The sequence below is a fragment of the Plutella xylostella genome, chromosome 28, assembly GCF_932276165.1.
Source record: "Plutella xylostella chromosome 28, ilPluXylo3.1, whole genome shotgun sequence".
Classification (NCBI taxonomy): Eukaryota; Metazoa; Arthropoda; class Insecta; order Lepidoptera; family Plutellidae; genus Plutella; species Plutella xylostella.
The window spans coordinates 6262438-6406616 of NC_064008.1; the positions used below are offsets into that span (position 1 = coordinate 6262438).

At 37.4% G+C, this 144179-nt stretch overlaps 3 protein-coding genes and 1 long non-coding RNA gene across 10 annotated transcripts; 1 reads left to right on the top strand and 3 right to left on the bottom strand.

Moving 5' to 3' along the window:
- The first annotated feature begins 39193 nt into the window (after positions 1-39193).
- LOC125490924 lies at positions 39194-40346 on the top strand. The gene has a single exon (XM_048631432.1). The coding sequence runs from the start codon at positions 39349-39351 to the stop codon at positions 40096-40098; it is 750 nt and encodes a 249-aa protein (XP_048487389.1). The 5' UTR covers positions 39194-39348; the 3' UTR covers positions 40099-40346.
- Positions 40347-54886: 14540 nt separating this feature from the next.
- Positions 54887-61030, bottom strand: LOC105396586. Of its 7 annotated transcripts, none has more exons than XM_048631329.1 (4): positions 60617-61030; positions 60310-60487; positions 55661-55861; positions 54887-55280 (listed from the first exon to the last, which is right to left on the bottom strand). In XM_048631329.1, the coding sequence occupies exons 1-4, from the start codon at positions 60677-60679 to the stop codon at positions 55075-55077; spliced, it is 648 nt and encodes a 215-aa protein (XP_048487286.1). In that variant the 5' UTR covers positions 60680-61030; the 3' UTR covers positions 54887-55074. The 7 variants fall into 7 exon arrangements, with proteins under 7 accessions (XP_048487286.1, XP_048487283.1, XP_048487287.1 ...); XM_048631326.1 differs by having other exon boundaries at positions 59206-60487; positions 60617-61029; XM_048631330.1 differs by having other exon boundaries at positions 55778-55861; positions 60617-61028.
- A 2846-nt stretch (positions 61031-63876) lies between these two features.
- On the bottom strand, positions 63877-95753 carry LOC105387658 (Down syndrome cell adhesion molecule-like protein Dscam2). The gene is made up of 32 exons (XM_048631188.1): positions 95735-95753; positions 94196-94235; positions 84973-85117; positions 84407-84498; positions 83291-83445; positions 82897-82987; positions 82265-82513; positions 81743-81911; positions 78956-79091; positions 77545-77664; positions 75807-75983; positions 74501-74645; positions 74108-74256; positions 73572-73737; positions 73079-73218; positions 72465-72617; positions 71989-72079; positions 71810-71892; positions 71489-71617; positions 70979-71131; positions 70327-70456; positions 69737-69921; positions 69017-69196; positions 68473-68664; positions 67985-68182; positions 67359-67519; positions 66677-66848; positions 66250-66367; positions 65801-65949; positions 65376-65489; positions 64914-64994; positions 63877-64473 (listed from the first exon to the last, which is right to left on the bottom strand). Exons 1-32 carry the CDS (start codon positions 95751-95753, stop codon positions 64445-64447), a joined length of 4311 nt encoding a protein of 1436 aa, XP_048487145.1. The 3' UTR covers positions 63877-64444.
- A 64-nt stretch (positions 95754-95817) lies between these two features.
- On the bottom strand, positions 95818-103812 carry LOC119690565. The gene is made up of 4 exons (XR_007267951.1): positions 103452-103812; positions 102370-102801; positions 96950-97977; positions 95818-96416 (listed from the first exon to the last, which is right to left on the bottom strand). It is a non-coding gene; the product is annotated as an uncharacterized LOC119690565 (long non-coding RNA).
- Positions 103813-144179: the final 40367 nt, after the last annotated feature.

Here is a 144179-nt window from a genome sequence, read left to right on the forward strand (position 1 = left end):
TGCGGTCGTCAATGTTTGCGCGATCCCTCTTACCGAATGCAAACTTGACAATAACACATCATTGGCCACGACATTTTGATCAGATGATGGTTGCAGCGTCAATTCATTCGATGGAAAGAGGTTTGTACGCATCTTTTTCTATGGCTGTAGAGTCTGCCACAGAGATCGCAAGTGTAGCGTGAGTCTGCAGACGGTTCTTGAACTGCACGAAGTCTTTCCACAAAAGCCGTCTCCACACTACCACACCCCCTTTATCGGAACGTGAACGGCGCCCGTGAAATATCGCCGACGCGCCGCGAATGCGAAGGAGGTAGTCCTCAGATTTCCATATCGCCCGCTTGTGAGGCCAATTTTATTGCGCCGACTATACCGCTCTTTCCCTTTCAAATGGAATAGGGAATAAGCATTAAAAAAATTATATTCTTATTCGATAGATTTACATTGCTTTATTCTAGTATAAATAAATTCAACGCCAAAAAAAGTAATTTAAAGTATTTTAAAGAAAGTAAAAAAATTATAACCGACACGACCACATAAAACACACAAAACTTGTGTGACGTCTCATCACCTCGTTATTCAGCTCAGAGTAATGAGTTCCTCCAGTTGCGCGGACGCTCAGTTCTATGGGCAATGGGCATAGATTATTCTGAGATTGACATATGAACATTGTTTACTTCACATTGGCTCTATGAAAAGGCATCATGTTTCAAAGATTTCAATTTACGAAAGTTTTTTGTACTTATCAACAATTATTTACTCGGTCAAAAATAAATTATTATCAAAAATATTGATGGAGCCATAATTTTGGAATAACCAAGTTTATTAAAAAATAATATTAGACCTTTATTTGAATCGCTTGCATATTCCCTATTTTATTGCGCCTGCTATACCCGCTCTCTCCCTTTCAAATGGAATTTAAACAGCCTATTAAGGGTTTAAGAGGCGCAATTGTGTTCGGTTTTACAACGAAAATGTGTGCTAATGCGTTGAAAGATCTGTGGGGTGGGTTGGCATTAAAAGGTTGTTGTTCATTGGATTGAATTAAAGGTTTGAATGAGCTAGATTGTAGGATTGAGAGGTCAAATAATCAATTTATATAATATATTATCTTTATACATGAGAAATCCACGGCGAAGTCGCATGAAGGGAAATGTAGGTACCTAGTACCTACCTACATTATAATTATAAACATTTACTGAAAGGAAACTTTATATTGAGTATAACCCTTTCATGTAGTATAAAACCTTGTAATATACCCTGTGTATGAATCTACAATTTCTTTTCTTATCCAAATACAGAAACAACATCAAACACAACAACTTTAGCAAATTATCCAAAACTAAGTATACCATCAACATAATCCTATTACAAATAAAAATCTAGCAGTTGTAACTGGCGAATGCCGGGATCAGAAAAAAAAACTGCCCCACTTTGTGTAAGTTAATTCCCAGGCTGCGCTTAAATAAATCAGCTCCGACCCTTCCTTTGCAAGCGGGAAACTGTCGATATTAATGTAGATAAGCAACAATTTATTATTTTAATATGAACTAGATGGATTGTCAGTCGTCAACGTCTCGACAAATAAACTCCCCACTTCAACCACTGAGCTCTTATTTTGAATTAGTTCCGTGGGATTTGTGACTTACTGTGTGTATTTGTGTCTGTGTGTCTGTGTATCTGTCTGTATGTAGTAGTGTAGATCCCAAACAGCTGAACCGATTTTAGATTACCTATTTACTTTTTAGATCAAAGGTACTTTCATGTTCTTAGCCATGTTTTATCAAAATCAGTTTAGATGTTCAAAAGTTATGCGACTAACTAATGTTGACTAGGGGGGTTTTAACGTTAGTTACGCAATTTATGAATCAGACGTATCCATACATTTGAATCAACGATTGCAATGCTGCTAGTCGGCGTTCCTCGGAACAAGTTATCTGAGGCGCTCGCGGTGGCTCCTTCATTAAAACTATGCTTTGTTTCGATTGCTTTGTCGCTCTCACTGTTTTAGTGAGATAGACTTTGCGATTGATTTTTTGCTAAATATAAATAAATTTGTTGCAATGAAAAGTTTAGGATTATCTAAATCTGTTGAAAGTTGAAAAGATTGGCCAGTAAGATTAGGACTGCCCAGGGGAAGTTAAAACTAAATAACATTTACGAACTAAAAAATCTCAAATTAATTTTGAAGCCGAAAATCATTGTCAAAACAAGTTTGAGGTATACCCAGTAGGGTATATCAGAAATAGATGGTACAGTAAGGGGCAGATAAACCTGACCGCCCTCAGAAGCATTGTTAGTATGAGAGGGGGGTCAGGTTTCTCTGCACCTGACCGTACCTACATCCCTCGGAGGCTTCTTTGGACATGTTTTTTTCGAATGTTACTAATTAATAATAATATAATAATTTATGTGGGACACACACGGCCATCCAACCCCAAACTAGGCAGAAACTTAATATATGTATACTACTACTATATAGCTATAATAATTTGACCATATCGCATGTAAGCCTCCAGTAAACAATGCATTGCCTATGCACGAAATATCTCAGATTAAAACAAATAACATCCTTGTTTCAGCGTCAGTCGGTAAAAAGTAGTTAGCAAAAGCAATGGAGATTGTGGATATTTCACGCCGTTCTTATTTGATTTGTTAATCTCATTCTTTGTCCGATATTTCCATTGAAACATTTCGTTTATAAACGATTTATGTTTTCAGTGCAGTGGAATCGGACAAAGCGAAGAGTTTTTAAGCTCGATCGATAGGAGTACTGATTCTCTCATGTGAATGTTTTATTTTGCAAATGGCATTTTATGTTTCAACCGTTGTTTTTAATTTGTATTTTTTTAGTGGTGGAATTAAAGGATTTGAAATATTTTTAAGCATATCTAGATTGAAAATTATCCTTCTCTAGCAACTGTTTTCTGCAATACAATAACTTATGTAATTAGATGGTGTGTATGACAATTGACTCACGCTACTTCACTCTAACTATTACTAAATTGTAGGTCTATCTCCATACTTTTCTCAATAATTATGGGAACTTTCAAATAAATAAAAATATATAACCATAGACTAATACACAGATTTTTAGAATAATTCTTCATTTATGGGCATTATACATTGGTTTGAAACTGACATATAGTTAAATAAACTTTAGCAACCTATAAAATTATGACATCTCTTGCGTGCCATAACGACTAGTTATAGTAATTAATCATACTGCCGACGAGTAAAAAAATGGCTGTAAGTTGAAATTCTAACTGAACTAAAATCTTATAGCACTGGAATGCAGCCACATGATTTTTTTACCGACAACGAAGCAGAATCCAACGTCAAAGTACATAAAGCCAGCTCTAAAGTGAAACTCAAAGCAGCGGGTTACTCTATCATTACAAAAAATTTGCGAACATTGAGTCGTGGTTAGCGTAGCACGGCTTAGGCCCGGGTCTCCTATTTACGCCGTAGGTCGCGTCCAGCGTCACGCGGTAGGCCGCGTCACGATGCTCACTATAGAAATGTACTGATGCGGTCTCCCTCACACGCCGACGTTGGTGCGTAGACATAGTGAGTATCGTGACGCGGCCTACGGCGGTGACACTTGACGCGACCTACGGAGTAAATAGGAGACCCGGGCCTTAGAAACTCTGTTTTTCATGAGCTAGACTGACTTCTCTGGGGTCACTCTCTAAATCAACGAACGAACGTACGAGAATTGACCCTTATTACGACGAGATAGAGCAATGAGAAGAAGAAGCTTCGGGGAAGCAAATGAGAATGGCCAAATCTGACCCGCTTTACAGCCACTAACCAAACCTATTTTTATTCAATGATAAAGGTGTTCTAAATGATGGTTCTAAAAAAAACTTGTAGTATGAGGCAAACATCTAGTCAGTACAAAGACTTGATCTTTCAGCACCTATATATTCGTTCTCCTATCCCTATTAATAATAAAATTTACACCAGGATATATGTACTGTATTCATGGGCTACACATCAGTAGTCAGTAGGTATATGTTTCATCAATGGCTGCTCTGGCGGGTCATGGCGCCATAGAGAAATGACCATTCTCCTTTCACCATGGCTCTATCTCTTTGCCGATTGCGTCACATTTCTCGTTCGTCGGTTTTTTTTTTTTTTTTTAAAGATTTTATTATCACTCCACAGACTTTATGTCCGTGCCTTTTTGAGAGATCAATATATTGTGAGAGTTTGGTTGTTTTTTATCTTCATATTTTAACTACTCACTACTCAATGTGGAAGCTTATAATATATATATTTTATCTTTTATATATATATCTCGTTCGTCGGTTTATAGAGTAACCTCCAGGCTGTATTATTAATGCACACTTGACGTTGCAGACCACTCGTAGATATTTGAGGTATCTTGCTCGTTATTACGAGGTTTTAGTATTTGCCCCGTTTCCGGCAGTGAACCGTGACTTTGTTTGTGATTTGTTAGCTCTTTAGAGGTCGGTCGAATACCGAATGTTGGTATATTTTTGTTCATGTTTTAGATTAAGTTCAGTAAATTCTAATTATCAATATAGAGTTAGTATACTTATGCTTTGGAATGTAATGAAGTTTACAAAAAACGTAATACTTAATAATTAATCTTAATCTGGTAACTAACATAATAAGTATAGATCCTATCCTATACTTTGTTGCAACTTTACTATTCATATTTTTTACTGACGGGCTCGCACCATACTTTTAAATTTTCTAGAATAATTCATCCTAAATATTTATGTTGAGGTAAGTACACATTACATAACGGATTATTTTGAACACTACCTATACCTAATACGAGGAGCAATTTTATTTGTGACCTTCCAGTTGCAAGGTTTATATAACACAGCAATTTCCATAATAAATCATCTAAGAAAACGCAAAACTTGCCGGCAAATGCTAGTTCAATAAGATGAAGAGAAGAAATTTGTCGTTTTACCCGACCACAGTACACTAGGAACCCTCCAGAATTTCAATATTGCAGTTGAAATTTAAACCTTACATAGCACGTGATAAGGTTGAAAGGTTCTGTAAGGAAATGTAGCGCTAAGGCTTCCAAGGTACTGTATAATCTATGCAGCTACCCGCAATACAAACGCCTTTGATTTGTCTCCTCGAGTGGTGATGAGAACAGGGAACGCCGTAGACCCGTCGCGTAGGGAATATGATTAAAATAATAGACAAGATGTTTAAACAAAGGATGGAGGTTTAGGGTTTGTGAGCCGAAAGGGGGTGATTTAGGATATCATTCAGAAAAACTTTGGTCCTAGTCTTGGATTTTCGCCAAAAACTGTGTGCTCCCATTACAAACTTTGTTGGTCATTTTAGTCCAATGACGAATTAGTCACGTGACATTTTATGGATAGTAAATTAATTTTTACGAATTTTTAAATCGGTAAGTAATCGATTAAAATTGGTTCAGAATGAAAAGTTGAAATAAATATTTGAAAAAAAAATTCCCATTTTGTGTCGCTGACTCTATTTTTATTCAATGAAACATTGGCGTCTCCACAGCTTTCCTGTTCCATCTCATTATGTGAATTATGGATGAGTTGAGACACCGCCGTAACGACATGCAGATTACACGGGCAGCAATATGGGAAGGGACGGGGAGGGATGAGGGGAGGGGGGGTACACTGAGCTGTGGTTTACTGGATATGTTGAATTATCTGGGGGGTCATGCTAAGCAACTTTTATTTTAGGACTTTTGATAAGTATAATTCTTGAAATACAAAATTGAACTTCCCATACTAAACAGTCATGTGATTATTTAGCAAAGTATTTTTGCATGGAAAATTGTTCAGAATGATGAGCTGCCCTCTTTCAGTTCATACTCTGTGTGCTACATCCCCTATTATTACAATGTAGTTAGTATTAATTATTTAAAAGAGATATTTTACAAGTATCCACTGATATAGTTCAATGATATAGGATACTTTTTGTTAAAGAATTTCCACTGAAACTTCTTAAAGTAATACCTAATAATCAATTTTTATTTTTTCAATTTTTGTACATATAACGGAGGGTATCCTTATCTACGAACGACCAAAATAGGTTCAGTATTTCAAAAGTAGTATATAAACTTGCTATATCCCATTTCCGTGATTAATCCACAATATCACATCTAAAACTTAGTAACTCCACATTGAACCGTGTTTTCGTGCTGTCTCAGCATTAATTTATTCCACCTGTGACCTCTGTTCGTTTGAGTTTCAACTCTATCCTGATACCGGCAGTAACTATGTGAGCTAAGGTTTTTATTTGAAAGCACTCTCTATTTGTCAATATGTTGGTGAGGAGGTTTTGGATCATAAAAATAAGTAGTTTTAGTGCCAATTTCACCATTCTCTGTTAGAGCATAACCAGGGAGTAATGGTTAACTTTTGACACATCTGTCATGAATTTTATATGAAGATGACGTTTAATTTATTATCCCTGTCGGTTAGATAACCGAGAATGGTGAAATTGGCACTTAGTCAAAGGTTAACTTAAATTAAGGTTTTTTAAGTAGGTATGCCGCAGGTAAAAAACGAATTTTTCCGACTAAATTATAATACAACATAATATTTTTATATGAATACCGTGTTATTATTTTCAGCAAGAAAAAATAAAAATGCATTCATATCGGAGAGAAATATTTTTTTAAATGTTTTTATTTAGATTTGCTTCTTGAAGCGAGAGTCTATTAACCGATTTTATCATTCTTCAAGTATCGTTCCCAAGAATTCTATACGATTCGTAGATTTCATACATTCCCTGCAACACATAAGTATGTATCCTAATCCTAACTAATATTAGACGCATTTTTCCTGAAATAAAAATGACATATTATGTATCTAGCCTATCTGAAACCTAGTTAAACATTGTGAGATATGGCGTTTCGACTTTCTCCGTGTTCGGCATCATAAGGGTCACAGTGACAGTTAAATAAAGTCCATTTTTCTCTCCACCTTTAATTTGCAAGGTGCGGGTGCCTATATAAATAGAGTGAGTCGCCCGCGCGCCTCAGTTGTAATATCACCATGCAGAAATGACTAGGTTTCAGATAGGCTAGATACATAATATGTCATTTTTATTTCAGGAAAAATGCGTCTATTATGTAGTCTGAGCCTATCTGAAACCTAGTTAAACATTGTGAGATGTGTTTATTATCGCATGGTGGAGAGAAAACCAACTGTGACCCATAAGCTACTGATGAGTATATCAGTAGATAAATATTTGAATCTATAAATTTATAATGCATAGATTTCTAGGGGGGGGAATGAGATGTCAAAGGTGATTGCTGGGAAATATCAATGTTAACATAGCTATTTCACGGCAATGATCAGTTGAGATTTCAATACCGAGTTCACACCTCCACGTGGTCCCTCCCGGTAACTATGGTGGAGTAGCCGAGATCCTCCAGACCAAGACTACTCCACCATAGGCTGACGTGACAGGTAGAAACACCAAGACGCACTGGCCAGCGCGGTGTTTAACGGCCATAAACCCTTATGAAGTACGCCAAAAAACCACGGCCCTCAGTCCCCGGCGGCCCCACTATTCCTGATTCCGGCAGCGGTCATGGTTCCGGTGGGGCAGAAGGTGCTAACAATCTCCGGCAGAGATCCGGCTGCCATACCAATATTATGACAATAGCAACGTTTAACGCGAGAACATTGAGCACCGATGATAGGTTGCATGAATTTTTGGAAGAAGTAAATAATGTTAAATGGGATGTCATCGGATTGTCTGAAGTACGGCGAAGAGGTGAGAACCTTATGACACTATCCAATGGAGACATGTTTTTCCACAGAGGACACGAAGATAGTTCATATGGAGGAGTGGGATTCCTAATAAGCCGAAAGATCTGTTCAGATATAAAAAATGTAAACAGTGTCTCACCACGTGTCTGTTACATTGTAATAAGGCTTAATAATCGATATTCCATAAAACTCATTCAAGTTTATGCGCCTACTTCAAAACAAGGAACTGAAGATGATGTCGAATTATTTTATGAAGACATAGAGACAGCGAAAAGAGAAAACCCGTGCCACTACACCATCGTCATGGGCGATTTTAACGCCAAAATTGGACCTCCCTTAGAAAATGAGCGCTCAATTGGTCAGCACGGTTTAGGTAGTCGAAACCCACGAGGGCAAATACTGGTCAACTTCCTGGAAACAGAACATCTATACGCTATGAACACGTTCTTTCAAAAGCGAGCATCCAGGAAATGGACATGGATAAGCCCCGATGGACGAACCAAGAACCAAATAGACTACATACTTAGTTCCGACAAGCATATAGTAACTAACGTCGACGTGCTGAGCCAATTTAAGACTGGAAGTGACCATAGACTAGTAAGAGCTACACTAATCTACAATCTGGAAAAAAAGAGAGAAAAAATGGTTCGAGGAAATCTAAATCATAAGTACGAGAAAGAGGACTATATGTTTCTCCAAAAAGAGTACCAAACAGATTTAAAAAACCAATTTGAAGGTCTTGCAGAAGCTAACTTGGATGTAGACTCTCTCAATAAAGCGCTTTGTAACATCATAGTCGACACAACCAAGAAACACATAGGGGGAAGAAAAAGAGCAGAACAAAAGCTGGACCCGAGTACGCTGTCTCTAATGGAAGAAAGAAGGAAAATGAAAGAACATAAGGACATTCAAGAAATTAATAAAGTTATACATAGAGCCATAAGAAGAGATTTAAGAAAGTTTAACACCAAAATTATAACAGAAACCATACACCAAAATAGAGGACCCAAAGTATTTAGAAGAAAGTTAAATAAAAATAGGCAGCAAATTTTCAAACTTAAAAACAAATTGGGAATAGTTGTAGCAGATCGGGACCAGGTTTTAGAGATAGTGGAAGACTTTTACGGGGAACTTTACGCAAGTCAATCTGCGGAACCAGATGACCAGGGTGATTCTGACCCACGAGCCAAACCTTCAGAGAGAATATGGGAAGGAGACTTACCCTCAATCAAAGAAGATGAGATAGCTCATGCTCTGGGTCAGATGAAAAGAGGCAAGGCGTCTGGGGAAGACGGAATATATGTAGAAATGCTACAAGCTGGTGGCACTCCGTTGTTAGAAGTTCTCGAAAGGCTGTTCAATATTATCCTCAAAACATCCATCACACCTGAGGCTTGGAAAAACGCAGTAGTCACGATCCTACATAAAAAGGGTGACCAAGCAAAACTCGAGAACTACAGACCCATCAGCCTTCTATCGCAGTTATATAAATTGTACGCCAAAGTCATTTGTAACCGACTGTCTCGCTTGTTTGACGAATACCAACCTGTTGAACAAGCTGGCTTCCGGAGCGGATATTCCACCATCGACCACATCCACACCGTCAAGCAACTGATGGAGAAATGTAGGGAATACAATCGGCCATTATGCTGCGCATTCGTCGACTATGAGAAGGCGTTTGACAGCATCGAGCACTGGGCCGTGTTCCAGTCTCTCCATCGTTGCAACATCGACAAGCGATACATTGACACGCTCCGGGAGTTATATGGATCCGCCACTATGCAGGTGCGCATGCACAATCTTACCAGCCCCGTTCAGATCAAACGGGGTGTTCGCCAAGGAGACACTCTCTCACCCAAGCTCTTCACAAATGTACTGGAAGATGTAATGAAGACTCTTAACTGGGATGAGAGAGGAGTCAACATAAATGGCAGACGCTTGTCGCACCTGCGGTTTGCTGATGACATCATCATTCTGGCTGAAGACGTTTCGGATCTACAGTGTATGCTCGCAGAACTGCATGAAGCATCCCTGAAGGTTGGCCTGAGGATGAATATGTCCAAGACTAAGGTCATGTCCAGCATTCCCACCGAAGTTTCCAACATTACTGTTGGAAACCATAAACTGGAGGTGGTGAATGAATACACTTACCTTGGACATTGTTTATCCTTTGGCCGAGAATCCCAGGTCAAAGAGATCACGAGGCGGATTCAACTGGGATGGGCCGCCTTTTCAAAACTTGATGATGTCCTGAAGTCTAAGATCCTACAATGCCTGAAGACCAAGGTGTTTAACCAATGTGTCTTACCCACACTAACATACGGTGCCGAAACATGGACGCTGACCAAGGAAACTGTGCACCGAATCAGAGTTGCACAGAGAGCTATGGAGCGAGCCATGTTAGGCATTTCGCTTAGAGACCGTATTCCCAACGTGGTGATCCGCAAAAGGACCAAAGTGTTCGACGTCGGTATGCGGGTCGCCGAACTAAAATGGGAGTGGGCGGGACACTTGGCTCGTCGGGAGGACGGTAGGTGGACAAAGGCGGTCACAGAATGGTGGCCTAGAGACGGACGAAGAGCGGTTGGCAGACCACCTGCTAGATGGTCCGATGACATCTGCAAGGTTGCAGGGAAGCAGTGGATCAGAGCGGCACAGGACCGGAAGAATTGGCGTACAAATAAGGAGGCCTATACCCAACAGTGGGCGATAGAAGGCTGATGATGATGATGATGATGAGATTTCTAGGTAATAGATATACTAAAAAGAAAGGTATAAGTATACATAAGACTTAAGTACTTCCTTATTATTCCTGACTTGTCAGAAAGTTATGGAAGGTATGTACCTATACATATGTATAGGTAGGTATTTATACATATGGATACACACAGTGCCTCTTCGAAAGCAATACTATAAGTAATTATTGATCAAAATCTTGTTATTGTCAAGGCAATATTTTTAACATACACTAGCCGAATGGATGGAACCAGTGAAATACTTTGCAACAATATTTAAAAGCTGTAAAATGTAGAATATCGATCCAGGCCGCTGGGGCTCAGGTCAGCACATGCTGACTAGGGTATGTAATTCTGGACTGACCTCAGAAATGCAGCAGCCGACCCTGGAGCCTCGAGGACCTGCTCAGTCAGCCCTGTACGACGACACGGCCTGCAACACCTGGCGCGGCATCTAGTCCTTGGAACGAGTAGTGGTGCTTGAAGGGAAGATAATTTTACTAAATATCTCAGCCTCATCAGCTACTGGAAAAGATTAGATGAAGGCTGTGACACTGGCGGATAACTAAGTATTCAGTTTTTCAAAACATGATGCAGGTCACTATATTCATATTCTAGATTGACAAGTAACACACAGTCTAATTTTGTATTCTAACTAACTCGGCGGTTAACGAGTTCCTGTGCAGTCCTACTAGGAAGGAAAGTTATTTTATAAGCCTTTGCACCGATTTTGTGGGCTACTATCATTCTGTATCATCATGTGTGAATATTATGAGCTCTGGCAGCATTCCTTGGTAGATGACATCAATTAATAAAGATTGATTAACACAACAATAACAATTGTAATAGTTGATAAATGAAACCCGGCTAACATGTCTTAGCTGGGTAAGTAAATGATCAGTCATGCCACCAGGATAAGTAAAATGTTCAGTACTTCATATGAAAAACATTAACAAGGTCACCTTTAGGTATGTTCGTCAACACTAAGGGCAGGTCTCGGCCAAAACCTTAAGGCTTCGCCTTGTTGCAACTTCAAAGGTACGTAGGTAGGTACCTACTTACATTGTTGTAGGTTCGATTTTGAAACCATTAAGTCAACCTAGATAAAACAAAATAAAATAGCTCGATTAAATAAAGATGGTACGTAAAGATGTTAGTTGTACCTGATCAGACCTGATGCAACGACAGCCAACATAGACTCTCTAATCTGTGGAAGCAACAATCATGGTGGCGGGAACATGGACAGTTGGACGAGCCACCTCGAGCCTGACTTATCAATCAGAACTGACAGTTCGCCAACAGCAGATAGCTTGCGGCTATCTATAGGTAAACTTAGGTACCTAGTTAGCTATACCCAAGAAAAAGTTCTTGGACATCGATATGACAGTGGAACGGCGAATAACTGTGACACTCTTTAAAACAAAAAGGCTTGTTGTTGTCCAGCTAAGGAAGGTTACCTACTTCCGCGACCTGGTATTGCATTCTGAAAGAACTACGAAGAGTTAATATTATGACTAATAATTATTACTTATTTAGAAAGTTTTCAGCAAACTCTAATAAATCAAGCAGCTACCATGTCACCGCTGCCCGGTTATAACTCTGTACTAGCTTAGTAGATATATATACCAGTTTTAGCCTTCAGCTAGAGGCCAGAGAGCTCCAAAATGAGATGCGAGTACGAGCATGACACAAGTAATTTTTTTTACTTGGTAACTAGTTACGTAACTAACTGAAAGATCCATAAAACAGTTGAGGATTACTCAAAATGGAATTGTGAAAACGGCACGTCTGCATCTTAACCAGTCAGTCTAAGTAGTTTCAGCAGATACAGTGTTGAAAAATAGTTATGAAACGTTTGCGCCAGAATCGAATTAAAAATACATTTTCATTAGAGAAGCCGTTTAGGCATGAATAGGTACTTTCACCCTTTGGATTGTGCTCCAAATGATGACCTTCGAAATTCATAGAAATTTAATGACGACTGCCATTGTTTATTATCTAGCCCCGTGCGTTGAGTTGGGCTGTGGCTACACGTGATGTGATACACAGTACACAGTAGGTATATGCATGTTCCCAGAATAGTGGAAGTTATAATTTTACCAAAAGGTAGTCGTCTCGTGCAAGAGCACCGTTACTCGATTTATTCGATACACAACTAGTAGACAGCTGCTGCGTAGGAGGTTCACGCATTTTTCAACAAAGAGCTCGGATACACACTCACAATCCACTGGGACATAAGGAAGACAGCTAATATGGTGCCACTCAGAAACCGCGATGACACTCCGATCATGATCACCCGACAGTAGGATCATAATAAATTCGGTAACTTGTGAAGCGGTATGGTATAGCAACAGCGACTTTCACGAAATCAGGAATTAGCTCAGTGCTTTTAGGTTGAACACTCGCCGGTGGGATTCACTTTGCTCACAGCCGAGAAAAGAAAAGACTCAAAGCTGGAATCTGCCGATGTGTCATGACACTTAAGATAGTGTCTGGGGGGTTACTTTATATGACGAAAAACGAACTTTCAGTGCACTGCGGCGCGAGCCGCTCTATCTGTTTGTATGTATTAAACGTGCCGATTGCACGACAACTCTCGTTCGTTCGTTTCTCATCAGTATAGAGTAACGCTCCTGTACTTACCGTGCGTCACCATTCCCATGAGCAGTCCAATGATCTTAAGGCAGTTTAGAACAAAAGCTGCATTAGACAGTTTCTTCAGCAGAGACATCGAAATAAAAAATTGATTGCACAACTATCCCCAGGAGCAGTCTACAGGTCACTTTGGGCAGTTCAGAAGAAAGCTGCTTTAATAGAATACCCTACCTCAGCGGAGGCATCAAATTTAAGTGCTATAACACTTTTAGAAGCGGTGCACGTTACCAGATTTGTCGTCATCCATGCCGATGCGGCTACGGCGACTGCAGGTGGTTACTCAGGCTTCCTTGGTGTGCCCTTGTATGGCTAACATGACCAACCTTGGCAGTAAACGTTCGTCTGCATATGCCAAAATCACTGATGAATAGCGCACGTTACTCGATACCTTCTAAATAAGTCACTCATAATGATGGCTGATGATGATGATGACCGTGCTAGCAATAGTGCAGGCGGTTCCGCTGAGCATAAAATCTCTTCCCAGACAGGGGGCGTTTGGATCTGGCAACCAGAACAGGAGTGCCAGGTGTGCGCAGCGATGCAGGTGGGACAACACAGCCGCCAGGGCAGGAGTGCATGGCTGGGTCTATGCAGCGATGCAGGTAGCACAAACCGGTGGCCAGGGCCAGGACCGGGTGTACGCTGCGATGCAGGTGGCACAAAACGGTGGCCAGGGCCAGGACCTGGTGTACAGCCGCCAGGGCAGGAGTGCATGGCTGGGTCTATGCAGCGATGCAGGTACCACAAACCGGTGGCCAGGGCCAGGACCGGGTGTACGCTGCGATGCAGGTGGCACGAGACGGCGGCGAGCGCAGGAGCACAGGGCCGGGTGTATGCTGCGATGCAGGTGGCACGAACCGGTGGCCAGGGCAGGAGCGCAGGGCCGGGTGTACACTGCGATGCAGGTGCCACAAGACGGCGGCCAGCGCAGGAGCACAGGGCCGGGTGCAGGTTACACGAAACTTCAATTTCACCGAATCGGCCTGCCTACCCTCAGCGGGTAGGTACCGGCGGATCACATTACTCGCCGCACATGCCACAATGTCCCAACATACTGAAACTCGGAGCCACGTGCTTCCTGTAAAAAATCCTATGACGGTCCTGGAAAGCTCCTGTTTGTAAAGCCTTACATAAGCTATAATCAAGTGCATTATTGTAATAGCAAAGTTTTTATCAACTCTTTTCTAAAAATATTAGAAATTGAGGGTAGAAAAATATATTTTTATTATTTTTTCCTGTATAAAATTAGCATATGCTTTACTTAAAGCGGTCATTAATGTAAGTATCTAGCTCAAGCGCCACTAGTAGGACCGGAATATGTGATCCATCATCACCACGACTATTGAATCGGACCCTACTGCGTGGGATAAAAACCCCAAGCGCCGGAGCATTATGACCAGTGGCCGAGCTTTTAAAAGCAGTAAATAATAGCATTTTACTCACGGCTTATCAACTCAAACCTTCGTTGTGAAATCCTCAGCAATGGCTGCGTGCGCAGCAGCCGGCAGGCCCCGCGCCGCCTGGTCCGCATCACGCTACAGCTCCCGGCAGCGAGGACTCCGCAAATTCAATATTATATTTTTCCCCGTCGGAGCGAAGCCGACGAGAACCGTGGCTACATTGAGCCATTTTGCCGAAGTGTTCACTTCAAAAATCAAAAACCAACTGAGGCGCGCGGGCGACTCACTCTATTTATATAGGCACCCGCACCTTGCAAATTAAAGGTGGAGAGAAAAATGGACTTTATTTAACTGTCACTGTGACCCTTATGATGCCGAACACGGAGAAAGTCGAAACGCCATATCTCACAATGTTTAACTAGGTTTCAGATAGGCTCAGACTACATAATATAAATGCAAAAGTAACTGTGTCTGTCTGTTACTCTTTCACGCCAAACCTATGAACGGATTTGAATAATATTTGGTATACATATGTTCTAGACCATGAGAAAAAACATAGGCTACTTTTTATCCCGGAATTCCCACGGGAAAACTTTTTAAGGCGAAGCGAAGCTTGCGGGAACATCTAGTAATAAATAAATTCAAAACCAATTTCTGGAACTGTTGCGGCGCAAAAATTGAATGATCGACCCATTGTGGGTAAGCACTAAGTTTGTTCAGTTGATTGTAGAGTAGCCATGATTCTCAGAAATGGATTTATAAACATATTTTCAACTTTTTTTTCAAAGTTTTGCACTATAAAATAATATTTTATGAGTAGAAAAAAATATGTTATATACAACAAAGAGGATAAAAGCACAAAATAAGAGCACAAATAAGTAATGGAACGTATTATTATCGGCCTATAATGTGTAGTAGGTAAGTCTATGGCCTATTATTTTGTTACTGACACTTTTCATCGAAATTCTAAACATTTCTGCAGTCCTTAGTAAGTCGTACAATTTTTATTTGTCAAATACAATTCTGTTCTAATACACAACACAATACAATCTAAATAACTTATTCTAAACTTAAGAAAAACTTATAACTGTAGGTGTAGGTACCTAACTATAAACAAAAAACAATGTGTCAGTCGTACAATCACGGTCACCCTACGCCGAGTGCCAACTATCATAGTTACTGCGATTGCTTTGGAATAACTTGAAACTATTCGCGCGCAAACTTGGATTAGCTTAGTTCAGTTCAGGTCTCCACTGAATTTGTTTGTACCTACATAATACTATAGTTAGGCGACCGAATGGCGTAGTGGTTAGTGACCCTGACTACTGAGCTGAAGGTCCCGGGTTCGATTCCCGGCTGGGGCAGATATTTGTTTAAACTCAGATATTTGTTCTTGGGTCTTGGATGTGACCGTAAAATGGCAATAGGCCCGCCCCTACCCCGCAATGGAGTACATTAGTACAAGGTGTGAGTGTATGTTTTAATACTATAGTTCAGTTCTCTTCGGCTGAACAATTTATTGAAGATTTTTTTACATTTTACGTTTAGTTCTTGGCTCGTTTGTTTAAACACCATCAGATAGATAAAGGACAGAATTCAAACCTACGACCGCTCTAAGGCTCTAATCAAAGAGAGATAGCTAATTTTACTATTAAGTATTATATTTTATGTTTAAGGATACCTACATTATAGTATCTCAAAACTAACACAGTAACTATAATTAGGTATATTACATCTATACTACCCATATGTACATCTCAATACTAATGTCTTGAGGCTTAGCAGGTAAGTCTTAACAAACACGTCTAGATCTGCAATTGTGTCTAGAACTAGATACACAAAACTGAGTAATTACGTGATAATCCTAAGGACAAGACTCGTCAAAGAGAATACAACATCAAAGGCGAAATCTGTTCATTAAATATTCACAAATTTATTAAAAGTAATTTTGACGACAAAATTACTTACTGGACTTACGAGTACTTTGTGTCGATGTTTCTTTTAACTTATAAAAAATTAAGAGAAGGTGGTAAGAAGCATTTCTACTACTTACACTCTAGGTACCTACAGGTAGGTACATAGGTTCTAAAAAAAAATATCAGGACCAACAGATTAACTTATAAAATTTAGGAAAAAACGTTTTAAACAATAGGTGTGTATTTTTTTTTCAATAACTTTTTTAGCCCTTTGTAAAGCATTTAAAGTTCTGGACCAAATACCATTATATTTTAGTTTTTTGTAGGTTTGACACTGACAGTAGTTTTTTTATTATTTTATTTACTTACTTAATAAAAAGCAAGCGTAATTTTCTAAAAAAAATTAAATAATCTTGCCCGTAATGTCTTATTATTAAAGGTCGTTAGCATAATTGGTACGTATTACCGGATTAACCGGAGTATGTGGTGCAAAATCCTTGGCATTAACATTCTAGAAACCATTCCCAAACCTAGCGCAGGTGTGTGGAATAGTCCAGCGCCACTAATAGGTTAGCACTAGTGATGTGTGTATGTGCGACTGATATATTCATATCGATACTTAAAATATCTAATAGATCATCCAAAGGATTGACAAAACGAGTTTAACTTATCTGTTCCGGTGAGAGCGAACTAAATTGATCCATATCTCATTATTTACTAATGAATTGTATATTGTTAAAGATTAGATGGGTTTATTAACACCGCAAGAGCGAATTAACAACATGAACAAACATAAAATTATATAGAATGAAGAAATATTAGACATTTATGTGAACTCTCAACGGAACAGATAAGTTTGTGGCACTGTATCATTCACTGCGCTGTCATTGCCTGGGGGGTTACGAATTCTTTCACAACGGTGACAGACCCTAGTACACTTGTCCAAAATTAATAATGCACATGCAGATCTTCACGTGCGAATCATTAAATCGTAAGAGCCTTAAAAAAACACTTGCATTTTGCACCTTGTTTGAAAGAAATAGGAGTCAATATCATGTGTCACATAATCGAAAACAACCGATCTGTCAAAGATTTCTATGCGCATTATCAATTTTGGAGCACTGTACAGTGCTTATGTTTGTCAACGATACGATATCAAGTAGTGCACCCATGTTTTCATAACGTACCTATCTGTTCCCGACAAACTCGAGTGGAGAGTTGGAGACTACAAAAAGGAACGCGTATAGTTGGAATAACTTTTTTTTCAGTTTTCAAAACCTCTTCTGCATTTATTTTAAAAGAAATGTAACATCGATAACAATGACTTTGGTTTTATTTCGACCCGTCTCTAAGCGGTTTTATGCTAAAGTGACCATGAGTTGCCGAAATTTCGGGACTAAGCTCGTAACTCCCGATGGATTAATTTAAGTAATTATTTATTAGCATTTAATAAATTGAAAGCTTGTCGGTTAAAAATTATTAGAAATTGAAATCATATGCACAACTTTTTCATTGCTCGCGAATATATAATTATACAGGGTGTTGCAAAAAAGGTATAGGTACTAAGCCTAAGGGGGTGACTCAGAGGGCAGGGATCAACTGGACGTAGTTACGCAGAAAGGACTCAACCCACACAAACCTAGTTCTGAGATATAGACGTTTAAAGTTCTAATCGGTATTCTTCAGCAATAAAAAGCATCTTATATGTGGAAATTATCTTAAATTATTCATATTTATTGTTATTTTACTGTTGCAAATCATGGTGTAGCTATAACGAATATTTATTTAGTTATTAATGAAAATATGCACTTGGATCCTTTCTCCTAAATTGCTTTTTCTATGCAAGCAGGGAAATTTAACGTTTCGCAGAAAGGATCCAACCAAATATTTATTTTTATAAAATATTTTTTTTAATAACAATATGGTTTTTAAAGTAAAATATTTATATTGTAGACACAAGACATTACTTTTTTACACAAAATAAAAATTATATATCATAAGTAAACGTATTATTAAATTTTTTATATTGAAATGTAATCGGAAACAACATTTCACATCTATATAAAAATCTAACGGGAACTGTATTCTCAAGCGCAAAACTCTGGATCAACTTAACCGATTTTGATATTTTTTTTACAAAATAGAAGCCTACGTTTTTAGTGAGTATCTACAACCCGTTTGTATCCCATAATTTTCAGGATAAATCATTTTGACGGAAAGAAAAACCTCATAGAAAAAAGTTGGGCATGAATAAAATTCTAACCGGAAATGTGTTCCCAAGCGCAAAACTCTGGATCAATTTAACCGATTTTGATATTTTTTTTACAAAAGAGAAGCCTACGTTTTTAGTGAGTATCTACGACCCGTTTGTATCCCATAATATTCAGGATAAAGCATTTTGACGGAAAGCAAACCTCATAGAAAAAAGTTGGGCATGAATAAAATTCTAACCGGAAATGTGTTGCCAAGAGCAAAACTCTGGATAAACTTAACCGATTTTGATATATTTTTTTACAAAATGGAAGCCCACTTTTTTTGTAAGTGTCTACGACCCGTATTTATCCCATAATTTTCAGGATAAAGCAATATGAACATAAGCAAACCTCAAAGGATAAAGTTGGACATAAATAAAATTCTCTTTTACTCTAACTTCACTTCATCATCCTCGGTATATTGCAACTATCCTCCATTTTATGCCTCCGTAGGATATCCGTCGTTCCCTGTATCCACTTTTCAGCGATCGTATGGTCCATACCACTTCGACTTTACTTTGGGGTTGGATATTAAAATTTATGTCAAGATGCAGAATAATTATAAATCTCATAATCATTAACCATCATCACGACCCGTCACATCTTCACTGCCGGGGCATGGGTCTACAATGAAGGAAGGGGACCCACACTGGGACAGAGTAGTGGACTAGGCCTACCTAGAACACTACTCTGTCCCAGTGTGGGTTAGGGGACCCCAACACAAGCAAGCTTGTGCTGACAGAGTTGAAGGGTAATTGGGCAACCCGATTGTCAGATGTTTTCAAGCCGCCCGAAGGTCTCTGACTAGGCTTAACGACTGCTATCGACTTTATTATAATCATAATGATTACGACTATGCTTCTTGACATATATCAAGATCTGGATCTACAAGATGCTCCTGGTTTATTGAATCTGCATCCAACTCCTCAGATGCAGACTGGTTTAGATCTTTAAAAACTTCGGCAATGTGGTCATACAATCTTACAAGTCGGTCTTCCATAGTAACAAGGAAATATCCTGGGGTTTGTTGCAAAGTTTATTTGATTCTTTCTATAGATCTTTCATGTCAGCCGGTGTTTGTTTTCTCCAAGATATAGAATCAGACTAACAGCGTTGGTCCTTTTTAAAATTACGTTTTATATTTTGTTCACAAAGAAAATACTCGTACGCAACTCGTGCTTCTTTAGTCTAGTTCGATGTTAAGTCTTCTTTGGAGAGTTGATCATATGCCATGTTCCTTTAGACATCCATTCTTTCTTTAAGTGTTCCTTGTGCCTTATTATTTCTTCGCAACTTGTTTAAAACATGTCTTTAATGCCAGTGCAGTTATCTTTGATTGAGGCGCGTCGCCCACACTTAGTAGGTTGATGGTATTTGTTGTGGATCTGGATACTAAGTTATCTTCTGACTTCTGAGTCCTGCAGCTTATTTACAGCAACATCTTTGGCAGATCTTGTGGCCTGCTTCTGAGCTCCCGCTATCGTCAAGCAGATTTTTCCAACGACTAAGTGGTGATCACTCTTGACTTTAGCAACTCTTCTTAAGTATTTCTAACATCTAGAAGTAAATGTCTTCATTTTCGAATAATCAAAATGTGGTCGATTTGGTTCCCGGTCCGACAGTCGTGTGAGAACCAAGTCACCTTGTGACATTCCTTTGGAGTTACCACCACCGAAAATTAGCCATTAACAATCCTTAGGCATCGTCGCTCGCTTATCAAATCGGGCGTAACTTGTATGAATCTGATAGAGTTTTATTAAAAACTTATACTCTATGAAACAACTCAGACAGTTTGAGTCCTTTCTGCTAAATACAAATGGACTTCTTTCAATCAATAAGTATTTCGCTAAAACGACTCAAGACGGTTTGAGTCCTTTCTGCTAAATACAAATTGTCTTTTTTCAATGAATAAGTATTTCTCTAAAACGACTCAGGCGGGTTGAGTCCTTTCTGCTAAATTCAAATTGTCTTTTTTTAATGAATACGTATTTCTCTAAAACGACTCAGAGCGCTTGAGTCTTTTATAAAAAACTCAATTTTTCATGGTTTCATAGGAAATGCGTTTCTGTAAAAGGACTCAAACAGTTTGAGTCCTTTATGTGAAACAAAAAAATGTGTGTTTCATACAATGTGGGTTGGTCCCCCACATCAAAAAAGTATGTTGTAGTTGGTTTTTTACTGTGTTTGTTTTCTTGACAGGTAGACCCTACATTAAATTTAATAGCATGTTCTAGTATATAACTCAATTTTGACCAAGTTGTGGATTGAGGCCTTTCTGCGTAACTACGTCCAACTTTTGTTCAGAATGACCTCCTGAGTCACCCCCTTTCGGCTTACTATACCCTTTTTTCAACACCCTGTATAACAGTGTACGGTATGACAATTATGGTGATTTTATCACTAGAATTTAAATAAACCAAAACATCTTCGTATATGATTATCAATAACTCAGAAATGGATACTCATTTGCCTTCCTATATCCTTACAGCCAAAGTGGGGCTTAATGTTCGTAAAATGTGCAAAGTTACGAAATTTCATTTTGGCTAAATGTGACAAGATTATCGTTACGAAACTTTTCAGTTAAAACTTGTCTGAAACTGAACGGTTATGAGTCCTTCAGGAACCATTATTAGGGCCCATAACTGGGAGAGTAGAAAGTTTAGAATTATTGGGAGTTAAGCGATAGGTAATTTAATTATTAGGGGTGCACGGAAAGGGCTTACGCGATGGAAGCTCAGTCGTAAGTGAAGCTAAGTCGGTAAGTGATCGCTCCAATCTTCCATACAAAGGTTGTCTGGTAGAGATTGCTATAAGCAATAAGGCCGTCTTTTTGTACTGTTCTTATTTTTAAGTTTTATTTTGTATTGTTTCTGGTTTTTTTTTGGTGCAAATAAAGAGGATTGTATTGTATTGTATCGTGATCGCCTTCCACGCCAGAATTTCGCCAAGTTCGAATGCCGTCACTGACATTGAAACAAAAAGTTGATGGCTTTATTCGCTATAAACATATTTGAATACTTTAATCGAACACATTTTACTTAATAAGCATTCAAGTTTCTTTCTCTCCAGGGCCTAACTTATATACCTAATATCCACCTGTATTCCTTGTTTTAATTCAATATACTCGTAATATAGGATAAGCTAGAGCGAAAATCTTTGTAGTTATACTTACGTACCTACTTATTCCACAACTAATAAAACTTCTACAACTGTTTCTAGTTTGCGCAAGTAATGATGGTGGGAAGCAAAGCTCAACTAATCTAACTTCAGAACCTTTATAAATTAAACTAACGTGTAGATTGAGGGAATATTTTTTTTAAAGATGAATTGATTAAATACATTGACACAAACTTATCTGTTCCGGTGAGAGCTCACGTAAATGTCTTATATTTCTTCATTCTAAAAGATTTAAAGTTTGCCCTTGCGTTGTTTATAAACCCATCTAATCTATATTAGTTTAGTAAGTAATGAGATATAGATTAATTTAGTTCGCTCTAACCGGAACAGATAAGTTTGTGGCACTGTAATTAGCTATGACTGCTATGACTAACTAAAAATGATTGGGGTCGTTTGGTGGTTTCGGCATTTTGTGAGTGGATCTATAATTATTTCATTGCCCGTGAGTGTATTATGTTAGTCATTGAATACAGATCTCACTTTAGGATCGTTTCTAAATTGTTAGGAATTCAATAATAGTGCTCCGGCTATGTTTGAACAAACAATTTACTTCAGTAGTAACTGATTGGCAGGATGGCCAAAGGAAATCGTTACTGACGCTGTTTTATTGGTTTTTTACTATTCGCTCTGTTTTGGAGATTTTCTTCGGTAATCCTTCGATTTATTCTGTGATTATAATCTAACCAACGTTAAAATTGCCGACATTCAACACTAGAAGTCGTATAACTTTTGAACTGCTGAACCAATTTTCATGAAACATGGCTAAGAACAAATATTACCTACTACGACCCTAAAAAGCAAATCGAAATTTAGTACAGCCGTTTGGTAGCTACGCTACCACAGAGAGATACACACGCTCAGATACACAGAAAATGTCAAACTTATAGCACCACTCTTTTCCGTCGGGGGTTAAAATATATAAAATTCACGAGCGTAACATTGCCTACATCTCGCTTGGTACTTATACATTTTCACCGTATAAGATTTAAATTATCTACATAAATACCTAAATCAGTTACAAAATAAATATTTTATCTCATTGTGGAAATAGTATACAGGATGCACTTTTCATTTCCAGCTGGGGATATATCCGAGTAAAACAATAAAAATAGGATAATGCTCACCATGTATGCACGCGTCACGAGCAGTGCACATGATTGGGTTTGAACCTACGGGGACCAATCCATTTTTAATTTAAAAACATATTTTGTTAACTGAAATAAAAACATAACGTTTAATTCGTATAAATATTAGTGTTTTGGTGTTGCTTTCCTCAGGAAATGCTACTGGGTGAAATGGTAGTCGTTTTTTTTATTTAATGAAAGTTGATGCTACTAGTGTAGGTAGTTATAGTCCTAAAGATTAAAATGTGTAACAGTTTTTCCGTTGGTTTTTGAAATGCAATAATCAAAATTACATATCAAATAGATTTTTTTTCTTTACAATTAAACATTAACATTTTTAATTAAATTATACGTAAATCCGCCGGTTTAGTACGCCAAGAATTCACAGTTTGCTAGATTTACGCTTACTCTACGCAATTTTCAGCAAACTGTAAGTATTGAGATGATTTACATCTCATTTGGAAATCTCGTATTTTGGGAACTGGTGTTTTGGGAAACGGACAACGCAATCCGAAAGGCCTAGCTGGAACAAACCCATGAAGCTATTGTCTTCGAAACACAATTCTAACACAATGCTTGTCACAGATGGGAGAGTGGAAAAATAGTTTTCTTCGAGCAGTTTTTAATTATCATTATGTCGAGAGGAGCTCATTTGATATGCATTATGCAGTTCAGAAGCTGATTAAGGATGTAGTTAAATAAAAAAATATAATTATAAACAAACAAAAAACCCAACAACACGCTAAAAAGTTGAAAACAAGTCCCAATGTTAATGGAAAGTATCGCAGGCGGGGACCAGTAAAGGTTTCACCATTTAGCTGAATGTTACTTAGTTACTTGTTCCCCGCCTGCGATACTTTCCATTAACATTGGGACTTGTTTTCAACTTTTTAGCGTGCAGTCGGGTTTTTTGTTTGTTTATAATTATATTTTTTTATTTATAACTTTTTAGTTGTTTTTATTTTATGAAATTTTATGTCAGTAGTCGGGTTTTAGTTTATCAACATTTTTTTTTTCAATAATTTTTGTGTTGTGATTTAAATACCTACAATATACATATTTTTGTAATGTGCTAATCAAGCCCTTTCATTTGATGCCCCACACGGTATAGTTGGAAAAATATTATTTTTTCGATCATCACTTTATGTCCTCTAGAAGTCTAGAGGGCGCTATATACATTTTAATGTAACGTCAAATAGCCTATAACCATCGCACAATTAATGCGCTTCTAACGATACCTCATACATCAAAATCTATCAAGTCGTTTAGGCTACAGGAGGGAACAAAGAAACAGACAAACATACATACATACATACAAACATACAATCGAAAAACATTACCCTCCTCCTTCGGCAGTCGGGTAAAAATAGTATGAATAATAAATTATAATTTTCTTTTTACTTATCTTGTCGGTGACAAACGTAAGGGCTAGATTAGGTGATTCAAAATAGTTATACCTACTAAAGTATGTAAACAAAGCACAGTCAGTTTTTTTTAAAGAACATTGAATTTCAACAATGAATTTTATGTTCTGACATTGCTTAGTTTATAATTGGTAATTTAGCGTCTTTAGAATTCCTACATACCATTATTATGTATCTACAGGTGTTAAAATTACTATACCTACGTTTGGTAGATAGAGCTTATGATACGTAGCAGTATCAATCTCAATGGATAATTATCTATCTATTGCTGTATCTCAGGCAATCCAGACGCGAACAACGAACAAGACCAATAAAACAAGCTGTTAACATGTTTGTTACTGAATTAATCAGAGTTCGCAATAAACGGAGAATAAACATAAGCACCCTATAAATACATGGTGTTGCAAAAGTAGAATAGAATAGAATAGAATATATCTTTATTGAACACCACAAATTAAAACATACAAAGAGAACTTATAAACTAGGAACAATGAACAATAGGCGACCTTATCGCTTAGAGCGATCTCTTACAGGTAACCTTAAACATAAAGAAATAAAAGTAAAGAAAATTTGAGGGCGGTGTACCTACTACCTAACTACTGAGTAGTGTAGTGAGTCAAAATAATGTGACTCAAAGGATAGGTTAGATTATTATATTTTCAGAATCATCTGCAAAATGTTTGTTCTATGACCTTTGAAAATAAGCGTAAATAGTTTTTTGGTGCTACTTATATAGAAATTTGTTGTGCTGTCCATGTGAGTTTTTACTATTAGCGAGTGGATAACATTTTGACAAGAACAATAATTGTTTCAAATGACCCCCCGCGTCCCCCGTTTCAGCCTTATCACTTTACCAACACTCTGTATAAACACATAGACGCCAATAGTTTTCTCATTAGTGCAGTAGGTAATCAAAACTTGCGAGTTTCAGGGCTTTTCATGCTTTGAAACAACTATACGAGCAAGTTATTTGTTTCATGGTACACGGCCAGACGACTGTATGATGTAGTGGTTATTATAGTGACCCTTTGACTGATATGCTGAAGGTCCCGGGTTCGATCCCCGGCTGGCGCAGATATTTGTTTCAGGACATGTATTTTCTACTCGAGTCTGTATTTTTCTAAACTTTCATAGTTTAGAAAAATACAACTTCTACATTCTTATAAACTAATGATAAGTAAATAACTTAGAATACCATTTATATTGGTAAGACTTTTGGGTTTTTATTATTTAACATTTAACATGTTTGTGTTATTATTTGAAATCCAGTGGAGATTTTCCAATCACCCTTCAGTCTTGGTGGAGGTTCAATGTCCTGTAGTGGACTAATTTCGGAAGGTGTGTTTACGTTTACTCTATATGAATCGATTTACAGGGTAAGCCGAAACCTACATTCTGATTTCATTTCCGGGCTTAGATAGCATGCTGCACACGTAGGTTTCGGCTTAGTATACCCATTTTACAACACCCTGTATTTCGGTTGTTTCACCAAAAATGGTACAGCGATTTCACTAAGCTTTCAATAACATGCATCAAAACACAATGTGAGGACGACAAGAAAATCTCGATGTTCGGAAATATCGATTTTGGCTCAGACTGTATTGCGTACACTAAGGCTTATTGAAAGCTTGGTATTTGCATACTGGGCCAAACTTACCCATTGTACATAGAAGTTTAGGTGGTATTGATTTTGAAGTGGAGTGGAATAAACATACGGCGATATGGCTGGTGACCTATCACGAAAACGGCTGGATTTTTAAATTAATTGTGGCATGACACCTATCCTACTTTTTATCCCAGTATTCCCACGGGAAAACTACTTGAGGCGAAGCGTAAACGTTAGTTACTTACTTATAATGCAAATATTGTTCGCCTAGCGTGGAATTTGCAACCATATCGCAAAAATGTATGTACCTTCTTAAACAGATTTGTTATAAACGTTTTTTACTTAGGTAACTTACTTATACTTGTAAAAGGTGTATTGTATGAAGCAGAAACGAAAAATAAAGTTTTTAAAAATGTGCCGAAGAATCACAGTTACCTATACAAAATTCCATCTATGGAAGAGGTTGAGATTCCAATAGTTCGGTTCGTTAGCCTCCTGCCAACCTCATTACGGATGGGCGTTGAGCGAGTCCCGGTGGAATTGTAGGTGCAAGGACGTACGGAGAAGTGTTTCTTTATTAGATTTTTCGATCATTTACTATCTTGCTCTCTATATACTTACATAATATTTGTGACGGTCGAATGGCGTAATGGTTAGTGGCCCTGAATGCTATGCCGAAGATCCCGGGTTCGATTCCCGGCTGGGGCTGATATTTGTTTAAAAGACAGATATTTGTACTCGGGTCTTGGGTGTAGATATTTATATTTATTATGTTTCTATCTATGTATTTGTGTAGATATATCAGCTGTCCGACACCCATAACACAGGTTTTGCCTAGCTTGGGGTCGGATGGCCGTATGTGACATGTCCCCGCATATTTATTTGTTTATTTAAATAAATATACGTATAGGTACCCAGTAAACTATTCTACTTTCTAATAGATAATTTTTAAAACGTGAATATTTGTTACTCTTTTAAGCAAAACTATTGAACGTATTTTGATGATCTTTGGTATGCAGGAAGCGGATAGATTAACGGAGAGGCTTACAGTTACTTACCTATTAGTAATGATTGTTTTTAAAGCGACGTTTGGTTTTGTTTATTGACTAGAAAAAATAAGAAAGTAAGAAAAAGGTTTATTCGACTGTAGGTAGTAAGTTCGCTCGATTACTGATGAAATTAAATCCTTTATCTTATGTATACTTTACTCGTAAGACGACATCTATAAATACAAATAAATACTTCAAAAAATAAATTAGAATCATATTTCCCTATTTATTTGACGACAAATTGTAAGAACCACAACTCTATCATACAAAATAGGCGTCGACGGTGAATCGGCAGATGTTTTTGTCTGGTGATCCTGTTCTGCTTCTTGCTTTTGAGGTACAGCATTGACATTGACACGCCTGGACACCAGTACTGACCTGCAAGTGGTACATGCACATAGCTACATAAATACTCAATTTTCATCATTATCAGCCCGTTATCATCCAGATAGATATCTCATGAAAAAAATTTCACTAGTAGCAGTTCCAGCTTGTGCTGAGTGAGTTTTTGAGTTGGTAAGCAACTGTTGTAGACTTAAGGCCTCTGACTCGGCTTACAACTGCTGCCGAAGCAGCAACCGGGACCCACGGCTTAAGCACGGAAGCGCTCAGTAAACCACTATTTGTTGCATACAGTCGCTAATCCTTCTTATGTGTGCTTGTATTCTATCCTTGAGTGAAATGAGACACCGTATAACTTTCGACCATTCGCTTATATTCGTACTTTTCGCACTTTTACAATTTTTAACATCAATCGCAAAATCCAAGAATCAATCCATCTCGAGTCCATAGACCAATCTTCCAAACGTCACTTCTTTTTTTTTTTAAAACCTCCGTTACATTATGGTGTTAAAAATCAATTCTTATTCCAACAATGTTAATGAACCTAACAATCGTCCATCCTGACAACGTGTGCGACCCCGCGCACGACGCCGGTGCGTAACCTAACAATCGGCTGGGAACATTGGTCCATGGCACAGAGCTTACAATCATCAAACCAGAAATAAACTATGTTTTATAAACTACAATTTAGAAACAGTTAACATCAGCAACATGTTTTATAATCATTAAGTTTAACAATAATATAGCCAAGTTTACTAATATTAAATTTAAACAAAATGTAATCACAATGCTTTTTTAAAGTAAATTTAAACATAATTAAATGAATTAAAGTTTATAAAAACTGAACGTTCAAGAGTAACCCAACTTGGAAGAAACAATAAATGCATTTAACAATAACAAATGAATGGGAATGTTCTTCGGTTAACACTAATTATACAAAACAATCCAACTTAATAATATATACCCAACATTTATCATTAACTAAGGAGTATAGGAAACGAACTTTCTCAGTAACCTAACTTACAACCATATTCATAATTTACCGAAACCTTATCAGTAATATAGAGTATAGGAATCTAACTTTATCAGTAACCTATCTTACAAACATTTTCATAATGTATTAAACTTTATCACTAATATAAATAGTATATGAATCTAATTTTATCAGTAATCTAACTTAAAAACATATTCATAATGTACCGAACTTTATCAGTAATATATAAAGTATATGAACCGAACTTTATCAGTAACCTTACTTACAAACATATTCATAATGTATTGAACTTTATCACTAATATATAGTATGTAAATCTTACCTTATCAGTAACCAACTTACAAACATATTCATCATGTACCAAACATAATCAGTAACATAGATTTTAGGAACCGAACTTTATCAGTAGCCTAACTCACAAACATATTCCTTATGTATCGAACTTTAACAGTACTATAAAGTATAGGAACCGAACTTTATCAGTAACCCAACTCACAATCATCTTCCTAATATACCGAACTTTATCAGTACTGAGTATAGGAACCGAACTTTATCAGTAACCCAACTCACAATCATCTTCCTAACGTACCGAACTTTATCAGTACTGAGTATAGGAACCGAACTTTATCAGTAACCCAACTCACAATCATCTGCCTAATGTACCGAACTTTATCAGTACTGAGTATAGGAACCGAACTTTATCAGTAACCCAACTCACAATCATCTTCTTAATGTACCGAACTTTATCAGTACTGAGTATAGGAACCGAACTTTATCAGTAACCCAACTCACAATCATCTGCCTAATGTACCGAACTTTATCAGTACTGAGTATAGGAACCGAACTTTATCAGTAACCCAACTCACAATCATCTTCCTAATGTACCGAACTTTATCAGTACTGAGTATAGGAACCGAACTTTATCAGTAACCCAACTCACAATCATCTGCCTAATGTACCGAACTTTATCAGTACTGAGTATAGGAACCGAACTTTATCAGTAACCCAACTCACAATCATCTTCCTAATGTACCGAACTTTATCAGTACTGAGTATAGGAACCGAACTTTATCAGTAACCCAACTCACAATCATCTGCCTAATGTACCGAACTTTATCAGTACTGAGTATAGGAACCGAACTTTATCAGTAACCCAACTCACAATCATCTTACTAATGTACCGAACTTTATCAGTACTGAGTATAGGTACCGAACTTTATCAGTAACCCAACTCACAAACATATAATCTGAAATAAATGGATTATTATCATTATTATCATAAACAATGTACTGAACTTTATCAGTAACCAATCTGAAATAAATGGATTATTATTATTATCATCATAAACAATGTACTGAACTTTATCAGTAACCAAACTCATAAACATATTATACAATCTTTAGCAAGCAGTCTTTCAATAATAATGCCAAAATTATTTTTACAAAATTACAATGTTTTGGGTGCTGAAAATGCCAGGCAAAGGAGCTACTTCTCTTCCTAAGACTCTTGCAACCCTAAATAGATCTATGTACGGCGATAAGAGCTTCTAGTTCTGTCCCTCATCGTCAGAACAAGTCCTTGTGCATAAGTTGCTGTTTTTCTGCCTTTGTCGCCCTATTAGTTTTGTGTTAATTAGGGTTTTCTATTTGTATGTGATGTAGTTTTAGTTTAGAACTAGACATTTTCCACCAGCACACCGAATGATGGGATGGGTTGTGTATTACTCATGCCGAAATCGAGTGTACTACGAGAAATTTGTCCAAGAAGGGACCTGTGCATAGGTTATTATTGTTACCTTCCATTTATTTCTGAAACTGAATAATTTAAATGATAATTTGATATGGAGAGCGAGATCTCCTGGCACAGGTATTTTTTATGCTTAATAGGAGGTATTTACCTTGTATTAGTTATAAGTGAAAAGTTTTTAAAATAAACAATTTTTAATTTTTTTTTAATTAAAATTTTCTTTTACAAGTTCTGCTCATACGTTCGAAGCATACTCGACTACGCCTCACAAGTGTGGAATCCTAGGTACCATGAATGTATAAACTGGGTTAACAAATACAAAAGATTTTTAGAATACCTGCCCTCCAGGACCGGTATAGCTGTTCCCAGCTAATGATGACAGCTGCAAGCGTCATCACCTCCTCCATTATCCAACCGTAAAATAGCTGACATCATATTTTTCATTATTATTATTCACGGCTTAGTAGACAGCCCTACGTGGCCCCTTTTTTTAAATTAACTTTGTCATTCCGATCACACATATTTTTATTTTATTTTTAATAATACTTATTTTACGTGACTCTGACTATAAAGCCATGGTCATTTCTATCACTAGCACTAGCTGTTGCCTATGATCATCGCTTCGCCTTAAAATGTTTTCCCGTGGACGACTCCCGAACTACCCACCCAACAACTTGCCATGGTGGTATTAAACTACTTACATGAGAATTGACAAATACTTCACTAAAAATGATTTACCAGACTTCATACGGCAAAGACTTGTATGGCAAATGGCAATGGCAAAATACTCATTTCAATTAATAATCTATGTGTTTCGCATGTAGCCAACTAACGCAATACCAAATAACTTTGCATTCACTAAAGTTGGCATGTGAATTTTCAAGTGTCTAACTTAAACGGTGCTATGCGATATCCCATAATATGACCGGTACAATTCTGATCAATAACTTTGCTCTAAATCGCGTCACGCGGAAATTTTATATTTATGCATTGAATAAAACAATTGACTCTGACCTTGACACCCCCTATTCCCCCTTAGGGGTTGAATATCCCAAAAACCCGTCTTAGTGAGCACCTAAGTTACAAAATGGACCCCATGCAGCACCAGACTCCCAGCACTTGTAGCTTCTAAGTTTTCGTAAAGACTCAGTGTGCACGTCACATTATAGAATATTATAGATTATCATTTATTTCCAATAGGCTGATTAGTGATCATTTTGCTTCTCATAAAACTGGTTACTTTAGTTCGTTTTCTTTTTAAGTTTTTTATTTTATAATGTCGTTCTCTCCTTTTGTATGTAGGTATTGTTCATAAATAGCGGTTGTTCATAACTCTTACGATTAGATTTAGTTTATTATAGGTATAGTTAAACCTCCCTGTACCATTTAACTAGTCTACCTAGAGTAACAGTAGAGTGGAAACTTGAGTAGCATAATTTACTTTTGCATCGTTACCTATATTAAAATTTAGTTAAGTTTTCTCAGTATTATAAAATAAAATATTAGATATAGATTTGGTATATAACTCTGTAATGTAGAAAATATGTAACTTTTTATGTTATTATTTGTTTATAATTACAATTAAATTCTTAAAATGTAAAAGTCTAATTCGGAATTTGTTAATTAAATTTACTGGTTTTGAGTGAACTATGCACCATGTATTTATTAAGTTATAAGTTAAGTTGCAATTGTTTCAGAATGTACATTTACCTACCTATGGTAAAAATATTACATACATAATGTAACTATTATCATATGTTTAAAACAATTGTATTTTTATTTTTATTTTCTTCAAGAATTTGCACATTTATTGTTTTGAACTAATTTAATGTTTTATTTGGTTACTAGAGTACCTAACTGTTTAAGTTTAGCTAATTTCATTCCATTTTACAATATTTGGAGAAGTTACTGCTATGTATATTATAGCACAATATGAATATCTTAGGTAAATAGCTACTAGCTAGCTAATTACACTTCTCCACATGTGGTTGTAAGTGTAAGGGTCGCATTCTAGAACCCATATAAAAGATCTGTAGACTCTCAAGGGTAAATGTAGCATCAGAAATTCGCTAGTGCTGAGACTAGTTCTAGAATTCGATTCTTAGTTATTATTCATAAGCGTTTCATGACCCCAGATGTGACACACACTAACACTATACACTATTAGCTGTACTTTAATAAATTCAATCAGATAATAAAACTAGTTGAAAAAATATACTGATTTAAGTTAAATTGTTCACCAAAGCAACTGTAAGGTATCTATTTGCATCACAATATTTTCCCTACTAAATGTAACAAACTTTGAATAGTTTTTTTTTTTTGTTGTGTTTGAAATGTGATTAGATAAGGTCAAGGTCAGGGAAAACTATAGATCGCATCCAGTGTTATGCTTTGGGAGAAAAGCCTACGTCCAGCAGTAAAGAGCTATGCTGATGATGAGATTCAACATTAGTATTTTGTAAGCATTTGAGTTTCATCAATATCTAATAATAGAGGTAGGATAAGGGAATACTAAACATCTAATTAATTGTAACTTCATTCACAATTTGACCTATCTAGTAGTTTACATTTACCCCATTACCCTTTAATTTTTAATTTCATCTGTAACTGTAGTTTTACTATTATTGGCTTTACTAAGTCAATCATCAGTTGTGAACCCAACCCTGTTGCATTAAGTGCACTCATAACTGGCTTAGGATACGGTGAAGAAAAAACGGTGCCCCCTTACTTTACAGTCATAACAAGTCTCTAAAAGATAAGTTAAAACAGATCCAAAGTTGAGCTTTGAATAACATCACAATAGTTTTGATTGTTGTTAACATGTCCATCTTGTAACATATAAAAATATAAAGTATGTCATAATTATAAAAGAGCAGGGCCGCCTGTCCTGTAGGGCTGGAATCCCCACTGCTCATCAAGAATTGCAACAACAGGTCTAGATGAAAACAGCGCAAAACCAAGTCATCCAATCTAAGTGCCTGTTTACCAAGTCAGTGTATGATATAGTTAGCAGCACACTCTCTCTCTGAACACCACATTGATTGAGGAGAGACAACCTCTCACAAAAACAAACCTCAATTGACCAATCAAGTCTTCTTTTCTGCCAAGCACCTCTTCCAAGATCTGGCCGTAATTTGTTCATACGGAACACACTTAAAAGTTTTCCTTGCCACTCTGGTCTAGTCAAGAGAATAGAGTTAAGACCTTCATACCAAATCTTAGCCAGACCTTGAAGCTTTTGCAGTGCAAAGTGAATGGTAGTGTTGTAAAGCTATCCCTTAAACATTCAAAAATATCTCTTTATCGAGACAAGACCAACCTCTTTACCTCAAACCAGTCCTTTGCTATCTCCAGCTTTCCTCTGCTCCAGCTGTCCTCTGCTACGGCTGTCCTCTCTCCGCTCCGGCTGTCCTCTCTCTGCTCTGGCTGTCTTCTCTCCGCTCCGGCTGTCCTCTCTCCGCTCCAGCTGTCCTCTCTCCGCTCCAGCTGTCCTCTCTCCGCTCCGGCTGTCCTCTCTCCGCTCCGGCTGTCCTCTCTCCGCTCCGGCTGTCCTCTCTCCGCTCTGGCTGTCCTCTCTTCGCTCCGGCTGTCCTCTCTCCGCTCCGGCTGTCCTCCTTCCGCTCTGGCTGTCCTCTCTCCGCTCCGGCTGTCCTCTCTCCGCTCCGGCTGTCCTCTCTCCGCTCCGGCTGTCCTCTCTCCGCTCTGGCTGTCCTCTCTCCGCTCCGGCTGTCCTCTCTCCGCTCCGGCTGTCCTCTCTCCGCTCCGGCTGTCCTCTCTCCGTTCCAGCCTCCAGCTGCCTTCTGCTCCTCTGCAGCCTCCGTCTGCTCCGCTCCAGCCTCCAGCTGCCTTCTGCAGCCACCGTCTGCTCTGCTCCAGCCTCCAGCTGCCTTCTGCTCCAGCCTCCAGCTGCCTTCTGCTCCTCTGCAGCCTCCGTCTGCTCCGCTCCAGCCTCCTGCTGCTTTCTGCTCCTCTGCAGCCTCCGTCTGCTCCGCTCCAGCCTCCAGCTGCCTTCTGCAGCCACCGTCTGCTCTGTTCCAGCCTCCAGCTGCCTTCTGCTCCGCAGCAGCCACCGTCTGCTCTGCTCCAGCCTCCAGCTGCCTTCTGCTCCTCTGCAGCCTCCGTTTGCTCCGCTCCAGCCTCCAGCTGCCTTCTGCTCCTCTGCAGCCTCCGTCTGCTCCGCTCCAGCCTCCAGCTGCCTTCTGCTCCTCTGCAGCCTCCGTCTGCTCCGCTCCGGCTGCCTTCTGTTCAAGCACAGACCCTGGCCCGGGCCTCATCCTCCATGGCACCCTGGACTCGGTGATCTCGGCCTTGGGCACCTTGGGCCCTTCTTCTTCTTTTGAAACCATGGTCCTGGGACCATCTTGGTCCCCAATGTGGTGTCTCTGAAACTCGCACACAAAAAAAACATGGTTTGAATCGGCACCAGACATGTACCACCTCTTAGACAGTATTAACTACTCTGTGTATAAGTTTTGGGACCAAATATCAATATGTCACTTGTTTCCAAAGGGATGCTTTATGGGTCGCGTAACTAACTATATTGATATAGACTAACAGTAATGTCTAGAAAACTGATTGTACTTGCATTCATAATTAAACACAATTTGTAAAATATCCATTGTTAATTGAAGCTATTAAGTATACTATTGTATTCCACATAAAATCGTAGTATTCACAAGATTAATAAAGTCATTATTAAGATTCATACAACAAAAATGCACGCGGAAACTTACCACTCCTGAAATGTTGCATACAGTCGCTAATCCTTCTTATGTGTGCTTGTATTCTATCCTTGAGTGAAATGAGACACCGTATAACTTTCGACCATTCGCTTATATTCGTACTTTTCGCACTTTTACAATTTTTAACATCAATCGCAAAATCCAAGAATCAATCCATCTCGAGTCCATAGACCAATCTTCCAAACGTCACTTCTTTTTTTTTTTAAAACCTCCGTTACATTATGGTGTTAAAAATCAATTCTTATTCCAACAATGTTAATGAACCTAACATATTCTACTACCTCTCAGAAAACCCCTCACTACAACAATCAACCACCTACCATAGCTAACCCACACTTCTTCTTCCTCCTACCAGCACTCTTCCGTCTGATCCTCAGACACTTGGGTCTGGTGCCGACACACCCGCAGCGGCGACGTGGCTTCGGCTTGGGCAGAAACTGACACCAGCGCTTCTTTTGGGTACAGTGGCAGAAGGTGAGTAGGTTTCCTGGGGAATTTTATGCTGTTTAGCAAAAACGTTCCAACCTTCAAAGGTTGTCTGAGTTTTCATCCATGGAAATGGACTTTTGATTTTTAATTATTTTTAAACTTTGGCTTTTGTTGACTTGTTTTACTGTAAATTGAGTAAGACTACAAAATAACTTCTTCTATACTACATGTATGTACATAAGAGTTATTTTGTGGTCTTACTTACCCATTCAGGAAATTAGTCAATCCATTTATAAATTATAATAATAATTAGGTACAATATATACACGGTAATATTTTAGTTTGTCACTATGGCAAGACCATCTTGAAGCAAACGAGTATGTATCTACAGTAAGGGCGAGGCCTCAGGCTTTCCATATATTTCCAAGACAGACCCTGAACCGCAGCAGTTGGGCCTCATCCTAATGAATGTATTCTTCCACATACTAAATCGTAATGTGTCAATGGTACCTATCGATTCTGAAGGCAGCAAATTTATATTTACTTAGTTAAAAAAACTGAATACTACAGTAAAGTATTATACGTACTTAGGTATAAATTAGTTTAATTAAAAGCAACAGAAGCAGTTGAATACAATGTATCAGATTTGAAACTGCGGGGCAATTTGTTAGAAATTCCCCGCACCAGAGCGCCCAAGTTGTAACAATCAATTAAATTGTTGCCCAACAATTGCCCAAACGTGTATTAATTGTTTGCTTGCAACTAGTCGGTCGTGACTTTAGAAGCACTGGTGGTTGACCTACTATAATCTAGAATTCGATTCAAACTCTAACAATAGTAAATAACTTGTAAAATTATACTTACTTCGAATTCGGGATCATGAGATAATATTATGATGTGTATAATTTATAGGACCTCTCTGATTATTGATGATTATTACCCAGTTTCAGATTTTTTATATCGACCGCCTTTTTCACAGCGTCTTTTGTTAGTGCCTGGTCAAGAATTTCCTATTTTTTGTAAGGATAGTAAAAAAAACAAGTCGATCGTTTAATAAAAGAGCTTTGGGCTGAACCCTCTTTCGTTTGACTCGTACTGTTGTTCTTTTATTGACACCCTGTATAGGACTTTAATACTTCAACATCGCAGAAGCTACATTACTGTAGCATATATACCTCAGGCTACGTATAGTTTGTTGTTTTTCATCGCACAACAATAGCCGAAATGTGCATTATTGGAGTTTGCAACTCCAAGAGACCGACCACTCTGAACAGTCTGACCCACATTGTCTTCTGTTTGCAGCCGCCATTGTTAGGCGCAACACGAAATTCCGCCATTCAATGCTCCGTCTAGTCAGATTGTGAAATGTTGTAGGCAAATGAAAATAATCAAGTTTAGTTTGATTTCGGCAAGATTGTACCTATAATATCTATAGCTGTTCCCACGAGCTTTGCTTTACACACACACACACTCACGCCTTGTACTAATGTACTCCCTTGCGGGGTTGGCAGAGGTGCATTGCTGCACCCACTTTTCGCCAGAGCGTTATGTTAGTCCCAATGTAATAGGGGGCGGGCCTATTGCCATTTTACGGGCACATCCAACACCCCAGAACAAATATCTGTGTTAAAGTGACAGAAGACATCAGGTGTGCCATGGAGGATCGGCGGGTGACAATTCTGATGCTGATCGACTTTAGTAACGCTTTTAACGCTGTCGACCACGATCTGTTGCTCGCCGTACTCGAATGTCACAAGATCTCCGCTCCTGCAATGAGCTGGTTCTCTTCTTATCTTCGAGGTCGCCAGCAGGCAATTCGCAGTGGTCCTTCTGTTCTATCAGATTGGGCCGACTTGACTGCTGGTGTTCCTCAAGGCGGTATTCTCTCTCCTTTGCTTTTTTCTACTTTTATAAACTCCGTCACGTCCAATCTTCACTGCTCCTATCACTTGTATGCCGATGACTTGCAAATTTACAGCCATGTTAAAATTGACGAATTAGATGCTGGCATTGCTGGGGTGAATGGTGATCTCGACGTGATACTAAGGTGGTCACAGAACTTTGGCATTTCCGTCAACCCCAAAAAGTGTCAGTCCATAATTGTGGGTAGTTCTAGACTTTTATCCTGTCTGGACTATACCACTGTACCTCCAGTTAAATTTGACGGTCGTGTGGTAGGTACCTTACTCACCAACTGTTATTGACCTTGGACTGACTATCGATCAACACCTCAGTTGGGAGCAACAGTTGGACAAGGTGTCTCGCAAAGTGTACGCTTCTCTCCACTCCATGCTTCGCCTTAAAAACTTTCTTCCTCAACACACGAAATTAGCATTAGTCAACTCACTGCTCCTACCGATCCTGGACTACGCGGATGTGTGTTATTTGGATTTGACCGAGGCACTTCTCAATAAGCTTGAACGCTTATTGAACACCTGTATCCGTTTCGTTTTTGGGCTACGTAAATATGATCACGTGTCCCAGTACCGCGCACAGCTAAAATGGCTCCCCATCCGAGATCGTAGAAATCTACGGATTCTATGTCTCCTCTTTTCTGTCCTCCACGAGCCAAATACTCCCCCTTACCTTAAGTCCATGTTCAACTTTCTTTCTGACACTCACACTCGTCATCTCCGTTCCTCCCATAATCATCTATTAGCACTACCCTCCTTCCATTCAGGTTTCATGTCAGACTCTTTCGCTGTCACCGCTGTGCGCCTATGGAATAATCTTCCCGACAACATTAGGAAAGCTCCTTCCCGCAATGTCTTCAAGCGACTAACCCGTGCTCATTATCTCAGCAAGTTAGATAAGTAGCATTTTCTTGTACCTCTTTGAATATTATAATTTTGTATGTATTATTGTATATATAATTGGTATTCGTATATATATATTTATTGAATTTATGGTATATTATGTATATTTTATGTATATCTATTAAGGGCCGATTTTTCAATGCCAGGATAAAAGGTCAAATAACTATCTAGCGAATAATTTTATTTGCCTGTTTATCGGCTTGGTAGTTGCTAAACCATTTTTCAATTGTGATTTATTCCATAGGTAACTATCTTACCGATTTTTCTACTTGAACTCTGGAAAGGTGAAACAAGTATATGTTGACACCTAGTGCTAAAGCAGGACAGACTACTATTTTGATTGTCAGAGTCAACTGTCACTGTCAAGCCACAAGCCTCACTGACTGTTTTGTTTGGTTGTTTATTGGGTTGTTTCAATTTTGGTATTTATATTTGTTATTTTTGGATAGCAATGGAATCACAAAAAAGAGAGCGTTCGGCGAATTTTAATATTAATGAAGTTACTGTGTTAGTGAGTGGTAGATAAATTTTATTCAAACATGTCATAGAAAATAAAAAGACCGATGCAGCAACAAATAAAGATAAGGAGACTGCATGGAAGAAAATTGAGTTTCTTTTAACTTCAGTGGTATAACCAGTCCGCTCATTGAAAATCCTTTAATTTAAGTACGAGGGCATCAAAAAAACAATGAAGAAGAAGTCGTAAGAAGAAGTCTTCCCTGCAAAGGCAGGAGATGTACAAAACTGGAGCTGGGCCCTCAAATGCTCCTTCATTTAACGATGTAGAAGAAAAGGTGTTAGGCATTTGCTCCAACATTAGCATTCAACGTATCCTTAATTTAAATTTAATGAATAAAAACTGAAAGAAATAACACCTATGTTTTATTATCAAGTACTGGATGGTTTCTCTCTTTTCTCCTCAGCCTATAGCCGTCCACTACTGGACATAGAAGATCATGCCGCCAAGCAGGAGGGATGTCTCTGTCTTTTTTTTTTTGCGGGTAGGTGTGAAATAATACACATCATTAAATTACTGTGCTAATTATATAATTAAAATAAATATAAATAAACATTAAAACCTAAAGAATTTATGAAAATTTGGAAGCTATAATAATTAAGTACCTGCTGGCATAATAATATCCTCTCCTGGACAACTATTTCATTGACACAATTTTTTTTTGACAATATGGATTCAATCAAGAAGTCTATGGAAGAGTTGAAGGACCTTTTCAATGTCCAGATGTCGGTCTTTCATGACGAGGTTCTACAGAAGAGTCCACAAACTCCCACAATAACTGGACTGGCTGCACAATTCACATCGTTCCGGACATTCATGATGTCAGCACTGGGCAGCCTGCAGCAACAAGTTGACATGTTGGCACGAGCTGCAGATGAGCAGGAGACCCGGACTCGACGCAAGATGCTCCTCATCCATGGCATCAAGGAAGCAGCCAAGGAGAACACCACAGCTGTGGTTCTTAAAGTTGTCGCAGAGCGTCTTGGGGATCCAGAGTTGCTGTGCAAAGAGGATGTCCGGCAATGTCACAGGATGGGGCGTTCAATGGGTGACAAGCCGAGGCCGATACTCCTGAAGCTGAAGGATGTGCCTCTGAGGAACAGCCTCTGGTATTCTAAGACCAAGCTGAAAGGCACAGGGGTGACGATGTCGGAGTTTCTGACGAAGCCCCGGCACGACGCTTTCCTGGCGGCGCGGGAGCGGGTCGGCGTGTCGCGGTGCTGGACCAGGGACGGGAGCATCTTTGTTCTCGACCCGGAGGGCAAGCGGCATCGGGTGGTCACCACTTCGGAGTTGAACGCCGTGTGCCCACCGACGAGCAAGGCATATGACAACTCCAAACAGTCGACGTCTTCAAAACAGGCCACCGCCAAGGCTCCAGTAGCCCGGGAAAAGCGCGTTACAAAGAAGGCTTCATAAATTGTCTACTGTAATTACGTTTATAGGTATTTAACATTCTTTTAGTTTGATTCACAAATTTCACAACTTTACTTTATTTTTTTTTTAAATTATCTTTCTGTCACAGAGTAGTCAATTGTCAATGTCAAATTATGCTAGTGTCCGCGGTCCCTAAATGTTATGTTCGTTCAGAACACAGTATAGCGTAACTATTTAATTCTCAGAATATTCATAATTACATTTTTGACTGCATTCAAAATTAATATTATTTGTACAGCTAGCAGGTACATTCTTTATAATTGGTAGAAGCTTATTATAATAGATTAGTTTATATTTAGATAGTTTAATATACATTTATTTATTTATACTATATATCTGTATTAAGTTACTATATTATATATTTATTGATATATTATTATATATTTTATGACATTATCTACGTATACAATGCCACAAAGTGATAATGATGATAGCGATGAGAGTAATGACAGTTATGTTTCGTGTGCTGCGTCCGATGGATTGAACAGTACCAGTAGTTTTCAAAGTCTTCCTTCAGTGTCTGATATCTTATTTTCTAATTTCTCTAGTGTTCCAAAAAACTTTAACGTTGTTCACATTAACGCGCAGAGCATTCCGTCTCATTTTTCAGATATGCTGGCTACATTTGATATCAAACACGTTCATGCCATATTGGTATCGGAATCTTGGCTCAAACCTTGTCACTCATCAGTTTCCTATTCTTTACCAGGTTTCCAGCTTATTCGTAACGACCGCATTGTTGGCGGTGGTGGTGGTGTGGCCATTTACCTTCGTGCAAATATTCCTTTTTCTGTCATCAGTATGTCCACTCAACCACCTCCACAAAATGCAGGTGAACATTTATTCGTCGAGATAACACTCTCACACACAAAAGTCCTTCTTGGCGTCTTCTATTGCCATTCATCCAAGGTCAACTACTTTAGCTCTTTTGAGAAGCTTCTCGAAGATTTTACTCCCAATTATCCCCATACAGTTCTCATGGGAGACTTCAACACCTGTCTTCTCAAACAGGACTGTCGGTCTTCTTTATTGGAATCCTTAGCCAAATCTAGCAACCTTAGCATTCTTCCTCTTAATTCTACACATCATTTCCCTAACTGTGCCCCATCTCTTCTTGATCTGATATTAGTGTCATCCACAGCTCACGTTGCCAAACATGGCCAATGTACTGCTGATGCTTTCTCATATCATGATCTGATATATCTCTCTTACAAAATCCGACCCCCAAAAGCGAAGCCGAGAATTCTTCTACAGCGAAATTTTGGTGGTATGGACGTGGATGAATTGTATGCAGATGCCCTTAAAGTAGATTGGCTTTCAGTCACTAAATTGAACACTGTAGACGAGCAAGTTAGTAGATTTAATGAACTGCTTATCGAGCTTTACGACAAACATGCTCCAGTTCGTCAAGTCAAAATGAAGCATTTGCCTGCCCCATGGCTGAACGATGACATCAGGGTTCTCATGCGGAGAAAAAATCTAGCCAAATATAGATATAAATGCCGACCTACAGATATTAATAAGGAGAAATATCATACTGCGCGTAACCTCTGCAACAAGGCGTGTAGAAATGCTCAAAGACGCCATATTCATGAATCCATTGAAAATGGAGATCCAGCTAAGGTCTGGAGATTCTTGAAGTCACTGGGAGTTGGAAAACCACAGCATAGCTCCTTACCTAGTAATTTAAACTTAGATTCTCTGAATCTTCATTTTTCCTCAACTTCAGCTCTTTGTGATGCTATTAAAACTAAGACACTCAATCACATTTCTACTTTACCAACTCCCGGCTTTTCCTCTTTTCATTTTAGCCAATTCAGTGAATGTGATGTTAAGAAAACCATTACTTCCATCACCTCCAACGCAGTTGGTAGTGATAGTGTCAGTAGAAACATGGTCATGCCCATCATTGACGTCATCATCCCTATCATTACCCATATCCTTAACTCCTCTATCTCTGCAAAGGTTTTTCCCTCAGCATGGAAAGATGCTCAAATAACCCCTCTTCCAAAAAAATCACACCCTTCCTCTTTCTCGGATTACCGTCCCATTTCAATTTTACCTTTCCTTTCCAAAGTTCTCGAACGTCTTGTTCATCATCAACTTAGTTCCTTCCTCTCCCAAAATGATCTACTTAATCCTTTTCAATCTGGTTTTCGTCCTGGACATAGTACGGTAACTGCTTTAATTAAAATTACCGATGACGTCCGTTGGGGTATGGAAAAAGGTCAGCTTACTGTATTGGCATTGCTCGATTTCAGTAACGCCTTCAACACCGTAGATTTCGAAATACTGCTTGGAATTTTGGGTTCACTTAACATATCTCCAGAAGCTGTTGGCTGGTTTCACAGTTACTTGCATGGGCGCCGACAGCGCATACGCATAGAGGATTCCTTCTCTACGTGGTGTAACTCCTCTGCCGGTGTCCCGCAAGGTGGCGTCTTATCTCCTCTGCTCTTCGCTATTTTCATTAATAGTATATCCCATAAATTCTCTTCTTTCTACCACTTGTACGCAGATGATCTACAGATCTATATGCAGTCAGCACCATCTGATTTAGCTGATGCCATTTCAAAAGTTAACTCCGACTTGAACAGCATATCTGTATGGTGTAAATCTTACGGACTAAAAATCAACCCCACAAAAACACAGGTCGCTATATTGGGTAGCCCCAGAATGAGGTCGAAGGTTGATTGGCACCAAATACCTCACATATCTTTCGATGGCAATATTATACCTTTCAGCAATGTTGTGAAGAACCTTGGTGTATATATCGACAGCAACCTTACATGGACTCTGCAAATGGCTGAACTGAGCCGGAAAATATTTGCATCTGCTTCATCCTTAAGGCGACTGCGCAATTTTCTACCGACATCTACTAAAGTTTCGCTTGTTCAGACCCTTCTTCTTCCAATACTCGACTACGCAGACGCCAGCTATCCAGATCTCACAGAGGAGCAATTAAACAAACTTGAGCGACTTCAAAACTTCTGCATACGGATAATTTTCGGCCTCCGAAAATTTGACCATATCTCCGAATACCGCGCAAAACTCAAGTGGCTCCCGATTCGCCTTCGACGGAATGCTCATATTCTTTCGCTCTTGTACTCTGTCCTGTTCAACCCATGCACGCCAAACTACCTGAAGGAGCGCTTTCAGTTTCGACTGAACGCTCAAGGAAGACCGATGCGTTCTTCACAGGAGCTTCTACTGGAATATCCGGCGCATTCTACAAAATTTTACAGCCACTCCTTTACGGTTCGGGCAATTGAGCTGTGGAACTCTCTGCCACTTAATGTGCGTAGCGCTAAATCACCGCAAACCTTTAAAACACTGGTAAAAAATCATTATCTATCATTGTAAGTAGTCCGTGTCGGTATTATATGTCTTTTATAATTTGTATAGTATAATAATGTTATTTAATTAACTTAATATGTATGTTTGTGTATATACTTAATATGTATGTTTGTATAATATGTATGTATATAATTATGTATAGTATGTATTGTTTATGGTATGTATTACAGTATTATAGGTTTATATTAGGCTATTATAAGTAGGTACATAGTTAGTTATATTATTATTTTGTTATTGTTGGTACACCGCCCTCTAAACTGTCACTTTGTTTCCGCTATATATAAGGTTGCCTGTAAGAGATCGCCCTCAGCGATAAGGCCGCCTATTGTACATTAGTTCTAGTCTATAAGTATGTGTTTTTGTATGTCTGATTTATGTGGTGTTCAATAAAGCAATATTCTATTCTATTCTATTCTATTCTTAGATACTTAGGTATATGTAGCATAGGTTACCTACTTATCATAAAATGAAAAACTATAATGTACCTTAATATTTTATTATGAAGGAAGTGCTACTACATTCCTCTTTTTTTTTAAATTAATGCTTGAAAATAAATCAACATAATGTTTGTAGTCTGGCGCCTTTCGGCGATGAAATTCTTTTGCATCCCATATGCTGTAATGATCAGGCCTCGTTTTGACGACTCTGACTTTCCTTATACATTCGTTCATTACCTACTACCTCTTTTTCGATCGCCAAATCATCAATATCATCGAAAATATCCATTGAAAAGACGATTATTCTCTGCGCTTGTATAGTTTAGAATTGGTATAAACACAAAAAAGAACTTACTTAATAACCTCAAATGTCAAATTATCAATCGAATAAGCACTATCTGGCGGCTCAAGCAGCAGATAGATTTATTCTCCAGTTAACTGAGTTATTGGACGAATAAGTTCTATCTGACGGTTGAAAAATTCAATATTTCGCTATCTGTCGAATAAACGCTATCTGGTTGTCTATCTGAGCATTGAAAAATCGGCCCTAAGTTGATTATCAAGTGACTTTATTTTGTTTTTCCTTTTTCAATTTAGTATAACTACTTTTTTTTTTGTTGCACCTTTCTACTAGTTTTTCTGTACCTCCTGTAGGTTGGCTGGTAGAAAATGCTTTTATCATTAAGTCCACCTTTTGTACACTTATATTTCATATTTGTGCAATAAAGTATCAAATAAATAAATAAAAAAATGTTGATTTAAATCTAATCGGTAATTAGGTCTAATCGATATCCTTCAATATATATTTATCGCATTAATAAAATACCTACGTACCTAATCATAGACATTCTAGATTACGGGGTGTTTAGTTTTTGTCATAATATAATATTTATAAGGTGTTTCCCAGGTTCTTGATAGCATTTGGCATGTCTGTAAGTTCTTATGCATTATTAAGTATGCAAGGCCCCTAACTAATTCAAAGCGTTATCATAGCCAATATTTCAAATTCTATTTAAGTAATTGTGCTTTTCAAAGGGCATACCCGTAATTTTCTGCAAGTTTCGAATACGCCAGCGGAAATTAAAGAAAAATCGTCTTTTCATATAAAGATATCTGAGGCGTGAAATTAGATTCGAGGTTGTTTAAAATCATGGCCCATGTTTTAAAATATACTTCGTAGATTGGTAGAAAACAAGCATTTTTATTCGGTCTTAGCGTTCTATGAACGAGTTCACACACATAATAATAAGATGTAGGTACTTACATACATATACCTACATAACAAATATTATGTATATAACCCTTTACCATATCCAAAACCCCAATTTCAAAAGTAAGTGGCATCGTTTACTTTTAATTTTTTTAATTCGTTTACATTTAATTCAACCCATACAAAATTCAAAATTTATTACAAAATAAAGTTAGGTAATAATTTATTAACTATGCGTATGTTACAGAACAACAGGAAGTCACGTGAAACTACAACACCCTGTTTTCATTAGTGGTTAGAAACAAATCGCTGATTTGAATAAGTCACTACCACTCTCCCCCTCTCAATTTGTCGCTTCACCGCCCTTCCTGAACAAACGACAATATTACAGGGCCAAACTTTCGTGTCCAATCTCCAAATTTCACAAGCAAAAATACACCTTAAAGCTCCCAATTTCGTCCGAGGTTTTCCTACTGGAGATGGCTTGAGTTTCTTGAGACGGAATAAGGATGATTTTGGATTGGTAAGACAGCTTTAAAGTCGGTCGAAGTTTTTTTTTTATTTATTGATTGACATGGGTATTTTTCATGAGATATATGGCTCCCAGTCTTTATGATCACACACAATTACTGATTTTCAAAATGTAGCACTTACAGAGGAAAAACACTTGGTTGGTATTATACACAAATTTTATGCCTATTAGCTTGTAGCGATATAATTATTCCGAACTATTTGAAAATCTGAAAGACTGAATCACAACTAGACTTCGATAAAGTACCCCATAAAATATTTATAAAATTACAATATACCTACCCGAATTTATAAATAAACATTAATCTATGACTTGAATCGAACGCCATTAATTTATTGTACTAAGGCCTAATTTCACACCATTTGGTTAGGTTAAAAATACCTCGGTTTGGTTACATGGTGGACCGTTAAGGTTAGTGAGTGTCCCACCATGCTAAATCATGGGGTTAAGGCCTAATTTCACACCATTCGGTTAGGTTAAAAATACCTCGGTTTGGTTACATTTTGGACCGTTAAGGTTAGTGAGTGTCCCACCATGCTAAATCACGGGGTTAACTCCCTTGATCGGGTGATAAACTTGATTGCTGCTGTGGGTTTCTGCTAAGACTTGGTTAAGACCGGTAACCAGGCAACGGGTTGTTTACTTGTCACTCATTCTGTCAAGATTCAAGATGGAAAAATGGACAGAGCCTTTGATAAACAATATACGAACTAGATGTTGTGTGACACAAAAAATTAAGCGAAATACTGTCTGGGTTTTATACATATAATGTCAAACCGAGATAAAAGTTTAAATTTAATGTCCTAACCTAACTTGGAACCGCAATATAGAAACACAATTGATGGCCCTAACTGGAAATCGAACCCGGGATCCCTGGGTGATGAAGCTGAGCTTCTACCACTAGACCACAGAGGTAGATTCAAGAAGTTAAACCTAATGACTTAATGAGAACTATTGAATTAAGTGAAAAATCTTCTAACAAAATATTTTAAAATAAGACCTTACTTAGAAATTGATATGTTATTTCCCGAGAAGTTTCTTTTGCACCGACACTCCATCTTGTTCGTTGTATTGTTTTTCAAAGGGCATGGCGTAATAATATTATTTACAATGGTGGATGTCAAAAAACAATCTCGGTAGAAATAGTAACCATGGCAACCTCAAAACCAAAAAGTTTGGTTGTTTGAGGTTGTTTGAAATCACAGAGACATAGACAACAAATTTCAATGAATATGACAGAATATTGAGTGAAGTGTGAGGGAAATGAGTGAATGATACACATAATGCTGGATTTATGAATGGTCTGTTAGATTTTCGTCGTGGGACTCATCCAGTTAACAAGGGTAATAATCCTTAAACGCGTCGTCAGCAAATCCGTTATTGAGACGTAACTAACAGAATCATGAGAAACCAGGTCTAACTCCCTTGATCGCGTGATAAACTTAATTGCTGCTGTGGGGTTCCGCTAAGACTTGGTTAAGACCGGTAACCAGGCAACGGGTTGTTGACTTTTGACACACCTGTCAAGAATTTAAGATGGAAAAATGAACAGAGCCTTTGATAAACAATATACGAACTAGATGTTGCGTGACATAAAAAATGAAGCGAAATACTGTCTGGGTTTTATATAATGTCAAACCGAGATAAAAATTTTAATTTAATGTCCTAACCTAACTTGGAACCGCAATATAGAAACACAAATTGATGGCCCTACCTGGAAATCGAACCCGGGATCCCTGGGTGATGAAGCTGAGCTTCTACCACTAGACCACAGAAGTAGATATAAGAAGTTAAACCTAATGACTTAATGAGAACTATTGAATTAAGTGAAAAATCTTCTAACAAAATATTTTAAAATAATACCTTACTTAGAAATTGAGGAGTTATTTGTTGAAAAAAAAAAAAAAAAAAAAAAAAAAAACACGCACTCACGCCTTGTACTAATGTACTCCCTTGCGGGGTAGGCAGAGGTGCATTACTGCACCCACTTTTCGCCAGAGTGTTATGTTAGTCCCAATGTAATAGGGGGCGGGCCTATTGCCATTTAACGGGCACATCCAGGACCCGAGAACAAATATCTGTGTTTAAACAAATATCTGCCCCAGCCGGGAATCGAACCCGGGACCATCGGCTCAGTAGTCAGGTCATTAACCACTACGCCATTCGGCCGTCTTATTATTTGTTGAGTCCTTTCTTTTGCACTGACACTCCATCTAGTTCGTTGTATTGTTTTTCAAAGGGCATGGCGTAATGATATTATTTTCAACTAGCTGTTGCCCGCGAGCTTCGCTTCGCCTTAAAATTATTTTGCTGTGGACGACTCCCGAACTACCTACCCAATAACATGCCATGGTGGTATTAAATTAGATGAAAGTTGACAAATAAGTACGAAGATAAATACTAAAAATGATTTTCATGACTTCATTGAGCAAAGACTTGTATAGCAATGGCAGAATAGTAATTTATAAATGTTTAATTTCAAGCATCTAACTTATGCAGTTTTGTTTTTTTTCATACTACTTATTTTTTTTCACTTTAACTCCCATTTTTCAAAACAAAACCATAACTTTACTAAGGTGTGCAGACATGTTAGATTGAAAACATCTAGGTATTTTGCAATATCCTATTGTAACTAAGCTTTACGGCTGTTTTAACAGCATGCAGATTTCATCACGCACGTGGGATAGCACGCCATTTTCCCGCATCTCGTGTGCATATTCCACGCGTCACAATGAATACTTGTATGAACGCGTGCGGGGAAATCCCGCGTGCGTGATCAAATCCGCATGCTGTTAAAAACAGCCTAAGTTAATGCCGAATTTCAACCGCTAACTCCGGTTTTTGTGGGAAAATACGATACCTAAGCTACGTCCCTTCCTAATTTCAAGTGCCTACGCTACGTTTAGCCTGTGCGTGTCAGTCATGGGAATTCCGTATAGAAAATCTCTGCATATTTTCCCAAAACACCTACGTAATAAGTTTCATGGTTTTATCTTCAAAAATGACGCATAAGAACCAAATGACAATGAATTAAACGTATTGAAAAGCACAGTCGTTTATTGGGTTGTTTTCGAGGACCTTAGAAACTTACTGCAAATACATACAAACTATAAGTACATTAGCTAAAATCAAACCATACCGCGATCTATATCCGATCCGACAACGCCATCTAGGAGCGGACATAGCTACTATATAAATTAAACTTCTAAAACTCAACACCCATAAAACTTTCAACCCCTATATTACACCCCCACACTGGGTTTTTTTATATGCTAATTATTATTTTTTTGTGATTATGTAGTGCCTAAATACAAAATATAATGTTTTTATCTTCAAAAATGACGAACTTCATACAAAATATGAACACCTATTTCATCCACTCACAGATCGAAGTTTCAAAAACGCTAGAACAAAATGTTTAATTATTGCTCATCAAGTGCTTAAATATAAAGTTTATTTAAAAAAAGATCTACCCCCCCCCCCAGCAGTCAGGGTCACTAACCACTACGCCAGTCAGCCGTAGTATTTTTATCTTTTAAAATTAAGTATTATGAAGTCTGAGGCTATCTGAAACCTAGTTAAACATTGTGAGATATGGCGTTTCGACTTTCTCCGTGTTCGGCATCATAAGGGTCACAGTGACAGTTAAATAAAGTCCATTTTTCTCTCCACCTTTAATTTGCAAGGTGCGGGTGCCTATATAAATAGAGTGAGTCGCCCGCGCGCCTCAGTTGGTTTTTGATTTTTGAAGTGAACACTTCGGCAAAATGGCTCAATGTAGCCACGGTTCTCGTCGGCTTCGCTCCGACGGGGAAAAATATAATATTGAATTTGCGGAGTCCTCGCTGCCGGGAGCTGTAGCGTGATGCGGACCAGGCAGCGCGGGGCCTGCCGGCTGCTGCGCACGCAGCCATTGCTGAGGATTTCGCAACGAAGGTTTGAGTTGATAAGCCGTGAGTAAAATGCTATTATTTACTGCTTTTAAGAGCTCAGCCACTGGTCATAATGCTCCGGCGCTTGGGGTTTTTATCCCACGCAGTAGGGTCCGATTCAATAGTCGTGGTGATGATTGATCACATATTCCGGTCCTACTAGTGGCGCTTGAGCTAGATACTTACATTAATTACCGCTTTAAGTAAAGCATATGTTAATTTTATACAGGAAAAAATAATAAAAATATATTTTTCTACCCTCAATTTCTAATATTTTTAGAAAACAGTTGATAAAAACTTTGCTTTTACAATAATGCACTTGATTATAGCTTATGTAAGGCTTTACAAACAGGAGCTTTCCTGGACCGTCATAGGATTTTTTACAGGAAGCACGTGGCTCCGAGTTTCAGTATGTTGGGACATTGTGGCATGTGCGGCGAGTAATGTGATCCGCCGGTACCTATCCGCTGAGGGTAGGCAGGCCGATTCGGTGAAATTGAAGTTTCGTGTAACTTGCACCCGGCCCTGTGCTGCGCTGGCCGCCGTCTCGTGCCACCTGCATCGCAGCGTACACCCGGCCCTGCGCTCCTGCCCTGGCCACCGGTTCGTGCCACCTGCATCGCAGCATACACCTGGCCCTGTGCTCCTGCGCTGGCCGCCGTCTCGTGCCACCTGCATCGCAGCGTACACCCGGTCCTGGCCCTGGCCACCGGTTTGTGGTACCTGCATCGCTGCATAGACCCAGCCATGCACTCCTGCCCTGGCGGCTGTACACCCGGTCCTGGCCCTGGCCACCGTTTTGTGCCACCTGCATCGCAGCGTACACCCGGTCCTGGCCCTGGCCACCGGTTTGTGCTACCTGCATCGCTGCATAGACCCAGCCATGCACTCCTGCCCTGGCGGCTGTGTTGTCCCACCTGCATCGCTGCGCACACCTGGCACTCCTGTCCTGGTTGCCAGATCCAAACGCCCCCTGTCTGGGAAGAGATTTTATGCTCAGCGGAACCGCCTGCACTATTGCTAGTACGGTCATCATCATCATCAGCCATCATTATGAGTGACTTATTTAGAAGGTATCGAGGAACGTGCGCTATTCATCAGTGATTTTGGCATATGCAGACGAACGTTTACTGCCAAGGTTGGTCATGTTAGCCATACAAGGGCACACCAAGGAAGCCTGAGTAACCACCTGCAGTCGCCGTAGCCGCATCGGCATGGCTGACGACAAATCGGGTAACGTGCACCGCTTCTAAAAGTGTTAAAGCAATTCAATTTGATGCCTCCGCTGAGGTAGGGTATTCTATTAAAGCAGCTTTCTTCTGAACTGCCCAAAGTGACCTGTAGACTGCTCCTGGGGATAGTTGTGCAATCAATTTTTTATTCCAATGTCTCTGCTGAAGAAACTGTCTAATGCAGCTTTTGTTCTAAACTGCCTTAAGATCATTGGACTGCTCATGGGAATGGTGACGTACGGTAAGTAGGAGCGTTACTCTATAGTCTATACTGATGAGAAACGAACGAACGAGAGCTGTCGTGCAATCGGCACGTTTAATACATACAAACAGATAGAGCGGCTCGCGCCGCAGTGCACTGAAAGTTCGTTTTTCGTCATATAAAGTGACCCCCCAGACACTATCTTAAGTGTCATGACACATCGGCAGATTCCAGCTTTGAGTCTTTTCTTTTCTCGGCTGTGAGCAAAGTGAATCCCACCGGCGAGTGTTCAACCTAAAAGCACTGAGCTAATTCCTGATTTCGTGAAAGTCGCTGTTGCTATACCATACCGCTTCACAAGTTACCGAATTTATTATGATCCTACTGTCGGGTGATCATGATCGGAGTGTCATCGCGGTTTCTGAGTGGCACCATATTAGCTGTCTTCCTTATGTCCCAGTGGATTGTGAGTGTGTATCCGAGCTCTTTGTTGAAAAATGCGTGAACCTCCTACGCAGCAGCTGTCTACTAGTTGTGTATCGAATAAATCGAGTAACGGTGCTCTTGCACGGGACGACTACCTTTTGGTAAAATTATAACTTCCACTATTCTGGGAACATGCATATACCTACTGTGTACTGTGTATCACATCACGTGTAGCCGCAGCCCTACTCAATGTACGGGGCTAGATAATAAACAATGGCAGTCGTCATTAAATTTCTATGAATTTCGAAGGTCATCATTTGGAGCACAATCCAAAGGGTGAAAGTACCTATTCATGCCTAAACGGCTTCTCTAATGAAAATGTATTTTTAATTCGATTCTGGCGCAAACGCTGTATCTGCTGAAACTACTTAGACTGACTGGTTAAGATGCAGACGTGCCGTTTTCACAATTCCATTTTGAGTAATCCTCAACTGTTTTATGGATCTTTCAGTTAGTTACGTAACTAGTTACCAAGTAAAAAATTACTTGTGTCATGCTCGTACTCGCATCTCATTTAGGAGCTCTCTGGCCTCTAGCTGAAGGCTAAAACTGGTATATATATCTACTAAGCTAGTACAGAGTTATAACCGGGCAGCGGTGACATGGTAGCTGCTTGATTTATTAGAGTTTGCTGAAAACTTTCTAAATAAGTAATAATTATTAGACATAATATTAACTCTTCGCAGTTCTTTCAGAATGCAATACCAGGTCGCTGAAGTAGGTAACCTTCCTTAGCTGGACAACAACGAGCCTTTTTGTTTTAAAGAGTGTCACAGTTATTCGCCGTTCCACTGTCATATCGATGTCCAAGGACTTTTTCTTGGGTATAGCTAACTACCTAAGTTTACCTATAGATAGCCGCAAGCATCTGCTGTTGGCGAACTGTCAGTTCTGATTGATAAGTCAGGCTCGAGGTGGCTCGTCCAACTGTCCATGTTCCCGCCACCATGATTGTTGCTTCCACAGATTAGAGAGTCTATGTTGGCTGTCGTTGCATCAGGTCTGATCAGGTACAACTAACATCTTTACGTACCATCTTTATTTAATCGAGCTATTTTATTTTGTTTTATCTAGGTTGACTTAATGGTTTCAAAATCGAACCTACAACAATGTAAGTAGGTACCTACCTACGTACCTTTGAAGTTGCAACAAGGCGAAGCCTTAGACCTGGTTTCTCATGATTCTGTTAGTTACAGTCTCAATAACGGATTTGCTGACGACGCGTTTAAGGATTATTACCCTTGTTAACTTGATGAGTCCCACGACGAAAATCTAACAGACCATTCATAAATCCAGCATTATGTGTATCATTCACTCATTTCCCTCACACTTCACTCAATATTCTGTCATATTCATGGAAATTTGTTGTCTATGTCTCTGTGATTTCAAACAACCTCAAACAACCAAACTTTTTGGTTTTGAGGTTGCCATGGTTACTATTTCTACCGAGGTTGTTTTTTGACATCCGTCATTGAAATTAATATTAATACGCCATGCCGTTTGAACAACAATACAACGAACAAGATGGAGTGTCAGTGCAAAAGAAACTTCTCGGGAAATAACATATCAATTTCTAAGTAAGGTCTTATTTTAAAATATTTTGTTAGAAGATTTTTCACTTAATTCAATAGTTCTCATTAAGTCATTAGGTTTAACTTCTTGAATCTACCTCTGTGGTCTAGTGGTAGAAGCTCAGCTTCATCACCCAGGGATCCCGGGTTCGATTTCCAGGTAGGGCCATCAATTTGTGTTTCTATATTGCGGTTCCAAGTTAGGTTAGGACATTAAATTTAAACTTTTATCACGGTTTGACATTATATAAAACCCAGACAGTATTTCGCTTAATTTTTTATGTCACACAACATCTAGTTCGTATATTGTTTATCATAAGCTCTGTTCATTTTTCCATCTTGAATCTTGACAGAATGAGTGACAAGTAAACAACCCGTTGCCTGGTTACCGGTCTTAACCAAGTCTTAGCGGAACCCCACAGCAGCAATCAAGTTTATCACCCAATCAAGGGAGTTAACCCCGTGATTTAGCATGGTGGGACACTCACTAACCTTAACGGTCCAACATGTAACCAAACCGAGGTATTTTTAACCTAACCGAATGGTGTGAAATTAGGCCTTAAGGTTTTGGCCGAGACCTGCCCTTAGTGTTGACGAACATACCTAAAGGTGACCTTGTTAATGTTTTTCATATGAAGTACTGAACATTTTACTTATCCTGGTGGCATGACTGATCATTTACTTACCCAGCTAAGACATGTTAGCCGGGTTTCATTTGTCAACTATTACAATTGTTATTGTTGTGTTAATCAATCTTTATTAATTGATGTCATCTACCAAGGAATGCTGCCAGAGCTCATAATATTCACACATGATGATACAGAATGATAGTAGCCCACAAAATCGGTGCAAAGGCTTATAAAATAACTTTCCTTCCTAGTAGGACTGCACAGGAACTCGTTAACCGCCGAGTTAGTTAGAATACAAAATTAGACTGTGTGTTACTTGTCAATCTAGAATATGAATATAGTGACCTGCATCATGTTTTGAAAAACTGAATACTTAGTTATCCGCCAGTGTCACAGCCTTCATCTAATCTTTTCCAGTAGCTGATGAGGCTGAGATATTTAGTAAAATTATCTTCCCTTCAAGCACCACTCCTCGTTCCAAGGACTAGATGCCGCGCCAGGTGTTGCAGGCCGTTTCGTCGTACAGGGCTGACTGAGCAGGTCCTCGAGGCTCCAGGGTCGGCTGCTGCATTTCTGAGGTCAGTCCAGAATTACATACCCTAGTCAGCATGTGCTGACCTGAGCCCCAGCGGCCTGGATCGATATTCTACATTTTACAGCTTTTAAATATTGTTGCAAAGTATTTCACTGGTTCCATCCATTCGGCTAGTGTATGTTAAAAATATTGCCTTGACAATAACAAGATTTTGATCAATAATTACTTATAAGTATTGCTTTCGAAGAGGCACTGTGTGTGTCCATATGTATAAATACCTACCTATATGTATAGGTACATACCTTCCATAACTTTCTGACAAGTCTGGAATAATAAGGAAGTACTTAAGTCTTATGTATACTCATACCTTTCTTTTTAGTATATCTATTACCTAGAAATCTATGCATTATAAATTTATAGATTCAAATATTGATCTACTGATATACTCATCAATATATAGCATAGCTTATGGGTCACAGTTGGTTTTCTCTCCACCATGCGATAATAAACACATCTCACAATGTTTAACTAGGTTTCAGATAGGCTCAGACTACATAATAGACGCATTTTTCCTGAAATAAAAATGTGGTCAGTGTGATTGTGGACTGTATCTTCGTGAGGATAGGTTGCTGATATTAAAGAATTTAGACTTTAAACAGAGGTTTATTGTAAGGTCACAATATCGAGCTAGCCACCATGATAGATGTAAATTGAATGAATGAATACATGAATGAACGATTGAATGAATCTACTGAATGAATCTACTGAATGAATATACTAAATTAATTATTAAAACGAAACACTCCCCGGCGTTGACAAAGTCAAAATCTAATTTTTAGGTAGTAAGCACAAGTTTTGATATGCTCGGCGTAATAGTCCTTTTCGCGTGTTGACTTGGACAATTCTTGCAAGGCCGTCGCTGGATGGTTCGATGGCAGTGACGCGTCCCATGAGCCATAGGAGTGGAGGTTGTGAGGCGTCCTTCAGTAGAACCAGGTCTCCTTCTTGCAGCTGGCCTCTGGAGCTTCTCCATTTGGATCTCTGTTGTAAGGAACATACGTATTCGTTAGAGAATCTACGCCAGAAGTGTTGTTTTAGAGCCTCAACCCTTTGGAATCTCTGAAGCCGGCTGATATTTGCATTGTCATCGATGACATTGTGCGGTACCGATAACAGTGGCCGTCCAATCAGGAAGTGGGCGGGGGTTAGGCAGGAAAGGTCTGATGGATCAGAAGAAATGGGGACTAAAGGTCTCGAATTCAAAATGGCCTCTATTTGGATAAGACATGTGGTCATCTCTTCGTATGTGAGGTGAGCAAGACCAAGGGTACGGCGGAGATGATGTTTGACCGACTTAACGGCAGATTCCCACAGGCCTCCGAAGTGAGGTGAGTAAGGAGGAATAAATTTAAAATCTATACCTTGTTCATTAATTGATGATTGAATTGCGTCTGAATTATTTGATAAAAATGAATTAAGCTCATTAAAACCGCCTACAAAGGTAGTACTATTATCGGCATGGATACAGCGGGGTTTACCCCGACGAGCCGTGAAGCGAGCCAGCGCAGCCAAGAATGCTTCCTTAGACAGATCGGTGACAAGCTCCAGGTGCACGGCCTTAACTGCAAAACAGACACATATTAAAATATATGATTTCAATAATGTGCATCCTCTACCCTTTCGATTGGCAATCATCACTGGTCCGGCATAGTCAATTCCAGTTGTAATGAAAGGAAATTCTAAGTTTGTCCTATCAGTTGGCAAGTCGGCCATTATAGGCTGGATGTACTTAGGCCTGAATCTAGCGCAACGCATACATTTATGCAATATCTTTTTTGCCAGGTTTCTTCCACCTAGAACCCAATAAGTGTGCCTTATATTTGCCAATAGTAACTGCGGACCGCCGTGTAACAATGTTGAGTGATACATTTCAAATATTAAATGAGTGAGATGGTGTTTGGAACAGAGTAGAATGGGGTGTTTTGTATCGAAAGTGTAAAAGGAATTCTTGAGTCGCCCACCGACACGAATTAAGTTGTTTGAATCAAGAAAAGGCGATAGTGATGTTAACCTACCATTTTTTGGTAATGATTGCTTTCTCGTTAACAGGTCATACTCTTTAGGAAACATTTCCATTTGAGCAATATGAATAAGGTTATATTTTGATGTTTGTAAGTCGCTAAATGAAAGATAGCCATGTTTTTTATTAAGTTTATGTCTGGTATTGTAAACAAAACGTTGTATATAACTGTATATACGTATGAGTTTGTTGAATGAGGAAAGCTTGTGTATTAGAATAGATATGATGTTTTGTGTTTTATCATTGTTGTTGGTTTGTGTATGTAAAGATATTTCAGGTAATGAATTTTGTTGTAAGTTGGGTATCTGTGGATATTGTATTTCTTTGTGTTGAAGGAACTCTGGACCTGACCACCACAACGAAGAAACATTTAGTTGGTCAGCCCCAACCCCTCTCGAGACGAGGTCCGCTGGGTTTTGTTTAGAGGGCACGTAGCTCCACTGTGAGTTACAGGTAACATCTTGAATCTCTCCAACTCTGTTCCTCACAAACTGCTTTAAGACGCTGGGCGATGTAGACAACCATGCTAGTACGATTGTTGAATCACACCAGTAAAAACAGTTATTTATAGGAATTGTCAGGGAACTTTGAACCTTGCTAGCAAGTCTAGTGCCTAATAAAGCTCCGCATAGCTCCAGGCGCGGAATGGTAGCTGCCTTTAATGGAGATATTTTATTTTTTGAAGTTAGAAGACGAACGCAAACCTGCCCCTCTCTGTCCACCGTCCTGACGTACACACACGCGCCGTACGCGCGCTCCGACGAGTCTGAGAATGTATGTAACTGTATGTCAACAGCCGCATCGGAGGATACCCAACGAGGAATGGAAGTTTTATTTAAATGTGACAATGATTTTACAAAGTCTAGAAAAGATTTCTGAATATCAGCTGGTACTATATCATCCCAGCCACATTTATAGATCCATATTTTTTGTATTATCATTTTAGCTGTTACTATGCATGGACCAACCAGTCCTAAGGGATCAAAAATCTGACTAATGACCGACAATATGTGTCGTTTTGTAAGTTTTTTGGGTGCACAAATAGAAACTGAAAAGGTTAAGATGTCTAAATTAGAATTCCAATATAGACCTAATGTCTTAGAAGGTAAGGCTTCGGAAAGATTCATAAAATGATTGTCATCACAATTTAATGAATTTATTAAATTTAAAATTTCTGGGCAATTCGACTGCCACTTACGCAAATTAAATTTAGCGGACATTAATGTTTGAATGACGGACTTGCACATATCGACTACTTCCGGTATGCTGTCACCACCGCTTATAAAATCGTCTATATAAAAATCATGCTGTATAGCACGCGCACCATCGGTATTATCACACTGATCGGCGAGGGAAACTAAACACCTCGTAGCTAGGTACGGACCGGATGACGTACCATATGAAATTGTATTCAAGGTGTAATTTTGAATCGGTTCGTTTGAGTTGAATCGAAATAAAATTTGTTGTAATGAACGTTGTGACGGACTAACAAATACCGCCCTATACATTTTTTCAATGTCACTTGCAACTGCATATCAGATCAGTTGTTTCTTTATAAATTACTTAATAATGAAATTGATTCATCATATCTTTTAAATAATATATGTTACCGTTGCCCTCGCGTTAATTCTAGAAGTAAACTCTTCTTTAGTTTGCCCGCAGTCAAAACTAATTACGCTGCAAATTCATTTTTATATAGAGCTTGTAAGAATTATAATAATAAGTTTAACCATTTAGATCCACTTCATTTCAGTTTTAATATTTACAAAAAACAAATTATACTAAATTTAAGAAATTAATTTTAGATGTAATTTAGTTTCTGTTTTGGTAAAAAGTACTTGTATTTACAACTTTGTTAATATTTTTTTTTTTTTTTTTAATAATTAACTTATTGCCTTAGTTTAAGTTCTATCTAATAGTGGAAACTTTACTGGTCTATGTATTAATTAAGAACTTTAATTTATTGTATTATGATACTGTCTGTTTCCCTAATACTAATAAATAAATAAAAATATTTATGTTGACGAAACCTAAGAAGTATTGAAAAGAGGTCGTCTTGTACAGTCGGTCCAACTATTTGTATGTCATTAAACGATTTTCCGGTTGATGTTACGGCAGAGGCATCAAAGACCACTCGTAACTTTGTTGTAAGGCTGGACTCTTTAATTATTCCGTGATGCGGAATGTAGTTATTATTATTGGAATAATTATGTTGAACTGGGGTCATGTGACCTAATGAAATATATTCATTTATGAACTGACAGTACTTCTTTTTGTAGTCTGGATCTCGCTCGAACCTGCGCTCCAAGCCTAAAAAACGACATTTAGCTGTTGAGTATGAATCTCCTAACACGTCTGGTGATTCTGATAGCGGTATTGTGACGACAAAACGACCGTCGTCATCACGCACAGTATTTTTTATAAAGTGTGACTCACACGCCCTTTCGTCGGCGGACAAACTGTACTTAGAAGACACTGAGTCTAACTCCCAAAAACGGGTTAAGTTTTGTTCTTCGTTGGAGGTGAAGTAGCAAGAGGCTGTAGCTGCCGGACTACTAGAGTATATGCATCCAGATAACAACCAACCTAACTTTGATTCATGTAGCTTAACATGTTTATTTAAGTCCATTACATTGGAACCAATGACGTTCCAAAAAACTTCAGCCCCTACCAAAATGTCAATAGCAGAAGGCATGTTAAATGAAGGGTCTGCCAGTATTATTCCTGAAGGAATATTCATATTATCGAAAGGTATGTACGAAGACGGTAGACAGCTGTTTATTACGGGGAGTATATGACAATTTATGCTCGTCTTGTAATTACCAGAGTGAGATTCAATCACAAGATCACAACATTCTGATGCAAAGGATGTTTGACCATTGATACCTGTCACAGTGGAGCTGACGTGACGTCCATCCAGTTCCAGCTTACTAAACAAGTCTTGTGTCACGTAGTTGGTGGTGCTACCATTGTCAAGTAACACACGGGCAGTGCGCAAGCTTCCATCACGCGCAGTCACCTTCACCATGGCTGTGGATAGCAACACATGTTTGTGTGAGTTTGATGTACTGGCAGGCTCAATGTTAGTCGAGAGGGATACAGTATGATCGCTAGGAATGTCAGATGAATGGTTGTGAAGAAGTGTGTTGTGTTTTAATTTGCAATATTTGCAATGAGTAAGAGTGCAATTACTGTCCGCGTGACCCGGCCGTAAACAATTTTTACACACTGGGTACTGGCTTACGCGCTGAATGCGGTCAATGACCGATAGGTTACGAAACTGTTGACAGGTGAAAAGGTAATGATTGTTTTTACACATTGGGCAAATCATTGAATTAGGTTGTGATTTCTGAATGTAGTTATTTTTCTGAATGTGTTTTGTAGGTATAGTTTTGTTCTGAAAGGTTATTGTGTTATTATTAGTTTTATTAGTATGTAAGGTATCTAACAAATCAGCTCGATCACTAATGAATTTTAAAAACAGCTGTAATGATGGAAAACTATTCATTGTGTTCTTTTGTTCTTCCCACTGACGCATTGTGTTGGAGTCTAATTTGTTAGACATGATATGAATAATTAAAGTATCCCAGTGATCCGTCGGTTGACCTAGGGACGCTAAGGCACGTAAATTCTTATTGGTAGAATCAATGATATTGCGTAAAGCTGAGCTAGATTCTGAGGCAATAGGCTTAACGTTAAATAAGTCGTTAAGATGATTGTTTATGAGCAAACGTTCGTTATCATAACGATCTGATAAAAGCTGCCAGGCAATTGCATAATTTTCGGCACGGAAATCAAGGCTCTGAATGATAAGAGCAGCTGTGTTTTTTAATGACGCTCTGAGATAGTGAAACTTGTTAATATCATTAATGCTGTTGTTATTATGTATCAAAGATAAATACGTATCTCGAAATTCCAGCCATTGATTGATTGACCCATCGAAATATGGTAGGTTTATTTTCGGCAGTCGGACAAAGTCGTGCTTGTAACCGTGTGGTGCACTGGAGCCTGCCTCCGACCCCTCCTCAGCAGGCGGCGGCAGCGCGGGCAGGCTGCTGCGCTTGAGCAGGCTGCGCGCCTCCGCCACCAGCTGGTAGTACAGCTGCTCGAACTGCTCGCGCTCGCCGAACGCCTCGTCGGGTACCTCCGACAGAGTCTCCAGATCCGTCTGCAACACATCGTAATCACTGTATAAGGAGTCTATTTTATGTAAACGGCACTCGAGTTCGTACACTTGTGGCTCACTAAGCGATTCACAACTTTTAACTAGGTTTAGGTATTGATTAAATTGTGTTACCTTAGCTTTTATGCTACCACGTTTTCTAGTAAGCAATTTTATACGATCGTCACTATTACTCATTATGTTTTTTATGAAAATACGACTGACTGATTAGTGAACCTGCCGCCGTGCAGTGGTTCGTGGCACTAAGAATGTACTCGATAAACCAGTTACGTGATGCGTAAACTGCGTATTTGTAACTTTGTACTTATGTATACTTGTTTACTGATAGCTGCATTAAGTTATATGACAGCGTGAGAAAAAGGGATTACCTAGGTATATACCTATATAGATGTAAGTAAGTGATGATGATTTGATGATATAAGTAATAAGTACCTACACCAATTATGATAAGAGATCACGATGTTTGATCCAAATAGGTGCAATTCTGAATTGGGAAACGATTTAGAAATGGAAATAGGAATTTAAGATGAGGAATTGGAACGGACTCACTGTTACGGCTTGTTTTTGAAGACCTTTCTCCGGGTGATGATGTGATTGTGCGGAGAATCTGGAAACTGTGAGATGAAGTCGCTCCTCGTGGTATCTTCTAACCACTGCGGCACCTCCGTCTGGTGAACTTGAAGGACTGTTCGAAGACCGTCTGGAGATGAAGACCCGCAGTTTTGAAGGATTGTAGTGAAGATGCTCGCTTGTTGTGAAGACGAAGACGTGAGATACGTCGCAGCCGCCGGTGGAATCGATGAAGAGACCCACGTGGCACGTGGCGCAGTATCTTCCCAGGGTGTCTTCGCTGGTCTAAGATTCTTTTCTTCGGGAGAAGGACCAAATTGGTCAGTGTGATTGTGGACTGTATCTTCGTGAGGATAGGTTGCTGATATTAAAGAATTTAGACTTTAAACAGAGGTTTATTGTAAGGTCACAATATCGAGCTAGCCACCATGATAGATGTAAATTGAATGAATGAATACATGAATGAACGATTGAATGAATCTACTGAATGAATCTACTGAATGAATATACTAAATTAATTATTAAAACGAAACAAAATGACATATTATGTATCTAGCCTATCTGAAACCTAGTCATTTCTGCATGGTGATATTACAACTGAGGCGCGCGGGCGACTCACTCTATTTATATAGGCACCCGCACCTTGCAAATTAAAGGTGGAGAGAAAAATGGACTTTATTTAACTGTCACTGTGACCCTTATGATGCCGAACACGGAGAAAGTCGAAACGCCATATCTCACAATGTTTAACTAGGTTTCAGATAGGCTAGATACATAATATGTCATTTTTATTTCAGGAAAAATGCGTCTTTTCGCATACAACTTTTAACCCCCCCTTTTAACCCCTTACAACCTCCGTTTCGCAATAAAAAGTAGCCTATGTTCTTTCTCAGGGTCTAGACCATATGTATACCAAATTTCATTCAAATCCGTTCAGTAGTTTTGGCGTGAAAGAGTAACAGACAGACAGACAGTTCCGGATATAACCAACAGATGGCACTAAAAGCGCAATACAGAGAGCTTGTATGGAACCGAGGCGAATTAATATGAAGATCCTACATCGCGGTATTAAAGTTTTTCAGTTGTCTGAAAAACCGCTCTGTCTACCAATTTGCGGACGATACATGCTTGGTCATCGCCCACAAAGACCTAAAAATAGCGGAGCGGTCCATGCAAAAAAACTATGACCTATTATGCAAATGGGCTCACGACGCGGGGCTTGTTATCAATGCAAGCAAAACAAAGGTGGTACATATACGTTCATCGCACAACACCTATGACATACAACCTAGTATCATAGCACACGAGCACCAATGCTTCCACACAAAAAATAATAATTGTAATTGCATTTCATTAGAGGTGGTCCAACAACATAAGTACCTAGGATTGATAATAGACCAGCGTTTTAACTGGGAGCCGCATGTAAACCACGTCTGTACCAAGCTCAGAGCACTGTTAGGTAAAATGGCTATTCTCAAATATAAAGTTCCATTTAATATATTGAGACTTATCTATATGGCGATGGCTGATTCAATAATAGGGTATGGTTTAAGTAGCTACGGAAAAACATACAAAACACACTTAGAAAAGATTTATAAGCTCCAAAAAAGTATATTAAAAGTAATTGTTCCTAATAAAATCATGTTAGAATATAAGAAAAACAAAATTAACCTATTCCATTATTGTAAAGTCTTAGATATATATGACAAACTAAAATTACAAACCCTTATCGAGGAAGACTGTAATAAAACATTCTTGAAAAAAAAGGAACGTCCTACTAGACTACGTAAGCTAAGTTATATGCCCATGTATACATTGCCTAGATATAATAACACTTATGGAACTAGGATATGGATGTATTTTTTGCCGGATATTGTCAACGAACTTCCTAACGACCTTCAGAATCTATATATAAATAGCAATATTCATAAGTATAAAGGTAAGATAAAAGATTTTCTTGTTAAAAATAAAACATCTAGGAACTGTAATATATAAGTTAATTGTTAGATACTTAAGTAGGTAATGTAACTCTGTTTCGTTTAAATTAGTTGAGTAATTAGTAACTTTCTGCCAGTAACACTCGCTGCTACAGATAAACCTAGTGGTTTCCGATAGTGGCTAGATAGAATTAAGTAAAAACATGTAATTGGGATAAATAAATGATTTAAAAAAAAAAAAAAATACAAAACCTAATATGTTAAATCTATCTATTCTATAGTAGGAGAGTCAGACAGTGGCTTTCGCATTTATAATATTAGTTAGGAAGTTAGGATGACGGATGTCAAAAAACAACCTCGATAGAAATAGTAACCATGGCAACCTCAAAACCAAAAAGTTTGGTTGTTTGAGGTTGTTTGACATTATAGAGACATAGACACCAATTTCAATGAATATGACAGAATATTGAATGAAATGTGAGTGAATGATTCACATAATGCTTGATTTATGAATGGTCTATTAGATTTTCGTCATGGGACTCATCCAATTAACAAGGGTAATAATCCTTAAACGCGTCGTCAGCAAATCCGTTATTGAGACTGTAACTAACAGAATCATGAGAAACCAGGTCTAAAGATATAAAATAAACAGTTATGGTGTAGAACTGTTAATCTTGTGTCATTTATATATTTAGAAGTTCTAAGTTCAGTCAAGTTTTTTGTTTAGTTTTAATTTGCATTGTAATGGAAGCGAAACTCGGGGACAACAGCTATACTATGCCTAAAAAGGACTTGGGAAAAATATATAGGTAAGTATATAAAGGAAATAGACACGAAAAATTTCTAACATGTATATTTAAATTTCAGAAATTTGATTTCTAAACATATTCCATTTACCTACTTATTATTAATACTGATTACATTTAAATTACAATATTTCAAATGAAAAGTTAAATAATCAGTCTTTTGAAGATATAATTTTAATATTCACTACTTACAAAATGATTTTTTAAACTGTCTAACATACAAGTATATTATTTACGTCTCATCGTATTTATGTAAAATGAAGTACTACTCTTTACCGAAGTTTTTAATGTAATTATTTACAAAATATCTATACTGCTAAATAATAGTTTATGTAAATTGTGTAGAGGAATAGAAACTCGGTCTTATTTAGTAGAGATAGGTATTAAATAATTGAATCTTCAGTGTTTACGTAATAAGGAGTTATATGAGGTACGGCAACATAACCTCAGGACTTACTAATGTAATATCTTTACAATCTCTGGTGTCTGTTAATGCCAGGTTAATGTCATTAGATTTCACTCACATTTAGTATAAACATTAGTTGACAGTATATTTTAAATCTTAAAACTAAGATTGGCAGAGGTGAACACAATCATTTAAAAATATTGACATTTGTTATCCTTTTCGGCTACCTGTGGTGGGGCACTCGGCATGTTTCTGAAACAATTAAATTAAAATAAACAACACTGAACTTATAAACTGTCGACTAAGGCTTAAAACTTCCCTCCATTGGAAGGAAACCCGTGCCCACAGAGGGGACGCGATGGGTTCTCATGATGAAGAGTAAGAGTATTCGTAATTCGGACGGTTGATCCTACATTTTGGTACTTATATATTTTTTTCACTCATGCTTCAGAGCTTGTAGGTAACATAATGCCTGAAAATAAATCTTTTAGTCTAAAGGGAAAATTGTTTTCTTACCTACTTGTTTTTTTCTTTAAATGCAAATTAATGATGATGAATATCTAATTAAAAACCCTTTTAACTCCCTTAAGATAGTGTTGTGGCGCTCTTTGAGAGATGCATATGTCCAGCAGTGTCGATTTTGGCTGACAGCGATAAACATTAAATTTTATAATAACAGAATAAGCACTTACTTCTTGGTACACTCTTCAGTGTAGTAGTTCTTGAGACACAATCACTCTCTTCTGATTCAGACCTCATTTGAAAACTTGTTTCTGTAAAAAACAATAAACATCATGGTTAAATCATAATTATATTTATAAGATGACTATAGTCAAAATATAAATTCAAAAAAATATGTATGAGTAGTACTAAATATCACGCCACACGTCCGTTTTACTGACTGTTAAGTTTTCACCACGCACGCGGCATTGTATTGCATGTGTGACCACTGCAACTGCACCTATTTTTATACTAAGTATTTAATTTGTCTTTGTAATGAATCATATCATTTCATATATTTATTTAATTCAACAATTTACATTGTATTAGAATCATTACGCATCCATACATGCGTACCATACAAGCAATCCAGCGTGCGTGATGAAATCCGTACAGTAGATTATTCTCTCCACTAAACTGGGCTGTCAACTCACCACTGTCATATCGCTTGCTGCCGCCGGGCATCCGTGGGGCCTCCTGGTTGTCCACATGACCGAAAGTACGGAAACCGATGGCAAATTGTGCGTACGGACTTATCTCGTACAGTTCTGCGGAAATGACAGTTTATCTGAATCGAAATGTTATGTAAATCTAAATAAAACGCTATTAATGGATAATAATGAAGGAAATAAAATAAACAACTAACTATATACCTAATGAAAAGTGTAGTGATAAGTCCTAACAACTATCTTTTTGGTGCCGTAGTCACATGACTGTATTGACTGTATGCACAAACCCGTTCAACTTATGACACCCCTTTAGATTTGGAAGGTTTTTCGAAGGACTATCCAGTTAATGTGCCCTTTTCAACATAAATTAGCTTGATTTGGCCGTATCTATAGTCAAACTGTACACTCACCATGTTTACTATCATTGGCCATATGTATAGGCGTGCTGTACACTCTATTGCTGTCCGGTACACTCTGCGGAGTGTTGACGGTGACATTACTGCGCTCGGATTTACATTCCACTGTCAGCGAGTTTCTGTACTCTGTTAGACGGTGGTGGCTGGGGAAGGAAAATGTATTTTTATATTTTATTACTAAGGAATTTAATATTATTACTAAGGAATTATAATTTTTGTAGGATTTTAAATCCTTTTTTTGCACTATCACTTAAAGATTTTTATTATAAACGCCAGGTAGATAAGCGTCAATCGCTAACTGCCTTTGAAACGACAATCAAGGTGTCTATTTTCGTGAATTCATTTTTAACAGGCTTAGAGCTCCTCCAGTTAATACATACTTAAAACGTTTTTTTTTTGTGAAAAAAATTAATATTAAGTATGTTAAGATAATATATACTTACTTGTGCCTCTTGACGAGAATGACGACGCACGCGAGGAAACAAACAGTGAGTAAGATGGAGCTGAATATGATAACTAGCATGTTCAGATCCACAAGGTCCGACGGTGGTCCGATAGTTTCTGTAAAAGAGACATAAATACTGTAATTGTGTTTATTAAATAATGTACCTACTCGTTTGAGTGAAAAAGCGCTCAAAACATGACTCAATCAAATTGCAATCAAATTAATTAAAATATAATTGTATTGAAACACTTATAGAAAACGATTTCCACCCCTTAAATAAATAGCCAAGAGTCCACTTAATATTTTGAGACTTTTATATACAATGTACTTACTTAAACCATACAAAACGAAATCCACATTCTAAAACACCTACTGAATAAACAAGTCAAACACAGAGATTTTAAATATTATCTCCCTTTTCTCACCTCCCAAAACAGTAGTTGTAGCGTAATTATAAACGCTAGTGGAGACCCCGGCCGCGTTCTCAGCGGACACCTTCACTTGATACCACCGCGCCGGAGTGAGGTCTGAGATCGCGAAGGAGTGAGGCTGGTTCAGGATCGAGGACGAGTAGTGGCTCCAGGACTCTATTTGAGGCTGGAAAAGTAATGGTTTATAGTGATTATAGGCCTATGTACTGTAAGTGTCTCAGCGTATAAGAGAGGTTAGGTTAGCTAGATAGTTGGTTAGATAGCTCAGGAAAGTCTTAAGAAATGCAAGTTAGTTTATAGGATATTTTATTTGAATAACAAAATATTGTGTCTTTTTTATTGGTTTTGATAACTTGGTGAGTTATTAAATCTGAAACCTCAATGAGTATTATCAATGAGAAAGTAGCATTTTTATTGGAAAAGAAAAGCTAAATGTTACACATATTAACACAAAACATTTCAAATGTAACTCATACGATACATTAGGTTTATTATTATTTATTTATTTATTGCTTCAGATATTTGTTAAAATACACATATTTTGTTCTCGGGTCTTGGATGTGCCCGTAAAATGGCAAAAGGCCCGCCCCCTATTACATTGGGACTAACATAACACTCTGGCGAAAAGTGGGTGCAGCAATGCACCTCTGAGTGTGTGTGTTTATTTATTGCTTACCATACGATTCTCAGCCTTCTTCCACACTTTACTTCCAAACTCCCTGAACTCTACATCCCACTTCACGATCTCGCAGCCGTGGTCGTCCCAACCGCTGAGCTGGATGTAGATGTGGGTCGCGTTGCTCCAGAACCATTCTGTTGTTGTCGGTGCTATTGGCACTGGGGATTAAAATATATTATAGCTTTGGGTGCAGCAGGATTGGAATAATATAGGATTATGTATAGCCGTAAACGATTGTTGGCTAATGAATATGGAACTTTCCTTGTAAATGAGTAGGTAACTGAAGACCTTACAATGTTAATAGCATGAATAAGATTTAACTTTTAAATTTTTCACGCTCTTTCTGAATTATTTTACACCCCGGAAGTGCCACGGGACCTTGGCTCGATTCCCAGCCAGAAAGATACCTACGTGTTGAAAGACAGGTAGTTATTAAAGATTTCGATTCTGCAACCTGCCTGCTAAGCGATTATGGCAATGATCCTATAATCTTAGGAGAGGAGACCGATAATACTGCAGTGGACTATTGATGGACTTAGAGAGTTATATTATATGTTATAATTTATATCTAAATCATTTAATTTACAAACACTCAAATGTACATTCAATTATTCCATACTTACTTCCACCCAAAGTCATAGCATCTAAATAAGCAGGCTGCGAAGATCCCACGCTGTTAGAAGCGGTCATCCTTACGGAGTATTTTGTTCCACATTTGAGTCCATCAAGGGTGTACTCTTGAGCCCCTTGTATTAGCGTCCCTTTGTTCGTCCAAGTGTCTTGCCAGGACCCGTTTGCTTCTTTCCAGGTTAAGTTGTAGCCTGGAATTTTGAGATTACAATAACCATTATCAAAAAGTATGTAGATACTGTAAATTTTACAGCAAAGGTTTAATTAACTAATAAAAAATTGTGTAGTAATGTGCAAATTCCATCACGTATTACATACAGTGGTATTGTTTGCCAATTTCTCACTTTCCGCATAAATATTTAACTCAATACAACAAATGATGCAGCATACGAGTTGTTAGGAGAGGCAACAAGCAATCCAGAATGCATAATGAAATCCGCACAATACTAAGAACAACTTTGAAGGAAGAAAATGAACTTACTGATCTTCTGCATTTTTCCCGTGGAGCTCTTTGGCAGGTCCCAAGACAAATGAATAGCGTTTCTGTGAGGAGTAGCTCTGAGGCTCGGTGGTTCTGGCGTTGGCAGCACTGATATAGAGTATGATACCGAGTCTGAACCGTACAAGTTCTTTGCCAAGCACGTGTAGTTGCCGCTTAGGGATTGGTCTATATCTGGAATTGGTGAGATGTAAATTTTAGTCTCGTACACATAATTTATCATTCATCAACACATCTTGCCTTGGCTTCAGTTGCCTTTTCACCCGATATGTCATATGCAGCTAAATATTCTTTCCACATGATGACCAATGAATATGATTGGTGGATATTAAACGCACCTATGCAACGTAGCATAACACATCTCTGACTACTCACATCCTATCACTAAGGTTTGTATTTCTGGGCTAAAAAGCATGTTTAGGTATGGAAATCTGTGCACAAGTTGAGAGCAAGGATTTTCTTTTTAAAAGCGTCAACTAAAAAGTTTTTCAATAGCAGTAGGTATCACTTGTAGTACGATACTCACTATTAATCAGCAAGCTATCATCATGGTTCCTAGTGAACCTGGGATGATGGGTGATGATGTTGTGCTTGTGGTACCACACGGTCCGCGGAGATGGAACCCCGACACACTGACACACCAGCAGTAAGGAACTCCCGACACCGACTGATATGGGGCCGCCTAGTGACGCTACGCCTGCTATCACTGGAATATAAAGAGATAAAAATAATATTAGCAATATTGGATTGTTATATTCGTCTGTCTGTAAATACGAGTACACTCACGGGCAAAGAAACAGTTCCACTTACAAAATGCAGACACCAAATACGAGTAGACTCAATTTTTTAAAACAAAATAATCGGATATTTGAACAAAATATTTAATTTTTAGTTGCTTATATTCTGATGCGTAATTAAATGTACTTACTTAAATATTGCAGAAGGCGTCATTAACTTCGATTTTTCCTATACGTAAGTAATTTGGTGATTTTCTCAATGGAACTTTTTGATTGCCCGAGAGTGTACTTAGTTTTTTTTCCGGGTTTAATCTGTTACTCAGAATCACCATTTTAACTTCTTCCTATACTACTTTTGCAACAATTGGAATAAGGTACAATTGACATACATTGTACTAATCTCAAAAAGGCATGCAGCCTCTAGTTATCTACCCCAAACGGTAATCGGTTTTTCAGCATTTAAGACTTCAGCATCGATTGTCATAACTAATCAACCTCTAAATCCTTACCTCGTCCAGTAAGCTCTCTATTCGCCTGCGCGGTAGGCGGCCCCTCCCCCGCCTGGGTGCTGGCGCTGACGCACACCTCGTACTGCCTACCCTCCGAGAGACCTTTCAGCTCGAAGGTGAGGTGGCGCGCCGGCAGCTGCGAGTCTGGGGGTGGCTCTACGCGGTATGATTGCGGCGTGTTTGAGCTGGAAATTGTAAGATGAACTTTAAAACGTGCTATTAGTTTCTCAAAATTTACTTTCACAAAAATACTATGGATAGATGTATTGGGAAACGTATCTTTTGGAAAAAAATATCGCAGGAAGAATTCTAATGACATTTGGTATGTAAGAAGGTAAGAAGCTAAGACCCTGCGTCAGCTACATGGGTTCGTTATCGACGCCGATAAACTCATTTAGTGCGCGTTTAACTAATCACAGTGCCGTTTTTATGGCTAATAACGATATGGTGATGTTTATTTACGTCGATAATAAACGCGTTTAACGGTGGCTAATAGCTGATATAGACTAATTTTTATCCCGGAATTCCTACAGGAAAACTTTTTAGGGTAAAGCAGCAAACGGTAAGTCAAAGAATACAGTTACACATACCTTGAAGTAGTCTTCACATAGACAGTATAATGCGTGATCTCTCCGTTGGCCTGGTCAGGCTTCCTCCAGCTCACGAGCAGCGAGGAGGAGGATGCTACGAGCACCTTGATGGCTGATGGTGGACCTGGAACTGAGATTTAACGTTTTATGAAAGATTTCATTCGTATTTTTTTAAAGCTGCATTGTTCTGCAGTGGTGACTAGAAAGTGGTGCAGGAAAGGAGTGTCACCAAGTGAAATATCATCTGTACCTTTAGACTCCCTGGTGAATCAGTGGTAGTCAACTAATGTGACACCTGCTAAGAAGAAGATGCAACTGGATTCAACGGCATTAGGGTTACTTTCTCATTTCGATTTAATCTTCTTCTTTCGTGTGAAAACATGCGAATTTTTAATTTGTCCAGACCAAAAAGAAGCAGCTTTGCTAGCATTCTGGTTGGCTTGGAGTAAGTGTTCCCGAGTGCAGGTGGAAGGGCACAGGGGACAGGAGAGTAAATGCTCTATAGTCTGGGCGGTACCACAGTCGCATAGGTTGGTACCAACGGTTCGATTTAATGTAACTCAGATATGTAAGATACTCAATGAATCTTTTGGGTGACCTCAATACTATAAGATGTCTCAAATACCAAATTTTAACAAATAAAATAACTTACTATCTTGTAAAGTAGAACACAGGATCGGATGAGAGAACGGCCCGTGCCCGAAGTTGGAGAAGCCGGCCACCTTGACGGTGTAGTTGGTGTACTTCATCAAGCCCTGCAAGTACAGCTCCGTGTGAGGGGAGCTGATGTTCACCCACGGGCCATCTGGAAGTGGAGAAGTTATAGTAGTTAGTTCTAGGTATGAAGAACCTTCTTAGCATAAGTTGTATTTTGTAGTTGATAATGATAACAGATCAACAAATGCAGAAACCGAAATTACAAGATGGTCATATTTTTGAAAGGGGAGTTAAGGATCAGATTTTAGAATATTGCCTTCATAACAAGCTCGTGTTTTGGATCTGAAAAACGCCTAAATTGTATGACTTGGGGTTAAATCTTATGACTTTAACCGACACTCAAGGAAAATTTGGGATGTAAAACACTGAATTTCACTGAACACTTGAAACAAATTCAGGAGGTATTGCTGATGGTTTTAAAATAGGATAATGTATAATAACCCACCTTCAGTGCTATAGTACACAGAGTACCCCAGCAGCGAGGTGCCCTGCGCTATGATTGGCTGCCACGCCACTCTCAGCGACGACGATGAAACTCCCCTGCATTCCACACTAGATGGAGCTACTTCTGGGGCTGCAAACAAAAAATAACTCTTGGTCTTTGGAACTAGATAATAATTATTTATAATGTTGATCAAAGTTAAAGAAATAATTATAATTCTGGTTGCATTGGTAGATAACAGTAGATATAAGAAATAAAGGGGTAGACATTTATGTCAATATGAACGTACAAAATAGGAACGTATGGTAAAAGTAAAAAAATCACCTCCTTCTCTTGTTGTCTGGTATACGGGCAGAGAATATGGGCCATTTCCTGCTAAATTGAAAGCACTCACGGATACAGCATATCTGAAAAATATAACAAAATGGCGTTGGATATACAGTAAAAAATATTAGCGTCATGTGGCGTCATGGTATTAGCAGTCTGGCCAAATAGGTCCTTACCTCATATTTTTCAATAGATTACTAATTATCGTTTCTTGTTTCCCTTTTCTTATCATCACTTTCACAATTTTGGCTTGAGCTTCATCGATACCTGAAAAATAACAGATGAAGTTAGTTACCTTTCATGAACACTTAGTCCGAGCAGGGTGAAGAATAACAGAGCTGGTCCATGAACCTTTGCTCGAGACGTAGGCTTATCGCAAAAAGCGTCATAAGAAAGACGGTACGCTCTTTTATCAATCTAGCGACTACGGGGTTATGAACCCAGCTTATCAGAGAAACGCTTTTGGGATCGTCTTCTAGTAGCCTTATACTCGTATCTCTTAATGATGTCCACATTTCTGAAGATTCCTCGAAATACACGATCTTTCTTACCTCCACTGCGTTGAAACTAATGAAAACAGCTTCTTAATAGCCATCATATTATGCTCTAGGAGTCTGCCAAAAGTAGTTAAAAGCCCTAAAGATTCCCTTACCGGCGTCCCCCCCGCCCCTCGGCACAGTCTTCACGTGGAAGCCCAGCAGGGGCCCGTGGCGCGCGCCCCGCGGCGGCGGCAGCCACGACACGGCTAACTCGCCGGCTGCGTCTGTTTGTAGCGCGCGCACTGCCAGTGGTGGGGATGATGGGGCTGGCAGGTTAAAGATAGTTTTAATGTTAATACAGGATATGGCAAAAGTAACTTGTCCTTATGTTAGTGACAACAAAAAAGGCCAGTCGGCAAGCACAGAGAAAATCGAACGTTGACCTTTGAATCTAAAACCAATCACAATCTCTGCCGCCGGCCATCAAGGTTACTGTGCGAGCGTGACGGCACTATTGCTATATTTACTTTATTAATTAAAAAAGGCAATGCTCATTTTTCACTGCGCTTAGCGACCGTGCTTTACATTTAGACTAGGGTTTGTCACCGTGGTGGATTGGCCAGTCAGGATCAAGCTCACTTACTAAAGATTTGACATTTTAAAATGAATTTCAACGGTTGGCTGCTGCATATAAATTTGTCACTCGGAAAGGTTGCTTTGATACACCCATTTCAATTGTTGACGGTGTTATTGGACCAATTTATGAATTATCATGTTTACAGATTACCTTCTTGCTGCGAAGTGAAGAGCAGTGGCGGCGTGTAGTGGCTCAGGTCAGCCTGGTTGCCGGACGCGACCCGGGCTCGGTACTCCGTTGCCGGCTGCAAGTCACGAAGCTCAATGCTTTGACGGATTTCACTGTCTTGTCTGAAAATCACAAACAATTCACAGTCGTGATACCACTGAAGTGGACATAACCCCATGAAACAAACTAATGATCGTATTTAGGTATAATGTTTTTAATTGGGAATAAACTCTTCGTTTATTAGGTATATTGTGACCAGATCATAAGTGGATGCAGCAAATGCACGTCTGTCTAAGCCGCAAGTTGGCATTTGAACCACTAAACTTAATTGAATTGAACTGAACTCTGAAACAATAAGTAAACACATTCGAATATGTCCTTGCGTTTTAGAACTACGTGGCTTCAGTTAGATAAAACCACTGTTATTAAATAAGTATTTGAAAAACCCCACTACCAAAATAGATGACAAACAAACCTGGTAACATTAATGCTCCTTGCGGTGTCCCACACGGTAAAGTCGTTGGGGCCGTACTGCAAGCTGTAATATTGGACATGGTCTCGGATTGTGTCCCTCCATGACAACTTGACAGTTCTACTGGAGAGGGAGTCCACTTGAAGGTCCAGGGGCGGAGTTGGTGGCTCTGAGAAGAGGCAGCAAGCATAATGTTATTTATAGAAAATCCCTAAAGTTTACGGTTATAAGATTTCAAAGTAAGATTCCATGATTCTTTGCGCTTATCTGTAAAGGCAGCCTTGAGCTGTGCTAAAAATATGTTTTTGGTCTAAAACACAGTAATTATACAGTGATTCTAAAATAAGTAGGTAGGAAAAATTATCCCGGGATTCGGTACTTATAAATAAATATAAGTAAAAACGAGCCACGCGCAGAAACGTTAGCTTGTTTTGCTACGTAGTACTACAGCGTAGCTCGTAGCAATTCTCGTAGCACTTTGGTAAATCTCTTATTATTTAAAAGTCCACCAATCTATTAGTAAAATAAATTGTTCTTACCCAATATACTAAGATGTATGGTGTGCACCGACATTCCGAACGGGTTGCTCGCTCGACACTCGTAGTGCCCACCATCCCGCGTCTCCACATAGTTTATACTGATTAAACTCTTCACCCCATTGTGGGTTTGAGCTTCCGATATTGTTATCCTGAAAACATTTTTTTTTTCATTTTCAGCGCCATCTAGTTAAATAGTACGGAACTTAAATCCATCCCTCTAACAGTGAAACTTAGGAAAATTGCTAGGGGTGTACAGTGTAAGTTTATCACCTAAATGAATAGTAGCAATCTCATTATAGTGCCGGGAAATGAAGGTAGATGGCGTTGTTATAACTATATCAGAAATTACAGTCATTATAAAACTAATTTTGAATATTTTTATAATAAACATACCTAGTCGAAGTAAAATCCAGCGCTTTCCCATCCAAACTCCATTTGACCCGAATAGGGCTGTCCCCGAGCGGTTGGCAACTCAGCACCACTGGTAGTCCAACTTTAGTCGTCAAGTTCGTCGCAGAAGACTCGAAATGCACCGGCTCTAGACAGATTAGGTTAGTTACTAACGGGAATATTCCGTGTATTGCGGCTTACGAATGATGGTGGGAATAATGACGGTGAAAACGTAGCGTACAACCCTAGCTGCGGTGCATGAAATGGCACTTTAGGCTATTATTAAAGATTATATATAGTTCCTAGTATTATCTGATGGGAAATGTTTAATTTATTTTAAAGTAGAATTATTGGATATACCTTATATAATTATGTACAATCTTTGAGTCTCAAATTTATGATTGGGAAAGGGCTTTATAAAAATCACTGCGTATTTTCAAAAGTAATCAGTGATTCTTTTAGATATTTACTGTATACAATGGTCTCTAATAATAAAATTTAAATAAAATTAGCAAACTCAATGATAATATAACTGAAACAAAAGTCTGAAAATCTCCAAACAAAAGCAAGAAAGTTCCAAAAAACAATAAAGATGATTTCAAAATTTCCAATCAAACGAAAACTTTTATCAAAACTCAATTTCCATCATTATTTACTGTGTTCCCAAAGATAAGGCGAGTTACAGGCGACCCTTTCACAATTTGCGTTTCCCAATAATTTGATTTAGGTGAAGTCTTTCACCGAATTAACATTGCCAACTGAGATAAGTCAGTTACAGAGACTACAGGCCATCTTTAGCATAACAAAGGCCTTATCTAGTTTGGTTGGGCTCAATCACACTGTCTTTGAAAGTTTCAAGCTGAAGGCTGACAAATTGAAGTTGCCGACATTTTGTGAGTCCCCAGGGCGTGCTAGATATAAGTTGGTGGGTTAGTTGTGCGATAGCAGTGATGGCTATTGTTATAATGGTTGAAAATAATATATTATTATTATGTTAGTAGGTGAATCGTGTTATGCTATCAAAATAGGTAGGTATATCCTGTTTTTTTTAATTAATTTGCGAAATACACTATTTTTATAGAAAACTATATGCAACATATTTATCGATTTTGTCCAAAGGTTTTGTTTTATATACCCGATGTGTTTATGAAGGTATAATGTACACTTGTGCATACATATTCATTTTTGTGCACCCAATTATATTTATAATATATGATATAATTTAATTTTAAATTTAAAATATATGTTTTTAGAACCACTTTACTCAAGGACATTATAAGCACTACTAGAAAAAACCAGGCATACTTACTATTAACACTAATCCACACATTCATATTCAACGCTTCTCCCACACCGTTCTCCACATTGCACGCGTACATTCCTTCATCAGTCAGGGTGACCACCTCAATGATGAGGGTTCCGTTGGACATGCTCATGACGCCGCCACCAGCCAGGTCGAGGACTGGGCGCCAAATGCCGAGGGTTGCTGGAATATATAAAAGAGAGAGCCTTTGAAATGTACAGACAGTGAAAGAGATGAGAGAGAGAGAGAGAGAGTATTTAACAGCTGTAACACTTACTTATGGATGCAATAAAAGATTGAGTATTGGGTGTATGTAGTAAGGCCCGGTTTTTTGATCCGTGTTCAATTTTAACCATTAAAGTCACGTATGACATCTGCATACGAATTTCGTTGGTTTTTAGCTAATGGTAGCCATTTGTGACCAATGGTTGAGTTAACTAGGGGTCAAAAAACTGGCCCTAAGTAGTAACAAAGGGACATAATTACTTCTCTAACGAGAAGGTAGTAACTACTAGTAACGGAGATGGCACAGATAATTATATCTTTTACCTTACAGTATCTGTTGGCAGCGCTCATAATTTATCACCATAATAGCGAGCAATTTAAAAGTTCCACTAACAATCATTATGGGGTGGTAATTGAAAATTTGAACTAAATCTTTAGTTTTTAGTTGGTAATATTCTGATAGCAATTAAATATTGCTTAATATTTCAAACGTCATTAAGCTCGTTAGTTTCCGTGTAAGGAGCTTTTTTTACTGACACTGGAGCTGTTTCATTGCTCATTCGTGAGTGTATTATGATATTTTTGTAAATATGGGAAGACTATTCTCTATGATATTCTAAATCTATTCAAATAATTTTATGTAATATATAGACACACGAACACAGAGCTGAAGCCGGATTTAAATAAGGTTATTCTGGCATTACTTCCATCATATTATGGACATTTATATTAGAATTCCTCAACGCGGGATTATACAGCGTTTTACTACCTACGTAGCGAAGCTTTGAGCAGATTATTATGAAATATCTTTTTGATTATTATTGGAATAATAATCCTATTATAACAATATTGAGTAACGGGAAATGTAATCATAAAAATGGTGCCTCAAAATCTGCGATGGAAAAATTAATAATGTGTAATATACAGGGTGTTTCAAAGTGAGAAATAGAAAGCTGAATAAAAACTTTAAAAAGGTCTATATATTTTTTCTTTTATTGGTCACGTCACTTTTTAGTACAGAGGACTTTTTTTTTTCACGATTTGACAATCGTTGTTCAGATTTACCAGTTGTGTCGGCCTCTTTTGGCTTATCCTTTCTGTTCCATCCTGTTTATTTTTACACTCGCGGGAAGGAATTTTATTTCATAATCTCATAAGATTTCGCTCGTCGTCAAATTGATTTATCACAACTCAATGAGCTATCGATTTTCTTAAGATAATTTTGCCAGAGAATCACCTTAGGGAAAAACCTCAGATATGAATATAAGGTTTTTCACGTAAAGCTACCTGAAGTTTTTTCGGTCTACCTGAAATGCGTAAGATAGTCCGAAACGCTTACTTATTTTTTCTATGAAGGCCCATATTTTTAAACACAATACGGGTAGTAGTAGGTATAACGATGATGAATGTCTAAGTAATGATTGTGTTTTGTTTCATTGCGGTTCGATTACAGTACTCATAAATACAAATAAAAACTTCTAATAAACAAAAATCACGGAAAATATTTTTTTAAACTTACCATCTCTTTTCATCCAATGTATTTGTGGTGTCGGATACCCGTTGGCGTTACAATACACCACTCCTCTCTGTCCAAGCAGCAAAGATGTGTTCTTTGGTTCTTCGACCCATTTAGGGGCCACTGTGAAAAAAGTATTAAGGAGTTGTATAAAGGAACTTTAAGAAAATGCGACCTTAAATATATTTCTGTCTTGCTTTGACAATATATGGATAGCAAGAAACAGACATAGATTTAATGACTTCTGCAACTCGGTGTAAGTAAGATATTTTAATGAAACGAAGAAGGTCATTATTTGAAATGTCGACGAGAGCTGTCAAAAAGACAATAAATTATTTACGTTTGAAACTCAAAGTTTCAATCATTTATCATGAGAGAACTGTTGTCTTTGAAAATTGAAGGGATATTTACAAGAACATCGGAACTGAGTGCCAATTTCTCCATAGTCGGTTAGAGCATAACCAGGTATTAGTGGTTGACTTTTGACACATCTGTCAAGAGTTTTATATGGAGATGACGTATAATTGATGAACCAATCCCTGCTCGGTTAGATAACAGACTATGGAGAAATTGGGGCTAAATTTCGGACGCGTGTCATTTTACAGGAACCATCTGACACGTCTGAAATCCCCCTGTTTCACAATGTCTGCATAATGGCTACCGCTGTGTGCCCGCAAGTGTTCTTTTCATACAAGTATTTATTGTAATGCGTGGAATATGCACGCGGCGGGTCGCGGGAAAATGGCGCGCAATCCGGATGCGTGTACAAATATCTGTACGACATTAAAAACACCTTAACACAGAGAGAGACAGCATGTCTTTTATCCCTCAGGTAGTCATTATGCAGAAACAGGCCCTAAAACTCACCATTAATATACAGTTGGTTGGTGGCCGCAGTGCTCCAGAGACACTCGCTTTATGATCAGCACCGAGAACAGGTCCGCACTACCCCCCTTTCGGCCAGTATTTTAGTGTAAAGCCTACATGTAGCATGTTATATATAAGCCCGAAAATGAAATCAGAATTTCAAAAATCGCAACATGATGTAGGTTTCGGCTTAGTATACTTAACGTTTTTGCAATGCCCTGTATATTTTTATCCGGTATCAGCAGGTGTTAGCAATTCTTAAGATGCATACAGACCGGCCCAACGAAGGCTAACGAACGGGTTTCGTTGGCCTTCGTTGCTGCAATGTGCCCTGTATTATGTATGATAAATATCCATCGTTGGGATAACCGTTGGCGTTCGTTGGCCTGGTCTGTACGCAACTTTAGAGTCTACTTTTAAATAAAGAAATTAACCTTGTGACAGCTCTAAAATTAGAATTTCTGCCTTCAGAATCGCTATCATTATTCAAACATTGTGAAACAGTGGAATTTTGGTGTGACATTGTGAAACAGGCCCTAAAACTCACCATTGATATACAGCTCCGAGCTCTGGTTGACCTTCCCCACGTGGTTGGTGGCCACGCACGTGTACTGGCCGCAGTGCTCCAGAGACACTCGCTTTATGATCAGCACCGAGAACAGGTCCGCACTACGCTCCGTCACCTGAGGGGTTAAGGAAGGAAGCTTTTGAACAGGTCGACACTACGCTTGGTCATCTGAGGGGTTAATAAGGAAAGTTTTTGAAGGAATTGTTGATGGATGGCTGGTGAAGATGAGGTCAAAAAGGAAGGAAGATAAAAATTTTTTTTACAGAAATAGATAGATAGATAGAATATTCTTAATTTATATACACACATAAAAATAACTTACATAACTTAAATACTAACACATATGTACAAAAATGGCGGTCTTATCGCTTAAAGCAACTTTTTCAAGACAACCTTAGGGTGGAAGGATAGGTATTTATGATCAAAAAAGGGGTCAGGTGTACTAAAGAATGCTAAAGGAACAGCATTATTTTAAGAAAATAGTATAAGTGGAAAACAAGAATACAATAAAAAATCTACAGTTTGCTATTGAAAATTACACATTTATTATTAAACTAGCCCGATTTATATGAAACAAGGATAATGTCAATTAAGTTACCGCATTAACTATAAAAATATATAACATTATAACACACAGATAAACTGAGAGACCAGTAGAACTTATAACACTACCGTGTTAGATCAGGTGTTCAAAACCGTGTAAATAATGTACTACATGAATATGACGCAATCGGACAAATACGTAGTAAAGCTGCACTCGAACTTAATCAGGTCACGCGCTAGAATATTACTGACGCAGCGCTGATTATACAGGGTGTTGCAAAAAGGGTAGGGTATGGAAAGCCGAAAGGGGGTGACTCGGGGAGTCATTTTGAACAACTTTTGTTTCATAACGTTTGAAAAAAATCGAGTTTTTATTTTAGTCCATAACTTTGTTGATCACGTATTTTTTGACTTTTAGATTATTTTTTTCGCAAATTTCGAAAAATCTTATATTCTACCTACAGAAAGTTAACAAGACATTAACATAACATACCTACCTAACAGTCTAAAATTCAGAATCAGTACCTACCTACGTCATAATTTATATACTTACTAACTCATCAGACAGAAGACAACACTATACGCATCAAAAATATAACACCCCTTATCCCGCCCAGAGTATAAAGCAGTGTTTAATACAGTGACAACTTTAATCGGGTCACGCGCGAAAATTACTCGAATTGCACTGATTGTAGCCCGCCAGCCGTGTTCACACAGGAGCGTTAATTATATTAATTATAGTAAAATTCTTTATGAGTCAAATTAAACCTTTGAACCTTAAAATTGGCGTGAAATTAAAAAATAAGTAGGTATTTATTGTTAAAAACAGACGCCTTCTTTTATTTCATTTTGTGATTAACAGAAATGTTGGTGACATTTTATTTCTGCACATTAGTAAATAGTAATGCGCTTTTTTCATTGACACACTACTTTGTCAAAAAAAAATAATTAAATAGACTGCATATGAAAGTATTCATTCATTTTTCTAAATTCGTCCCAATGTGAATAAACCCTTACATTTTAGTCAGAGGTAGGTAGTTCAGTGTGTGAGCTCGTTCCATCACGTTTCCGGACGCTTCATCGGTGCTTGTTTTTGATAGAGTTTAGTTTTAGTTCGTATACAGGGTCATAGAGATGATTCTGTCAGAAATACATAATGTTTCTGGTATTGTAAGTGAAACTGGGGTGAGTAATGAGTATATAGGGGGGTAATTCTAATAAAGTTTTTTTAAACGACTTTAGGCTTATTAATATCAACTTAATCTTACTTTCTCAACAGCCTGTAAGTGTATGAAGCTAAATAAAAAATCATTTAACAAAACACTGAAGGCAAGAAAGAAAAAGAAGAACCTGCAATCAAATAACGTAACGAATTTTTAAAAACCCCCGACATTGAACACTAACTGTACTACCATAAAAAATTGCTAACTAAACTTTAAAAATTGTTTAACAAATGTTTAAAACGAAATTTGACAGATTTCTAAAATTTTAAAAGGTGTTAAGCATTGTCTATGTTTTTGTGGTAAAGCCCTAAAAGTCGTACAACTTTTGAACTGCTCAGCCGATTTTCTGGAAATATGTCTGAAACACTCGAGGTAACATTATCTTTATGTAATAAAAATCGGTACAACAGTTTAGGAGCTACGCTACCACAGACAGATCCACATACACTTAGACACCCCTCTTTGACGGGGGTTCAATACCTACCTTCAAATTGGCAGGAATCTTCTTCCCATCTTTCAACCAAGAGAAGTAGATCGGGGGATCCCCGCTGACGATGTTGCAAGTGATCTGCACAATCTGTCCCTCCTTCAACCCCGTCCCGACCCTCAGCTCATCCAGTTCTGGCGCTTCCACTACTTTCAAATGATCTGAATCTCTCAGATCCTTACAAATTACGTCAGATTTGACCAGTGCCCCAGTTTCACCATAGTCTGATAGATCATTAACACCCTGTTACATATAAAATTCTTGACAGATGTGTCAAAAGTCAACAACTGATCCCTTGTTATGATCTGACAGAGTATGGTGAAACTGGGGCTAAAGGATTGTTAATCGCTAATGTTTGGTGATCGTAACCCCGCTGGTTCTTCTCTTTTTTCTTTCTTGCCTTCAGTGTCCGTGGATGCTAGCATAGTTTTTCAGACCAGGTTTTAATTTTGTGTGTGAAGTTGTGGTGAAAATTTGAACCATTGCAAGAATAATAAAATAAAAAAATCATACCTTCAAATTGGCAGGAATCTTCTTCCCATCCTTCAGCCAAGAGAAGTAGATCGGGGGGTCCCCGCTGACGATGTTGCACGTGATCTGCACAATCTGTCCCTCCTTCAGCCCAGTCCCGACCCTCAGTTCATCCAGTTCTGGCGCTTCCACTACTTGAATTTCAAATGATCTGAAAACAGCGGTTGTATAAAGGAACGATAACATTTGATCTCATTCGCGGGAGGTCGGTTTTTGTTTTTTAGTGAGTTTTTTGGGATGATTGGTGCTTTTTGGAGTGGAGTCGCTGTGTTTAAGAACGAAAAAGCTTAGATAAATAATATACGGACAAGATGGTGTACCAATGAAAAGTCACGAATCTTGTTACCGGGTCAATTGGAAATAAGAGCTTAAATTAATAAAAAATAAGGTAATGGTAGAAGTGGAGTGTTCTTTGTCCAGATGTTTCTCTAAATACCTTGTTGAAATTATATTGTTTCCATAATAAGGGAATAGAAATATGCATAATAACGCATTGTTTCATACCTTCTAGCCATTTCTCCCGAAGGACTGAACACAATACAAGTGTACGTTGCCCCATTTTCTTCCTTCAAAACCCTAGGTATATTCAGCACTCCTTCTTCATCATTGTTGTCATAAACTTGACGTTTCCTTCGTTTTCTTCTGGTGGTTTTGTAGGTTTTTATACCTTGTTTCGATAGTCTTTTGTAGCGAGTGTGTTGCGGTAAGTTTGAGCTGACGATTCTTTTGCCCTTGTGCTCCCATTCTAGTTTGCTGAAAAGCGGGATTAATGTAATTATGACTTTAAACTGTACAGCTATTGTATAATGTTACAGTGGTTCTATACATATAGGGACCCTATCGCAAAGCCAAATAGAAGTAATTAGTGTCATTTTTTACATTTTGAATATGGAATCATTGGCAAATCAACTTCGCGATAAGTAGTTACAAAGATCTCTAAATACCACTCGAGATTGGAGAAGATGCCAAAATTTATTAATTACAAAATATTGCAGTGTAAAATAATTATAGGTACTGTTACAAATTTAAACAGCTATCATATATTTAGCTTCGTAAAAACATAATGGAACCTGAAATATAGCCAACTACTTTAACTTAAATTTAAATGTAGCGATAAGTATTTACGAGTATGTTACCTGATTGGGTATCCGTAATATGGACATCTAAGTTTCAAAGGATCACCACTTTGCACCTTTATGGGAGGAATATTTCTTATGTAGGGAGGACCTGTAAAAAATACATAGTATTTACAAAATTATAAACACAACACACAACTAATAATATTATTATATGGACTGGGAAAACCAGTAGGGTCCTAAAATGTCAGACAGGGCTACACACACTACACAGGTTCGTTATCGATATCGATAAACTCGTTTAATGATCGTATGATGCGTTCCACCAATCCAAGCTCCGTATTTATGGTCAATCGCCGTATAGTGACATGTATCTACATCGATAACGAACCCGTGTAGCGGCGGCAGAAGAACATTACGGTCTAATGATAATGACAATAATGAAGAAACATACCATAAACATCAATCCTCGCCGCGTGGGCCACTACACCCTCGCCTTCCATCGCGGTACAGGAGTACAGGCCTCCGTCCTCCACCCTCACTCGAGTGATGTTGAGGTGAGCCATCACACCGACACCTGAAGGTGACATCATTTGGCCTAGAGTGTACCTGGAATATGAGATTTAAACTTAGTTATACACACCGTAGTAGGTACTATTAATCCGGCTTTTTGACGTTCGTTAATATCTGCGGCCGCGGCACGAGTCTTTTATCGACTAAACTCTTTTAATGCGGGTTTCTCCAATTACAAAATAAATACAAAGATAAACCAGTGCGTCCTACTCCTAACCATAGTTAAATGCAAATCGTCGACTGGTTCACCGGTTAAAAGTAAGCATCCACCTTTTGGCATCGAGCGCAACGGATGCATCGCATTCAGTATTATTTGTATACTCCATACGTTTATGAAAATCCGTTTAGTCCGATATGTACGATAGGTGAACGCTTACCTTTAAATTCACTCAGCGGGCAATGGAAAAGCTTGACTTGGGGTGCCTCTGACGGATCGCATCAGAAATGAGTAAATTCATCAGACAACATGCCACGATTGTATTTTATAAGAGAAAATCAACAAAAGCAAAATCTTTTCATAACAACATTGGTTTGATTCACTTACAATATCGGAGAAGTTCTGTTTCGATTACGTAAATTGATTTAACAATCAGCTTTTGTTTACGAATTGTAAATATTTACAATAGAATTTAATCATAAATTTCAATATTGTAGTTCGTTTAATGGTTAGTTCATCTCTCTTTATTAACTGAGTTTAAAAAAAGGAGGAGCTTCGCTCAATTAAGTTATCTACTACGCCAGTTATAATTTAATTTAGATGATTCTTTAAAGGGTTTACACACGCACACATTTATAGGTATAGTATACCTAAGTAATTTCAAAGGTAGTTGAATTCTTTTTTATATGTATTTATTGATGCAGATTTTTCATGTGGTGATAAACATAATCTTAACTATTTTCATGTATTTTCCTCACAAAAATTCATACAATACACAGATGACGTCATAGTAATTCATAGAATTTCCTTTCCTGGTTATTTTTTCTTTCTGCCACTCACCTTTGATCTGTATTCGAAGAGATGGCCACTCCGTCCCTCTCCCACACAAACCGCGGCGGTCGATCGGCAGTAGACGTGCATTGCAAACTTATCTGTAATGAAACAGTTTTACAGTACATAATCACTCTACACCATTAGGTATTATTTGTATAGAAATTGACGCAAGTGCGTACACTTCATCGGCATTGCCGACGCCATTTCTACATACATCTATGGTAATCGTTTGGTGCGATACGTAGGAGCAGAGAAACCTGACCCCCCTCAGAAGCATTGTTACTATGAGAGGGGGGTCAGTTTTCTCTGCACCTGACCGTGCAATAGGTGTACACTTACCTTTAGTTTTCACTGCTAGAACAGTAGCAAAAGCTTCTAATATGCCCTCCAATAATTATCTGTCTTTCACTTTATGATTTAGGTATTTATTACTAGGCAAGGCCAGTGTTACATTAGAAAAGTGTACCAAACTGAATGAGTGTGACACAGAACCTTGAAACTTGGCGTCCTATACCCTGTAGTGTGTTGACATAGGTTTATGATGATGATGATGAATAGAAATAACAACTTACATCTTCACCAGGAGACACCAACTTCTCGTTGAAGTGTTGCGTGATAATAAGATTGGACGACGCAGCGTTTCTTTTATGACGATTGTTGTAGGTGAAGGTGTTTTTCTGTGTTTTTCTCTTTTCAAACTTGATAAACGATGCTGACCTGTGAAAGAATGCTAAGTTATTAAAATCTTGAACATAAAGGATGTTGCAAAACGGATATACTAAGCTGAAAGCTACATGTGTAGCATGATAAATATCTAAAAAATATATATGTTCTGTTTTCGATTTTGATAATCTGATTTCATTTTTTGGCTTAGATACATCATGCTGCACATGTAAGTTTCGGCTAAGTAGCCTTTTGCAACACCATTACACCCTGTATGTATAAAATAAACACTATGTTTATTTATTTCGCGATGATTCAAACTCGCGGGCAATGAAAAAGTTCCATACTCTGACATATTTTTATGCAACGCCAATGGCAGGTGGAACTTTTTCATTGCTCGTGAGTGTAGTTTTGCAAAATGATCACACGACCAACACTTTACAATAATTATGGATCATAATACAATATTAAATGGCAAAATAACTGTTAAAACCTAAACCAAGTCGGGGTTTTATTTCTACGCGAATCTTTTATACCCTTCTTTTTTAATTTTACTTGCAAATACATCTTTTTTCATTACAGCCACCGCAAAGATTAAATAAAGTGACAGCCTAGAAGCGCCACTTTATTTTAATGAAACCCGAGTCACAAGGGAATCTTGGTACTCAACGACATTATTAATGCTACAAATTATACCTGACAAAGTGGTTAAGAAAATGAAATTAATTTTACACCCATTTTGTCATTTTGATTGCTTATTTATTTTGTGTTTTGGCAAGATATTATTTGAGTCGTTCAAGATATTCTTTAAGTTAAAGTTTTTTAGGCACGCTTGGACGTTGATTGGTCGAGTACATAATACTCTTACGTGGTATGTAGCTCTCTAGAGGTATTATAGCATGTCGTTGACAATTTGTTCGACAATAGCTGGACTAGATTTTTTCTCCGTAGTGTAAGGATTTTAATAGCCAGTCTGATTAACGTAAGTTGCTAACTGCCCCTCTGCACGGGTCTATTATCGAGACGTCGATAAACACGTTTAATGCGCGTACCACTAATCACAGCAGCTTATGACGAATCGCGATATAGTGACGTTTATCCACGTCGATAACGAACCCATGCAGCGACAGCAGGGTACGCCGGACGTACCCTTGTAAGATACACGTCACACATGCTTGCACAATGGTTTACAATGTGTGCATCAACGGTCAATGATATGGAAACCTATGTACAGTAAGCAAATTCTCCATTGTTTCACATTTCTGAAGCAAAACCACCAAAATGTGCAGAGCGTTTCATTGTATGTCCATTCCATATGGCATAACTTGACTTTAGTACAGTAGAAAATGCTACAATACTACAACTTTTTTAAATTTTAAAAGAAAAACTACACCACTCATAAAACATTGATTAATATAAAGGTCAGTTTTGTAAAATCATACCATCTACGGCTTTTCTATGAGGTTCTATGGTTATACTCGAAAAAGTCGGCAACCCATGGGAGCAAACACTAGGCATGTTAAAACAACATACATACACGGCAAGTTAAATAAAGGCTTTTACTTGACAAGAGCTCCATTCAAGATGCTCTAACCACTTGAGACAAGTGAGATAGCTACTCCTGACATCCTCCACAGAACAACCCTCGATCACACTCGAACCCAGGAAGCAATATTTTGATACCCCTCCACTATAAAAGTTGGTCGAAATCTTCGTAAGAAGACTCGTAAACGAGGGGGAAATTTATAGTTTCTGGATTCCCGGTCGGAAACAATGTTGGTATTATGAAGCAAAAGTTAATCTAGGTATAGTGGGTGTTTAACGTGATTTTTGAGACATGATACATGGACGTTGTATGTGCGTTAGCGACTGCTGCATTGATTGACGGTCGAATGGCGTAGTGGTTAGTGACCCTGACTGCTATGCCGAAGGTCCCGGGTTCGATTACCGGCTGGGGCAGATATTTGTTTAAAGACAGATATTTAATAATATGTATCTATCTATGTATTTGTGTAGATATATCAACTGTCCGATACACATCACAGGCTCTGCCTAGTTTGGGGTTGGATGGCCGTGGCCGTATGTGAGATGTCCCCACATTATTATTATTATTATGTTGTTGTATTTCCATCTCGGGACCATGGTTTCCCGGGCATTGGGAAGGCGTGCATGGGGCTGAAGCCAATATTAATTTTATATTGAGCGGTGACGCTCCGTCGCCGTGTGTCTATTTTATTGTTAAGATTTATATATTATTTTTAGCGACGGAGCGTTATTGCAAATTTTAATTTTTTAATTTTAATTTAATTTTCTTTATTTGGAAAACAAACAGCTTATACTATTACATATTATAAATTAACATAAGGTTTACACACAAGCCAATAAAGTTTTCACACCTATATTTTTACTAAATACTCAGAACATCACTGAACTGCTTAAGATGCATAAAGTTAAGAAGTTAACAATCAACAATAGGTATAATTAGGTACTTATATAATAATTATATAATTAGGTATATTACCCATGTACTATGTATTTATATGATAAGTTACTTACAGACAAATCTACTACTACGCTATTTTTAAGTTAGAAATAATTTTTTTCTTAAAATTAATGAGTTTTTCGCTAAATATATCAGTTATATGATGTGATTTATTGTAACTTTCGCAAGCTCTTATAGCGAAGCGGTTTTTAGTATAGTTACTACTACAGTTTTTAATAACAAAGGTCTTTGGATGGCGAGAGTTGCCTTTACAGTACAAAGCCATTTTACCAAGTAGGTATGGACTGTCAATATGGTTGTTGATAATTTTGTGCAAAAACATCTGGTCTCTCATGTCACGGCGGGTTTCAAGTGAAAGAAAAGAGTTGGTATCGAAATTTTTAAATTTGTATTTTAAACGTTTAATGAATTTATTTTGTATTCTTTCAATATTGTATATGTGATTTTGGTATTGAGGGTTCCATACCGTCGATGCATATTCAAGTATGGACCTAACAAAAGAGTTAAAAAGCAAGATAAGAGTGGTGGGGCTTTTAAAATCTTTACTCTGTCTAAAAATAAAACCCAGCATCTTATATGCTTTTGCTGTAATTATATCGTAGTGTCTCCGGAACGATAATTCACTATCGAGGTGGACTCCCAGGTCCCTCACCTCGGTTACCCTTCTTAAACTTATATCTTGAAAATTATAGTCATATAAAATTTTGTTTTTTTTTCTTGTGAAAGATATGACACAACACTTATCGATATTAAGTTTAACTTTATTTTTATTGCAATACTGTATTAAATTATTTAAATCTGCTTGTAAGTTATGACAATCGTCTAAAGAACTCACCTTCATAAATATTTTCGTGTCGTCAGCGTATAATAAAGAGTCGGAATTATTTAAAATATTAGTTACATCATTGATAAAAATATTGAAGAGAAGGGGGCCCAAGTGAGAGCCCTGGGGGACACCAGAAGAAATAGGGATAAAAGATGATAAGTATCCCTTAAAAGAAACTGCTTGCGACCTGTTCCTTAAGTAAGAATCTAGCCATCTCAGTAGGTTGCCGTGTATACCAAATAAATCGAGTTTTTTAACTAATATATTATGGGGAATTTTATCAAAAGCTTTTGAATAATCGGTATACACGGCATCCACCTGAAATCCGTTATCCATAGCATCCAATAAAATATCTATGTATTCACACAAATTTGATTCTGTTGATTTCTGATTGATGAAACCATGTTGAGAATTTATCAGGTACGGTCTAACTGAAGGAAACATAACGTCGTATATAATTTTTTCGAATAATTTTGGAATAACATTAAGCTTAGATATACCTCTATAGTTGTTAGCATTATGCTTATCACCGCCACCCTTGTAAATGGGAGTAACAAGAGACTGTTTCCACTTAATTGGAACTATACAGGTCTCTAAAGACATCCTGAATAAGACCGTGATTGGAATTGCGAGTTCTTTATGACAGCGTCTTAGAAACAGGGGATGAAGACCATCTGGGCCACATCCCTTAGAAGTATCTAGTTTTTTTAAATATTTTTCTACTGTATCAAAATTTATAGCTACAGTGCATAGTAATGTTGTGTTATTATAGTTACCTTCATAATCATCTAAATCGTTTACAGTGGATTCTTTTTCAAAAACTGAGTGGAAAAATTTGTTAAAAATATTTGCTATTGATTGACCGTCCGAACCAACATTATTTTCATCCAAGTATATTGTGTCTGGGATTTCATTTATACTTTTTCTCGATTTTATGTACGACCAAAAATGTTTGGAGTTTATCTTTATATTATCTTCTGCGTTAGAAATAAATCTGTCAAAGCACTCAGTTTCCATTTTTTTTTGTATTCGTCGCAGCGATGAGAAGTTTTCATAATCGGATAGCCTGCCGTATATTTTCCATTTTTTATGAACTTTATTTTTTTTATTTATTAAGCTTATTAACGGTTTTGAATACCACCTAGGATATTTCATCTCATCACGAACGACACGACTAGGAATTAATCTATCTATAATTTCATTAACGACAGTATAAAAATTATCTACGGCAGCCTCAATGCAGTCTACAGATAAATGCTGATCCCAGTCAACTGAAGCAAGAGCTGTGTTAACAGCATCATAGTCTGCAGCATGAAACCGTCGCACGGTGCGCGGGGCGGGCGGCAGCGCGGGGGGCGCGGGCGCGGCCAGCACGCGCGCGCGCAGCGGCGGGTGGTGCGCGTCCGCCGGCACCAGGCCCTCCGCACCCTCCACCGAGCAGCATATGTTAGATAAAACTAGATCGAGCATTCTGTTGTTATGATTCAACAAATAGTTATGTTGTAATAAATTACTAAAAGACATAAACGCAGAAATGTTGTAAGTTAGGGAATCCTCGGATGGATTATCTAAGACAAAACAATTAGAATTGTGATGGGACGGTAGCCATTTACCATATGTAATATTAAAATCACCAACAATAAAAACCTTATCGTCGGGAAATTCGATAACTAAATCGGAAATAAATTCAAAAAATGTTAACTCTGAATTAATTTGGTCTACTGTATGGGGAAAGTAGCAACAATAAACACGTAATAAGTTTTTTCGAGGTGTTTCGGATAACAAAATATTAACGCAAGTAATATCGGCATCGGGCAGAGAAGGCGGTAGGCGCACATCTCGCGTGTCCACTCGGAGGTCGCGGTGCACGGCCACGAAGGTGCCGCCGCCTAGCAACATATTCCTACGTACGTAGTCCCGGTCTGTTCGGTATAAACTATAACGAGAATCCACTAGTTCGGTATCAAATATGCCAGGTAACAGCCATGATTCACTAATACATATTAAATCGTATGTTACACTTAAAACGTTTCTAAGAAATACGTGTGTTTTTGTTCGTAACCCACGAACGTTTTGGTAGAAAACGTTAATCACAGTCAAATTGAAAAAATATAAAACACTTTAGAATCGTACATAATCCCAACAAAGACCAGATGTTTGCACAAAAAATATCCACACCCGATTCAAAACAATGACCTAGTGTACATTTGAAATAAACAATTTTATTTTTTACGACAGTTATGTAATTAGGAAGGCATTTGCTAATCTTTACTGAATCGCTTACTATTATGGTGTATAATCCATACATACTATAATAAAAGTTATATTGCAATAACATGCTAATTATTGGAGTTGAATTCACATAATACGATAAGAAATATATCCGATAAACAAAGACATTCAATGAACGGCGAGGCAATAGCGGATGACCGCTCGCTATGACAAAACAAGTTAAACTGTTAAATGGATAGAAAAAATCAATGCAATTATATATGAGCTTTAAGGCATACAGCGCAAGATTTATAATAACTTGGAGGGCGTTATGAGCAGTTAAGGTACTTCTAAAGTTCCATTGCTGCGTTGCAACGTCAGCGCTGTAATAAAATATTTTTATGACAGTTCCTTTCCGTCTACGGGACGCAATACAGCGCAACGCACCAATGGGGTCTCACCGCTCAGTGATAATGCAACGCATACACAATGCCAGCACCCCGCTCTATCTAGCCAAAGCTCGTGTGGCGTAGCCCTTATCAATGTGGCCAAAAGGTAAGTAACCACCTATCGGTATCTTACGTATCGCAACAAACGCATTGTCAAAGTCAAAATCAAATGTTTTTATTCATCGTATAAAAAATATAAAATTTTCTGATGAACGTAAATTTTTACACACTACTCTCATCAAGAAACGGCGTCGGCAGTGCCGATGAAGTGGACGCACTCGTGTGAGTTACTATGCAAAGAATACTGAATACGATGCGTCCGTTGCGGATGCTGAAAGGTGGACGCTTACCTTTATTCTGCCTGAGCATACGTACAGCACATCCTTCCTAGTCAACCGAATGGCGTAGTGGTTAGTGACCCTGACTACTGAGCCGAAGGTCCCGGGTTCGATTCCCGGCTGGGGCAGATATTTGTTTAAACACAGATATTTGTTCTCAGGTCTTGGGTGTGCCCGTAAAATGGCAATAGGCCCGCCCCCTATTACATTGGGACTAACATAACACTCTTTCGAAAAGTGGGTGCAGCAATGCACCTCTGCCTACCCCGCAAGGGAGTACATTAGTACAAGGCGTGAGTGCGTATTTTTTTTTTATTTTTTTTTTTCATACGTACAGCTTCCTTTAACCCCGTATAACTCTACCTTTATCTTTCCCACGCCGCATTTACGACCGCTAAGTCATAAATTCACGCTCGATTAGAATTTATGCACCGCCACGCCACCGCCCGTGTTTAGTGGTAATTTCATTAATCTTAGTTTTAATTAATGCGTCGTTAAACTATGCTTTAAACTGCTGTAAAGTATGTTTTGCATTCTTAGCAAATTAATTGTGTTGGCGTTTTGTGTGTATTTTGTTGAGGAGCTCTTACATTGTGTAAACTTTAACGAGAAATGAAAAAGTTCCACTTAGGTACAAAATTTACACACCAAATGACCCCATATTTTTAAATCGTTTTAGAACTTGATCATAATATGTATATTTTCTGTAGGTAATATTATTCTCATGCGCTGTTTAATTTAATTTATATTTTAGAGGGCGTCATTATGTCAGAATAAGTGCCAATTTCTCCATAGTCGGTTATCTAACCGACAGGGATTGATTTATAAATTAAACATCATCTCCACCATATAAAATTCATGACAGATGTGTCAAAAGTCAACCACTACTCCCTGGTTATGCTCTAACCGACTATGGAGAAAATGGCGCATATCTGTTTAGGGGTTATTTGGTGCTATTGTCTATAGAACTTTTTCATTCCTCGTAAGTGTAGTTTAGGGTTAACTTAGGGTTAAGTATTCACATGCACTAGCCGCAACTTCATGTCAAACAAACACTACAAATCGCTTCTCCAACAAACTACCGGCGATATGAATAGCTAAAACTGTGCTGAACTCCAGTTTTGAATGTAACAGTCTGTGGAGCGGGCAGTAGCGTGCATCTAGGATTGCAATTTAATAATAAGTACCAAGTAAGGTTCGCTGGAATAAATAGCTTTTTGGCAATAAGCCCGCTTTTGTTAGCTCTGTTACGGATGTTTCATTTGTGATCTATATATGCTGTGTTTAGTGCACAATAAAGTGTTCATAAATAGATAAATACTTCAGTTATATATTTATGAATAGTTACTCTACAATACAGCCGTAATGAACTATATTTTCCGATACACTAAGTTCGATACATAAAGTATACTTCAGTAGGTATATTAAATTCATACTTTTTATGGAATTCTGGACGGTATATTTCTTGAGAAAAAATATTAAGTATTATTATTTACATTATATAATAGGCTATACCATAAACGGTTACGCTAAAAAGCCTATAACATACAGGCAACCAACCTAGTCTATAGTAAGTATTGCAACAATGTCTTTGAACCTCCGCTTCTGTTTGTGGCTGTGCCGCGGGGCTATGCGAGCTCACGTCGGGGAACTATGAGCGTGGCTCAAATCACTGGAATATTTTATAGATTTCACAAGTTGCGGCCGCGTCGCCACTGCTAGCTATGTGTGCTGTGGAATTTAGTGGGAGGTTTTGGGTATAATATGGAGAATTTGGGTATTTATAAACTAGTTCAAATGCACCGGATTATTATAGGTAGGTAGATAGATAATAATATAGTGTTTAGAAAATGCGGGCTATTATTAAGTTTAAATCCACTGCTTAAATTTTTGTACCAATCGTCATTGGTAATGTTTCAACAACATCCTGTACCTATGTGCTAAATCTGGTTTCCTCGTGAAGTTTGCCTTCATCGTAAGAGCACGTGGGTACAAGTGATTTCATTATTCGAATATTTGCTTATCATATGTTTTCAAAATGTTTAGAACTGGATATATCCTTATTCGTGCGGCGTATCCGTGTAGTAAATTCATTTATGCATGCTCTTTTCTATCATTTTGTCTTCAAAGAACAATTCGAAAACATACTTACTAGCTTTCAGTGCAACCCGGCCTTTCAGCTTCGCCTAATATCGAGGCTACGTGCACCAGAACCAGCATAATATGATGTATGTTTTGTTAGCTAACTGGTCTAACTATGTAGGTACGAAATAGCTTTGACCATGTTTGCAGCAGCGTGCTATGTAACAACGCGCCCTTATGTTGCGTTGGAATTGTTTTGGTTGAATACTGCACGGGTTGATTTTGAAATTGTGTGATTTTAGCGGTTGGGCTTGATTTATTATGTATACCTATGTACGGTATGAAAAAATATTATATACTGGTTAATGGTAAGCGAAAGGTAAACATAATGTGGGACGCCCTCCGGCTAGAGGGGTGACGACTTGCGAAAGGTGGCTGGTAATGATTTGATGCGGAAAGCTATAGATTGCATCCAGTGGCGGGCTTTGGGAAAGGCCTACGTCCAGCAGTGGACTGCTATAGGCTGATGATGATGGTGATGATTATGGTAAGACCATTTAAATATTATTATAAAACTACATTCAATTTGGTTAGCGCTTTTTGAAATTACGCAATTACAGGCAGATATACATTATTAGTAAGTAAATACTTATAACAAAAACGTATGCAATATTACGTACTTTTTACTAACTTTATTTTTTACTTAAATTAGAAGTTACATACCTGGATATGAATCCATTATAGACATCTGTTTCTGCGGCATCTATGAAAAATAAAGAAGGTTTGTTAATAACTTATTATTTAATATCCCCCAATCAATAGAAAATGCAAAGGTCTTTTAGCTAACGTCTAGTAAGCATTCCAACTTTCAGCATCGTACGCAACGGACGCATATCATTCAGTAAGCTTACTTATTAAACTAATTCTTTTGTACAGAAATTCACACAGGTGCGTCCACATTTATTACAATCCGTTCGGTCCGATACGAACGATACAGATACGTGGACGCTTACCTTTAATCGACACGTAGCATGGAGCAGAAACTATCGATTTTATTTACGGAACCCATTATAATATAAAAATTACTACAGAAATGGTGATGAAGCACCTCTGCATACCTTCCAAGGGACTACATCAGTACGGTCAGGTGCAGATAAACCTGACCCCCCTCTCATAATAACAATGCTTCTGAGTTAGGTCAGGTTTCTCTGCCCCTTACTGTACAAAGTCTATGTTATGTTATAAGTTCCAAGTTAGAACAGGGCCTACACCTAGGCTAGTTGGCTAGCCCAGATTCAGTCGGGAATTCACTGTAGGTAAATACAACCGAGCAACTTTCAAAGTGGGAACTTCTAAGCGCTTGCCAATGGAAATAAACTTGTATTCTTCTAATCCACCTAGCTTTTCCATTTCCCAGAATAGTTTACTCCAGTGATATTGCCAAAAGCGCATTCGATCTAACCAACATCCTAAACCATTTATGCTAAAATAAATTCGTTGAACCAACATTGTAATTCTAAATCATTTATGCCTAATATCTAATTACCAACATTTATATCTAATAACCAACGTTAAAAAACCCCGACACAAGTCACATAACTTATTAAAGGCTAAGCCGTTTTTTATAAAATATAACTATGAACACTTATAACGCCCCTCTTTTTAACGGATGTTAAAAATAAGGTCAGTGATGAAAATTAAATAGTGGTCATCTTATCTTCGGTGACTATAACAACAGATAGACTAGGATTTGTCACCGTGGTGAACGGATTGGTCAGGTGTCAGTCATCAGTCAGAAGCTGACTATTTTTTTAATGTTGTCATTTTTATTTTGCCCTTTAACTTACCTCAGCGGTAAATATACCTACCTACAAATGAATCTACGATTTCAACCGTTTTACGGCGCATTCAGTATTCGTTTTTTTATTTATTTTTTAGTTGCGAAGCTGAATTTCACTCGGCCTTGTTGCTGAGAGCGAATTTCAGGGATTTTTCAGGGTTCCTGAATCTTAATTATTCAAATTTTTGCTTTATATTTTTTATTGCATACCTTTTCTGAGTAAAATACAGCACAATATTGCGTATATTTGCGTATTTCAGTTGCAGAAACAAATTCATGAGCAATGAAAAAGTTGCATTGCTCGTGACGTGAGTGTACTTAATCTTTTCGGTCTTCTGGTGGGAAATTACTGGTAAAATCAGTGGTCAGTTTCTAAAGATGATTTAGAATCGTGATAGACTCTTGTAAGTTGTAATACCTACATCTTGTCACAGTAGGCATTTCGAGTTAAAATATATGTTAGCTTGGTACTATAGAAGATGCTGAAAATAAGACACTCAGGAAGTTTGAAGTAAAATACTTTTATAAGGAACACAAACTATTCAAAAAGGAATCTAATAACAAACAGAAGTCTTTTAAAAGTTATTCTTGTTTTTTCTGCCATCTTGAATTGAATGAATCCGCATGAATCCCGTGACCGGCCAGTCAATGCGAATCACAGACAATATAGAAACTAAATGAACTAAAGAACAACTCCTAGCTACATCTAGTAATCCGGCCGGACCTATGATGAAATAAGTAGCTTGATATTAGTAAAGAATAGCATTGGTAAATTTAAACGCTAACAGTCGGCCGTCCTGTTATTGGGAATGTCCCCATTCCCTGTCGGCCATTCGAACGCTAACTAACAAGTTCTAAATTTATGTTAACAAACTGAATGAATTAGCAAAATTAATAAAGTTATTATATCTATGCGGTGATATTAAATGCACTTAGCAATCATAATTAAAACAAAACTCAAAGAGACTATAAGTAATTAGTAAACCATATTCCGGCTGTTCTTATTGATGTACTTAATGCTGGTCTGACGCTGGTCTGCTACGCTGCAACGTTGCTAGGTGAATTTTTGGTCGGCTACACTGTATGTTCATTGTTCCTCAGAATCTGAAATAGGTACACAAATTATATATTAATTAGTTGTTTTTTTTTTTTTTTTTTTGTTTATTGTTCTACTGCTGGACAGTGGCCTCCTTATTAGTGTTCTACTGCTGGACAATGGCCTCCTTATTGTTGTTCTACTGCTGGACAATGGCCTTCTTATTAGTGTTCTACTGCTGGACAATGGCCTCCTTATTAGTCTTCTACTGCTGGACAATGGCCTCGTAGCAGAATAAATCAAATTAATTCGTACGAGTAGGTAAATTAAATAGTGATTATTTGAATATTGATATGATTTTGTTTCTGATATAATTTTTAAAATTTAAACATAATCTTTATTTATTTTGAGTAACATTAAAGTGAAAGAAAGTATTATTATACTTAATAAGAGTATTATAAGAAATATAGGCTTAGTTTACATATAAAATGTCACTAGTATTGTGGGTACCGCTTGTGCTTCGGCATACCAGTCACAACCCAGTGTGAGTACCGCTTGCACATCGGCATACCAGCCACATATACTCGGACAACATACTTACTCTTTATCAGATAAATAGTATAGTGGGTACCGCTTGTGCTTCGGCATACCATTCACAACCCAGTGTGAGCACCGCTTGCACTTCGGCATACCAGCCACTATATACTAATTATCATTAGGTGAGCACCGCTTGTGCTTCGGCATACCATTCACAACCCTGTGTGAGCACCGCTTGCACTTCGGCATACCATTCACCTTTTATTATAACAATATTAAAGTGTGTGTATTATCATTCAGTGAGTACCGCTTGTGCTTCGGCATACCAATCACATCCTTGTGTGAGCACCGCTTGCACTTCAGCATACCATTCAACTTCATTTATCGGAACAATACTGTTCGGTCATCCATTCTCATAATATATTTATAATGCAGGTATCTTAGTATCAAAATATATTCCAATTCTTCTATTTTATATATAATATTCTTGTATTTTTATATTTAAATCATCATTTATTATAATAACAACAGTGTGTTAAACATTTTGATTTATTAGGACAATACTGTTCAGACAGCCATTCTCATAATATATGTATATAAAATGTAAGTTTCTTTCCATGTTCTCATAATGTATTCAAATTATTATATTTTAATTCTGATATTCTTGTGTCTTCATATTAAATCAACATTTTCTTTGTAATTTTATTAAAGTGTGTTAACCATCTTGATTTAATAGAGCTTTAGACAGCCATTCTCTTAATATTCCAATATTTCCAATACATTCTTGTATTATGTGTATAAAATGTAAGTATTTTCTTTCCATATTCTCATAATGTAGGTATTCCAATCCTTTCATTTTATGTCTTATATTCTTGTGTCTCCATATTAAATCGGCCTTTTCTTTGTAATTATATTAAAGTGTTTTAACGATCTTGATTTAATAGATCAATGCTGACCCTCAGCCATTCTCATTATGTAGATTTTTATATGCATATTCTCATTTTATGATTATTCCAATTATATCTTCATATTTAAATCATCGTTTTCTTTATCATCATCATATTCATCATACAATATGTAAATATTCCTATCCTAAAACAAGAACAGGAATTAGAATAGAAGTGAGAAATAAATTGCATATTAGTCGCAAGTAATAAGTTACATCCACAGCTTAATAATGAACCTAGTTAAGTAAGGTATAATATTATATTATGTACTTTTATCATAAATAGTTCTTATTACCTTTATCTATTTACAGGAAAATTAACGAATAATTTATTATAAGAATTTTGAAATAATGATAGCCAATTACAAGTTTTTAATTGCTTGAGACACGGATAAAAGTTAAGTGTTACAGTTGCCACGAATTAATTATGAATTATTCATATATAAATTAGTTGATGTAATGGCATTCCTATTATATTGTAACATGATTATATTATAATTAGTTAAAGTTTCGTGGAATTTTATACTAATTATTTTAAATTGACCGTATCTTAAGTATTAAGTTTTCTATCAAATGAATATAATATAATTAGAGTTAGTATGCATATGAGTTGCAAAATCAAGAGTATAAATATTTGAGAGTATCATTACATAACATGACAATATTTGTGCATATTACATGGTGCATGGTAATAATTAGCATGCCATGATAAGAATTTACAATCAAGCATTCAGCAAGTAGGTAAACACATATAAGTAGGTAAAAACACCTCCTGTGGGTTGACTGGTAGAAAATGCTTGTAGCATTAAGTCCACCCTTTGTACACTTATTTTTATATTTGTGCAATAAAGGATTAAATAAAATAAAAATATGTAGAGGTAAATACAAGTAGGTGCTTATAGCTACCTTTAATTAACAGCCTTTTCAGTGTCGGCATAATTAAAACTAGAAAATACTTAGATACCAATGGTACCTCAAGATACAGACCAAGCTTAGTTTGGTTACCGCTATCGCTACTGTATACTTAATTTTTTTTAATATGTGCAAAATATTGATTAAATATCCTATCTCATTATAAATTTCATCGATGTCAGCATATTCAAAGAAAGTACACTTCATTAATTTAACCTACTATTTTTATTTGTAGATAAGTACAATAAAGACTCTTAAAAACATTTCTTTACAAGTACTTCGTTTTTTTTTTTTTTTTTTTTTTTATTGTTTCCGTCATTGCCTTCAGATTGATCTAGAGTATTTCATTCACCTTGTTATGAATAGTGGAGGACTGTTAGGTTAATTGTATTTGAAAGTAGGTTTCATCAAATCATTTCTACGTTTTTATGTAAAGGGTGTTTATTTTTTAATTTTGTTTTATTGAATTTTTATCTTTATATATGATAGGCCCAATGGAATGAAATTTGTATGTAGGTACTATGTCAACCTCGCCATATTATGAGGACGTGGGCTTATTACGAGTTTTGAATATAGAATATTTGATTATATATAGGATAATGTCACTTTGTTTGACTTCTCCTTTTGTAAATAAAGCCAGCAAAGTAAGATCATGTATAATTAATTCTGAACCTCTACGTCAGCAAGCCAGCGGCGTCACAAATAAAATATATATTTGAAATGTAGGAAATAAAATAGATTTGAAATATTTTGTTTTAATTACTGCTCTATGCCCAAATAGTATGAGATGGGTTCTTGGCAGTTCCTACAGGGATATTTAAAGTAACTGATGTGATGACTGACTGTGCAAAAGCTTTACAGTCTATTTATAAAGTCCAGAACTGAAATTGATCCGAACTAATTGTAAAATACCGTATTAAATTGATCTATTACCTTCATCTAAGCACCAATCCGTTAAACGATATAGTCAATTGCTATTTTATTTCCTAATATAATTAACTGTAACTGTAAGTATTCAACAGGCAATGACATAAAGTCTCCACAAATTCGCACTCTTTACTTCCATGACTATAGTTAGACTGTATATGTGGTCAGTAGTCGTGTTCCTTATTTAAATAAATTAATAAATAAATAAACAAATAGTACCTATGGTATAGTTTTTAATTATATCTGTGTTGTTGACGTTATGTGATTCACACCAAGGTGATTATCAACTCGAGAGACTTATATAGCTTCCACTATGTTTTTGTTTTTTTTTTATGACGCTTCCTTATGTCTGGTAAGTAAAGTTGGTTTTCCTTTTAGTCGTCAAAAATGCATGGGATTTCAACTGTCCAAAAACCAATAATATAATGGACAGAGCATAATTGATATTTTCACACTGTAGTTTGAGTTTTAAAGTTCACAAAATGTAAGCATTTTTAGATTGAAATCAATGTGAGGCTGAGCATTGTTATGTATGGAAACGGGTCAATAGTTAGTTTTATTTATATTTAGTATTAACAAGTCATGGAGAACCAATAAAGAAGAGAGAGAATATTCCAGGTTCCGCAATTTGTTTGTTGTTAGACATTTGTAAGATAGTATCATGATAATGCATGGGATATAATCCCGTTTAAGTTTATCTAATAAAGATGAAGGCTTTTGCTAAGTCTAGGAATACAAATATTGTTTTCTAAAATTGCTTATAATCATAATATAAATTATTATCATTGCAACTATGTTGGTGTTACATTAGTTTTAATTCTAAGTAAATACATATAATTTCCATTATCATAGTCTCCTATACGATATAACGACTTTTCCTTAAAACTCAACAAAGCAGTGGGTACTTAAAAATACAAAATATAACACTTCATAAACATTAAAGTTGTAATATACCTATGGTAATTTATATTTATTTAGCAGATCATGAATAAAGTATTCAAAACTTAGGGACCTAGTGGTATTTACTAACAGAATAATAACATGTATTTATACTTAATGTTTTTAAACTACGGAAATAATGTTATCAGATTTAAAAGTTGTCTGAGACGTCCAGCCTTCTTAAAGGTGTTGGAAAAGACCCATATTGAAACTAATACGGATAATAATATGTCATAAAATGGGTGATTGCATGTACATTCACTCTCACTCAGCACAAAAGGTAAACAATCTTTGTGTGTCCTTTTTAATAAAAATACAATTAAACAAATTAACTACAGCCAAAATACTTACTTTTCCATCTTTATACATATATGAAGTTGCGGTTTTTGTAAAACAAATGTTTGTTTGTCAAAGTCTCCCAGACTCTTAACAGATTAATAAGGTAGTTCACAATATATTAATAACGTAAGTTTTCCGTCGTAAAAACAGCATTGATGAAGAAATAACATATTGTGTATGAGACCAAAATTTGTTTTAATGAAATTCCCAATTAGGTACTGTGGAGGTCCACAGTTTAAGTTATGATTTGTTTCAAAAGGAATTATATGAGTTACTAGTAGGAAAATGCTCATTATTATACATAAATATTTGACTGATGATACACTATGACATTATAAAATTAATAATGTTATTCAACATTGATATTTATTAATTGAGGCATTATTGTACTTGTATTAACACAATTCGTTAAGTCATTATTTATTGTACCTAATGTTTAAATTATGGAAATAGCATGTGTGCATGATTTGTACTCTCAGATCTCAATATTCTGCTGAACACCTGTTTATCATACGTTACCTATGTTCACAAATAAAGAATTGAATAAATGGTTTAATTACGAAATCAATCATTCTATGCATTTCATGTGTATTTATGTTTCATTTCATAAATTTGTTTTGAAATTAATTCAAATAAAAAGACACTCCAAGGCCGCTCAAGATCCACGCCAAGCAAGAAAAAATACATTATACGTCTTGGATTTTGCAGATATTACTAATAGTATTAATTAATACTTCTGATTTGACCTGCCTGTTGCGATGTGAATATCTATGAATTACACAGAATAGACTGTGCTATTTGATCCTTTTGGACATTGTTTATATCCTGACTTGTTTAAAATACAGGTAGGTACTTACTATCCACAATAATATTCGGAAGCAAGAAAGTTAGTAATGTAATGCTAAACCTTTACAATAATAAATGAATGTAACGTTAAAATGCAATACAGCTGTTACAGGTCATGATTAAATAGGTACTAAATGGTAATTTAATGTTCTCGACTAATCTCTGTATTTGACTTTCATATAGATAACTTATATTATTAGGACATCTTTATCTTTCCTGTTAAAAGTTTTTCCTAAAGAAAGAAGTTCAACAAAATTTTACAGTTTGTGAGCCAGGTTGAACCGCCTGGGTGGTATGATAACTAATAGGTATATTGGAGTATTGTTTATCTATTGTCTCAATGGTGAGGCATTCAATGTATAGTTTTAATTCATATGTTGTATTTTTTTATAATTGATTCGAAAATAAGAAAACAAAATGACAGAAAATAATGTAAGCATGCGGGTATAATGAAATGATATATCTGAAAAGATTTTAAATAGATGATGCATGCACCTTCACTAAAGCATACACACACACAAAACATTTTCGTCAACAGATAGCATACAGAAGAAAAATCAAACACTCTTACGTACGTGTACAACTCCAGCTGATGGAATAGAGAGAAAACTTCGCCACAGATTATGGATTTTGCATTTGTATCACTTTCTGAGTCTTTTCTTAGCCATGAAAACTCATTTTCCCAAAGTTGTGTGTACTTCTGTGTCCTTTTTTTTTCTTCGTCAAAACTTTTCGATTTTTAGATGGGGTACTTGCGTTATTATTATCAGTACAGGATGCTTGATCGGCGTTATCAATGTTCATCAATCACGTTATAACGAATGGATAAAAGTATTCCAAACAAACAAAACCAAAGTCACAAACAAAACAAACCTCAAAAACTTCTCAAAATAACTTGTCACATGTGACATTTGACGTTTGACATTAGTGGCTGCGTTCAAGATCGTCCAAAGTAAATAGTCGACTTTTTTGGTTTTGATTATGTGTTTTTGCGTAATATTATATGACTAGTAAAAATGTGTAAAAAAAGGCTATTTTAGCGTACTCTATTAGTGTTATAGATTATAGATCACGCTTAAATGATATAGAGTACAATACTCTAAAGTAGGGTTGGCATTCCATGGTGGATATTACATCGCGGTATTAAGATTTTTTTCTGTAGGATATTACATCGTCAGTTCATGCTAAAAATTCAGTTATTACTTGATCAATTAAATCAAAGAGAAATAAACTTTATGATTATTAATTATTGACTTGCTACAGTTGCTACTGCTAATTCACAATAATGGGAGGAATTGCGAATTCTCCATTTTGCATTTAGGCCTAATACGCACGCGATATTTCAAATAAAGTAAAGTAAAGTACTTTGCATTCACTGTTGCTGTTTGCAAGACAACAGTTTTAATACAAATCTACCTTATAAAGCTGTGTTTTGCACTTTTCGATAATGAAATTAATCACAATGATAAAATTTTCGCCAAATATAGCGTGATGATCGCGTTTTTACCTTTTATAACCTTATTTGGACTTTACGTGATATTAATTTCTTAAGATAGTGGTTAATAATACGTAAATTTCTTTTCAGTAATCATAGAAACTGCATATTGTTATATCCATAACAATTTTCATAACTAAGCACAGAAATAAATTCACTTACCGGTGGGCGTAGACTTACTCATCTCAATTCTGAAATGTTAGCTTGGTACTATAGAAGATGCTGAAAATAAGACACTCAGGAAGTTTGAAGTAAAATACTTTTATAAGGAACACAAACTATTCAAAAAGGAATCTAATAACAAACAGAAGTCTTTTAAAAGTTATTCTTGTTTTTTCTGCCATCTTGAATTGAATGAATCCGCATGAATCCCGTGACCGGCCAGTCAATGCGAATCACAGACAATATAGAAACTAAATGAACTAAAGAACAACTCCTAGCTACATCTAGTAATCCGGCCGGACCTATGATGAAATAAGTAGCTTGATATTAGTAAAGAATAGCATTGGTAAATTTAAACGCTAACATATATTATTATTATACCTATTCTCTTGCGCGTTCCAAAAATTACAGCCTCGTATTAATCGCAGCTTGCGACATTACAACGTTTATCACGTCGATAACGAACTGAGTAAAATGCTCACAGCAGAACCAAACCGCGAGCTTATAAATTTAAAATCGGCGAAACACGTTTAAATTCCGAACGCTACAAACCGATTCACAGGAAGATCTCAACTTTTTAAATTGTTTTATTTCCCTCACCAAACTAGCAGCTCAGTTTTAGATTAACAGTTCGGAAATGGTGGAAACTTTTGCAACCGCAGCGTTCGGAAGTTTCTAGTGCATTCGCAGTTTAAAACTAAACCACTTGGAAAATGCTCGGTACCAAAGAGGCCGGATACAACGCACGGAGGATTTCAAAATTCGAATGTGTTTTGTGAGTTAATTTTTTTATTTTTGACGTAAAAGGTGGCACACGTTTCGATGCCATGTTTGATTGTGGAAACAAAAGGTCCGGAATGGGTGTAACTAAAAGCTTTAACGTAAACCACCCTAAGTCCTACTCATCAAACTGAGTAAATTTCCAATAGAATCATAGATATAAATTATTTATTTGCTCATTAAATACACATCACATACCTTTGCAAATAAACTTTTTCTCCCATACAAAGGCTCATGATACTGACAACATTTTCCATAGTTGCGCAAAAAATATATTGAGTAATGTTAAGTATTTTCCTTTTAAAAAAAATATTGGTTTGATTAGTAGATCATGATGTAGGTGCTGATAAGTACCTTGTTATATTTATAGGGAGCATATTATTTATATTTAACAACAAGAATTCGTTAGGGACAAATTCAAGTTAATCCTGTAGGTAGTGTACGTATTGCACAAAGATAAATCCGCCATTTTACTGTAACATTTTCTTCTGTGTCACTGCACTAGAACAAAGTCGACAATTCGCAAATAAATATTCCATTACACCGATCGTTCAATCCGGTGGATCTCTAATTTCCGTGGGATGATAACATTTTATGTCGGTTTTTTTCAGATAGAGTACCTATGTATCTAGATAGAATATTCTTTATTTGTACACACACATAAAATAAAATTACATAACTAAAATTTTAATACTAACACATATGTACAAAAATGGCGGCCTTATCGCTTAAAGCGATTTCTTCAGGACAACCTTAGGGTGGAAGGATATTTATCTATCTATCGTAGTGAGCAAATTTTCCGCATTTAGCCTCAAAGGTGGACCATCAGGCGATCGTAAATGGCGCGATGCGTTTTCGTCGTGCGATGAGATATTCAAACATACAGATATCTTCATAGTGTCCTATTTGAACTTTGCAAGTCATTATGCGAGCAAACTCTCATTTTTGACCGATAAGAATGAAACGCCTTGCCAGAAATGCCTACGGATGACTATAGCTACTAAGCCACCCAAGCTGCCGTCAGAAAGCCAGTAAACGACCTAGGCTAGTTAGTCCACCAACCAGCACTAGATCAGCATGGCGGGTTAGGCCTAAAACCCTTAACCCTTGCTTCATGGAAAGGAGACCCTGCCCCAACAGTGGGGACGTGATGGGTTGCGATGATGACGAAGTGGTTACTATTTTATGCAAAAATACACTTGACGACCGAATGGCGTAGTGGTTAGTGACCTGACTACTGAGCCGATGGTCCCGGGTTCGAATCCCGGCTGGGGCAGATATTTGTTTAAAGACAGATATTTGTACTCGGGTCTTGGGTGTTGATATTTATATTTAGTATCTATCTATCTATGTATTTGTGTAGATATATCAGCTGTTCGACACCCATAACACAGGTTCTGCCTAGCTTGGGGTCGGATGGCCGTGTGTGAGATGTCCCCACATATTTATTTATTTATTTATTTATTTACACTTAGTAAGGTCATAGACCAAAATTATCACTTTAATCGCCGTCTTTCACTTTTTTATACGATTTTTGCAACATCCTTTAACTTCCCTGCCGGGAAAAAAGTTGTGTCATAACAAACATGAATTCAAAACAAAATCTGCGCGCTTACTTTCAATCCCATAATCCAACTAGCCGTCCGTAGTCCGTACCGAACATGTCGCAACTCCCAACTTCATGAATTGTGTTCAGCAGTAAGCCGACAAACTTTTCTATCCAACGTTAGAAAAGTTTCCACGATTCAATCGTTCTGTTTGATAAAAAATAGAACTGTAGCTTGCTTTTGTTTTGTTCCAGCTTTTGTTTTGACGACGGAAGTTGGCGGGAAGTTTTTGAAAGGATTTAACTTTGTCTTTAACTGATGACTGTGTCTTATTATATTATGCATACCTAAACTTAGATCGTAAATAGTAATCAATTAAATTGTATCTACAGGTGACCAAAAATGGTTCTGTAGAAGCGATTGTAAAACGAAAGTTGTGAAGAATGAAAACACAAGTCCTTACTATAGGTACCACTTTTGCAACACCATATAAAATACACTGTAGGGCAATGAAAACTAAATGTTCAGTAATACATAATATATGAAACTTCAAATGGCAGGTGGAACTTTTTAATTGATCGTGAGTGTATTAATCTTGATAATGTAGGTATTTAAAAGCACCTACTTTCGCAAGAGTGGTAAAAAATTGCCGTTTTCACAAATATACAGTTCTAACATAACATCGAAACTTCGAGACTCCTAAGTGTACAATACACTCACTCAAATCGATAGAACATAAAGAACAAGTACATTACATAGGAAAATAAACAAAATTGCTACTATAAAAACAAACTACTATTTGTAACAAACATTTTTATTTATTGTAGCATCGATTCAAGTGAAAGACCCTACTTCTTTGTTCAACATTTTACTAAAAGGCTGTGCGAGACACGTAGGCTTGAAAACAAACAAAATTTAGGTACCCTGTTACTTGAATTCGTTCGTTATGACGTAGAGATAAGGCTCACTGGGTAGCAAAATAAATCTGGCTTCGTTGGTTTGCTGTAAAACTTGAAAGCGGTGTACATAAAACTATTTGTCAATAAGTAAGTCGATGCATTTAGGGTTGGTTTTATAGGGTCTGCTTTAGTACATTATAGGATAATAGCACATAATAGGTAAGTACATTCTGGGTGGTATTTTAAGTATGTTAATTTACTTGTTTTTGATTGGCTGATAATTTTTAAGGTATTTTCAGTCGTGTCTGTCATCCGTTTCATTGGGTTAGGTTAGGAGAGTAATGGAACAGAGATTGCTTAAATAATTTGAGCATTGATATTTGTATGGTTTTGGGTGTAGTAAGGTACAGTCGATACATACACACAGGCTATATAATTATTATATTGTACATATCAAGTCGTTTACGATTCGTCAGTGGATTGTATGCGTTGCACGCGAGGAACTCTTATCTCTTTGGCTGAGTGTACAAAATACACAAGCATTAAAGGTACAGTCGCTATAAAAGGCTTACAGAAAAGGGTTGGGTGCTTTGTTAATCTTAATAATCTTTACGCCCATTACGTGGGGAGCCCTTCAAATTATAGCAATTGAACGAGCTATAGGTACTTTTAGTTAAAATGAATTTGTTATCGAATTTTCATACACTTATAATATCATTAAATAAATAACATCAGTTGATATTATTAAAGAGACCCTCGTTGTATCATTGTTGGTTCATCAGGAAATCTAGCGGTAACAGTTACCTACAGAATATAAAGTTATACAAAATCACGCTGTCTCGTAAACTGATAAAGTGGAGGCTACACGAAGGTCAGTCGGTAATAGAAAATGTATCCGTGAAACGATAAACTATTCTCTGGGTGAAATCTCAGGTTGTATAGGAAACACGCACAGTCCAACACACAAAAAACGCATCTAACCTCCACATTGAAAAAGCTCCAATTGTGTCACCAGCCTATGGGGTAGGTACAGTCGCTGCCATAAAATTTAAAGCCCATAAAAGTGAGAAACATTCCTGGAACGCCTGATAAGCGCTTTTTATTTGACTGTCCATCATATACCCGGTCTCATTAAATTTACTGGGCTTTATCCGAAGAACGCGTAGCAAATACATAGGAATGTAATTTCTACAGGGTGTTAAAAAAGGGAAAGCGTTGGTAGCTTGTCGGGTAACCGCCCGCTTCTCACGCCAGATACCTATGCGGGTTTGAATCCCGGCGCTGACATGTTCCAAGGAGTTCTTTGGAATTTAAGAATAATGTATACCATCATCGCTCTTACGGTGAAGGAAAACATCGTGAGGAAACCTGAATATTCTAAATATTATTTAAATTCTAGATGGTGTACTCTAAGTGCATTGTACTCATTCAAAAACGGCGATACGGCTCGCACACCTCTCACGTGAGTACAAAATGTACAGTGACTCGCTTAAGAGTCACCTCTATTATTCTGTGCCTCTACTACACCCCTTCGGTGATTACAGTCGTGAGAATAATTATGTATGTTAAAAAAGGGATATCATTCTAAACAACTTTTTTTCTAGATACGGTCAGATTGACAGACATGCAGATGAATCTATGAGGGTTCCATTTGCCTACGGAACCCCAAAATTCACACCGAATTTCGTACATTTTCCACCCGCGTAATTTAGTACCATCATCCAGTTTATTGCTTTCTCGTTACAGAGATGAAGATAATTTGTTTTATAGCCAGCCGGTTGTAATGTCAACTTTAATTACGTTTTATCTTTGCTTTAAGCGAAATTATTGGTTTAATAAAATATAGCCGTTTCGGGAAATAAAACGTCTCGTACAGATAGCAAAGTAACGTCTGTCTAAAGCTGCGTACAGACCGGCCAAACGAACGCCAACGAACGGGTTTCTTTGACCTTCGTTGCTGCAATCTGCCCTGTATATATTATGTATGATAAATATCCATCGTTGGGCGTTCGTTGGGCCTTCGTTGGGCCGGTCTGTACGCAGCTTATAGCATAATTTAAGTGACTTTAGGCATGAATGATCAAACCCATGGATGACAAACATAGTGTAGAACGCCCTCCGGCTAGATGAGGTGACTACTTCCGTAAGATGTATGTGGTAATCATTAGATGCGGAAAGCTATAGATCGCATCTAGTGGCGTGCTTTGGGAGAGGCTTACGTCTTACAGTGGACTGCTATAGGCTGATGATGATGATGTTTATACAGACATTGTGAAACAGAGGTTGATTGTAGAAAAAATCCTACCTAAATTATTAAGCATCGTTTAAAAAACTGCAACGTAAAATTGTTATCTAACGAATATAGTATTTTTTACCTGAAAAATAACTTTCATTTCAAACAAAGCTGCGATAAGCGTTTTTTGGAAATGTCATGTTTGGGACGCACTGTGGATGCCAGTATAAACGCACAGTTGCCGTTGGAGTTTAACTCTTATATAATAAAGAATAAGGCACAGTGTTTGTTAATTCCTTCACTGTGAATAACTGACGGTAAAGCCTTTTCATTCTTATTTTAACGACGAACTGTACTATCGCCGTGAGTGGTGGTTTTACACTACCCCTATGCATTGTAAAACGGTATAAATGTTAAGGTTTTCGATAATATTATTAACTTACTGAATTGGCAAAGACTATTCCTAACGTGATTATATAGAACTAATTGTTTAAGCTGATATTTAAGCACAAATCTGTTAACACGAGATTATCAATCGATATTTTTTTTAAATGATTGTAAATAACAAGTATATAAGCAATAATTAATCACTGTACTGTATTGTCAAATTTGACATGTCCTCGGTCAATTTCTCTCATCTAAATCAGACTACGTGCCAATTTCTCCATAGTCGGTTATAGCATAACCAGGTATCAGTGGTTGACTTTGACACATCTGTCAAGAATTTTATATGGAGATAACGTGTAATTGACTAACCTTCCCTGGTCGGTTAGATAACCGACTATGGAGAAATTGGGGTTAATGGTTAGATATTGAAATGCGATATGAAAGTAAGCCTCAACTGAATTCCACAATCTACAGTACATATTTCAGGGTCATCGACCTATCTTGAATATCACGTTACAAGCTGCTCCAAACATCATCAATCTTATCTCAACAGTGTAATAACGACAATAATTACATTCAACATAACTGAATACAGGCACTTTTTCCGTCCTTTTGCAAACAGATGTTACCCGACCAAAGTAAATGGCTTGCTGTCATTAGCCTAATGGGCAAGAAACCACGGTACATTCAATTCACCGTACCGTGACCGTTTTCACACCCTGCTAGCCAAACAAACACAATCTCTATTACAGTTGCATAAGAGTTACGAGACAGTCTAGTTAAGCTACGGCGCGGGACTATGTTATGTGAATGTTGGTACATCTGTATGGTCGGTCTTTCCCTACGCATTTTTTTTGTTCTAAGTGCTTTGATGTTGGGAAGCCCTTTTGTTTATGAGTTTTGCATCACATGATTGCATCCTTTCGCAGAGATTCATAACTAAATGGGGTGAGAAGAAATAAGAGCGGTAAACGATAAGATCGCCTTCTGTAATATAAGTTGTGTATTACGTGGCATTTTCTAGTACAGAAATAAATTAAAACTATTATGATAAACAAACGCATAATGATGTGTCAACATTCCAGTTGAATAAACTTTAATTTTTAGCCTTTTGGCGACTTAGGTCTATCAGGAAAAATGACTAGGTATATTTATGACGAATTTAAAAAATTAAATTGTTGAAGCCTATTTATGCTGAGATATAGAAATGACGATATTTACAAATGTCAATATGTTAAACTGTCTATAACCCAGAAAGTACAAGTATAGAAATGCCAATTTTAAAAAATGTAAACATATTATTTTGGCAAGATTATGATCCAGAATGACTTAGTATAAAAATGACAACAATCCCTTACCCTTCTTTTCGATAATTAAATATTTGTTCCAACCTGTGGAATTTTCTAGACTTAATTTAATTTTAATAACTTATTTCAAACAGCGGCCTATTGCGACCGGATGATGGCGGTATGACCATCCAAAAACAGCTACACTAAATCTCATAGGCCGGCGATGGGCAGCAGCGTCACCGGTACAAAAAAGTGTAGCCCTGCGATCACCAACCCGCATTGCCAAGCCTTAGTATAAAAATGACCAGTAGGTCTAGTATAGGTTTGTTATCATCATCAGCCAATAATCATCCACTGCTGGACATAGGCCTTGTTGACGAGGAATCCTACGCCACCTTGAGACAGTTGGTCGCCCTCCCGATGGTAGAGCATGTGGCCGGACTCCAGGGTCATCGTGTCCTCGCCCTCTCTACGGACTTCTGATAGCCCTAGGATGTCCCATCTTCTAGTCCTCTCTCAGTATCCGTGCGTTGTATGTAGCCAGTTGTAGTCGTTGGTGGCAGCCATTCGTAACCCGGGGATTCTTCGCACCCCCCGCCCTACCGTTACCCAGACCGCTGCCGTAGTCAGGAATAGTAGGACTGCCGGGAAGGGGGGGCCGGGGCTTTGGATGTGACTCCATGGAAGTTTTTTGCCATAATCACCACGCTTGGCAATGCGGGTTGGTGATCGCAGGGCTACACTTTTTTGTACCGGTGACGCTGCTGCCCATCGCCTGCCTATGAGATTTAGTGTAGCTGTTTTTGGATGGTTATACCGCCATCATCCGGTCGCAATAAACCGCTGTTTGAAATGTTGTTGTTGTTGTTGTTGTTCCTATGGCACCCCAGAGGTGCAGAAGGTCTCCACTAACGTCCGCCACTTCCGCCTATCTTCGGCTGTACTTTTGGCCTCGCTCCAGCTTAGTTCAGCGGCTCGCAGCTCGTTTTCGACGCTTCGGCGCCATGTCTGGACAGGGCGTCCACGGGAGCGCTTGCCATTTGGTGGCCTCCAGTCAAAAGCTACGTTTGCGGCATTCGTAGCTCCTCTTCGTACAGTGTGCCCAATCCATCTCCACTTTCGCTTCGCAATTTCCTTGCCGATGGGAGATTGTCGGCACAGCTTCCACAGATCTTCGTTACGTATTGTCTTCGGCCAGAAAACGCGCAGGATCGATCTTAGGGACTTATTGACGAACACTTGCAGTTTGTTCGTCAGCCCTTTCGTCACTCTCCACGTTTCGCAACCAAAGAGCAATACGGACTTCACGATGGAGTCGAAGAGGGAGATTTTTATCCGCCTTGTGAGCACATTCGAGTCCCAAACAGGTTTGAGCTGGGCAAACGCAGCCTTCGCCTTCTTGATCCTGCTCTCTATATCCTCATCTGCTCCTCCCTGACGGGTGACCGTGCTTCCGAGGTAAGTGAATGTATCGACCGAGTCCAAGCGTTGGTTATCGAGTATTAAGGCGTCCGAGGTTTTAGCCTTGATACGCATATCGACTGTTTTGCGTCGGTTTATTCTCAGACCCATTACTCTGGCTTCCTCCTGCAGGTGTACGAGTTTCTCTTGTAATAGGTCGAGAGTTGGCGAAATCAACACTATGTCGTCTGCATAGTCTAGGTCCTCTAAGACACCTGAAGCCCAGCTTATGCCTCTCGGGATAGCAACCACGTTCCTCATCACATCGTCAAGGAGAATAACAAATAGGAGCGGTGACAGGAGACATCCCTGCTTGACGCCAGCTGAAATGCGTATTGGGGCCCCAAGCTCTTTTTCATGAACGACCCTACATGTACTGCCCTCGTATAGCGAGCGTATAACTTGGATGATGCAGGCTGGTATGCCTCTGCGTTGTAGACTTGACCACAACGCGGTCCACTTCACGGTGTCGAAGGCTTTTTCGAAGTCTACAAAGGCCAGAAATAGCTCCGACTGCCATTCGACACATTGCTCAATAAGGACCCGTAGGGTGTTGGTGTGGTCAGTGCAGGAGCGTCCAGGGCGAAAACCAGCCTGCTCATCTCTGAGGGTCACTGCTACTTTCGGCGCGATGCGGTTTAGCAGGATCTTAGCTAAGACTTTGGCGGCAGCGGGCAGTAGTGTGATGCCGCGCCAGTTGTCGCATCGCGATGGGTCCCCCTTCTTTGGAACTTTCACCAGGAGTCCTTGTTTCCACTCGGCGGGTACTTGTCCGGCTTCCCAGATACGGGTCAACAGGGGGAACAGTATAGTAGCAGACATTGGAGCATCAGCCCTCAGCATATCTACATGGATGTTGTCGATACCTGGCGCCTTCCCTGGCTTCAGTGATTTCACAGCTGCAACTACTTCTTCGAAAGAGGGTGGCGCTGTTGGTATGTCCAGAAGAATGCTGTTGCTATCCATGCTGATGGGCTCTTGTTGGTCTGTGCCCTGGGCTTGCTCTAGGAGACTCGAAAAGTGCTCTGTCCATCGCAGCAGCTGCTCGCTCTGGGTGCACAATAGACTGCCATCGCTGGCTCTGAGTGGCTTCCTCGCAGGTCGTGTGCGTCTTCCACTGAGGCGTCGCGTCACGTCGTATAGTGCACGCATGTCCTTGTGGCGAGCGGCTACGTTGGCACGGTCTGCCAACTCGTCTGCGGCTCTGCGGCGGTCTCGACGTGCAGTCCTCTTTATTTGTGACCGGAGGTTGGCATATCGGCTTCTTAAGCAAGATGCTTCCGGCTCCACTGCAGACAGTAGTTGGCCTTTGACTTGGTGCCGATCCTCAATTGCCTGCCACAGTTCTTGCGACATCCAGTTCTCTCTTTGAGGCTTGGAGTAACCGAGCACCTCTTCCCCTGCGTTTGTGTAGGCGTTCCTTATGCGCGTCCAAGATCCATCCATTTCCTCGTCCTCGAGTTCTTCTAGAAGTTTGCACTGATTCCTAAGGGATATGCGGAATTTCTCCCGCCATTCCGGGTCTCGGAGTTTTCGTACTTCGAAGCTTCTAGACGTCTGCTCAGGTTTACGGATTGGGGTGCACAACTTGAGGCGCACTTCGGCTACTACAAGGTGGTGGTCGCTATCCACATCCGCACCGCGTCGGTTCCTCACATCCAGCAACGAGGATCTCCAGGAACGGCTGATCGCAACATGGTCTATTTGGTTGCGGGTAACACCATCAGGGGATACCCATGTGACCTTATGACACTCCTTATGTTTAAAAAGAGTGCCACCCACAACCAAATTCTGTGATGAACAGAGCTCGCCGAAAAGTTCTCCGTTCTCGTTCATGTTTCCGGTAGCTCCTTCAGAGCCCATAAACTGTTCGCGGTTCGTATTGTCACTACCCAGTTTTGCGTTGAAGTCTCCCATCAAGATGACGATGTCCTGTCTGGGGATGTTTCTGAGGGTGTGCTCGAGCTGCTCATAGAACGCCGTCTTAGCATCGTCTTTAGCAGAGTTAGTTGGAGCGTAGCATTGGACGATGCTAATTTTACGAGCGCGGGAGTCGAAACGTGCCGTGATTATGCGTTCCGAAACTGGCTTCCAACTCAACAGGCTCATCTTGGCACTGCGGCTTAAAAGTAGACCAACTCCGAATTCACGGCTCGCATCCTCGTCTTCTTTGCCGCTGTACAATAGTGTGGTACCGTAATCTGCTGAATCTTCACCAAACCTATTCCACCTCGTCTCGCTCAGTCCAAGTATGTGGATGCCGTAGTCGTTCATGACTTTGGCTACTTGGGGTAGCCTTTCAGGTCGAGCCATGGTCCTGACATTCCAGCATCCAATCCGTGTCCGTTTTCGAAAGCCAAAAGTCGTCGTATAAGTGGTCCGGTTATTACTGTTAATTGGAGAATTCTCAATCAAATGTTTTTAAGGGTGTGCAGGTGATTAGCCCACAGCACCCCGATCACGACGATGGGGCTACCATCTGTGCGTCCGTGCCCGCAGAGCCAGTCTGTTTAGGGGGTACCCCAAGGCTTCTGGCAGCCTTTGTGGTTTCACACGGAGTGTCCTTATCCGGCCTGTTGGTCCGCGGGAACTATTTTATTTCATTCCTACCCTGCTACAGAAGTAGACGGGCGTGCCCCTATCCGCCACCTGGGGACGCGTCTTCTAGGAGTGAGGCTCTCCCGAAGAGTCTGTTTGAAATAAGTTATTAAAATTAAATTAAGTCTAGAAAATTCCACAGGTTGGAACAAATATTTAATTATCGAAAAGAAGGGTAAGGGATTGTTGTCATTTTTATACTAAGTCATTCTGGATCATAATCTTGCCAAAATAATATGTTTACATTTTTTAAAATTGGCATTTCTATACTTGTACTTTCTGGGTTATAGACAGTTTAACATATTGACATTTGTAAATATCGTCATTTCTATATCTCAGCATAAATAGGCTTCGACAATTTAATTTTTTAAATTCGTCATTTTTATACCTAGTCATTTTTCCTGATAGACCTAAGTCGCCAAAAGGAAATAAATAGGTAACTGACAATGATAAAAAGTCTTAGCAAAATCGCACTCTTTAGTGTCAGGACTTTATAGTTCGACTGTATGTGTCTGCTATTTTTTTTTTCCACTAAAATACGGACTAACTAAAAAAAAAAAAAAAAAAAAAAAATATATAATAATTTTATTTTTTATACCATGGAACTACCTTATTATCTTATAACAACAAAAACGATGTAACAAAAGCCTAACTATTATGTTACTAGCTTACGCTAAGGTCCGAATATTATTCCCTTACATTATTAGACAGAGTCCATTTTCCTTATCGTGGGAGAACCCAAAAGAACAATATTTGCTAATTACGGAGCCACCGTAATGTTCCCACAGGAAAATTTATAAGAGTTTATAAAGACTGTGGTAGAAAAGATAGCTAATATAAAAGGAAACACGTTTAAGTTAGGTACTGTAAAATTATAAGCTGTAATATTTATAATCTCGGAAATACCTGGGTACATTCGCAACACATCAATATTCATGTTGTGTTTGTGGAAAAAGTATTATTATATCGATATTAATATTTTTTTTGTTCTTCTAATTATTGTACTAAATGGAATGCACAAAAGAAACCTTTTCATTGCCCGTGAGTGTATAATGTATTCCGTATTCCAATTCCCAAAACAGGAATACAATTTTCAGCGAATTGTTCAGTGACTTCATGAGTAATTTTGACACAAAATTGTGGTCTATTTGGTATTTATTCAGGTTTTCAGCCGCACAATAAATTGCAATTTTCGCCAGTCACGCTCCGAAATGAGGTGTTCGCAGAACTTCAGCATTCCATTAAAGTAGCGCAAATTGAAAATGAACTGAATTTTTGCTCTATAATTTATTATTGTTAGAATATTTCTTGGATACAAATATAATATAAGTTTAGTTATAGTATAATTTATAATGTTCTCTACAGTAAGTTTTTTTTATCTTAAGAGAGATAATAATAATAAATAATAAAAATAAGTATTATCAATAATGTTGTAGTAACATAAATTGTTGTGGTTGAGAATAAATAGTTCATTTCACATTTCATTTCACGTTTTAGTATATTAGATAATTAAAATCTATCCTCTTATGAGTATTTTTACTACTTATAAAAATGATAAAGTAATTATTGCTATAAGGAAAGCATTTATATTTCTATAATTATTCACGTTTTCTTTGATATAAAAAAAGAAAATTATGAATAATATTATTCAACCAGGATATTTCCTGCAGTCGCTAAGTCGTCTGAAATTCCCCGGATTATTACCTATTTCGTTTACGATTTCAATTTGCATCAAGTGCTTCAAATAAACTGGCGAAAAGGGACGAAATCATTATTTTTTACTACACTCTCGAGCAATGAAAAAGTTCCACTCTTAAAAGGCCACACACCAAATGTGCCCAATATTTCATAACTTTTAATTTAAAAGGAGGACCGGACAAAATGTTCTTTGATACCAAACGACGTAACTTATGTCATTAGATAGGTATTCATGATATAATAATAATAATAATAATATGTGGCGACATCTCACACACCGCCATCCGACGCCAAGCTAGGCAGAGCTATGGGTATCGGCCAGTTGATATATCTACACAAATACATAGATAGATAGGTACATATTAAATATAAATATCAACACCAGAGACCCGAGTACAAATATCTGTCTTGAAACAAATATCTGCCCCAGCCGCTAATCGAACCCGGGACCTTCGGCATAGCAGTCAGGGCCACTAACCACTACACCAGTCGGTCGTCGATGTAGGTCGGAGGGAGACCCTGCTACGCTAGGTACTGAATTAAGGTACATTTTACTAGTTAACTGTTGAATTTCCAAAGCTTCTGAAAACTGGGATTTGTTGAAAGGATAATTTGATATTGGATGAAACCCCGAAACCTCACAATAGAAGATACATTACAAAAGATTCGAAGAAAACTTCTGTATAAAGGTCATGGGTTGTATCAAATTACTTTTGCTCGTCTATTTGTAAAGTAGGTATCGTATTCGGTATAATAAACCTTATTTTTAGTGAAAATATTAGGTACTTATAATATTATGCATGGCTAATATTATAAATGATAGCGATGATGGACCTATGTAATGTAAATACCTTATGTAGTTTTTAAGTAACATAACACCTAACTAAAGTAAGAGTCACTTGTCGTAAATAAAACGAATTACAGTGAAACTATAAAGTCCTGAAATTAAATGAGGGCACTGCTATCTTTCATGTAGCAACCCTATATAGCGAAACATAACTGACTTTGATACTTGAAATTTTGCCTGTTAACTTCCTACCTATTTATGTATTTAAAAACAACTTACCATGCACAAAAAAGCTCTTATACAAGCTAGAAGGTGTTAATATGAAGGCTAATAGTGAAACCAATAAATATTTATATAGATAGCGTTATTTAACTGTATAAAAAAACTGGATCTGTTGACGAAGGGCACACATAGTAAAGACATCAATTTCTCTTTTTGGACGGCCAGTTCTGTTTCTTCCAGGAGTTTGAAATATTCCATATTTTGCCCTCTTTGGCACGCTGGTCCGATATAACTATAAAATAAAATAAAAAAATCTTTTTGAGTTACACAATGCCTGCCCCCCAAATTCACACAATGTGAATTTAGTAAGTAAACAAACATATATCTTCAAGTATCAAAATGTTAAGGTTTGACTCAACTGAAACCAGATGAAACCTACAATCAGTGGTAGGTAAACAATGTTAGACTTGGGCTCTAAACCTAGGTTTATCGATAAATGAAGCGTTGGTACTAATAAAAAATGAGTTATTACAATTTGTACAATGCTACATACCCGTCATAGACGCTGTACGAGCGTAAACATCCTCCAAATTCGACAAAATGTGTCCAGCTTGATGTTCCGCTAAACATTGTATTAAAACTCGATAAATATCTTCACTGGCTTGACTACGAATATTTTTCTTCATCTTCCTAATTGCAACCAAGCGTAAATTGTTGCTTTTATCTAGATTATCCTTATAATTAATAAGAAAATTCAAAAAAACAGCCAACCGCCTATTGACATAAACAATTGTTATGACTTTTATGTTTCTTTTCTAATGGTGCCAGGCTCCTGAAAATTTTAGTTCCTCAAACATTAATTTCAGGACTTTATAGTTTCACTGTAGGTACCGATTGAATGTGGATTCAAAATTGTTATTGACCATATTTACTGAGTAAATGTTACTTTGTTTTGACTACGCGATAAGGCATATATAAATCTGTAAGTTTCATGAAATGAATGAAGTCTTTTAGAACGTTTTTTTTTTACCACGGCAGGTCTGTTACCTAAACCTTATGTATAGTTATACTTACATAATCGTTAATTAAACAGTAAGTAAGTAAAAAGAGCCCCATTTTCCCTTTATTTGCACAGTTTAGCTTACAGTGGAGGCGAAATGTTTTGTCCAATTGTTTGGAATGGACATAAAAACTGAATCAGTCGTTCCTTCAGTGAGAAGGAGGTTTCCGCGCCATTTCACTTTACAAAACGCTTAGACGTTAGTACCGAAACATTTTGGGAGGGATTTACTTGAGTAAGCTTTTGTGTTTTAATATTTTTTACGAATTGATCTCACTAAAACCCTTTGTAGGTTAGTGAGGAAATTTGAAGAGGTCACTTTTTGCGAATATACATAGGTAGGTACTTAATTAATATGGTAATATGATTGTATGTAATATAATATGTAATAAATAGGATATGACTGAGTCGGCCCAATTTAGTTTGAATTTCAAATGGTTAGTTTCAATCACTCTATTGATTTTGAAAAAATATTCAACCATTAGAAGCCAACATTAACTCACACACACACACACTCACGCCTTGTTCTAATGTACTCCCTTGCGGGGTAGGCAGAGATGCATTACTGCACCCACTTTTCGCCAGAGTGTTATGTTAGTCCCAATGTAATAGGGGGCGGGCCTAATGCCATTTTACGGGCACATCCAAGACCCGGGAACGAACATCTGTGTTTAAACAAATATCTGCCCCAGCCGGGAACCGAACCCGGGACCTTCGGCTCATTAGTCGGGTCACTAACCACTACGCCATTCGGTCGTCATCATCGCCAACATTAACTCTGATGTATAAATTCAAATTTATATCCCAGAATTCCCAAGGCATAAACCCCATTAACTGCGATGCAAAACTAACGCGACTAGAAGCACTTTTTATAATAATTATTATAAAGTTTAGCTTCCATTACTGAACAGGATATGCAATAGGCTGCAAAGCTTCTTCAGGCATACAACAATCTCCTTTGTTCACAACATTATATATTACTGTACATAAGTAAATATATAACGCAGCCACGTTATACGAAGCGACGCGAGTAATGCCGCAATTTGTACATAATTAATTTATGCTCGCGAAGCTCATAGTGAAAGTTTAAACTGCTTTTTACTAAGTATGTTTAATTTATTATTTTCTCCGTCAGATGTGCTGCACGCATATGTTTCTTTAACAGTTTGTAGTTTGTGGATAGGTGTCCATCACTGTGTTAGTTAGGTAATAGAATAGAATAGAATACTCTTTATTTGCACCATTTAAGAAAACGTTTTAAAATCACAACTTATACACGGTGTTGCAAAATTGGTATACTAAGCCGAAACCTACATGTGCAGCATGGTATATCTAAGCCCGAAACTGAAATCAGAATTTCAAAATTCGCGAAAAAAAAATATTCATTTTCCATAGTGACGTGAAATATTTTTTTCCGCGAATTTTGAAATTCTGATTTCAGTTTCGGGCTTAGATATACCATGCTGCACATGCTGGTGTCGGCTTAGTATACCCTTTTTGCAACACCCTGTATATTATAACATAGTACCTACAAAAAAAATATTATGTTCTAACCTCATCTAAAGGGGACTAATAAGTTTAAATACCCTAGCCTTTATTTATCCCAAACGTGTACTTCATAAAATATTTTTAAATACACAGTAAAATGAGAATATTCGCAGCGGTAATCAATATTTTACAAATACCTTTACGGATTTGTGTCGTTGGAATTTCAATATATCAACAAAATATGGTGAATGCATTTGATTGAATATTTTGCAAAATACTGTAAATAACTCGTACCAAACAGATGATGAAAATATTTTAATCAAGTGTATTCCTGCGATAGAAGTTATCGATTCGATGTGTAGGTAAGCCTTTTTTTACACCGAAACCAGGCAAATAACCGTAGTGTGGGTCACCCTCCAGCCTACTGGCATTAGAAACGTACAGGTAATATGTGTGAAAAACACAGCGGTGGTAGCTCAGCAGTCGGGTAAGCGCCCGCTTCTCACGCAAGAGATGCGGGTTCGAATCCCGGCACTGACATGTACCAATGAGTTATTTTAACATAAGTATAACGTATACCATCGCTCTTACCATGAAGGTAAAAAACATCGTGAGGAAACCTGCATATCCAGATCTAGCACATCTAGATATGTGAACCCACCAACCCGCAGTGGACCAGCGTGGTGGGAAATGGCCAGTCTATACCTTGGGGATATATATGCACAAAAATTCCACTCGAGAGAGCCAGGCGCAGGTACTTACACCCACCAGAGAATGGAATAGAATATGTGTGAACATGAACATCTCTCACATGGCTATCCGACTCATAAATTATCTGTATTCAAACAAATATTTGCCTCGGTCGGGGCTCCAACCCGAGACCTTCAGCATAGCAGTCAGGGTCACTAACCACTACACGATTCGTCGTTAAAAGGTTGCAAGAACAAGGCCCAGAGGACATACATTTTGGTACTCTTTCGAAGAAGACTAAGTGCCAATTTCTCCATAGTCGGTTATCTAACTGTCAGGGATTGATTTATAAATTAAACGTCATCTCCATATAAAATTCATGACAGATGTGTCAAAAGACAATTACTACTCCCTGGTTACGCTCTAACCGACTATGGAGAAATTGGCACTAAGTCCAGCACTGATATTAGCTGCTGATAATTAACTAGATAAAAGATAAAGCGACACAAATTTATTATTCATCTATTCACTTTCTACCAACACTTTGAAGCTACCACCAACGTGTATGGAAGATAGTGTTTAAATATTAAATGCACATATTACGATTCGTGTTCACAGTACAATACAATGCTAGTGATGTAACTTTAGGGTACACACCTAGAAATATAGATGTGCAGAGCCGCGAGCACAGGATTCGAAACCTCCGTTTACGTTGCGTATCGTCAAATGTCACTGTCAAAAGTCACTGTCAAAATGTAAGGCAAATTTGTTAGTTCCAAAAGTGGCATATGTTTTTTCCATATGTTTGTGTAGATTCGAAAATAGTATCGAATCCTGTGCTCGCGGCTCTGGTTTCGTCACGATGATTTCGTTTTGGGTGTTTGACTGGGTCACATACAAAAAAACTCTTCGCATTTTGTATACTATCAAACCGTTTTAAGTTCAACCTAATGACAACACTTGTACCAATGAATAAAGTCACAAATCTAATCACCGAACTAATTCAAAATAAGTGTTCAGTGTTAAAAGTGGGATGTTATTATATCGACACGTGCCTTTTTCACTGACAATACATGTTGTTCTTATATTATTAATCTAAAATTTAGAAAATCGTTGGATAAAATAAAGGTGACACATGTGAATTCAGGTTACGTTTTCGTTATCGTTACCCCAATAAAGCACATCACTAGTGACGTAAATAGAGAGATACACCCAAAGCCCTTGGGACGGGGTAATACTCGGCTCACATCCTGCTAATCTACCCCATTATGTAATACATATGTATACACGTACATATAGGTACGTATTACATATTAAGGAAGTGGGTGTAATGAGTTTCCAAGTCACGATGTAAGTACTTGGCGTGCGGTTCTGTTATATACGTTACCACTTTGTGTACTTTACTTATACAGGGTGCAGTTTTGTAAGTGATTCACTTGAAGGTATCTTTGTCGTCACCAGCCTGTATTCATCTACTACTAGACACTCATGAGATAGATAGATTGAATACTCTTTATTTTTTGTAAGTACCCAAACAGAACAACGAAATTAACAAGTTGTAACTTAATTAGGGAGCAAAAGGAGGTAATATTACTTGAAGCGATCTATGCCAGATCTTTAACAGATTCTCCCAACGATCGCTACTGTTCTCAGCTTTCCTCATACAGCCACTGCCGGCGACTTGTCTAAGGTTGAATTGAGAATCTCAATGAAAGAGAAATTCAATATTTTGGATGTTTTAAGAGTTATAAACATCATAAGTAAATAAATAGGTAGATCTAGGTTAACTGTGTCGGCCCCCCAACCCGTTGGTCTGATGATCTGCGGAAGATAGCGGGAAGCCGCTGGATGCAGATGGCGGGTGACCGTTTGGGGTGGCGATCGTTAGGAGAGGCCTATGCTCAACAGTGGACTAAGGAAGGCTGAGAGAGAGAGAGGTTAACTGATAAACTGCTTCTCTCCTCAGCTTTCACTCTGGCCCTCTACCTGTCACTCTCTCCAAAACACTAAAGGTTAACTGGAAGAAAATACTGTTTTATAGTTTTTAGTTCTCCTATATACACGTAAATTTATAGTGCAATAAAGGATTTAATAAAAATATTAAGATTGCGCTAGTTTCAATATGACGGATACATTAACCTACATTCGAGTCGGTCACAGTTCAAATTCCACCCTGTATAAATTGAAGTCTTATAAAACTTTCCTTCAATGAAGCGTATGGAAGTTAATACTTTGGCAAAGTTAGGGGTGTCGAGGTAACGCATCAACTGAACCCCTTATTATTATTATTATTGACACAATGACAACAACAATCACAAAATAAAGAAAATAATACAAAAGAAAACAAATAATAACAGCATCAAAAAGGAACCAGCTCGGCATGTGCTATAGACAATAAGGCCACAACACTGGTTTTCAGCCGTCATTGTCCAGTGATAGATAATATATTATAGGCCCCCTCTCAAGGAGCGAAAAAAAAACTTCACGTTTATACTTTATCTACTATAGCTGTTCCCGCGCGCTTCGCTTCGCCTTAAAAAGTTTTCCCGTGGGAATTCCGGGATAAAAAGTAGCCTATGTTCTTTCCCAGGGTCTATACCATATGTATACCAAATTTCATTCAAATCCGTCCAGTAGTTTTGGCGTGAAAGAGTAACAGACAGACAGACAGACAGACACAGTTCGGCTGTCCAATTTCAAAACACAGTAACAGCCAAGAGACAAAATGTTCAGGAGAGCCAAAAAACGTTTTTGTCTCTTCATTTCAATGCCCTGGTAAAACTATGATACATAATTATCTAAACGAATGTAAGCTTAAAAGAACCGGCAGAACCTAGGCTTTACATACACACACACACACGCACTCACGCCTTGTACTTATGTACTCCCTTGCGGGGTAGGCAGAGGTGCATTGCTGCACCCACTTTTCGCCAGAGTGTTATGTTAGTCCCAATGTAATAGGGGGCGGGCCTATTGCCATTTAACGGGCACATCCAAGACCCGAGAACAAATATCTGTGTTTAAACAAATATCTGCCCCAGCCGGGAATCGAACCCGGGACCATCGGCTCAGTAGTCAGGGTCACTAACCACTACGCCATTCGGTCGTCATACAATACTATTGTAGGTGGTGCTTTACATACAATACTATTTCATTTAAATATGACTAATATTGTTGCTGTAATGCACAAAAGAAAACACTAACTAGGTTTTAAATGGTTTTCTCACCCTAAAACCGCCCTCACTGACCATTTTATAACCTAGTAAGAGCCATTATTGAGTAATTTAAGACAAGTAAAGTTTATGGAAATTGCAATAATAACGTAATAATTTATATGTTTTTTATATGTTTTGGATCCTTCACATAATATAAATCAAATTTTGCAGCACTTTTAACACGACCGCACTAAGTAGGTAATAGCTGAAATACCGGCATATTTTTAAGTTTTATCTAAATGAACCAAATCGCCATATTAAGAAGGCATGTCTGACACGAACATTATTTATGGCTGCCTTAAATTAGACAATATTTCCTAAATTTTGAGCTAAAATTAGTTTACAATGTTTGAGTTTTTTTTGGTTTATGCAAAATAGGGCTAGTAGAAAGGTTCTGACGAGAAAGGTCTCTATGGCTTTTATAAAGAAGACAAAATTTCCTTATGTTCTACTTTTAATTCACCTCTCTAGGTTCAAAGATACAGGTTGTGAAATATCTGATATTTTTTCGAAAAAAGTGTTTGTAATAATGTATGCCATTTGTGACTTACTAAAATTAACGGGCAAAAATTGACCTTTGCTGACCATTTCAAAACCTAGTAAGCGCCATTGACAATTTTAAAACCTAGTAAGTCATTTTCACTTACTGTGTTTTAAAATGGTTGGTGGCTCTTACTGTGTTTTAAAATGGTTTTCGTGGCATTTTTGATTTCGCAGGGTGGAGTTACTAGGTTTTTAGAAATTTTATTTTCGTTTCTAAGCCGTTTTTTGATATTCTGACAATGCAGGAATGTGTGGAATCGCCTAAAATAATGTATAAATCAAAGACCCGTTTTTTTTTTAAAGTTGGCGCTTACTGTGTTTTGAAATTGGACAGCCGAGTTACTTTCGCATTTATAATATTAGTTAGGATTAGGATAAGTAGTCTATTTTAATTAGTCCACCTGTAATTACCTGATTAATCATCTTGCACAAACTTAGCGTCTAATGCCACAAACTACGAAATACATTATTTATTGCAACAGTGAAGCAGCTAGAGCCTCACAACGCTAACTATGCAACAAGTCAAAAATAAAGCATGATTTTTTGCTTTAACTGGTGACCCTAAATAAATGAAGAAGAATCAGACTTACGACTTCAGCATCAAATATTACTAAGAATAATGTCTTGGGGTCAGTCTCTAAATTTACATCGACATGAGAGTGTGTGGGTGCGTAGGTGCGACGTGATTGGCGCGCGGCCGCGGACTGACTTACTTTGAGTGTGAATGTGTGTCGGGTTCGTAACAACAATGAAATAGACTTACTTTACTGGTGCCTCACTTTTTAGTTAGCGAGATTACTTTCGTCTTTTTTCTACTTCCATGGGTAAGCGCTGCAGTTTTGTCATTCCGAAGCTTCAAGTCGCTGTGATTGCGTGACAATTCTGGTTCGTTCGTGTGTCGACTTAAACAAATGACCCCCTGTTGCAAAGGGAGCGTCGCCGTACTATATCCAGAGATTATCGCTACCGATGGTGAAATTAGGACACTGCAATTACTGACAAGCTATACATCATGTCCGGCTTAGTGTATGATCCGAGGGGAATACAGGGATGTATTGGAAGATGAGTCGCGTCGCAGTGTGGAAACTAAACACAACTAAATTGCAAGAGAGAAAGCGAATTTATTGTTAGCGTAACGGCTTAGTGTATATTGTTAATCTAAGCATAAGAGAGTCAATCACTTGATTTGAACACTAAGTGCCAATTTCTCTATAGTCGTTTAGAGCATAACCAGGTATTAGTGTTTGACTGTTTGACTTTTGACACAATCTCAATGACTTCAATATTAATCAAATCAAGTAATCATTATCGAATGCAATATTTTATTAGTAGGTACCTGTTAGGTTGTTATTATTTAAAACATTGAACATTATTTTACTTTTAATTTTATTGCATGTTTTTTTTGGCAAATAAATATAATAATAATAAATGTAATATAAATATGTGGGGACATCTCACACACGGCCATCCGACCCCAAGCTAGGCAGAACCTGTGTTATGGGTGTCGGACAGCTGATATATGTACATAAATACATAGATAGATAGATAATAAATATAAATATCAACAACCAAGACCCAAGTTCTTAATTTAATGTATTTAACCACCAATATCTGTGTTTAAACAAATAGTGTTAGTGTAGTATATCTTGTTAAAAATAAAAACGTATTTATCTATGGATATATACATATATATAAATATATATATATATAAATAAGTAGTATATACTCGTATGTTATGTAAATTTTAATAGTTGATTCGTATCTAGGGAATACTAAAACTATAGTGTGCTTAGAAGATATGATTTCAGCTTGTATTTTATATTTTTTATATTTATTGAGTCCCGGAGGTCTATAGGAAGGTTATTGATTAATTTTGGGATTAAGTATTCCGACGTTCTCCGGCCGTATATAATTTTTTCTTTTGGAATATTTAGTTTTTTATTGGTAATCTTTCTTGTTTTAATTTTGTGGTCTGTTTGTGATTGAATGTCAGTACGGAAGAATTGTTCTTTAAGGAGCATGTATTTCACTTGAAGGTGGATTGGTAAGGTTTTGCAGTATGTGAATAATGAACTGGGGTTATTATTATATTTTTCTTTGATGTTTATAGGCACTATTAATTTGAGCTTACGCAACTGTAATGCATGTAGGTATTTTATCTAAGTTACAAATGTTCGGCCATAGCTGCTTAATCCGTATGTTATAATCGATTCTGTTAATGATTTATATACTTGTAAGAGGACCGGAAGGTGTACCTTATTCTTAATTAAGTATAGTTTTGCCAGTAATGCGCGTAACTTTGTACATATGTTTTCAATATGGGGATCCCAATTAAAACGATTATCTATAGTAATACATCCCTATAGGTTATAAAAAATAGATTTTAATAGTATTGACGGCTAAGGTGCATACAAAAATATTGTATGTTTCATAGTGTGAGCTTAAATAATAACACTTGTATTCATTTTATCGTGTGTCGGTTATTTTTCCTACCACAAGTCTTTTATGTTATTGTTTAAAAATATAGTTTATTCAGCGAGTCCTATTCGAAAGCATGGTATTCGTAAGGCTTTGTATCTGAAAGGAATCCTTCTGTGAAAGACTTCTGTATAAGATTGAAAAGGTCTGATAGTACAGGACATTTCGTATACAAACGATGTCGATGGAGATAACCGTATTCTGTAGAGTAAAAAGGTAAAAAAGCGACAAAATCAACGGGCCTTAGGTAGTTGATTGTTTATTTTATTTATTTAATTATTTATTTATACTTTTATTGCACAATTTACAAAAGTAGATGTACAATGAGGTGGACTTAATGCTAAGAGCATTCTCTACCAGTCAACCTGCAGGAGGTTCAGGAGCAGAAAGTAGGGAAGTGCAAAAAAATAACAAAAATCACAATCAATCAATGAATCTCACAAAAAAAAAAAACCTACACAAAATCTACCATAGTTCCTTTTTATTCAATAATTCAGGCAATATACTTACCCTCAAACTCATAGAACGTATTGTAAATTTACAACAAGGTTAAAATTGACTTTGAAAAACACGAGTTTCGACTCTTTACGTCAGTGAAAAAGTTGAAATTCGTATACAATTTTAAACCTATTGTAAAGTGTCAAAAAGCTCTATAAATTTGGGGGATAGAATACAATTTTTTGCTCACGACTGTAATGTCTGAAGTAGTTTAGAGGTGTCTCGTAAGAGAGTCACCCTCTTTTCGCTGTACATTTACTAAGTGATAGGTCACAAACCGTATCGTCATTGCAAATCAACAATAAGTTAAATACAAAATAAAGCACATAATATACCTTCAAAAGTACTTAGATAAGAAGGATAACTACAACCAGAAACTCTGAAGTAATCAATCCTTTTCACACTAGAGTTATCAATTTCTAAGGAACATTCTATAACTCAATATATTTTGGAAGATCCCGTCCATAGAAAAAGTAACGAAATTTAAACTCAATTTGTGGATTTTGGAGCACAACCACCAACCCTATCTGTACACTACCTACCGTGCTCAGCTCGCTGCCATGACAATACCAACTCGAATGCTTTGCAATACAGTACATATTAGGGTGTAAGGTGGCAGCACTCTGATACGACAGTGACAGTGATTTCTAGTCGGATTGACGTTAAAAAATGCTCACAGATTTTTGTAAAAAAGTGACAAAAATAAATTGTATATAAAACTGACAGATAGTATAGTCAGATATATATAGTAGTCATTTTTAACGATATGGGTTGAAACAATAACAACAGCTGGTAATGCCAACGATTGCAGTAGACTTTATTTTGAATATAGTAGTAGATTTATCTCCGGGAACCAACCTAGTAAACCTAGTAATCTTAGTAGGCAAATATAAGAAAAAAATTATGAATCTCACATAGCAAGAGCCGGCTGTAGCAGAAACTATCCTGAAATATTCGACAGAAAATGTACAAAAGAGTCAGCAGAAGACAACGTAAGGTGTTCTCGCTTTTGTCAACTATAAAAACTGTATTAATAATTTTTACCTTTTAGGGCTGATTTTTCAATGGTCAGATAAAAAATATCTAAGGAATAATTCTGATGCTGTCGCGTTAGAATGTTTGTATGTGACAGTGACAGCAACAATTTTATTCCTCAGATAACGTTTATCTGACTATTGAAAAATCAGCCCTTAATAAAATAATTAGCCTGTCTTTTCGTTTTAAATCGCGTTAGAGTCCAGAATAGGGACGTAGGTTGTGGTGACTGTCGTTTCTATTCAGTTAATTCAAACTTTTGCGCCAATCGCAAAATTCTATTTGCGAGTTTTTCAATTGCATTCCGTTTTAGTTTCGCAGAGCTGCTACCGTAGCATTTCTATCTTTTCGTAGAGATGAAGTATTCAAAACGACAAACCTGAAGGGAAATGTATAGTTTTATAATTAGGTAAGTATACAGTACAATATAACTTTATTGAAGCGTGACGAGCTCAAGGCTAGACCACCGAGAGCCATATGCTATAATGTTGTCGGAGGAGTGCTGACTTGCCGTCAATGCGGTCGCACTTTCGTCAATAAGTTAGGCTATAACAGCCACCAGAGAGCACACGAGAGAAGCTCGCAGTCACACTGACCGAACACGGTCTGGAGAATATATATAGAATATATTGAAAAACATACAACATGGAAAGAGTAAGCACAATTATAGGCGGCCTTATCGCTAAAAGCGACCGGCATTACATTGTGTTACAGTGTGATAAAAAGGGTAGTATATAATAGTAAGCCGAAAGGGGGTGATATGTTGCAATAAACGTCCGATTCTTGCTCTGATCAAATGAACTTAGCAAATTAAGTAATTAATTATAGGTATAGGATACCTATGATTACAGGATACCGTACATTCTTATGTACGTTAGGTATAGCTAAATTAACATAAATATCTTCAAAAATTATTTATGTAAATGTACCTTTGTAATGAGTGCAGCTATGCTGATAGTACTTATCTTCGAAATAATAAAACGTTTCGTCTTACGAAGAGTTCATATAGGAACATAAACATTTACGAAGAAGCTCTCTAATGGACCGACACAACGCTCTTTTAAATAAAGTAAGAAAATGGAAATGCAGAAGATTCTTCCAAGCAAAATGATTACTTGGGGCTGCACAAATAAACATACATACTTACGACCCATATTTTTCTTGAAATAATGTTATTTTTGCGGCTTTTCCCCGACGCCTGGCTCAGTGAGGTTTTTTTTATTAATATTTTAGGGTTCTTGGGGAATATAAGAAAATGGATAATGGTGTCCAATACTATAAACTAGTAGTCAGGGTATATAGGATCTAAAATGACTAAGGCTGAAATTTAACCCTGCTACCTACTTACTAGTCAAAGCTTCCATGATCTATCTACTAGGTGTTGTAAAAGAGGTATACTAAACCGAAAGGGGGTGACTCAGGGGGTCATTTTGAGCAACTTTTGTTCTAAGACTTTCAGAAATACGCGAAAAAAAAACTAATCTAAGAGATGGTTACCGTACGGAACTCGCCGCACATTATATATATTTTTTTTCACAATTTCAATACAAACGAAAATTAAGACGAAATTGAGTTTAGGTATGTAAGTAGATTTAGTTATACTATTGGATAAAATTATGATTACATTTTGAATTTTGTTACGAAAAAATGTTTCTTCAGTTGCCTGTATGAGATTGCTCTAGTGGTAATGTTTATAGGAAATTAAGGGATAATTGGAAATTAATTTATGAGCACTTTATTGCACATTTTAAAAGTGAAAAAAACACACATGAATGAACCATCCTAAACGCCTAATAAAAGTGTGTCGTAATTCATTTTAAACCGCCTTAAACGTTTATTTATTTATTTATATATCTAGCTGAATATGCACATAAATTCTAGATTATCGTCCATTTGGAATATTGGGATAAATTATTATGAATCTGAATTGTTCTTTCACTATAAATGAATGTCAAGGTTACCTCATGCATATTTTCAGTAGAGCAGTAAATTAACGAATGATTTTCTGTACAGGGTTATTTGCAAGTAGACCTGATCCTTTCAAGAGGTGATAGAAGAAGGCATTTCCAGTCGATTATACCCTATAATGCATTATCCGAAACTTAACCATTTCTAAGATATTTAATATTTAAAGATTTTTTGAATTTTTGCCAAAAATTCATGTTTGAAACCGAAAATAAAAAAACTAGCCATATTTCAATACTTTTTTTGTTTGTTTAGCATTAGTAACATCTTAATAAACTAATTAAAATAATCAAATGTGCAATATTCGACTTAAAAAAGACACAATACCTCAAAATAGATAAACATTTTAAAAAAATATTCAATACCTAAAAACAAATATGTTAAATTAAAAAAGAATTTCATATAACAATTTTTTGTGCACTTCAGCTTAAAAACATTGTCAACTTATAAGCTTTCAAATGAGATATTTCAATATCAAATCTATTTAGATATCACCAAGATATGGCCAAAACAATCAGAGAAGGCGGAGAAAACTCAACAGGGGTTTCCATACTAAAGTGAACTGGACTGAAAACCATCACACTTTTTAGGGTTCCGTAGCCAAAATGGCAAAAACGGAACCCTTATAGTTTCGTCATGTCCGTCTGTCCGTCTGTCCGTCTGTCCGTCTGTCACAGCCGATTTACTCGGAAACTATAAGTACTACAGTGATGAAATTTGATGGGAATATGTGTTGTATGAACCGCTACAAAAATATGACACTAAATAGTAAAAAAAAGAATTGGGGGTGGGGCCCCCCATACATGTAACTGAGGGATGAAATTTTTTTTTTGATGTACATACCCGTGTGGGGTATCAATGGAAAGGTCTTTTAAAATGATATAAAGTTTTCTAAAAAACATTTTTCTTAAAGTGAACGGTTATTGAGATATCAGCTCTCAAAGTCGTAAAAAGTATGTCCCCCCCCCTCTATTTTTATAACTACGGGGTATAAAATTCTAAAAAAATAGAGGTGATGCATGCTAATTAACTCTTTCAACTATTTTTGGTTTGATCAAAGTATCTCTTATAGTTTTTGAGATAGGTGACATAATAAGTTTATTATATTTGCTGCTACGGAACCCTTTGTGCGCGAGCCCGACTCGCACTTGGCCGGTTTTTACCTTTAAATTGCGCTAATTTTGTTAGTTTATCTGTTGAATTTTCTCCGCCTTCTCTGATTGTTTTGGCCATATCTTGGTGATACCTAAATTGATTTGATATTGAAATATCTCATTTGAAAGCTTATAAGTTAACAATGTTTTTAAGCTGAAGTGCACAAAAAATTATTACATGAAATTCTTTTTTAATTTAACTTATTTGTTTTTAGGTTTTGAATATTTTTTAAAAATGTTTATCTATTTTGAGGTATTGTGTCTTATTTAAGTCGAATATTGCACATTTGATTATTTTAATTAGTTTATTAAGATGTTACTAATTGTAAACAAACAAAAAAAGTATTGAAATATGGCTAGTTTTTTTTTATTTTCGTTTTAAACATGAAATTTCGGCAAAAATTCAAAAAATCTTTAAATATTAAATATCTTAGAAATGGTTAAGTTTCGGATAATGCATTATAGGGTATAATCGACTGGAAATGCCTTCTTCTATCACCTCCTGAAAGGATCAGGTCTACTTACCAATAACCTGTATGTAAAAAAACAATAGGTATTCACAAAATTAAAAGCTGAATTTTACAGTTTTCAACACTATAATTAACACTAAATCGCTATTGCTGGCTGCCAGATAGGGCATTAAATTCTAACGGTCCACTAGCCGTTACTAACAGTTAAAAACGGGGGCAGTAGTCTATGTTTTAAACCTATAAAAAGTAATATAAAAATGAATCTTTATAAATTTTACTTTATTTATTTTTAAAACATTAATTTATCATTTGAACACAATATTTAGGTTTTGAGTTGGTAATATTATGATGCGCTGATAAAATAAATTTTAGTGTATGGGTGCTTACATAGAGAGACAGGGTTCCCTGTATCTACCCGTACCGGTAACCTGCTGTTTATTTTTCTGCGAGTCCGCTAAAGCATTTCCCGGTTTTAAATCTCTCAGTTCGCATACATAATCGAGTTACCGGTACGGGTAGATACAGGGAACCCTGTTCTTTATGTAAGCACCCTTATTCAACGTTGCAGACGTAGTATTTAGATACACTACTGTATTGATTCCAGCACAGGGCAGGAGGCAGGCGTCTTGATTACCTTCCGTAGCGTCGTTCCAGTAATGGCTATTGGCACCAAAAGCCAATCTAATAATTATTTAATAACAGTTTCCCTGTAATGGCTCATTTATACGAATAAACTAACTTTCAATATTGTTGCATACGATGCTAAAGGTGAATGCTTATTCTTAATGGTTAAACCATTATGAAAAAATATAACTATGGAATGCATGATAATACAGGGCGATTCTTTCGGAGGTGCATATCCGGAAGTATGTTACAGAGCTCTTCATTCTGAACAACTTTTGTTATTAATTTTAATGACCTTGGGATATAACAAAAATAAAAGATGCTTCCCCATACAAAAATTGGTTGTCTACGTGACACTGTGTATGGGGAGTAGATTTTTTTTCGAGAATATCCCAAGGTCAATGTAAAGTTGTTCAGAATGAAGAGCTCTGTAACATACTGCCGGATATGCACCTACGAAAGACTCATTCTGTATTATCACATCGGTCCACGCCAAACAGGCACACATCAAATTGAAGACCCCTTTTAATTCGAACCAGTTTGAAGCTGTTATTTTGGCACAATATCATACAAAAAGATAACATAGCAAGAAACTTCGCAAGAGTGAAAAGTTGAAAAGATCTCACGTTACTGAGCAGAATTTATTGTTATAAAAATAACATTGCACATTGTTGGAGCTTGTGCTTCACTCTGTACCGAGCTGTCGGAATAATAATTCATACAGGATGTTCAAAAAAGGGTATAGTAAGCCAAGCCAAGACGACTAAATGGCGTAGTGGTTAGTGACCCTGACTACTGAGCCGAAGGTTCCGGGTTCGATTCCCGGCTGGGGCAGATATTTGTTTAAACACAGATATTTGCCCGCCCTCTATTACATTGGGACTAACATAGCACTGGCGAAAAGTGGGTGCAGCAATGCACCTCTGCCTACCCCGCAAGGGAGTACATTAGTATAAGATGTGAGTGTTTATATTTATTTAAATAAGCCAAGTTTTCTAAGACTGTAGGCCAAGCGCGAGACCGTCTTACGCTATGTTAACCTGTTCGTGACCTAAACTTAGGAGAGATCGACTTCTTCAAAATCTGTTCTTTACCAAGCATGACGGCATTGGTGGCCTTATAGCAAGGCCAATGAGAGAATGCGTTTTTGACGTTTGCTTATGTCAGTTAAGAAAAGTTGGGTTTCCTTTGCAGTCATGTAATATCTGTGGGATTTCGAAATTAAATGTAAAAAACGCATTCTCTCAACTGCCATACTATAAGAGCCTAATTACCGTTGAAAGTTTGTAAAACTAACTAAAGTGTACAGCTTTAAGTTGGAGTATCATCAGAAAAGGCAAGCCGTCTATCCATTTAAGAATTTCTACACACTGACCCTTAAAAATCTCGGCGGGCGAAATCCAAAAAGCCTTTTCCACTACCGCACTAAAAGCAGGCGATTAAACTCTTATCACAATAGCTTATGGCTTGTTTTACTTTGTTTCAGTGGCAATAATTTAAGTTAGAAAGCGCCCGTATATTTCTTAGGAGAAATCCGACAGGAGCCGTGCTAAAATCTTTCTGGATCCTTCGGGAAGGAAACACTTTAAGAAGTTATTCCACCGTGATGAGCGAAAAACTTGGAAGTTTTTGAAAACCTTACTTTTAGCTTTTAACCTTGCTGAGGAACGTACCTACGGTTAGGTGGTTTAGGTACTCTAATTAAAGTAAATTAAAGAAAAAATGTTTATTTCCTTTAAAAATATACAAGAGATGGTGATAGACCCCCACACTAAGCAATGCCTGTCCCGTGGAGGATAGAGATAATAATTAACCCATTTAAATACGGCTTTACAAGAACATAAAACTAATACAGTGCAATCTTACATAAATTTAATATATTATAGGCATTAGAAAATAAAGAAAAAATATGTTGAGTTTTCAAGTTCGTAAGTATGAATGAAAATAAAAAAGGTAGGTAATAATATACAGCTGTGCCTGAGAGAGCAACTCTAGAGACTGTTGCAAAAAAAATGGTATATCAGAAACGGGGTGATAATCTGAAACAGTATCCGGCTATACTATACCACTTATGCGTAACAATTTATTGTAATGTAAGCACATAGCACATAGTGGCTGACTATAACCTAGAACCCTAATCAGGAGGACACTTATTATTTAAATTATGATACCTAGTACATGTATACACCTACACTTATAACAACATAAATAATTTTCCGCCGAATAATGATACAACAATAAATATTTAACCGTAAATTCATGTGAAACAGCCCATCCGAAATTCCAAACGCAATTATGCATTAATAGTGCCCAGTGTTCTGTTTTCGACGAAAATTTTAATTATTCGCTCGCTGCCGTCGCGTGAGCGTTGAACGTAACGTAAATTATGCATCCATTCTACATTGTTTCAGGTACACTATTCATTCTGATGATGCAATTTTATTGCCGGTTCTAGTGCTGGATGCGACAGATTCCATTAAATACCTAGGTCATTGAATTCTATTAAATCGGCCCCTGTGTTCGTAGAATAGGAGGTTGGTAAAAAGTGCGTAAAACACACGAGTTTTCACTATGTATGTAAGTCAAAAACTCAGAAATTGAGTAAAATGATGTGAATTTATAAAATAGTCCTACTACTTTAAAACAACTGTAAATCTATAAATACGAGGCTAAGTGCCTATTTCTCCATAGTGGGTTAGAGCATAACCAGAGATTAATGTTAGACTTTGACACATCGGTCAAGAATTTAATATGGAGATGACGTCTTTCCCTGGTTACGATCTAACCGACTATGGAAAAATTGGAACTAAGTTTGTCAGTCTCTCATCTTTCTAGTCTGCTTATCATAATTTATATTTACCACATCAACAATTACTTATAGTAAATAAATAACAGTAGTTATCAACAGCACTCTTGGCGTTCATTATTGTAGCCAAGTGTAATTTCGTCGTTCGTATCTGTGTTATATTTCAGCACACACTGAAGCAAGCAGATCCGGTCATTACGAAACCGGTCCGGAGAACCGGAACGGTATAAAAGAGGATGGTTTTAACCGTATCCCGGACTCTCTATATACCGGATGGTAAAAGTGGTTAGTAGATCTTTGTTTTTTAAGCAATTTTTGTTGCTAAAGAAGCATTGTAAGCAGAAAGAGCCTCTACTCGTCATTTTCTAAACAATAAAAGTTGTTCAGAATGACCTCCTGAGTCACCCGTTTTCGACTCCGTTTTTAACACAAGAGGGTCTAGGTTTGATAGTTTGTCGAAAACTATTAAAGTTTACGTTTTTTTGCATACCAAGTGGCGCCTCAAATGGAAACTATCATGAAACTTTTGACAGATAATGTATGAAGATGACAGGAGAAAACGTAAACTTTTTTCGTTTTCATAAATAAACCCGTACTAGTGGCTCATACCATTGTGACATAGGCGGCCTATGTTTAACTAATTAAAGAACGAGCAGGCAATGAAAAGAATTAATATCATGATATTTTGACAAGCCATGGTAGAAAACCTTAAAAAAGTACATCTGCAAACTTCATCTCAAGAGTATAGGCTGCCTTATTCAGACAGCATTTCTTACAACCAACTTATAAAGTAAATAAATCACTTACAAATATTAGGCAATTTGATCATAACATAATCTTGTTATTCCGTCGAAATTGAAAACACATCTAGCTACTCTGTAATCTAGTTAATTAGACTAATAATATAATAATAATCAAAACAACACATACCATTAATCAAATTCTGAATCTTCAATTAAATGTTATTGCTATCACAAAGAGCTATAATTTACAACCAATAATTGTAATTTAAATTAAATTTTCGTCTGTCATTTTCAGGTCACTAGTTTCACAACCAAATTTGTATATTATTCGGTGGCAAAATTGTGTTTCGTTGTTAAATTAATTTGTATGAACAAGCTATTTAGGTAAGTTTGCTGCGGTACATGTGAAACGTTGGAAATTTTAGTTCGAATATGTGAAACTATTTAATTGTTTGTTAAACATACCATAGAATATAATGTCTTACCACAAAATACACGTAAAACTGTTATTTAGAGTTGTTTTTGTTAACTGTATAAAACTCAAAACATTGATTAAACCATAGACTTAGTATATACTGTATATACTAAGTCTATGGTTTAAACAAACCAGTGTTGCTTAGTTCAGTAATCAGTTACAAACACTGAAGCTCGCTCGAATACGGACGCTTCCTTAGTACCTATTACTATTACTTATAGATATTTTTGTTCATCACATCCTTACTGATGAGGCTAGGGTCTCCTTCCAATGAAGGAAGGGTTTAGGCCTAGTCCACCACGATGGCCTAGTGTGGGTTGGTGGACCCCAACACTTACAGTAAGCCTATGCTGAGAGAGTGGTCAGCCTGACTGTCAGATGTTTTCTAACGACTATACTCTGTCCATTATATTATTGGTTTTTAAACATTCGAAATCCCATACATATTTGACGACTGCAAAGGGAAACGAACTTTACTTACCAGACATAAGGAAACGTCAAAAATACAATAACATAGTGGAAGCTCTATAATAGCTTTACTCTGTCCATCTTATTATTGTTTTTTGACGTTCGCTTATGTCTGGTAAGTAAAGTTGGATTTCATTTGCAGTCATCAAATATGTATGGGAATTCGAATCATGTCATCATCATGTCCAGTCATGTATAAATATCGCATTCCTTCATTCAAAAGAAAAGTTCTCGTAAGCTGCTATTTCACTTCTTACTTTACGGTACTTACGTATGAAAAATATTATAAACCAAAGTTGTACTACAATCCCTGTATTTATCGTACTTTCACTGAAACATACCCAATTTATGAGCACCTAACATTAAAAAAACATAAAATAATGTTTGCGCACCAAACGAAACTGGATTTAGTTCAAAATAAAATTCCACGTTAGCAGTGGCTGAAAAAAAAACTAATAAAAAACACACATGTTTCCAAACAACAAAACTAACCTGAATAATTTAAACTACGCGCACAACTTTTCAATCCTAACTCCGTGCTAGTTGGGAAATTAAGAGGGGAAAAAATGAAACTAATTCAACAACTGCAAGCCGCAATTGAAACTATAGAATTGAAAGCTAGAACACATGCCCGGGAAGTTTGGCTTCTGGAGTACGGAATCAGGGCCCCAAGTCTGCTAAGGAATGGCGGCACAGTTGTGTGTCGGCAGCATGGGCTTCGCACTGTAGGTATTCATTATCTGCGTTTTAGGAAATATTGATTGCAACTTTTTTAAAGAACTAACGTTAATAAACAGTAATAAGTGTGAAATGTTTCATATTACACTACTGGGACTCACTAACCAAGAGAAAACGGATACCTAAAATCGGAAAACCATTCAGACGACACAGCATTGAGCCGCCATTCCTTAGCAGACTTGAGGCCCAGTTTGCTATGCGGAGTAACTTTCCTCTAGTTCCTGACTGATCATGGGGTGCACGATGGAGGTGACAGATAAATGAGTAAATGACGAGTGACGTCACCCTTTCTAAAAAATCGTCCGACGGACTCAACGTCTGACGCAGACATTTTAACCACCACGGTGTCAAATCCTATTAAAGTTTACAAATAAAGACTAAGTGCCAATTTCTCCATAGTCAGTTAGAGAATAACCAGGTATTAGTGGTTTACTTTTGACACATCTGTCATGAATTTTATATGGAGATGACGTTTTATTTATAAATCAATCCCTGTTGGTTAGATAGCCGACTATGGAGAAATTTGAACTTACTCTTGTGTTTGTCATGGTGACAAATTACTGCAAAGGTGATAGCTTTTATGTAATAGAATTAAACCTACGATAATGATAACGTTATCAAACAGCTGTCCTCAGTGATCGGCCAGGAACAAAATTAACGAGACACAAATATTGCTGATCAGGTCGCATTCAGGGGGTTTACTTCCACTTTACGTATAAAATACTAGCCACCATTTATTTACATATTTTGATGCTGAGCAGTTATATCAGCATTTTGGTAATTCATATTAAATCAGTAATCAACGACCATGAAGCAGCATGCCCCTTATCAGTACCCACTTATTTGCCGCATGCAATACACAACGGCGAGGATCGCATGGCTGATGTCCGCAACTTCGTGAATGTCACTAAGCAAGAGTAGACCCCTAAGGGGGTCACTCTCTAAGGATACAAACAAACGAACGAGAAATATAACGCAATCAGCATGCTGAATACAACGAGATATAGTCGTGGTTAGCGCTGAAGTTTTGGTTTTCCAAAGCTTCAGAGTGCTGTGTGAACCATGGCTCTATAAAAAAAAAAAAACACGCACTCACGCCTTGTACTAATGTACTCCCTTGCAGGGTAGGCAGAGGTGCATTGCTGCATCCACTTTTCGCCAGAGTGTTATGTTAGTCCCAATGTAATAGGGGGCGGGCCTATTGCCATTTTACGGGCACATCCAAGACCCGAGAACAAATATCTGTGTTTAAACAAATATCTGCCCCAGCCGGGAATCGAACCCGGGACCATCGGCTCAGTAGTCAGGTCACTAACCACTACGCCATTCGCTCGTCTCATGGCTCTATCTCGTTGCGTAAGCGTACCGATTGCATGGCAATTCTAGCTCGTTCGTTCGTCTACTTAGAGAATGACCCCTCAGTCTGGGGCATGTTTCGATTACCGTGGCATTCATAATGCAGGCTCCGGCCCACACACTTATTGCGGGTGCATATTTAAACTCTTCGGACGATCTCCTTTATAGTGCGACAAACTTATCTGTTCCGGTGAGAGCGAACTAAATTGATCCATATCTCATAACTGACCTATGAATTGTATATTCATATAGATTAGATAGGTTTATGAAAACCGCAAGGGTGAATTACCATTACAGGCTAACTTAAAATCTTATAGAATCAAGAAATATTAGACATATACGTGAGCTCTCACCGGAACAGATAAGTTTGTGGCACTATACTTTAGTCGAAGGATCCAAATAAAGGGTAGGTTCCACTAGTTCCATTGAGAATTACTGATGAGTTATAACTCATTACTTGCTTAAACTTTGAATTCCTAGAACGAACTTTTAGTGTACAAAAGGCTTGCAAGCTAACCCCCTCATTCATAGAAAAGTTATAGGACGTTTTAGCTAGTGAACTGCTATGTTTCTCTCTAACTCAAAACAATGTGTTCTTTGACAGAGAGGGACAAAACAGTTCAATAGTTAAAACTTACTATAACTTTTCTATGAATAATATAATATGTGTGGGGACATCTCACACACGGCCATCCGACCCCAAGCTAGGCAGAGCCTGTGTTATGGGTATCGGACAGCTGATATATCTACACAAATACATATATAGATAGATATTAAATATAAATATCAACGACCAAGACCCGAGTACAAATATCTGTCTTTAAACAAATATCTGCCCCGGCCGGGAATCGAACCCGGGACCTTCGGCATAGCAGTCAGGGCCACTAACCACTACGCCATTCGCTCGTCATGAATAAGGGGGTTTAATATACTCTAGGCTTTTATCTCATTCGACCGGCCGTCTCGGTATCATACTGCATTTAACTATAAGCAGACTATAAGTCACAGAATCATTTGAGAAGTTACTAACTAGCAAATTCAAAAATTATTTATTTATATTATCTGTCTATAAAAGTACCTTCCTATCCAAACCAAGCAAACAGTTTCCCATAAAAGCAGATAAAAGGCATAAACGGTCGCAACCTTAAAAAACCGTTAAACTCAAATTGGTTTTCTACCTTTTTTCACTAAAAAGCCTTAAAACCCAAACGTTGTGCAGAAGGAAACACATGAAACATAACAGTTAAACTAGAAACAGTTCTTAATTCTGGCGGCACAAGAGTAAAATTTTAACTACAGTGAAAACATTTAGACTTGCACCCAATGTTACATTTTGTATTGTAAATACGCCTTCGGGTGTACATTAAAAGCAACAATAAGGGTTGAGTTTAAGGGCCTGTTTCACAATGTTTGGATAATGGATACCTGTGGGATAAAATACATGCTGTCACTCTCTGTAATTATGTTTTAGACAGTGACAGCATGTTTTTTGTCCCACAGGTAGCCATTATCCAGACATTGTGAAACAGGCCCTAAGGGTGTTTGACTCATTTGCTGATATTGTCAGTCAAGACTTTGGGGGATTCTGCTTAGTTTAACGGTGGCTGTTTCAGTGGAGTGCATTTACTTTAAAAGAGATTCTGTATGAAAGAGAGAAAACTCATGCATTTCAGAGACACACTAAATATAATGCACTCATTAATATTATGTGTAAGCAGATACATAATTGGTCACGAATAAAATAAAATATGTATATTGTGTTAAAAAGTCTACCGAAAACAGTTGGTAGGTAAGTACTTGTTTACACAGATACAATCAGACACAGTAACCCAAAACAAACACAAATAAAAAATATTTACATAAAAAAACATAGCGGTTCCACATAAAACCCAGCTTTATCTTTATGTAAAACCTTCGAATCGGACATTAAATTACGGTAGCCCTGAAAATTCAAAAATCTTTCGTCCGATCAGATCCGATTCATCCGATAGAGTAGTAATTGGTAGACATCGCGATCATGTTCGTAATATTTGTCTATTTTCGTATCGGGTTTCGGGACAGTCTCATACATGATACATTCCCCAAGAGGGGGCCGCAATGTGATGTGAATTTGGAAACTGGTTCGGCCTATTATTAACTATGTTTCTAGGGCAAAAATAATGGTCATTGACCTGCTAATGATATAGACGTGCAATGAAAACGTTCCAGCTGCCATTGAATTTTATACTTATTAAGCCAATGGAACTTTTTGAAAAAGAACAGAGCCAACGTATTTACTTTTGGAACTAACAAATTTGCCTTATATTTTGACAGTGACAGTTGACGATACGCAACGTTAACGGAGGTTCGAAAATCTTGTAATCGCTGCACTGGTTTTCATGTGTCCACCAAACCGTGGCGAAATTTTAAAACCAAATCCAACTCAGAAAGCCAACGTCGTTAAACTGACAAAGTCCTAACACGGCGCGTAGTTAACCGTAGCTAGAACCAAAGCAAAGGAAGAAAGGAGAATTTAAATGAAAGATAATGAAAAACAGTTTACAGCCCCGCTGTAGCGAAGGACTTCATACATATTTATGTATGAAGATACAGAGTCTGCCTCGGCTTAAATCCTTCCCTTTTTTCAGGGTTCCGCAGTCAGTTTATTCAAAAGTAAGTACCTGAGGTAGGTTTTACTTGGGCATGAGTTTAATTTTAAAATTAAAAAAAGTAGAATACGTTCATTATGGAATTACCGCACGAAAAGCTCGTTATCTCTATTGACCTAGAGATAGGTATCTATATTTTATGTTTTCTACAAAATTCAATTAGCTATTATAGATTGATAAACCACTGGCACTGTCTTTGCGGCCACAAATAGACAAATTCAACCTATTATGCCTCTCGTTTTTAGTCTACAGTAAAAAATAAAAAATCAACGCTGTCGAATGACACAAGAAAACGTTCACATCTCGATCTGCCGTGAATATTATCGTGGAAATATCACTTGCGATCCATCTTCATACATTTTAATGTACACACGCTCCCAAGTGATATATTACACTGGGTATAATATTATCAGTGACGTTCTCGATATCAGGTCAACGCACCCGAAATAGTGGGCCACTTTTTAACCGACTTCAAAAAAGAAGGAGGTTCTCAATTCGTCGGGATCTTTTTTTTAAATATTTTTTATGTATGTTCACCGATTACTCCGCCGATTACTTATTGGTATAATTTGCATCTTACTTTTGATTGAATATTATTAAAAATTAACTAAAAACAATAAAATAAATTAATAATTTAAAAAATTAAAAACCGACTTCAAAAAACCACTAAAATGTAAGAAATTATTTACATCAATTTTATGTGAAATTACAAATATACCTAAGCAGGTACTGATCTTTTTTGAAGTTGGTGCCATATTTCTTCAGATTACTTTGTCACCGCACCGGTGCGGTGTAACAACAGTAACAATTATTTCTTACATTTTAGTGGTTTTTTGAAGTCGGTTTTTTAATTATTATTTTATACTATGAGACAGACCGAAAAAAATGCCATTTATGGATAAACTAGCAGTTCCCGCGAGCTTCGCTTTGCCTTTAAAAGTTTTCCCGTTTGAATTCAGGGATAAAAAGTAGCCTATGTTCTTTCTCAGGGTCTAGAACTCTAGACCATATGTATACCAAATTTCATTCAAATCCGTTCAGTAGTTTTGGCGCGAAAGAGTAACAGACAGATATACAGACAGACGTATTCGCATTTATAATATTAGTTAGGATTGATACATAGCTATTTAACTTTTAAATGGACATGTTGTATTTTTATACTACTAAAGTTTGGACCAACTTTAAAATAGTACAAAAATATTAAGGGCCACTTGCACAAATATTTAAATCTAGATTTAGTATCAAATCTCGATATAAGAAACTTCAATCCATATAAAATTTGACACAAAATCTAGATTTAAGGCCGAATTAAAGGGTTTAAATGAAATTAAGGGCAACTTGCACCAACATATTAAATAGTAAATTTAGTCGGATAAATAATGATCACTAGTAAAATTCCACACCGCCTAAAAAGGAGAAAGATGTTTGTAGTAGGTAGTAAAAAAATCCTTTCTGTTGGAAGTGAGATCTTCTTAGCGTTTTGGTGGTAAATACTAAAGCTGGTCTAATTTTTATATCACTGCGGTAAAAAGATTAGCCAGTCCATATTAGCAATTGGTCGGTGACTGTGACTGCCACTACAGAACGAGTACAATCAGCAATCTACCTATGTTCATTAAAAAGGTTACATGAGAAAGCTTCTTTTTGAAAAATAATTTCATTAGGTACTTAATAAAATGTATACTTACTATAAACATAGTAGAAAACATGAACAAAAGAGTATTACATATTACTCATGAACCTGAGTTCACCCATAGCTGTAAAATCAAGTAATAAATTAAATTAAAGCAGGTAATTAATAAGACCGTAACTGAAAGTTGGTTTGGCAGTCAAACTTAGTTGTAGAGTACCTCTGATTTCAAACTACAAACTTTTCGCTCGTTCCAACATCGATCGACCCAGAGCGAATTGAAGTAGTTCATTAAATTAGTTCCGATTGAAAGTTCAATATTAGGTAGGTACTAGTAAAATAAAAATGAATGGAGTACACAAAATTTTAATGAAACGTACCTAAGTAGATTATACACTCACGAGCAATGAAAAAGTTTTGCTTACAAAGTGCGATACCAAATGGCCCCAATATTTTAAAACTTTATTTTTAAAAAAATACACAGTATTTACGTTTTAGTTTTTACGACAGAAGCGATTTTCGTTTTGTTTTTTAAGGTCATATTATTTAAATGCTCCCCCGACTTTTCTTAGCCATATTCTTCAAAATTTGCCAAGGCCTAGTTTCACCATACTCTGTTAGATAATAACAAGGCATTAATGGTTGGCTTCTGACATATCTGTCAAGAATTTAAGATGGAAATGACGCATAATTAATGTAACAGGAGTGTTAATGATCCCACAGACTATGGTGAAACTAGGCAG

What these genes read in the sequence shown, in the direction of transcription:
- LOC125490924 (XM_048631432.1), top strand. Translation starts at nt 39,349, where the DNA reads ATGGATTCAATCAAGAAGTCTATGGAAGAGTTGAAGGACCTTTTCAAT.
- LOC105396586 (XM_048631324.1), bottom strand. Translation starts at nt 57,566, where the DNA reads ATGTGCAAGTCCGTCATTCAAACATTAATGTCCGCTAAATTTAATTTG. An exon ending in ATCATCAATTAATGAACAAG is followed by an intron (nt 55,281 to 55,660) that starts GTATAGATTTTA and finishes TCCTTACAACAG; the next exon opens with AGATCCAAATGGAGAAGCTC.
- LOC105387658 (XM_048631188.1), bottom strand. An exon ending in TGGTGTCTCCTGGTGAAGAT is followed by an intron (nt 84,499 to 84,972) that starts GTAAGTTGTTAT and finishes GTTTCATTACAG; the next exon opens with ATAAGTTTGCAATGCACGTC. An exon ending in TCGGGAGAAATGGCTAGAAG is followed by an intron (nt 81,912 to 82,264) that starts GTATGAAACAAT and finishes CGCTGTTTTCAG; the next exon opens with ATCATTTGAAATTCAAGTAG.